The sequence below is a fragment of the Heptranchias perlo genome, chromosome 8, assembly GCF_035084215.1.
Source record: "Heptranchias perlo isolate sHepPer1 chromosome 8, sHepPer1.hap1, whole genome shotgun sequence".
NCBI classification, from domain to species: domain Eukaryota; kingdom Metazoa; phylum Chordata; class Chondrichthyes; order Hexanchiformes; family Hexanchidae; genus Heptranchias; species Heptranchias perlo.
In genome coordinates this window covers 24,827,715-24,971,893 of record NC_090332.1, presented here as the reverse complement: position 1 = coordinate 24,971,893, position 144,179 = coordinate 24,827,715, and the positions used below count along the sequence as shown (strand labels likewise).

Genomic DNA, 144,179 nt, shown 5'->3' with positions numbered 1-144,179 from the left:
CCCCCCCAGTACAGACTCTCTCTCTCCCCCCAGTACAGACCGTCTCTCTCTTCCCCCCCCAGTACAGACTGTGTGTCTCTCTCTCCCCCCAGTACAGACTGTGTGTCTCTCTCCCCCCCCCCCCCAGTACAGACTGTGTGTCTCTCTTCCCCCCCCCCCACCCCAGTACAGACTGTGTGTCTCTCCCCAGTACAGACTGTGTCTCCCTCCCCCCCCCCCAGTACAGACTGTCTCTCTCTCTCTCTCCCCCCCAGTACAGACTGTCTCTCTCTCTCTCCCCCCCAGTACAGACTGTCTCTCTCTCTCCCCCCCAGTACAGACTGTCTCTCTCTCTCTCCCCCTCCCCCAGTACAGACTGTCTCTCTCTCTCTCCTCCCCCCCCCAGTACAGACTGTCTCTCTCTCTCTCCCCCCACCCAGTACAGACTGTCTCTCTCTCTCCCCCCACCCAGTACAGACTGTCTCTCTCCCCCCCCCCCCAGTACAGACTGTCTCTCTCCCCCCCCCCCCCCAGTACAGACTGTCTCTCCCCCCCCCCCCCAGTACAGACTCTCTCTCTCCCCCCAGTACAGACCATCTCTCTCTTCCCCCCCAGTACAGACTGTGTGTCTCTCTCTCCCCCCCCCAGTACAGACTGTGTGTCTCTCTCTCCCCCCCCCAGTACAGACTGTGTGTCTCTCTCACCCCCCCCCCAGTACAGACTGTGTGTCTCTCCCCCCCCCCCAGTACAGACTGTGTGTCTCTCCCCCCCCCCCCAGTACAGACTGTGTGTCTCTCCCCCCCCCCCCCAGTACAGACTGCGTGTCTCTCTCCCCCCCCCCCCAGTACAGACTGTGTGTCTCTCCCCCCCCCCCAGTACAGACTGTGTGTCTCTCCCCCCCCCCCAGTACAGACTGTGTGTCTCTCCCCCCCCCCAGTACAGACTGTGTGTCTCTCTCACCCCCCCCCAGTACAGACTGCGTGTCTCTCTCCCCCCCCCCCCCCAGTACAGACTGTGTGTCTCTCCCCCCCCCCCAGTACAGACTGTGTGTCTCTCCCCCCCCCCCAGTACAGACTGTGTGTCTCTCCCCCCCCCCCAGTACAGACTGTGTGTCTCTCCCCCCCCCCAGTACAGACTGTGTGTCTCTCTCACCCCCCCCCAGTACAGACTGTGTGTCTCTCCCCCCCCCCCCCCCAGTACAGACTGTGTGTCTCTCCCCCCCCCCCAGTACAGACTGCGTGTCTCTCTCCCCCCCCCCCCCAGTACAGACTGTGTGTCTCTCCCCCCCCCCAGTACAGACTGTGTGTCTCTCTCCCCCCCCCCCAGTACAGACTGTGTGTCTCTCCCCCCCCCAGTACAGACTGCGTCTCTCTCCCCCCCCCCCCCGGTACAGACTGTGTCTCTCTCCCCCCTCCCGGTACAGACTGTGTCTCTCTCTTCCCCCCCTCCCCCAGTACAGACAGTCTCTCTCTCTCTCTCTCCCCCCCCCCCGCCCCCAGTAGACAGTCTCTCTCTCTCCCCCCCCCCCCCAGTACAGACTGTGTCTCTCTCTTCCCCCCCCTCCCCCAGTACAGACAGTCTCTCTCTCTCTCCCCCCCCCCCCAGTAGACAGTCTCTCTCTCTCTCTCTCCCCCCCCCAGTACAGACTGTGTCTCTCTCTTCCCCCCCTCCCCCAGTACAGACAGTCTCTCTCTCTCTCTCTCCCCCCCCCCAGTACAGACTGTGTCTCTCTCTTCCCCCCCTCCCCCAGTACAGACAGTGTCTCTCTCTTCCCCCCCTCCCCCAGTACAGACAGTCTCTCTCTCCCCCCCCTCCCCCAGTACAGACAGTGTCTCTCTCTTCCCCCCCTCCCCCAGTACAGACAGTCTCTCTCTCCCCCCCCCCAGTACAGACTGTGTCTCTCTCCCCCCCCCCCAGTACAGACTGTGTCTCTCTCTTCCCCCCGCCCAGTACAGACTGTGTCTCTCTCTTCCCCCCCTCCCCCAGTACAGACAGTCTCTCTCTCTCCCCCCCCCCAGTACAGACTGTCTCTCTCTCTCTCTCTCTCCCCCCCCCCAGTACACAGTCTCTCTCTCCCCCCCCCAGTACAGACTGTCTCTCTCTCTCTCTCCCCCCCCCCAGTACACAGTCTCTCTCTCCCCCCCCCAGTACAGACTGTGTCTCTCTCTTCCCCCCCCTCCCCCAGTACAGACAGTCTCTCTCTCTCTCCCCCCCCCCCCAGTACAGACTGTGTCTCTCTTCCCCCCCCCCTCCCCCAGTACAGACAGTCTCTCTCTCTCCCCCCTCCCCAGTACAGACTGTGTCTCTCTTCCCCCCCCCCCCTCCCCCCCAGTACAGACCGTCTCTCTCCCTCCCCTCCCCTCCCCCCCGGTAGAGATCTCGCTTCCCCCCGTACACTTCTTACTCTTCCCCCAGTAAAGGCCGCACATCCCCCCGCTATCGCTGATTTGTGGCGGGGCTACGGCCCCTGGTTTCCCGCCCTGACTCCGGTCGACCCCTTTTCTTTAAATCGCTGAAATTCGGGGGAAGAGGCCGGGAAATATCTGAGTCCCACCACACACACACACACAGGCCTACAGGCAAGAGTGTAATACCAGGCCCGACGATAGGGGAGAGGACTCGGGGCTGATTCTCAGCACAAGCCGGAGACAGTGAGGCTGAGACTGGGCCCCAGCCCCCGACCCCTCCCGCGGCAGGTTAATGATCGTAAAACATCCAGCACTTCAGGTGGCTGAGCTGCCGTGAAGTTCTCGGAATCAGGCCGGACCAGGGAGTGCTGAAACAAGCCTGGGTCTGGCGTTCGACCCCGGGCCGAGGGTAGATGGGGGGTTTCACGGCGCTTGATGTCAGAGCTCCAGTGGCGCAATCGGTTAGCGCGCGGTACTTATATGACAGTACAGAGTGAGCCATGCCGAGGTTGTGAGTTCGAGCCTCACCTGGAGCACATGTTTTATGGGCAACCGCAAAAGTGCAACTTCCCCGAGTATTAATTACAGGAAAATCAACCGGATCAGTTTTTGGGAAAAATAATTTTGCAAGTATTCTAATAGCTTAGACTGCATCAATCCAAATAAAGAAACCATGCGCGGATATTACAACGGGTTGTCCTTTTCAAAAATACGATGAATAATATTATAGTAACCTTTTACCTGGACTTGCAGAATTATCACAATATTATTAATTAACAGTTAAACTGGAGTGTTTTCACAAAAAATATATCGCAACAGTCTTTTTAAAAAAAAATAGGCTTACAAAAATTATCCGAAATGTATTCTTAGTAATACGGAATATATTTAAACGTTACACTGTCTTTTTGGGAGGGAAAGCTTTGACACCACAGCTAATGTTGCAGACCTTTTATTATTCTTGTACAATTGCATATCTAAAACTGTAATAAACTATGTTTAGGATCTGTAGGGTTCATAATGCGAACAGTATTAAGACATTTATCAGCATTCATTTTTATATTAACTTCCAATGTCTAATTGCTAATTAGATTTTTAAAACATTATTCTGCTCCTGATACCAGTACAATTTAGAATTGCTTAAGGGAGCTTTGGCTAGGCTATCAGAAAAGAATGAACCATTATCCAATCATTATTTAGAATTATTTGCCAGCTCGCTGCTCTTCACCTATTGGACCTAAATTTCAATCCAGCTCAAACTAACAGGCTAGAAGTCTTTTTCTCTGTTTAAATGAATTTGGATTACTTCAACCCAGTTGCCAGTGGGTGTGGGCCAACACCACAACTGGACACTAAATTGGGAATTTTACTCAGAGTCTATAACAATGATTTAGTTTTGGATTAGAGAACCTTACACCAGTGTAATAGTGGGCACAGTTATGAAGTAGGGCTAAAGCATATTGTTGGAGCAGATTAAATAATTTGCTACACTTGAATTTGGAGTGCTTAAACTTAGAAACATACAAAATTTACAGCATAGAAGGAGGCCATTTGGCCCATCGTGTCCGTGCCGGTTGAAAAAGAGCTACCCAGCCTAATCCCACTTTCCAGCACTTGGTCCGTAGCCTTGTAGATTATGGTACTTCAAGTGCATAGCCAAGTACTTTTTAAATGTGATGAGGATTTCTGCCTCTACCACCCTTTCAGGTGGTGTGTTCCAGACCCCTACCACCCTCTGGCTGAAAAAACTCTTCATCAGCTCCTCTCTAATCCTTCTACCAATTACTTTAAATCTATGCCCCCTGGTTATTGACCTTGCTGCTAAGGGAAATAAGTCCTTCCTGTCCACTCTATCTAGGCTCCTCAGAATTTTTTTTATACACCTCAATTAAATCACCCCTCAGCCTCCACTGTTCCAAAGAAAACAACCCCAGCCTATTCAATCTCTCCTCATAGCTAAAATTCTCCGGTCCTGACAACATCCTCGTAAATCTTCTCTGTACCCTCTCTAGTGCAATCACATCTTTCCCGTAATGTGGTGACCAGAACTGTATGCAGTACTCAATCAGAGGTCTAACTAGTGTTTTATACAGTTCTAGCATAACCTCCCTGCTCTTATATTCTATGCCTCGGCTAATAAAGGAAAGTATACCTTATGCCTTCTTAACCACCTTGTCTACCTGTCCTGCTACCGTCAGGGATCTGTGGACATGCACTCCAAGGTCCCTCTCTTCCTCTACATCTCTCGGTATCGTCCCATTTATCGTGTACTCCCTTGCCTTGTTTGACTTCCCAAAATGCATTACCTCACAGTTCTCTGGATTGAATTCCATTTGTCACTTTTCTGCCCACCTGACCAGTCCATTGATATCTTCCAACAGAGTACTGCTTTCCTCCTCACTATCAACTGCACGGCCAATTTTTGTATCATCTGCAAACTTCTTCATCATACCCCCTACATTTAAGTCTAAATCATTAATATATACCACAAAGAGCAAGGGACCTAGTACTGAGCCCTGAGGAACCCCACTGGAAACAGCCTTCCAGTCACAAAAACATCCGTCAACCATTACCCTTTGCTTCCTGCCACTGAGCCAATTTTGGATCCAATTTGCCACTTTCCCTTGGATCCCATGGGCTTTTACTTCTTTGACCAGTGTGCCACGTGGGACCTTGTCAAAAACCTTGCTAAAATCCTTGTAGACTACATCAAACGTGCTACCCTCACGACCCTCCTTGTTACCTCCTCAAAAAATTCAATCAAGTTAGTCAGACACGACCTTCCCTCAACAAATCTGTGCTGACTGTCCTTGATTAATCCGTGCCTTTCTAAATGACGGTTTATACTGTCTCTCAGAATTGATTCCAATAATTTGCCCACCACCAAGGTTAGACTTACTGGCCTGTAATTACTTGGTCTATCCTTCTCTCCCTTTTTAAACAATGGTACAACATTAGCAGTCCTCCAATCCTCCAACACCACGCCTGTAGCCAGGGAGGATTGGAAAATGATGGTCAGAGCCTCCCCTATTTCCTCCCTTGCTTCTTTTAACAGCCTGGGATACATTTAATTGGGGCCTGGTGATTTACCTATTTTCAAAGATGCTAAGCCCCTTAAAACTTCCTCTCTCACTATGTTTATCCCATCCAATATTTCACACTTCTCCTTACCTACAATCTCTGCATCATCCCCTGCTTTTGTGAAGACTGACGCAAAGTATTCATTAAGAAACATACCCACATCTTACGCCTCCACTCATAGATTACCTTTTTGGTCTTTAATAGGCCCTACTAATTAGAGCCAGACCTTTCAGGAGAGAGATTAGAAAACACTTCTACACACAAAGGGTGGTAGAAGTTTGGAACAGTCTTCCGCAAATGACAATTGATGCTAGCTCAATTGCTAATTTTAAATCTGAGATACAGTATAAACTGGTTCCCAGGGTGGGCAACAAAGAAAGGGGGAGGTGTCCAGTGTGTTATCTTGCCTGCCGTGCTGAGGATGTGGAACATGTTGTGGCACTCTGGGCAGTCCTGAGCTGAGGGAGTTGGCAGTCAATGCCAGTGCCATCTCTCTCCAGGTGATATGAGTGATAATTCTGGGTGACTTCTTGACACCGCACCCAGGAAGCTGTTCGTCCTCTCTTCAGTGTCCCCTAGGAGGGCTTGGAGGTCTTCTCTGGGTTGGTGCCATGCCTGGCTGTCCTCTGGGCACAGATGGCACTTGAATATTCATAATTCTGTGTCCAAATGTAAAACTGGCGATATTTTGTCATGCAACAAAGTAATTTGTGAGAGATTTGAAAGAGCCTTTCCTTCTTGTCCCCCAGTGTTCTGCTGTAGCGTGTAGGTTGAACAGTGCATTTAAAAGGCTGCACAGAAGTTTCCTGGAGGTTCAGCTGCTTTACATGGGTTTTAGACTAAGGGGATAAGTTTAACCTAACTCGTCCCGTGGGAAACTGATGCAAACAGATTCAATGAAGAATAAAATCTAGCTTCCCCTTAAAGGCATCTATGCTCGATTAGGTTAAAATCGCCCCGTATAGCTTACATCAAGAGAAATGCTTCCCCAGGAAACTGCTATATATCTCCCTCTAGAGGCCAGTAACAGAATCTAACGCTTTTTTTTACAGCTGCAACAGCAGAGTAAATCACACTGAGGAAATTCAGGGCCATTATTCTTTCTTTAAGCTTTTGGATTAGCAGTCAGTTTTCACATCTCTTATCCCTCTATTATATCTGGCTCTCTCATTTGTGAGCATCTGACAGCAAACACACCTCATAGTCTCCATCTTAGTTTTCCTTTTCTTGTTATATTTGCTCTGTTGCCCCCATTTTGGTTTAACTTTTATTAATCCCAGTGGCTTTGTTTTGATTTTACTTCTATCTGTGCCGCCTTTTTACTTCCCTCGGATTTTGCTTAATTTGACTTATTTCGGCTGGTTCCCTTTGTCACCTGTTTCACACAGGTTTTCTCTTTCAATTTAGTTCCTCTCCGCTGCACCCTTAAACTCCTTAGATGCTCTCCTTTTATATCTACTTCTGCTTTTGCTCCCTTTAATAAAATACCCAGAGTTACTGATCCATCAGTCTTTCCTGCTACCCTGTTACTTCACCTGATTTACAAGGGTGATACCAGAAGTGAGAGGTTATAACTATCAGGAAAGACTGAACTGGCTGGGGCTCTTTTCTCTAGAAAAGAGAGGTGACTTGATGGAGGTCTTTAAAATTCTGTAGGGGTTGGATAGGGTAGATGTAGAGAAGATGTTTCCACTTGGGGGAGTCCAAAACTAGGGGTCATAAATATAAGATAGTCACTAATAAATCCAATAAGGAATTCAGGAGAAACACCTTTACTAGGAGAGTGGTTAGAATGTGGAACTTGCTACCACAAAGAGTAGTTGAGGCGAAAAGCATAGATGCTTTTAAGGGGAACTTACGTAAACACATGAGGGAGAGAGGAATAGAAGGATATGTTGAACGGGTGAGATGAAGTAATGTGGGAGGATGCTCATGTGGAGCATAAACACCGGCATAGACCGGTTGGGCCGAGTGGCCTGTTTCTGTGCTGTAAATTCTATGTAATGATTTTCTCAAACTTCATGCTGTTCAGAGGCTTTGGAAAATTGAACTGTCCCAGCGGCAAAGTTTTGCCCTATTACAGTTTACCTTGTTGCCAATTTAGACAAGTTCTGGAATCTGTAGTCATTTTGATTTAGTTCAGTCAGTACTTGAGATCTTTGCTGTCTCTGTGTCCCGATGTTTGCTGATGCTTTTTTAAACTCTGCGGGAGCCCCTGCAGTAGTTGCCGTGACGATAGACCAGAAGTTCTAACCACGCATGCCTGGCCAGAGAGTGGTGCAGGGCCAGCAGTATAACTCGACACTGCTTGCTCTAAAAATGCCTTTATACTTACCCTGGTTTTTGAATGTTACTTTATTGGGGCACAGTAGCATGGTGGTTATGTTACTGGACTAGTAATTCATGAGTTCAAATACTACCATGGCAGCTGGGGAATTTAAATTCAATTAATTAAATAAAATCTGGACTAAAAAACTAGTATCAATAATGGATGAAACTACTGCATTGTTGTAAAAACCCATCTGGTTCACTAATGTCCTTTAGGGAAGGAAACCTGCCGTCCTTACCCGGTCTGGCCTATGTGACTCCAGACCCACAGCAATGTGGTTGATTCTTAATCGCCATCTGAAATGGCCCACCAAACCACTCAGTTGTACAATCTTCACCACATAGACTGCAGCAGTTCAAAGAAGGTGGCTCACCACCACCTTCTGATGGGCAATAAATGCTGGCCTTGCCAGTGATGCCCACATCCCATGAATGAATAAAAAAACCTTTGGCTTTGGGCAATAGTGTAAAATGGGTGATATTGGATCAGCTACCTGTCATACATCTCTCCTGATTTGCTTTTCCATTGAAGTCAATGAAATAAAAATCAGGAGAGATGTATAATGGGCAGCTGATCCAATATTGCCTGTTTTACACTATCACTTAAAGTCAATTGTAAACAATTTTACAACACCAAGTTATAGTCCAGCAATTTTATTTTAAATTCACAAGCTTTCGGAGGCTACCTCCTTCCTCAGGTGAACATCGTTCACCTGAGGAAGGAGGTAGCCTCCGAAAGCTTGTGAATTTAAAATAAAATTGCTGGACTATAACTTGGTGTTGTAAAATTGTTTACAATTGTCAACCCCAGTCCATCACCGGCATCTCCACTTAAAGTCAAAATTACCCCCATTGTGTTTATACATTCTCTGCTCTTCTGTAGACTCAGTGGAGGCCGATTTGAAAAGTAGATGATTCTGCATGTGCAGAAGTCCAGTTTTCCATTTTGTAACTCACTTCTCAACATGCCTAGAGGAGGGTGAAGGCACTGGACAGTATATTCCTCCTCTGTATTAAAAAATGTCTTCAATTTCAAAACCTTGATGCGCAGGCTGGGAGTAGAAGCTGAGATGACCCAGTGCATCATATGTACTTGCATCATAATGCTATTTTGCTTCTAGACGTAGGCATGCTGTTGGATAGAGCCGCCTCAATACATTTTACAAGGTTGGCAAAGGAGCTCCGAGTAGTGATAGCAGATCAGGATAGCCAGGAAAAATGGAGTCTCTGCGACACTCGACTGAACACGAAGTAGTAGTTTCATATCTAATGATGCCGTCAACATTGTGAAGTCAACATTTTTGGGAATCAACAGCACTGCAAAAGTATCTTAAGCAGATAATGGTCTCGAACTAGTACCTGCACGAAACAGTGCTCTAACCATTTTTTAAATAGAGTGAAAAGAAATTTAAACTACAGCTACTACTTAAGCAGACAGGATATAAAAGCACTCAGCTGTGGCAAGCATACACCCAGTGATGACCTGCGTTCTCTGAAGCATTCAGGAAGTAGGGTTTCAATCTGGGTGTTTGACTCACTTTACATAAAGGTTCTTTGCAGAGTAAAGTGACTGTAAACAAGCAGAGCAGCCCTGCTGACTTTCTTTTCATTGCTGTCAATTGTACTGTCATTGATGTGAAAATAAACTGCCAGCACTTCAAGTTGTCACAATGCAGTGTCAAAAATATCATATCATAAACTCTGGGGACTGGGAGTTAACTGCATTTTACATGGCATGAATACTGGATTCCTTGAATACTTTTCTTCCCCCTTCCTCTCTGGGGGTAATTTTAACTTTTGCCGATAATGCAAAATAGGTGATATTGGATCGGCCGCTTGTTATACACCACTCTCATTTCCATTGACATGCTTGGAGACAGTTCAATGGATGCTAGTACTTGGCACAAGTGGCCAATCTTCATTTATGAGTCCAGGCAGTGAGTGTCCTGGGCTATTCTGTCAAAGGGAGATGACAGCCTCACCCCAACCTCCCTCTGCAATCTCCTCCAGCCCCCTGCTCTTCTATCATCTGAGTCCAGCCTCTCATACTTCCCCTCCTCCTTATACTCCATTTGCATTGACAGCCATCTGGGCCCTACTCTCTGACCCTCCCTGCCTATACCCCTCTCCCTTGCTACTTCTCTCCCCACCTGCGACTTTGTTAATAGAAAACCTGACACATGGCACATCTTATATATGGAATAAGAAACAGTGGCCAGGTGGGAAGCAGCAACTGAATCTCAGGTTTATAGTGGCATTGAAAATCATTAAAATTAATTGACGGAAAGTCCTGTGAGACTTGCTGACCTCCATGGCCAAATTTCCGGAATGCATTCCGGGGAGCACTAATTTATAAAAGCTACCCCTAGATCCTGGAGTTTGTGTACTTTGTCTCAATGCTGCCACCATCCAACATCCACAAACACAGTTGCAGCAGGGGTCACTGGACAGTGGTCAGGAGTAGCGATGCTGGCAGATTTCCCCCCTTCCAAACTCGAGCATGATGAGACAACAATAGCTCCTTCATTCAACCAGTCTGACTAATTCAGCACAGGCCGGCAATTGCAATCAATTCTATTTTGGAAAAAATACCTATAACAATAGGAATTACTTAATATGTTTTGATGGTTTTAAAAATTATTGATTTTTTTACTGAAACTTGCACTCAAAGGTGTAATAGAAAAACACCTAGAAAACAAAAATATAATAAGGAGTAGTCAGCAGGGATTTCGGAAGGGAAAGTCATGCTTGACCAACCTTATTGAATTCTTTGAAGAAATAACAGAAAGAGTAGACAGGGGTAAGTAGATGTAATATATTTGGATTTTCAAAAGGCCTTCGATATGTTACCACACTGTAGACTCATGACTAAGATCAGAGCATGTGGAGTCCAGGGACAGGTAGCAGAATGGACTGCAAGCTGGCTACAGAAAACAGAAATTTGGGGCTAAGGGTAGCTATTCAGACTTACAAAAGGTGGGAAGTGCTGTTCTGCAGGGATCGGTGCTGGGACCACTATTGTTCACAATTTACATCAACGATTTGGACATGGGAATTGGAAGTACAATTTCAAAATTTGCAGACAACATGAAACTGGAGGTTATAGTTAATACAAAGCAAGAATGCGTTAAAGTGCAAGAAGATATTAATAAACTTGTAGAATGGGCGTGTAATTGGCAAATGCATTTCAATATAGATAAGTGTGAGATGGTTCATTTTGGTAGGAAGAATAAGGAGGCCACATATTGCTTGGATAAAAGAGTCTAAATGGGGTAGGGGAACAAAGGGATTTTGGGGTACAGATACACAAATCACTAAAAGTAGTGATGCAGGTTATAAGGCCATAAAAAGGCAAACCAAGTACTGGGGTTCATTTCTAGAGGGATGGAATTGAAAAGCAGAAAAGTTATGTTAAACTTGTATAGAACCTTGGTGAGATCATACTTGGAGCACTGTGCACAGTTCTGGTCTCCATATTATAAAAAGGATATAGAGGCATTGGAGAAGGTGCAAAAAAGATTCACAAGGATGATACCAGAACAGAGAGGATATACTTATCAGGAAAGACTAAACAGGCCGGGGCTCTTTTCTCTAGAAAAGAGAAGGCTGAGGGGTGACCTGATAGAGGTCTTCAAGATAACGAAAGGGTTTGATAGGGTAGACATAGAGAAGATGTTTCAACTTGTGGGGGAGTCAAAAAATAGAGGCCATCAATACAAAATAGTCACTAATAAATCCAATAGGGGATTCAGGAGAAACTTCTTTACCCAAAGAGTGGTAAGAATGTGGAACGCACCACCACAAGGGGTGGTGGTAGTGGTAAATTCACTGTCTCTGATTGGTCACACTGCTTGTCTGACATCCAGTAATGGATGAGCAAAAATTTTCTCGAACTAAATATTGGGAAGACTGAATCCATTGTCTTTGGTTCCTGCCACAAACTCCGTTCCCTAGCCACTGACTCCACCACTCTTCCTGGCCACTGTCTGAGGCTGAACCAGGCCGTTTGCAACCTTGGCGTTCTATTCGACCCTGAGATGAACTTCCGACCATATATCTGGTCCATCGCCAAGACCGCCTACATCCACCTTCGTAATATCGCCGGTCTGGGAATGCCATGATTTTAAAATTCTCATCCTTGTTTTCAAATCCCCCCATGGCCTCGCCCCTCCCTGTCTCTGTAACCTCCTCCGGCCCTACAACCCTCCGAGATCTCTGTGCTCCTCCAATTCTTGCCTCTTGCGCATCCCCAATTTTAATTGCTTCACCATTGGTGGCCGTGCCTTCAGCTGCCTAGGCTCTAAGCTCTGGAATTCCCTTCCTAACCCTCTCCACTGCTTTATCTCTCTCTCCTCCTTTAAGACGCTCCTTAAAACCTACCTCTTCGACCAAGCTTTTGGTCACCTGTCCTAATATATCCTTATGTGGCTCGGTGTCAAATTTTGTTTGATAATGCTGCTGTGACACGCCTTGGGACGTTTTACTACGTTAAAGGCGGTATATAAATATAAGTTGTTGTTGCTGTTGTTGAGGCAAATTGCATAGATGCATTTAAGGGGAAGCTAGATAAGCACACAAAGGAGAAAGGAATAGAAGGGTATGCTGATAGGGGTAGATGAAGTAGAGAGGGAGGAGGCTTGTGTAGAGCAAAAACGCCGGCATACACCAGTTGGGCCGAATGGCCTGTTTCGGTACTGTAATCTCAATGTAACTCAATGGGCTGGAAATTGCTTAAAAAATAACAGCGAGCTCAGCAGCGCTGAATCAGTGGAATCAATGGACCAGTGCCAACTTGCTCTTCTGCCAAGCTGGAAAGAAACTAATATCACCACAAAACAGGTACACTTAAGAATACCAGGTCTAAACTAAGTTTTAACAGCGTGGTAAGTCTTAATGACTGTCAAACAACTAAAAATTAACTTTTAAAAATGTGGACTCTCATTATTCCTTATTTCAACAGGTTTTTTTTAATTAAAAAGTTTAAATTTTTAAAAACTTTATCCTTCTATCTCTTTTATTTAATTCGATTATTTCTTACCCTCTCTTTTTGTCCGCTGTCTAGAACTGTTTTTACAAATGATCTTAGTGTTGTACCTTTCACCTCCTGGATTTTACGTTCCAGCTTGCAGAAACCGTTCGCACCCGTGTCAGAAATGCTGCAATCTGATTGGTCGAGGGGAGAGAGTGATCCTCTCACTTCTCCCAGGGGTCCGAGCTTCGCTGGAACTAACCCTGGGCTCTTCTCCACTTCCTATTAGAGGAGGTGCACACAGTAAAAACCGCGGTATGTTAGTGGGTTAGTATAAATCTATGGAGTGGCGAGCACTGTTGGTTCGTCACTCTGAGCGATTTCTGGGCCAATGTAACTCAATGTATGTAACAATTGACATAAAACAGCTGCACATTTCAATGGCAATTCAGTGCGTCCGCCAGCAGAGGGCGCTGAATGACAAGACTCAGCAGAGCGCTGACAGATCTGAAAGGTAACCCTTGGACTGGACTATTTGCTGTAGGGTGATTTTATTAATGTTTTATCTCCTCTTCTTCTAATGGTTCTCACCAGCCCAAGTGACCATTCTTCACGTGTGAGCCTAGAAAGGAGCTGCTTTTACAATAGATTAAGTGCATTGCTAATACTGCTGGCTCCCGATGTGTGGGTCTTGTGCAGCCAAGGGCAACTCCAAAGTAAACTTGTCAAATTTGCTAGGGCCTGCAGTTAGGAAGATCCATTTTCTACAGGGCCATTTTGGTGGGCTGCCTTAGTCAATCTGCCAAGTTTCTTTTGGGGTTACTGCCGACTGTTGACAAGCCAAGTGTTGGAGGTCGATGGCAATAGCTTGGGTCTCGCAATGTAAAAGCAGCTGAAGAGGGTCAGGAGAGGGCATTGTTGCTGAACACAATCCTATTCTTAGCTAATGTCCACATGTGCATTTGCCAACAGGACTCACTGGATAGTGATCAGGGCCAGGATCCGTGGCTGATTTTCCCCCTCCCTAGTCTGGGACACTCTCTATTGGTCCTATCGCATTTAACTGAGATCAGATAACTCAGCACCGAGCAGGGATTGAACCAGGACCTTTCTGGTCTGCATGGCTCGGTTCCACAAGGACAGAGTACTTAGCAACTGAAACCTCAGAAGAACTGTTCCTAATTTTGTTTTAAACACTTTTAAAACCGCCAGTCTTTCACTATGGTGACAGAAGCTGCTTCGGAAAAAAATAAGTTTTGAAATGAGCAAATGATATTCTCATTGAAGATGTTTGAAATCACAAGCTTTCGGAGCTTTGCTCCTTCGTCAGGTGAAGTGACTTCACCTGACGAAGGAGCAAAGCTCCGAAAGCTTGTGATTTCAAATAAAGCTGTTGGACTATAACCTGGTGTTGTGCGACTCCTTACATTTGTCCACCCCAGTCCATCACCGGCATCTCCACATCATTCCTGAAATTAGTCTACGCCACCAGCGTGAAACGGGCACCACAGTAAATCGGCAGCCCGCTTTATACCGCGCCCGAAATCAGGTACGGTGAAAATCACGCTTCTGAAAAGCTATGAGCACGTTTCGCTGGCACAGACCAATTTAAACCCCCAAAATCTGAATATTCATTCTTTACTATGAATATCTTGGTCGAATGATTGAGAAGTCAAAAGGTAAATGATGCCAAAATTCCATCTTGAAATTAGTTCAGTCAGTGCAAATCATAATCAAAGAAAAAGGTGTCTCTTTTCATAACATGACCGGAATTGCAAGGCGCACATTTTACCAAAAGAATGTAGAACAGTCATCAGTGTACCCCACTTATGGAGGATGCTGATAAGCAGGAACATGACAGAAAAGGAACCGCGTGCACAGGACTCTTTACTACAAGTGCAATTAGAAAATAATGTTACTAATTTGAAAAATTCCTAGCGATACCATCACACTTGAACTTTCTTTGCTTTCTTCCGGTGACGTGGAGGATACACAATATTCTTATAAAAGCATAATGAAACCCGTACATAACATTGAGGTTGAAATTGCTTTTAGCCAGTAGCCCGAAACGGGCTCATAGTGAATCGGCAGCCCGTCTTAGACTGCGCCCGATTTTTTTTCCATTGCCTCCATTGTGTTTTGAGATGTTTTCTCCATGTATAAAATGGGAGTTGTCTCTCCTGAATAGGCTCACAGCTTCACATTGGGCATCCTTTGCCGCACCCACTTTGGCACATGTAACCGGCTGTACGTGCTGGCAACTTAGTCCAGAAGTTGACGATTCTCTGCCAAAAGAAGTACCTCCTAGCGTCTAACCTAGTTCTATGCTTTTGTAGCTTATACTAATATCCCCTGGTCCCCCCTAACCTATCTAGCTCAAATAGCCTTACTAATATGTTTGTTATTTTAAAACCTTCAATCGTATCTCCTTGAAGTCTATCCTTTTCCAAAGTAAAAAGCTGCAGTTCTTTAAGACTTTGCTGATAACTTAGACCAGGTATTAATCTAGTGGCCCTCCTCTGAACATTTTCCACAGCCTCAATGTCCCCCACTATGAGAGGGGAGAAAACTGGACACAGTAACTTCTCCAACCTTGCTGCCCTTTCCCTCTCCATTCCCCTCCAGTCTTGTCAGTGAATCTCCCCCCTAACGCTACCTTCAATTCACCTCAGCGATCTCTGGTTATCCACGTCCTTCATATTGTTCTGCAAAATGCTTACTCTCTTGTGAACAAGATCCACCCCATCCATGGCCAGAGTGGTGACAACATCGGTGTAATTTTAACCTAACTGACCGGGCGGGAAACCCAAGGGATCGAGTTGAATTTCAATGGAGAGTGAAATCAGGTGGGGTGTAAAACCAGCGTTTCACCCGATTCGGTCAGTCTCCCCATGGGCAGGTTAGGTTAAAATTGCTCCCACCCCCGCCCTCGGTCTGACCACAATTACTCACCAATGATGACTTTTTATCCCTTACTGAGGCCATCAAAACTGTCATGGAAGCAGTGTGGCACTCATCTCTAAGTCTCATTCTTATACTTCTGTGGTTCCTTTTCCTTATTTGAACACCTTACTCTGCCTCTGGGGTCCACCTCCTTGCACTTTGAGATGTTCTTCTATGTCAGGAGTGCTGCATAAATGCATTTAGTTCACCATGCACAGTGAGACCTGCAGAGGGTGCTCTTACCTTACGTATCCAGCTCAGTTCTTGGAGTTTAGCCCAGCATTGTCCTTGATGAGAATGTTTGGAGAAACATGGCTGCCCAAAGACTACTCCTGAAATGTATTTTGCTACTGCCGTTTTTATTCAATAAGTGATTAACAAAAACTTTACAGCGTGTAATAAATATTTGTCTTTTGTTTCCCTCCAATTTTCCTCCCCTTTTCTTGAAGGCACAGACTCGTGCTGGGGCCTTGTTCCATGGGTGCCTGCAGCCCTCTGGTAACTTGGCCAAGTGCCCATTCTTCATAGGGCTGATTGCAGCTAAAGGTGGAGCTCGCAGGAAGTGCTGCTTGGGAAAACAAATATTTTCTATTTGTTAACTTAAATGGACAGAAAATCAACGGCTTCAGGCCTACAATTCCCAGACCAATGCTGCCTGCGAGCACCGATTTTTGCCGGGAGCGCTAATCGGGCGGATCAATCCTCACTTGCGGCCAGACAGTGAGGCTGGGCGCGCTATTTGACGATGGAGGGCAACGCAGCCGAGCCTGATTCATTTCCTACTGGCAGCTGGGTATACGCATGCACTTTCCAGCAGAGATTGCTGGATAGAAATTATAAGCCGGAACTCTGCTTGATTCCCCCACCCCGCCTAGCTCTGGGACACTGGGGTCAGTGGTAACTGTTGTTTCAGCTGAGATTAATGGACTCAGCACAGACCAGGAATCAAACCTGCAACCTCTGGCCTGTATATCTTGGTGCTACATTGGGCGGTGTCTTTACCCACTTGGCAATCAGAGAAGCATAACTGTGCCTTTTGATGTGTACTTGTTTGTCTTTTTGTTTCATTTAACGTAATGTATCATGACGTTGTGGGGTATTAACATGGCTCCTATTAACTCTTACAAGACTAAGAAGCATTTAGCTTAGATTAAAGCAGAAAATGCTGGAAATACCCTGCACATTGGGCAGCATTTGTAAAGAGGTGTACCTAATTTGTCTTTTCTCTTTTCAAAGGTGGAAGGACATATCAGGGGTAATTTTCTGAATTCATGCTCTCGACGGAGATCCTTGCCCATCGGGAGATCTCGACGTGTCTTGTGCGTGATTGTCCGACAATTTAAATCAATAGTCAGAAAATCAAAACATTATGGAGTGCAAAATCAGAAAGTGACTCCTGCTGTATGCTTCCGGCATGTTCTATTTACAGATTTCCAAGATTTGCAGCTTTCTTCTTTTTAAGAATAATCAGGAATAATTATAGAAAAGTCAGCCATCAAGTGAAATTAATTCGGAAAATAAATCTGTTCCACTGGCATAAACGTAATATTCAGAATCATTCATTTTTAAAATGTTTTATCTGACGTTTTTCTCTTTTTACACACCTTCAGATCTTCCCACCTTCCGATCTGTACCAGACTGCAGACAAAGGCCCAGAGGTGGCCTGCTGCCAGACTTCTGCCAGTGCTGCTGCCCTCTATCTGGGTTCCAGGAGGTGTGGGAAGTATTGCCTTGAGTGGCTCTTCCTCTGATTTCCTCCCCGTACTTTAGAAGAAGTGCTAGCCTGCATTTGGCACCTTTTCCTGGCCGAGAGCCTGAGACTGGAAAGTCGTCCTGTGAGCAATTACATGTGCGAACCCACATCCTACCCCTCCTGGGGGCACCATATTGGAGGTTGAATGTACTGTGATTCCCTGCCACATAGATATATATATATATATATATGTATAATCTGCCAAAGTCGGAGCTTTGGAAACAGTGAGTTTTTTTTTAAGAAAAGCAGTCACACAGTTTTCAAATCTATTGAACTAATAGAACTGAGGTTTTTTTCTGATTGTCAAATAACTTCTTGAGAAAACAAGGATCTACTGGAAACACGAGACCTGGCAGAACTGCACATGTTTGTTAAGCAATATATTTCGATAAAATATTGTGAATGATATTAATGAGACAGCTTTGCTTGTGTGGATGTGCATTAACCGCACTAAACTGTTCAACACTGAACGTAGTATTTGTATTTTACAGCTGAGTCCCACCAGCAGAACCCAGCTCAAACTGTTTATTATCATTTTCGTTCAAGGCGCTCTGAGTATTAAATTAATATGTGAATAGACACTGCAATATTTCCTTCTTTCCCTACAATTTTCTTACCTTCCTCCCTGATGGTGCTGACTGTTCCTGAGATACAGTTCAACAGTTATTGGTAGCCCTCTCAAGTATTTAGCCAATTCCCTTTTGAAAGTTACTATTGAATCTGCTTCCACCACCCTTTCCAGATCATCACTACTCACTGTGAAATAAATTCTCCTCACCTGCCCTCTGGTTCTTTTGCCAATTACATTAAATCTGTGTCCTTCAGTTACCGACCCTCCAGCCAGTGAAAAACACGCTTGAGTGGAGCATGGGTCAGAGATAAGGCTACATTTTTGAACCCCTTGCAAATATCTGACCCATGTTCCCTTTGACCGTGTCTCTCCCCTGGAATGTGGGACCACTGTATTTACTTTATAATGAATTACTTTGAAATGCAGTGACAGTTGCATTACACGCAGCCAAACATGGCAGCCCTAAGAAGTTCCCAGATTCGAACCCTCAGACTGTGCTAAATAAACTTATTTTAGGAAGGACCAAAGTTGAGGCTATGGGTGGTTGGGGGGGTGATGGGGAGGGGAATCCATGCTTCTTCCTGATCTCTGTCTGGTGATCCCTTCTGATAAATACATGAAGGGGAAAAATCTGCTGGGCTATGGGGAAAGAGCAGGGGAGTGGGACTAATTGAATAGTTCTTGCAAAGAGCCAGCATGGGCATGATGGACCAAATGGCCTCCTTCTGTGCTGTATCATTCTACGATTCTATGATTCTAAATTGACCCCTGGGGTTTTTTTTTTGGCGGGGTTGGTTGAGGAAGGAATATTGGCCAGAACACAGGAAGAATTTTCTGCTCTTCTTCAAGTAGTGCTGTGAGAACGTTAGCATCAACCTGAACTGAAAGTTGGGGCCTTGTCTTATCCAGAGGACAGCACATCTGACATTGCACAGTGCTACGTTGGAATATTAGCCTAGCTTACATGATCAGGTTCTGTAGTCAGGCTTAAGACCACAATCTCCTGACTCAGAGTCAAGAGCGCTAGAAATGGAGTCAAACCTGATGGTAAAGGTGAAAAGCTGGACAGAGAGTAAACAGATCAAATTGTTGCACTTGTACTCTTTCATCTCTGAAATCAGAGCCATATATAATTCTTATCTCAATTGCTGATGATAAGTACACTCATTTTATCTTATATTACACATGTACTGTATTAACAAATTTAGTTTTTACTTTATAATCAATAACCCAGGAATGAAAGGAGACACTGTACTCCTCCAGTTTATCATGCGCTTTGGAAAAAAGTTGTAGATTTATCAGATCTCAGGATAGTTACATGGTAACAGAGACGTTCATTGTTTATCTTGGTTTGCTTTTAATATCCTTTGTGTTGTAGTAAATAATCAACTGACCCATTTAAACCAGACATAACCATTTTGTTCTGTTTGTTTGAACTTTCAGGATTCAGTGTGACATATGAGACGTATTAATAACCATATGGATGTGTTTAATGAATGCTGACATTAAGAAAGTTAATGAACATGAGCTCTAATGGCTACGTGGGGTTAATGCTTAAGCCGTAGAGGATCGGGAAGGCCCCAGGTTTGGTCCCTAGTCTGTACTGAGGTAACTAATCTCATTCAGTGCAGTGATATAGGTGCTATAATTGACCTCTGTGTGTTTGGACTTAGGGAGGGGAAACGTTGATCAGGATTTTAGCCCCTGTGATACAGTAATGATAATTTCACAGTTATTAATCCTTCAGGTGAAAGGTTACAGAAAATGAATTAAATTTTTTTGCAGGGTGGGGGGTGGCAGGGGTGTCTCTGTGTGTAGAGACACTGAACAAATTCAAGAAGATTTCTTCTGGTCAGCATTTTTATCAAAATTATAAATACAGATTAAAAGAAGTTTACAATTTTGCTTAAAATAACAACCAGATAAAATGCTTCTGAACTTGTTGACGATGTTGCGACATGCAGAGACCAGATGAAATCATCCCCACACTGAATTAATATTAATTTGCCAGCGCGATCCTGAGCTTAGCTTTGGCGAATTAGGTCTAATTTCCTGCTATGCTGCTCAGAACTTTTGTTTGTGAGTTGGCACAAATACACAGGCCACAAATTAATGGTATTTTGCGTTGTTCAAAGTGGTCACAAATCCATTTTGATAGCATGATTCAATAATTAGGAAATCGCCTGTGAGAGTTGCACGGTTGTTTGAAGTTCCTCGGAGGTTCACAGCCCATTATCCCTCATATGGGTACATCGCCAAACCCTGCTATGCCATCATAAAGCTGAGGGCTAAGCAGAAATCAGGTGCCCTCCTGCCCCCAACCACACTCATAGGGAGGGATATTATAAAATTAAAGATGCTTTGTCTGAATGCACAAAGCATTCGTAACAAGATAGATGAATGGCATAAATAGAGATAAATGGGTTTGATCTAGTAACCATTACTGAGACGTGGTTGCAGGGTGACCAAGGTTGGGGACTAAATATTCCAGGGTACCTGACTTTTAGAAAAGATAGGCAAAATGGAAAAGGAGGAGGGGGGAGCCCTAATAATAAAGGATGAGATAACGACAGTAGTGAGAAATGATCTTAACTCAGAAAATTAGGATGTAGACTCAGTATGGGTGGAGCAAAGAAATAACGGGGGGCAGAAAACACTGGTGGGAATAATCTATGGGCCCCCTAACTGTAGTTATAGTGTTGGACAGAGTATGAATCAGAAAATTAGAGGAGCATGTAACAAGGGTAATACAATAATTATGGGAGATTTTAATCTTCATATATACTGGGCAAACCAAATTGGCAAAAGTAGTTTAGAGGACGAGTTAATGGAATGTATTCGAGATAGTTTTCTAGAACAACATGTCGAGGAACCAACTAGGGAACAGGCTATTTTAGATCTAGTATTGTGTAACAAGACAGGGTTAATTAGTAATCTTATAGTTAAGGATCCTCTGGGGCAGAGTGATCATAATATGATAGAATTTCATATTGAGTTTCAGAGTGATGTAGTTAAGTCCTAAACTAGGGTCTTAAATTTAAACAAAGCTAATTACATAGATATGAGGGGTGAGTTGGCTAAGGTTGATTGGGAAATTAGATTAAAAGATAATTTGAATGATAAGCAATGGCAAACATTTAAAGAAATAATTCATAATTCTCAATGAATATGCATTCTCTTGAGGAATAAAAACTCCATGGGAAAAGTGATCCTACCGTGGCTAACTGGAGAAGTTAAGGATAGTATTAGATTAACAGAAAAGGCTTACAATGTTGCCAAAAAGAGTATAAGCCTGAGGATTGGGAGCATTTTAGATAACAGCAAAGGATGACTAAGAAGTTGATAAAGAGGGAGAAAATTGAATATGAGAATAAACTAGCAAGAAATATAAAAACAGATTGTAAGAGCTTCTACAAATATGTAAAAAGGAAGAGATTAGTGAAAGTAAACATGGGTCCCTTAGAGGCAGAGACAGGAGGAATTATAGTAGGGAATAAGGAAATGGCAGAGACGTTAAACAAATATTTTGTATCTGTCTTCATAGTAGAAGATACAAAAAAATACCGGAAATAATGGGGAACCAAGGGTCTAATGAGGGTGAGGAACTTAAAGTAATTAAGATTAGTTAAGAAAAAGTACTGGAGAAATTAATTGGACTAAATGGCAACAAATCCCCTGGACTTGATGGCCAACACCCTAGGGTTTTAAAAGAGGTGGCTGCAAAGATAGTGGATGCATTGGTTTTGATCTTCCAGAATTCCCTAGATTCTAGAACGGTCCCTGTGGATTGGAAGATAGCAAATGTAACCTCGCTATTCAAGAAAGCAGGGAGAGAGAAAACAGGGAAGTATAGGCTAGTTAGCCTCACAACAGCAGTAGGGAAAGTGCTTGAACCTATTATTAAGGACATAGTAACAGGGCACTTAGAAAATCATAATACAATTAGGCAGATTCAACACGGCTTTATGAAAGGGAAATCGTGTTTGACAAATCTATTTGAGTTTTTTGAGGGTGTAACTAGCAGGGTAGATAAGAGGGAACCAGTGGATGTAGTATGTTTGAATTTTCCAAAGGCATTTGATAAGGTGCCACACAAGAGGTTGTTATGCCAGATTAGGTCTTATGGGATTGGGGGTAATTTATTAGCATGGATTGAGGATTGGTTAACGGACAGAAAACAGAGAGTAGGAATAAACGGGTCATTTTCGGGTTGGCCTAGTTTGTAACTAGTGGGGTGCTACAATGATCAGTGCTTGGGCCTCAGCTGTTTACAATATATATCAATGACTTAGATGAGGGGACCCAGTTTAATGTATCCAAATTTTGCTGATGATATAAAGCTAGGTGGGAAAGTAAGCTGTGAGGAGGACACAAAGAGTCTGCAAAGGGATATAGACGGGTTAAGTGAGTGGCTGAGAAGGTGGCAAATGGAGTATAATGTGGGGAAATGTGAAATTACCCACTTTGGTAGCAAGAATAGAAAATCAGAATATTTTTTAAAAGATGAGAGACTAAGAAATGTTGGTCCTCAGAGGGATTTGGGTGTCCTTGTACACAAATCACAGAAAGTTAACATGCAGGCACAGCAAGCAATTAGGAAGGCAAATGGTATGTTAGCCTTGATTGCAAGGGTTATAAGAGTATGGAGGTCTTGCTGCAATTATATAGGGTTCTGGTGAGACCGCATCAGGAGTATTGTTTACAGTTTGGTCTCCTTACGTAAGGAAAGATATAGTTGCCTTAGAGGGGGTGCAACGAAGGTTCACTAAATTGATTCCTGGGATGAGAGGGTTGTCCTATCAGGAGAGATTGAGTAGAATGGGTCTATAGTCTCTGGAGTTTAGAAGAATGAGAGGTGACCTCATTGAAACATATAAAATTCTGAGAGGGCTTGACAAGGTAGATGCTGAGACGCTGTTTCCCCTGGTTGAGGAGTCTAGAACGAGGGGTCATAGTCTCAAGATAAGGGGTTGGCCATTTAGGACCGAGATGAGGAAACATTTCTTCACTCAGAGGGTTGTGAATCTTTGGAATTCTCTACCCCAGGGGCTTTGGATGCTCAGCCGTTGAGTATATTTAAGACTGAGATCGATGGATTTTTGGATGCCAAGGGAATCAAGGGATATGGGCATAGGGCAGGAAAGTGGAGTTGAGGTGGAAGGTCAGCCATGAACGCTATTATTGAATGGCGGAGCAGGCTCGAGGGGCAGTATGGCCTACTTCTGCTCCTATTTCTTATGCTCTTATGATATTATGCTTATCCCAGTGGTCAGTCGTACAGCAGCAATGTTAGAGGCTTGGGACCAAATCTTAAACTGGGAAAGGATAAATAGATAGATAGATAGTTGGAGAGAAAGATAGATAGATAGATAGATCGATAGATAGATAGATAGGTAGATAGACAGTGAGATAGATAGATAGATAGATAGACAGTGAGATAGATAGATAGATAGATCGATAGAGAGATAGTGAGATAGATAGATAGATAGATAGACAGTGAGATAGATAGATAGATAGACAGTGAGATAGATAGATAGATAGATAGATAGATCAATCAATAGATAGATAGAAGTAAATAAAGAAAGAAGTAAAGAAAGAGGAAAAGGCTATCCTGTATCTTAGTGTGTATGATATGGGATGGGATGGTATTAAACCACACAGACCAGAAAGTCCTAAGTTCAATACTCGGTTTGTGCTGCATGATCTGAGCCGAGGCAATAATAAGGACATCATCATGGCCTCAGTGCTTCTTGGCTAGGAAGAGGAAAATCAGCCAAAGGTCCTGCTCCAGATTGCTATCCAGCGACTCCTGCTGGGCATGTACGGATGTTGGTCGAGGACAGGTCGGGCTCATGATGCCTTCCATGGTCAAATATCCAGCCAATAGCCCTAGTTGGGGCCACCTGGATGAGATCCGGGAAGGCTGCTATGAGCCGGGGCATTCAAGAGAGTAGAGGGGAGAAAATGGGCAAAAATTTGAGTTTAAACATGATAAGACGCAGGCTGCTGGTTTAAGAAAACACAATTTGTATTGCTGTGAGAAATGTCAATCTCTAGGTTTTTAGTAACAGTACAAACTGCTGAAATAATAATACCAACTATTATTGGAAAATAACCAGGGCCATTATTAACTCCCTAAGTTTTTGAAAGTAAATTTTATTTGAGAGGTAAGCATTAATGGATGACTTGTAGCAGTTACCCAGATTGCTGCTAGTTATTCCGTATATAGTAAAATTGGTGAACTGGGAGACATCCGTCCTTTTTGCAATGGTTTTGTACCTTAGTGTCTTTTATATGAAATTGACAAAAAATAAGGTCCATTTCAAAATGAGACAATGAGGAAAAATATAGATCACCAGGTTTTTCTGTTCATTTCCTGCTGTGCGTTGTTTACAATCTTGACTTTCAACACCCCCCTGATTTCAAAGAGCTCTGAGTTTTTTTTTAGGCCAGGGAGAACACAATGAGGTTTTCTGCTTGACTGGTAAATGAATCAGCCAGGTGAGACAACAGCCTATTGTAGTGCGATATAGCAGCAGTTCAAAGTATGTCACAGTTATTACACACATGTTGTAAATCTGATAGTGCTGTCTGACTCTGTTAGCTTGTTACGCAAGATCTTATAGTGCAAACAATTCAAACCATTCCACTTCATTTGCTTTTTCTTTTCCCAGGAGAGACTTCAAACTAAAATCTCATTTATGTTAACCAGTTTTATTAGTTTCTAATGAACTTGCCAGGAACATGGCCCCAGAGTGACAGCTGTACTTTATTTTCTTAGTTGAGTGCCCAGGATGGGAAGCCATTATTTTTCTTATGCTCGGAGAATTGTGGCACAGATCCTTGGCTATTCTGGGTCATGTGGGCAAAAATTTGCTCCAGATAGAGCTCTGTAGTCTAGAGACACATCAACACATAACCTTCAAACAAGTTACCTGCCACTTTTCATCGTAGCATGAAGGCGGAATGACTTAATTCAGTATTAAAATATGATTTGTTGGGGACTGGGTGGTGCAGTAGATTAATGCACTCTCACTCCTGGGATCTGGGTTTAAATCCAACTGGGTTGAGAGAATAAAAGTCTCCTTTACCTTCTGGCTATAAAGGTCCTACACAAAATGAGTTTGGGCAGTTTCAACGCAGTTTCCAGCATAAAACTGCCTAACTTGGCACATAATTGGGAATAATAACAACAAGACAGAGAACAATTTACATTTCTACAGCAGAGGGAGACACCTAAGAGCGGTTTCCATGGTGATGGGCCATGGGCACCAAGCAGGAAGGAGAAAAAGAACAGAGGGCAGGAGCAAAAGCATAGTCAAAGAGAAGGGTCTCTTTGAGAAGGGAGAAAGGTGACAGAATAACAATGCTGAGGGGGGGAGTTCCAGATAGCAGGGGCAAGGTCACTGAAGGAAGCACTAGCACCCACCCTCACTCAGCATCTCTCAAAGATTTGATGGTGTGGGGAATGGAAAATGCTCCACTGGTTAGGTACAGTGTGCTGTTCTGGGGCTGCAGCATGTTGTTGAGGCAGAGCAAACGATGCTTAACTCTAACTGTATCTAACTGCACTCCATCTGAACTGGGAATGCTTGATGTTGATGGCTGCTTGTAATGGGAACATTTGCCATCTCCCAGCACTTAAGCCCCTTGCTTTAATGAGCACAAAACTAATATGTGGTGCAGGAGCTGGGAATGGCAGAACTCCTAATGAGAGGCTTAAGATGGCACTATTCAGGATAACCTGCCAGTATTCGCTTAGGCTGCTGGCTGATGGCTGGGAAAACTTATTATTTAATCAGATCTTACTGGTAGTCGACCTTCCTGAATCCAGAAAGTTTACATTCGAGTTGCAACTGGCTGCGTGAGGCCCATGCATCGGGAACCAATCTCACGTATTAATATAGCAGCTCTTGTGTTTGCACCACAATGAAACAGGTTTATTGTTTTCACTCACCAGTCCGTTTTCCCTTTATTTTGCCCAGACCAAAAAGCCTGGAAACCTGAATGGTGGGACACAAAAGTTTTCAGCTGATCTGAACATTGACCTCCTTAACCTTTGCAGAACCCGTTTTAAAAGTCACAGAGCTGATAGGGTGCCACTGCGTGCAAACATTACTTGTGGAAATATGTTTGCTTTAGTGGTAAGGGTTTATCTGTGGTGAGCCACTGATCCTGAGGTCAGACGTTTGTCGGTTCATGTACTGTAGTCGGAGCAACTAAAAACATCAGGTTGTGTTTTGCGTGTGCAGATAGCCATGCATCTATTTAATTGGCGCAACACTGCCCACAAAACCAGAAGACTGTTTCTGTGACCCTTTGAACTAATTAATCGACTCTTTAACACTGCCTTATCCATGTGCTGCAATCTGTGACTGAGCTTATTAGAGCTATTGAAAGCCAGTGGTGATTGGAAGTTATCTGACTTTACTCTTTCATGCCTTTAGCTGTGCAGGCATTTTTTGTTCTTTGATTCTGCTTTTTGTTCCTAATTCCCAACAGACTTCGCCCCAAAGTGATAAATACTGCACTTCACAGGCTGTGGCTTGCCTTCTGAGACAACTGGCTCAGATAAGGAATGCACAATGTGGGGAACCACACGCAATTAGAGGATGAAATCAGGCTCAGTGGCGCAGTTCAGGACATGTTTGTGTCACCGGCTCGATCACCTCATGAAATTATTTACTTGACCAGACTATTACACGGCTGTGACTTTATCTGCTATCACAATGTTTACTGAAAAGGTCAAAGAATCCTTACCTTATTTTTAGTTATTCTTTTTTTATTTTTCTTGCCAATTTTCTGCCCTCCTCTCATAAGGTCGCTGCTTTTTCATGGCTACAGTTTCATGGGCACTGCCAACCCCTCCCATACATCGGCCAACTTACCATTCTGTATGCGCGAGTCTTGACAGTAACTGTCAGCAAGCTATTCACCCCAGATGGCATCACAGGCAAATCCCGATCCCAATCCTGTCATCACTGGCTTCCATACACAAGCACTTTCCAGTAGGTGTCACTGGATACTGATCAGGAGTGGGAACCCTGGCTCATTTCCAGTCCTCAGCCCAACAACACAACTTGCATTTATAAAGTGCTTTTTAATGTAGTATGTATCCCAAGGCACATCAGAGAGGAGAAATGGACACTGAGCAAAAGTAGGGTTACCAACCCTCCTGGACTCTCCTGGAGTATCCAGCAATTAAAGATTAAACTCCCCATTCACTGCTGCAAGGAACTGAGGAGAAAAATCATTGGCCATCGAAAAAATAACGGAAACGGGGAAAAAAAGGCTGTTTGACTGACTGTCAAAAATCAGCCATTCGGGTAACGAGGAGTCTGCTATGGCTATGGGAAGGTGGTGGGCTGTGAGGATGGATGCGTCGGCCACCAATGGTGGGAGCATGGGGATGGGGCAGTTGGAGGCGGGAACCAATAAGTTGACAACCTTTAGAGATAGTGGAAGGGTTGGGAAGGTGACCGAAAGCCGATTAAAGGTGAGGAGAGAGATGGTAAGCAGGATAGGTTTAGAGAGAGAGAGTTCCAGAAGAGTGGGGCCAAGATGTTTGAAGGCTCTGCCACCATAGGTAGAGTAGAAGGAGGGGGATACACAACAGGTTAAAGTTGGAAGAATGGAGCACTCAGGCTGCATCATTAGGCTGGAGGGTGTTGCAAAATAGGTTGGGACAGTGCAGTCACAAAGTCTGGGACACTCGAATGGAGTGACAAACATTCAGGGAACATGGGAGCAGATGAGGAAAAGGTTAATAACCTCAGGAAATTTGCCCATTGCACTCCAGCGCCACCAGTGATGGTAACCAAAAATATGGAACCCCGGTGACATGAAAAAATATTTTTTGATTCTAATATTGAAACAAGGCCCAGTTGAAAATCAAAACTCTTCATAAACATCCTTATTTGTGAACTTGCAGTGGAGTTACATACCGTCAGGCCTCAGGCCGATTGACATTCTCCTCCTTACAAGAACTTCTAACTTGCAAGCAAAGAACACCTATTAACCAACAAAATCTCTAAATTATGTAATTTGTAACCATAATGATGGTAAAAATCTGAACGTGAAGGGGATAATTTTGACTCTGGGAAATAGTGTTAAATATGCGATATTGGCTCGGCCACCCGTTAAACACCTCTCCTGATTTTCGTTTCCGTTGAGGTCAGGAGAGGTGTTTAATCGGAGCTGATATCACGCGTTTTACACCATCGCCAAAAGTCAAAATGACCCCCGATGTGCATGTGCCACATATATGGTGGCAGTGTTAGCTTTTACCCAGTGTTATTGTGTAGTCTCCAGTAGTTTTCACATCGTTCACCTGAGGAAGGAGGAAGCCTCCGAAAGCTTGTGAATTTAAAATAAAATTGCTGGACTATAACTTGGTGTTGTAAAATTGTTTACAACAAATCTCCAGTAGGGGGCAGCATTGTTCTCTTAAAAATAATTCTGAGCCTCAAGGCTTAAACTCCCAGTGCTGCTGCCTTTTAAAACTGGGTCAATCCATTGAATTCTGTTTAAAGATCTGAGTCGAGTCCAAGACAGCCTGCTGCTCTTGGTCGGATACATTTTTCCAATCCTCGAATCAGACTTTCAGATGGAAGATCTCACGACAGTGAGGCATGGCTTGCGGGTTGTCTCTCTCCAGCCTCTGCACTGAAGTGGGTCGTGTGAGAGTGAATTGCAAGCTGTCAGGTGAAGAATAGGCAGGAGTCACTGCCTTCAGGACAGGAAAGGAGAACAGTGGTGAAAATTCAGAGACACATATGACCAAATGAGACGAGACATATTTTATTTAAATATGGGATGGTTTAATTGGTAAAGGCGATTTCCAATGCAAAACTGAGCCCCACAGAGCAGAAAAGTTCCAAGGTTCATTCTCTGATCTGCACTGAGTTAGTTGATCTCAGCAACAGGGTTTAAGGAAAAGAAAGTCAAGCAGGGTTTTCATTCCTAACTACTATCCAGTGACTACTGCTGGAAAGTGTACATGTATGAATGGATGTCAGGTGGTCACAGGATAAGGCTTGAGCATGGTTGAATACTCAAATGACACACTGGGTCTGATAATGCAATCGGTCCCATAATGTTAGATGCAAAGTACAAGAGAGTGTGGACCGCAAACACTTTGAGCTTGTTAAGATTGCTCACCGATTGTACACATGGCTCATTAAGGCCTGGGATTTTAATTTAAACGATTGGAACTCCCCATAATGTGGCTGAAACACCTGGCTTTTATTGCTAGGGGGATAGAATATAAAAACAGGGAGGTATTGCTGCAGTTATATAAGGTATTGGTGAGACCGCACCTGGAATACTGCATACAGTTTTGGTGTCCATACTTAAGAAAAGACATACTTGCTCTCGAGGCAGTACAAAGAAGGTTCACTCGGTTAATCCCGGGAATGAGGGGGCAGACATATGAGGAGAGGTTGAGTAGATTGGGACTCTACTCATTGGAGTTCAGAAGAACGAGAGGCGATCTTATTGAAACATATAAGATTGTGAAGGGGCTTGATCGGGTGGATGCGGTAAGGATGTTCCCAAGGATGGGTGAAACTAGAACTAGGGGGCATAATCTTAGAATAAGGGGCTGCTCTTTCAAAACTGAGATGAGGAGAAACTTCTTCACTCAGAGGGTAGTAGGTCTGTGGAATTTGCTGCCCCAGGAAGCTGTGGAAGCTACATCATTAAATAAATTTAAAACAGAAATCGACAGTTTCCTAGAAGTAAAGGGAGTCAGGGGTTACGGAGAGCTGGCAGGAAATTGGAGATGAAGCTGAGTTCGGATTGGTCAAGGCCCTGTGGGTGGCGGACCGGGCCCAGGGGCTGAGTGGCCGGGTCCTGCTCCTATTTCTTGTGTTCTTTAGATTTGAGATTAGGATCAGATCCGCCATGATCTTATTGAATGGCGGAGCAGGCTCGAGGGGCCGATTGGCCTACTCCTGCTCCTATTTCTTATGTTCTTATCCCATTTTGAATCGATGCTTCAAAGAAAGGCAGAAACAAGGAATTTACCTTTTTGTCCTGGGTAGCCCTCTTCTCCAAATGGGACCACCATTCGCTACTAGCCCTCCTAATGCTTCACTTCTGCAGGCCGATCTGTGAATGGGGTTGGTATGCCCCAAGTGATCTTTCTCCTCCAACAGCCCTTTAATAGCTGCTTGGTGTCCGAATAGCTGCCTCAGAGCCCCCAAACCTCACGTTATCAGGCAAGGCCAGCTGTGTGGAGCACAGGCGCACATAGCATCTGAGGAGCAGCAGTCCCAGTGGAGCTATGCTGGGACTGAATTATCAGCCCCACTGTCCTAAGTTCACATGTGAAGAGTAGCCACTTAGGATGAAGACACTGTAATTATCTGTCTCTCTATCCCCTTCTCCCCGACCCAAAAATGAACATATTTACATCTGGTTCATTGTGTATTTTAGAGAACATAAAGCAAACTTATCTTAAAGGGAATGAAATAGAAACTGTGAAAGTTATCCATATAGCTAGTGCTGTAAAAAATTAACTTAGTCCTGTACATTTAGATTGTTGTTATGAATTCAGATCTAAAGGTGTGAAAGGTTTCCACATCATTAGAGTTTCCTTTCTAAAATAAAGAAAAATGAGACAGTTAAGAAAGAATCTTGGATTGATTTAAAAGAAACACCGTCAGGTACTTGACAGAGAAATATCCTCAGTGTGTGTCGGTCCCTTGTTTAGTGCATTACTGCCGGTAGCACCATCGTCTGAAGCAGTATTTGCTTTGGTGTCAGCACTTTATTTTAAAAGGACATTACAACACTATGAGATGCATAGATAATTACACGTTGTTAATCTTGCTTGATTGCCCTAACCCCTGCAATTCCTGCCCCCCCCCCCCACTTTATCCCCTCTTCCCCTGGGCCTGCTGTCTCCTTGCTGGGTTACAGTCCCATGGGAACTGGCACCTTACCTTAATGGCCATCCTTTATGTGTGAATCTAGACATTGAGTGTCAACAGGCTATTTAATATGGGGGTGTGATGGGGATTTTCAGCTGAACCCAAGCCTATGCTCTCCTGATGTTCACGGACACACACGCACTTTCCAGCAGGGGTTATAGAATAAGAATTAGCAGTGAAAACCCTGACTGACTTATCCTTTCCCTAACACACTGGGCCTGAGGCTAGTTGTATATTTCTTCATGTAAAATAAAAACAACTGCAGATGCTGGAAAGCTGTAATAAAAACAGAAAATGCTAGAAACAGGTAGCAGGTCAGTCAGTATCTGTGGAGAGAACCGACCAGTTGATATTTCAGGTGTAGGCCCTAGCCGACATTAGTTAATAGTAATAGATTAGCTAACTGCACAGATTCTGAGGGTTTCTGTTTTGGGGAGCACAGTGTAATGTTGAAAAACACACAAGTAGGTCATACTGTACTGGGAATTAGAGAAAACAAGATTTCAATAATGCCATTTTTTTTTATACATCCACAAGTTGTAATAACAGGATGTTGTTGTGCTGTGGGTTTTTAATCTCTTTTGTATCATGTAATGCTGCACTTGATACACTTTCCTTCCATCTTCATTCATTAAGTATCCCCAGCACAGTTCCCAGCTGTCCTGACACCTTCTTGGACACTCTCCCTATTTGTGCTTTGAATTCCATGCTCTTTGATTGTGTTGTTGATGCTTGTGGACTTTCTTGAGGTCAAAGGATGAAGGAAGATCTAGGGGGAATATATTCTTCATAATACTCCCTCATATTATTGAAAAAAATGTGTCAGCAAAATTTTCTTTGCTGTTTTCGTAAAGCTGTCAATTTTATTGCCTGTAGTGAGATCGTTGAGTTGGGTTTCCATCCCCGCTCTAGTGATGTCACAGGTAGGGAGTGTCCCTTCAGATCTTGATGCAGTCGGGGCCAAAATTTCAGACAGGCTTGAGAACAACGGGACTCCAAGAAATCATTCTAGGTACACCATGTCCCCAGCCTACAGCAGCATGGTTTCTCATCTCTGGCTTTTTCCTGTATGCTGTCCAGGAGTGTGAGAGGCAGCCTCCACAGATCTGGGAGCAGTACTTAGATTTATATAGACAGTCGTATTATTACAGTAGCACGAGCCCCCACTTCATAAGGCAGATTGTGTGGAGTCGAATCCCAGGGTTGGCTGACATTCAAAGAGTATTGCTCCTTGTGCTCTTGGGCAGACTGCAAGGTGCAATTCAAGTGTCAGTAAAACAAAGCTTTCTCCTTCCTCTGCTTCTACATGTTTACCTCCTTTTGGTCAGTTGCAGAGTTGCATTGGAGCCAGCCCATAGCTGGAATTGGTGTACATACCATCTAGGTAAAGAGAAATATTATAAAAAGTGCAGTTTTGAGGGGCAATCTTTGGAGTTTTAATAGGTCTTTTTCAAAAGGTGAACAGTACGAGATGAATGTGACTCTAGTCCAGAAAAAGTGTTGCTCCAAATACTTCACAGGCATTGATGAACCTATTGGCTCCGTGCCTACCCATTTCCTTTATCTATTTGTTCTGCTCATGGGGGCAAAATCACATTCCTGCGTTAATAAATGTGTTTGCACTGAATCTGAATTACAAACAATCACAAAGCCAAAACTATTCATGTTTGGAACTGCTTTACTTTTCTAAACATGCACATGTAATTTTTATCTGTAACTTAATATTGAACAATCCAAAAAGTAAAGCATTTGCGGCTTAGACCAACGCAGAATGACTTCGGAATACCAGAAGCATGGAATCTGCCATAAACGGTACTTCACATGGTGAGACATTCACTTATATTATTGTAATAAATAATCCAGGTTTCCTTTCCCCGCATGTTCAGACCACCTACAACAAAAGCAAACAGTTTATACAGAAAGATGTTCTGGATGATGCCACAATGCAGCAGTGAGTTGGTGGATTTTATTCATGGGCCAATCTATATAGGGCTGAAGAAGAATTTTCAGTTTCAAATTGATTGAGGATTTCTATGAGATTTGCTGTAGTCCATTGGTTCTACTTTTACTTTAGGCTCACAATCACTGCTTTGTTAATATTCACCAACCAAGCTATATAGAAGTCATGTGGTTAAAGAAGATTGTTGCTGTTCTCTGTGGAACTTTGGAGTCAGTAGTTAGGAAGAGACTTTGAAGACTTTGAAGTTCATTAATTTGCAATTGTTACTCTTTAAGTCAGTGTAATTGTTGAAGGAAAGTTCCTTGAAGATGATTTCCCTTGTTTAAAAACCAAAAAGGGTAAGTTCTGAAATGGCTTGATGATTACAATGCATCATGTGGTGTGCGACTAAGCCGTACAGACCAGAACCCTAGATGTGAATTCTACTGCCAGCTGAGTTGATTGATTCAGTTGGGGCAATGTAATTAGACTCAGTGTGCCTGAGCTAGGAAGGTGAAAATCAGGCAAGGGGTCCTCCTCCTGATTGCTGTCCAGTGCTAGAAAGTCTGGGTATGGAGATTGGATAAGGACAGGATTGGGCTTAATCCTGATGCCTCTGATGGTCGAATAGCCTACTGACATTGACTGTCCAGGTTTATACATGAAGAATGACCACTTGGGTGAGATAACATGGGGCAGCCACACCCTTGCGCAGGTAATCACCTATAAGAACAGAAAATTGGTGTTAAAAAAGGTTAAAGAAAAAGTCTATGGGGTCGATTTTATCTCCCGGGTGGGAACATGGCATTCCGAGCGGTTGGCCCATCCAGGAGCGGCAGCAGAGAGGTTCAGCTGATTTGAACGGCTTGGCCTCATTAGCATGCCGCCTGCCAACTTTCCAACCAAAAGGGCTGAGAAGTCGTCAGGCAGTGGCTGCTCGGCTGTTAATATCAGACAGCTCGGAGTCCACCTCCGAGGACCTACAGGAACGGTCCCCGGCACAAGGTCAAAGGCTGCGAGGGCTCAGGGAGTGAAATCACGTTCGGGGGAAGGGGGGAAGCCTGGGGCACTCCTGCTTCTCCTGGCCCACGAGGGACCATACAAAAAACCTTTAAAAAAACTTACCTTGCTGGGCCTTTTCTGGGCCTGGCTCCTGTTCCCAGCAGATTTGGCCTAGCGGAGAAGCTACCATTGCTCACCCACTCAGGCCTCAGGTAAAAATAGCAGTTAGGCCTCAATGATGTCATTGGAGCCCGATTGGCAAATTTTAAAAAGGCCTTGCTGGCTTCGAATGGGTGTCCTTGCCACCTGCAATTTAAAATTATAGTCATCCAGATCAGGGCAGGAACGGAGTGGGTAACCCTCTCAGTGTTAACTGTCCCACTGTCTAGTTTTCACCAGGTGGAGAGGGGAGGAGTGAGGGGGGGGGTTTAGAATTCCCCCTATAGTGGAGCAGATTAAACTGTTGTAGTGCAAGTTCCCTACAACTGCCAGCAGGCCAGTTGACAGTAGAGTTTTCAGTTCCTACAATTAAGCCTACTCGAAAACTCAGCAATGAGGCAATAATGTTACTTTAAGAAAAATAATAATGCCATTTCCAATTTGGCACATGGAAACCTATCGCTAGATCACATGGATTTAAATATAATCTTTTTGAATTCCAAACTGATGACTTGCCTGTTGAGTTGCTATGTCCCAAAACATCTACTTGCTGTATCAAATCGATCAATCCAGGAAATAATGTCCTTATCTTCAGAAACGTCAAAGAAATGTGTTTACAGGAATCCTCCGTGCTGGATGGTCAAATTTGTTTGAACAGGATCTACCAGCAATGGAAAGGAGTTTGCCAAGTCCCTTGTGTGTTTGATTTCGTCCTTACTGTTAAAATAATAAGACTTAGTGATGTGAATCATATAAGGATCGCATGAACAGTGAATGCTGCCATTAAGTTTATCTTTCCTGTATTATCATGCTCAAAATTGCAGATAAATGACATCAGGGGTTGATAAGATGAACGTCTCCTCTCTGCTGTCTCTAAAGGTTCCACATGAATTGAGTTGGGCACTTTCAATCCAGTTCCCAGTGGGCACGACCCACAGCTGACCCCAATTTGGCACTGATTTGCAGTCTCAGACAGAAAGGACACTGCATGGCTAGGGTCAGAGATGGAACAAAGTCAGACTCGTGCAGTAAGAGGTGCTTTTCGGAGACATAAACAGAAAATGCTGGAAACATGCAGCAGCAGGTCAGGCAGCATCTGTGGAGCGAACAGACATGGCACAACTACAGCGGTTTAAGGAGAAGGCCCACCGCCACATTCTCAAGACAACTAAGGATGGGCAATAAATGCCAGCTTGCCAGTGATGCCCATATCTTGTGAATGCATTTTTAAAAAGCTGTGCTGTTTTTAATGGTATTTCAATTTGCACAGTTACTACACAAGTTGCCATTTGAGTAGACCCAAATATTACAGGCCAATTCAATTGTTAAAGGCAGCTAGGAACTGAGCTGTCCAAACCAGGAACATTGCAGGCTTGACTTCCAGGCTGTACTGAAGTTAGCTACAATTTCTCTCAGTGCCTATGGCTATTGAGGGCAAAAACCAGGATTCCTGCTCTAGCTCGCTCTCTTTGATCCCTGTCAGCAGAACTCTTTGGACCCTTCATCCTCCTTATCACTGGATTTCTGAGTTTCTTTATTGTATTGTTTTATTATTGAATATTCAAAAAAATGTCAATATGAAATAAACCATGCAGCGCCCATGGCTTGTCATGGCTTGTCACTTGAAGACTTGAAATGCTCGTGTACACCCAAATAGTAGCTCAGATAACGTTGTGAGAGCATGCTGCATTATTCTGATGATTTAATACTGTGGGTCTGAGAATGAATCAATCTTCAGTATATTGTCCTGTAACGCTGCCAACATTGTTGCTCACACTGATTAACGAATTTCAACTTGCTTTAGACTGACCTTAGAAGATGTCATGAATTCCTTTTCCTCATCTCCATTTGCTTCGTCCCTCCTGTGCTGCAAGTGGTGACTCCTTCTGGCGACAAGTCTGCAACACCAGCCACTCTCTGGGACCTCACTCGAGTGACCATTCAACTGGTGTGGGCCTAGGCAGTGAATATTGGCAGACCATTTCACTGTGGAGAGCATTATAGCCAAGCCAGCTGATGCCAGCCAAGAGGAAAATTCCTGCATTTGATTGCTGCCCAGCAATTTCTGCTGGTAAGTGTGTGATGCAATGCCTTACACAGATGAATAGCCTACTGAAATTCACTCCCTAGGTTAATCAATGAAGATCGGACACTTGTGTGAATTGCCAGAGACCATCCAGCATTTCTGGAATCGTACCTCAGTATAAGTCGACAACATCAAGAAAGGAGGAGAATTGAAAAATATCCCTATTAGAGTTCCTCCATGCAAAGGAGCCAAAGGTGAGATGAGGAGAATTTTTTTTACATAGTGAGTTATCATGATTTGGAATGCATTGCCTGAAAGGGTGATGGAAGCAGATTCAATTGTAATTTTCAAAAGGGAATTGGATAAATACTTGAAGGGGAGAAAATTGCAGGGCTATGGGGAAAGAGTAGGGTAGTGGGACTAATTGGATAGCTGTTTCAAAGGCCAGGCACAGGTACGATGGGCTGAATGGCCTCTTTCTGTGCTGTAAGATTCTATGATTCTATGATATTATGGACCTCAAGTGGTACACTTAAACTGGAACATGCCTGAACCAAATCTACCGATATAAACTGCCTGATTTCTGTGCTCCAAAGTCATCCTATCCCAAGGTACACCCTCTCATGGGATAGGTTTACTGAAGGACAAGCCTGGAGGCAAAGTCAGAGTAAATCACCTGTTAATTTCCTCTGGAGTCAGCCTCTTTGTTACTATAGAAACACCACATGCACAGTTATATATGCATTTGGTATAATGGTATTCCCTTGCACAACAGAACATACTTGATGGCAGCAAGATGCCCTCTGGAGAGCATGCTATGCAAATGGGGCCATTCCATAGGTTTTGGTGTTATATGTCTGAACTGAAGCAGTAGGTGAGAAGGAACTGTGAAGTAATGTGGTGAGAAGCACCAGCCACAGTTCATTTGCTAAGCTGGTTGACAACAGTGATAACCTTTTACAGTGTGACAACATAGCAATCATACAGATGATTAACATCATTTAGAAAATGGACTCCAGTATTACCACAGTCAGATAAAATTATTTTTATTTAGAAGTTTCACAGAAAGTAGGGTTTACATGAAAGATCTAGTGGATAGAAGCAACTCAGTGAGGTTGACAGATTTTCGCAGAGGACTTATTTATAAAGCTGTTTGCTTAATCCTTTACAGCAGTTCTGGTCAAAGGTATGATTGTTCAAGTCCCACATCTAAGTGTTTGCAGCTTTTATGAAATTTAGTAAGTTCAAGATGCTGAAATGAATTTAAAGGCATATTTTCCTCTTTTCCCTGAAGAAGGGGTATGTTGCCTTTGTGTTTCGTAGAAAGCAACAAACTCAAACCAAGATGGCAGGTGCGTTGATATTGCTGACAAAGTTTTTCGTGCAATCCAAATCCATTAGCAGTAATAAAACTGGAAAGTCAGTCACAATACACTGATAATAAAGCTCCTTTCACCCTTTTCAACCAGCTGATTTGCCACTTATATCGTCATTACAATTACTAAATAGTTTGTTCATCCAGCTGGGGAGTGCACAAAGCTTCCAGCATGGCAGAACAATTTCTGATTTCCTGATTTCTCCACATTGCTCAGTCCTCCCAAAAAAGAAGTCCCAGATCTTTAACATTCTTAGTAAGGTCTGTTTTCCACTGGAGCACAGCCCTCGTTTCTCGTGATTAACATATATTGTACCTTGGCTGACAAAATACAGCTGTCAGTATGCTCAGATTTTCAACTATAATTTATTGTTAGCAACAATTACATCCAATTGCATTGATGCTGTTTTATTTACATCACAGTTATTTCAGAATCTTTAAGATGTCTACTCACAGGGCATGAAAATCATTTACAGATGCACTGCAACATATTGTTTTTAATGTGATATGACATTCATAGTTCAACTTTCCACAACTAAACGCCAAATACTGACTGTCAGGTTCAGCTTGGTTAAATTAAGCCAAAGAATAATTCATTTTAATTTAATTATCTTGTCTAAAACTCAAAATAAGCAAAACGTTTCATTGGACACATTTAATATTTAAAATTTTTAAATTATTGTTATTCAGTTAATTCAAATTCATTTAATTTGTTCCTTTCCCAGTTCTTTAATTTGTTGCCCACAGGATCACAGGACGACAAATGAGTAGTTAAAAGAATTTAAGACATTTTCGAAGATAAATGAGCTCCATTATACTTTGCTGCGTAGTTGCTGTTAAGATTTCCTATTGCAGTTTCTCTTGGTAGGGCTATAACAAGGCCTTAATGGTCTTTAACAGGCAACGCTTTGTTTTGGGGCTAAGTCTTGTAAGCATTTATTAGCATGGAAACAAGACCCAGAGTAATAACTGACAAAAACTAAAGCAGTTGGCAGAGTTATAGCCCAAAGAAACTGCCCTTCCTTTCAAAAGAAAGAAGCCATGATTAAATACATTTCGATATTTCTACTTGTACTCTTCACCAAGCTTGATTTTGTCAAATATACAGCGAATATTTGAGTTCATAAACTGACCTATTTTCACTGCTGGGCTTCTTTGTTGTGATTAGATAACAAGAGAGACCTAGCTTTTCATTCCAGCACGCTGTACATCAGCAAGTCAAACAATTTTTTTTTTAAATGGAAAGATTATAAACTAATAATAATAGCAGTGAAGCCCCATAGTTGTCATGAAGTTATTTCCATTCTATCCAGTCCAATACATTGGTGGAAATAAATTGAGCATATGGCTCAAAAAAGTGCTATGGAGTATCGTCAATTAGAAAGTTTTTCTATTTTTTACCATGGGCCAATTTTGAGCTGTCAACCCTCTCTGAGTAAGGCTGACTCATTTTAGTTTAAAAAATATAACCTAATTGCCCAGGCCAACATTCCATCCTGAACCAACACCACCAAAAACAGATTAACCTGTCATTTGCCTCCTTGCTTTTTATGGAATTTTACTGTGCATAAAATGGCTCCCATATATTTACCTAACAGTGATAACTGCACCTCCAAGTTAATTTAATATGAGAAGTGCTTTGAGATTTTTTAAGATGCTACATAAATGCAAGTCTTCTTTACCTTGATGCATGTCACTCTTAGAAATAAACACCACTCCATAGTATGTAAATGGATGACAATCTGTGTCACTTTTGAGCATAAATCTCACTCCTAATATTTCCCTGATGTTGAGTGCTCTGGCCAATCATAGATCCTTAACCCCAGGGCGGTGAGCAGAGGTCAGCCACACGTTCCTGAGATTGACTTCTGCTGTAAAATTTTTACGATCTTCTCAATGGTTTGACTTAACATTGTTTTGAAATGCTTCTGACTGATGAGATAAGACGCTACATAAATGCAAGTCTTTCTTTTTAATATCTGTTGGTATTGATTTAATTTTCTTACATTAAATGACATGTTGTTACCAGAACTAATAGCTGAACATATAATTATCATGTGTTTCTAGCATTTGATCTGTATTTAAGAACAAGAATTTTTAGAAATGGGAAATGGCTGTTGGGTCCAACAAGCTTATCCTTTTTTGACAGATCTCAACCCCATCTACCTGCCTTCTCACCATATCCCTCAACACCATCTACCTGCCTTTTCATCATATCCCTCAACACCATCTACCTGCCTTTTCACCATATCCCTCAACACCATCTACCTGCCTTTTCACCATATCCCTCAACACCATCTACCTGCCTTCTCACCATATTACTGAATCCCATCTATCTGCTTTCTCACCAAATCCCTCAACCCAATCTACACGCCTTCCCACAATATTGCTCAAACCCATCCACCCACCTTCTCACCATATCCCTCCTCTTCTTATTTTTTAAATGGTGAGAAACTATTAAATGTTGGTATTCAGAGGGATTTGGGTGTCCTTGAGCATGAAACACAGAAAGTTAACATGCAGGTAAAGCAAGCATTTAGGAAGGCAAATGATATGTTGGCCTTTATTGCAAGGGGGTTGGAGTATAAGAGTAAAAAAGTCTTGCTGCAACTGTACAGGGTTTTGGTGAGAACACATCTGGAATACTGTGTCCAGTTTTGGTCTCCTTATCTAAGGAAGGATATACTTGCCTTGGAGGTGGTGCAACGAAGGTTCACTAGATTGATTCCGGGGATGAGAGTGTTGTCCTATGAGGAAAGATTGAGTAGAATGGGCCTATACTCTCTGGAGTTTAGAAGAATGAGAGGAGATCTCATTGAAATCTATAAGATTTTAAGAGGGCTCGACAGGGTAGATGCTGAGAGGCTGTTTCCCTGGCTGGAGAGTATAGAACTGGCTGACATAGTCTCAGGATAAGGGGTCGGACATTTAGGACTGAGATGAGGAGGAATTCCTTCACTCAGAGGGTCATGAATATTTGGAATTCTCTACCCCAGAGGGCTGTGGATGCTCAGCCGTTGAGTATATTCAAGACTGAGATTGATAGATTTTTGGACACTAATGGAATCAAGGGATATGGGGATCGGGCGGGAAAGTGGAGTTGAGGTCGAAGATCAGCTGTGATCTTAATGAATGGCAGAGCAGGCTCGAGGGGCCGTATGGATTACTCCTGCTCCTATTTCTTACATTTCTTATGTTCCAGAAATGCATCTAATTGTCTCCTGAATGGCCATCAATGGTAACTTATTACATAAAAAAATTACTGTATGGTACAAAAGACTTACTCCTTACTCCTACTTCCCAATTTTTAATTTGTGTTCTCCTAATATTTGCGCTCTTCACTTAGTGAACAGTTGGCCTGGATCAACTTCATCAGTTCTCTTAATAATCTTGAAAATATCTGTTAGGTCATCTGTAAGAACATAGTCAAAAACGGGTAACCATATTACATAACATATGTCATTTTACTCTGTCATCTGACTACTAATTAAATTTGTTTTTTCTGGTACTGTAATGAGAGATCATAGAAACATAGAATCATAGAATGGTTGCAGCACAGAAGGAGGCCATTTGGCCCATCGAGCCCATGCCAGCTCTTTGTAAGAGCAATCCAGTTAGTCCCATTCTCCTGCTCTTTTCTCCATAGCCCTGCAATTCTTTTCCCTTCAAGTATTTATACAATTCCTTTTTGAAAGCCACGATTGAATTTGCCTCCACCACCCTTTCAGGCAGCACATTCCAGATTATAACTACTCGCTGCGTAAAAAAGTTTTTCCTCATGTTGCCTTTGGTTCTTTTGTCAATCACCTTAAATCTGTGTCTTCTGGTTCTCGACCCTTCCACCAATGGGCACAGTATCTCTTTATTTATTTTATCTAAACCGTTCATGATTTTGAACACTTCTTTTAAATCTCCTCTTAACCTTCTCAGCTCTAAGGAGAATAACCCTAGCTTCTCCAGTCTATCCACGTAACTGAAGTCCCTCATCCCTGGAACCATTCTAGTAAATCTTTTCTGCAGCCTCTCTAAGGTCTTCACATCCTTCCAGAAGTGCAGTGCCCAGAATTGGACACAGTACTCCAGCTGTGGCCGAACCAATGTTTTATAAAGGTTCAACATAACTTCCTCACTTTTGTACTCTATGCCACTATTTATAAAGCCCAGGATCCCGTATGCTTTTTTAACCACTTTCTCAACCTGTCCTGCCACCTTCAAAGATTTGTGCTCATATACCCTCAGGTCTCTCTGTTCCTGCACCCCCTTTAGAATTGTACCCTTTAGTTTATATTGCCTCTCCTCATTCTTCCTGCCAAAATGTATCACTTCACACTTCTCTGCATTAAATTTCATCTGCCATGTGTCCGCCCATTCCACCAGCCTGTCTATGTCCTCTTGAACTCGATTACTAGCCTCCTCACTGTTTACTACACTTCCAAGTTTTGTGTCATCTGCAAATTTTGAAATTTTGCCCTGTACACCCAAGTTCAAGTCATTAATATATATAAAAAAACACAGTAGTCCTAGTACCAACCTCTGGGAAACACCACTGTACACCTTCCTCCAGTCCGATAAACACCTTTCACCACTACTCTCTGTTTCCTGTCACTTAGCCACTTTCGTTTCCATGCTGCCACTGCCCATTTTATTCCATGAGCTTCAGTTTTGCTGACAAGCTTATTATGTGGCACATTACCAAATGCCTTTTGAAAGTCCATATACACAACATCAACCATATTGCCCTCATCAACCCTCTCTGTTATCTCATCAAAAAATTCAATCAAGTTAGTTAAACACGATTTGCCTTTAACAAATTCATACTGGCTTTCCTTTATTAATCCACAGTTGTCCAAGTGACTACTAATTCTGTCCCACAGTATCATTTCTAAAAGCTTCCCCACCACTGAGATTAAACTGACTGGCCTGTAGTTGCCGGGTTTATCCTTACACCCTTTTTTGAACAAGGGAGTAACATTTGCAATTCTCCAGTCCTCTGGTACCACCCCCATGTCTAAGGAGGATTGGAAGATTATGGCCAGCACCTCTGTAATTTCCACCCTTACTTCCCTCAGTAACCTAGGATACATCCCAACTGGACTGGGTGACTTATCTACTTTAAGTAAAGCCAGCCTTTCTAGTACCTCCTCTTTATCAATTTTTAGCCCATCCAGTATCTCAACTACCTCCTCTTTTACTGTGACTTTGCAGCATCTTCTTCCTTGGTAAAGACAGATGCAAAGTATTCATTTAGTACCTCAGCCATGCCCTCTGCCTCCATGCACAGATCTCCTTTTTAGTCTCTAATTGGCCCCACCCCTTCTCTTACTACCTACTTACTATTTATATGCCTATAGAAGACTTTTGGATTCCCTTTTATGTTAGCTGCCAGTCTATTCTCATACTCTCTCTTTGCCCTTTATTATTTCCTTTTTCACTTCTCCTCTGTACTTTCTATATTCAGCCTAGTTCTCACTTGTATTATCAACCTGACATCTGTCATACGCCCGCTTTTTCTGCTTCATCTTACTCTCTATCTTTTTCCTCATTCAGGGAGCTCTGGCTTTGCTTGCCCTCCCTTTCCCCCTCGTGGGAATGTACCTGGACTGTATCCGAACCATCTCCTCTTTAATCAGACATGATAAAGTAGTTGGGGAGAAATGCATTTGTATTCAATGGTCTTAATGTAAGACTCCAGGCAGCGGCAGGCATGCTGCTTTTCAGGAACATGTGTCTGAGCCAAGCTTTATATCACTTGGCTCAGACACTTAACTAAAGGGGTTATCGATTAGAACCTGCCCTAAGTCTCTTGCTGACTGTTCTGGGTCCTGGTCGTGGTCATTTTCTGTCACTAGTTGAGATTGAGGTTTGCTGTCTTGTTCTCTGGCAATGCCCCTTTGCAGAATAAAGTTATGTAAAGTAAAGCAGGCTACAATAATCTTGGATATCACGATGGGTCAAATGACCTCCTTCTGTGCTACATCACTCTATGATTCTATGATTCTACTTTGCCAGGTCTAAACTGCAAGACTCCCCCAACCGTACAAAGCACCGGAGTCTTTGTATAACATCCTGATTGTCTGATCTGCCTAGACTCTGATGTGCTGTGTGCCTCACTGTAACTCTCCTCAGGTCTTGGCTTTGCATGTCTTAAAGTGGTCATGAACCAAAGTTTCAGTAAACAGTCATCCACCCAATCGTCTTGGCCTATGAAATAATCTTACAACGCCAGGTTATAGTCCAACAGTTTTATTTGAAAATCACAAGCTTTCGGAGTTTACCTCCTTAGCTTAACTCCGAAAGCTTGTGATTTTCAAATAAAACTGCTGGACTATAACCTGGTGTTGTAAGATTCCTTACATTTGTCCACCCCAGTCCATCACCGGCATCTCCACATTATGAAATAATCAATTACTACAAAATAATGGAACCATGGTAGCTACAAGGGTAGTGGGTAATAACACACACCATTCTGCCCCTATGGTCACAGACCAGATACACATTTATGGGGTGCAATCTTTGACTGAATTTGGGAGCAGTAATTTCAAGATGTGGCTGTAGGAGAGCACACTGTTTTGTCACAGAGACCCAGGTGAATTATAGTCTTCAAACCCTTGGACACATTCAGGTACGAATGCCTTGGTCTGTACACATGGGTGGCAGCATAAGTACAGCTCCTTCTTGAGTATCTAAGATGTAAATGCCTTCCATACCTCCTCTTATTCTTCGCTTTCTCCTCCAGAACCTGCAGATAGGTGTGCCCACTTGGATACCCAAAGGTGCGACTGAGGCTCTGCCAATTAGAGTCCTCTTGGCAACTACCCCCAGAAGGTAAATGGGGTGCAGCTTTAAGAAGGTTAGAATTGCTTCCGTGGTGAAACTAAAAAAAAAGGAGCAAATAAGTTTCCTGGGCTACTTTTTAGCAACTAGCAACAACAACCAAGCAAACTCCTCTTTTAGAAAAATGGCACAACATGGCTCAATGGGCCTATCACCCAATGCCCAATCATATAGGCATTGAGTGACTGCAACACCTTTCAGTTGCTCTGACTGCATTTGGGACCTTAATGAGCCTGGCACATACCAAGTGCACAGGCCTGCTGCGTTACAGTTGCTATGTGCATTAGGCTCACGGCAGGCCTCAAGCCTTTGTGTCTGTTAATACAGGTCGGCCACACCCAATGTGCAACCGTGCTAGTGGAGCCAACCATTATACCCCCTATGACGTCTTTGTTTGAGTTTCATAAAAACATGGACAATGAACTATAATGAAATAAACTGGGAAATTTAGTGTGTGTTTGAGATATTTCTGCATCAAGGATGATTCCCGTTGTTTATGTATATGTACAGCATTCAGAACAAGATGAGATGATCTGTGGTTCCATTATTCTTTGTTTGCAGAGATCTAGGTGAAGGGTCACGGCCCATTATGGAGGACATCACTAAGTTTAAGAATAGCAGAGAGAATGAAATAAATCAAGAAGTAGCAGTTAGGTGTCAGTAAATTAGGTTTTAAAAGCTTGGAGGTTTTATATCCACACATTTATTTAATTCCAATTTGTAATATTCAACATTAAAAACGTTCAGGTCTTCATTTTGTCTTAGGTGATGAAAATAAAATTAGAATCTGCATACTGTAAAGAACCTTTGGGGCTCAAACAGTTAATGTTCAGTTTTTAAAAAAAATATATGTATTTATTGCTGAACTGATTTACACAAACGCAGAAGCTTTATTGGCAGTTTTAGGAAGTTTGTGATAAAATTCTTCTAAATTAGACCAAGCTAACCCAGATTGTCAATTCACAATCATTTCAGCTGTGAAAAATTCTGTCTACATGCTATGAAAGGTTCTTTGTTGCCAAGAATTTCAGGCTTGCAAATTTGGGAGCGCTAAAGATGAAGGTGGGCCTTTGGGTCCACTCCAATTTTTACAGAATTTTTTGTACGGTTTCAAAGGTGTAATCTTCATAGAGAAGCTTTTATGTGAAATTCACATTTTTAAACTATCAGAAGAGGAGCTGAGCAGCACAATGAGATTAGATAACTGACCTAGATTTTTCTTTCAGCAGGGAGTAATGTGTTTAACCCAGATGATGCTAACACATAAATTTTAACATGTAAACGTCTGCCTAATGGCTTTTCTGTATTGTAGTGGCCATCTTTGTTGGAGTGCAGCAGGTGGCTTGTCAATCTGAGAGTGAATTGGCCTTTGTTTTCCTCCAAAATTGTGCGGTAGCTGAAAATAAACCAGAGAAGAGATGTCAGCTACAGGTTCTCATCAATCTTTCCCCTGCGAATGGTTATGACTGCAAAAAAAAGGGAAAATCAACCTGTGACTCAGTGATTGTTCCTGTCATAATTCTGCTCATAACTGCACTAAAGAGTCTTGGGGCAATAATGCATCCTTGATGAGCTCTAACTTAATGCGAAACACATTAGTTATTTAATACACTTAGTGGTGTCACCATATACCAATTGAAACCTCCGTAGGCCCCTTGCTGGAACACCAAGTCAGTCAGATGTAGCCTCAAGGTATTGCAGTTGGCAGAATTTAAGGCTTTCACTGTTCCACCAATGTCAATTTTTGATTTTTAAAAGTCTAATTGTTTTTCAATATTCGCCCCTTTTACTGCAATACTGAAGGAGTACTACGTTGTCAGATGTACCATCATTGGGATGCTTGTTTAGATGGACGTAATAATGTTGCACAGTAATGTGTACAGCATCTGAAACAAAGTGGGGGAACTGGAGGCAATAATTCATAGCAAGGAGCCAGATGTAATCGGGATAACTGAAACATGGTTACATAAGGAACATGACAGGCAGTTAAATATTGCAGGATATAATGTATTTGGAAAGGATAGAGAAGGAAGAAGGGGAGTGGAGGAGCTGCACTAATTAGAGATACCATAATGGCAATAGAAAAAAGGGACATAAGTAACATTAAGATAGAAACAGAATCCATATGGATTGAAACAAAGGATAAGAAGGGATCGATCACGTTAATAGATATATTCTACAGACCACCTAATTGTGGAAGGGAAGTGGAGGAAGAAATATGTAGACAAATATGAAATGAGTAAAAAACATCAAATAATAATCATGGGAGAGTTCAACTACCCCCAAATAAACTGGCAAAAAGAGGTAGGGAAAGGGGAAAAGGAGTTTTTACAGTAGGTACATGAATCCTTTTTTACCCAGTATGTGAGAAGCCCAACAAGAGAGGAATCACTGCTGGACCTAGTAATGGGAAATGATCCGGAGCAGATAAGAGAAGTAAGCGTAGGGGAACATCTAGGCAATAGTGATCCTAACATAATAAGATTTAAAATAATGTTTGAGAAAGATGTAAGTAAAGACAAAGGCCAAAGTAATAGATTGGAAAAAAGCTAACATTGAGGGGATGAGAATGGAACTAGGGAAGGTAAACTGGATTTTTTTTGATAGACATAGAAATAGAACAGCAGTGGGAAATATTCAAAACGGTAATCATTAGAGTTCGGGAGAAATATATTCCTCTAAAAAGCAAGAACAAACTAGCCAATAATGAAACACCATGGATGAATAAAGAGATAATGATAAAATTGAAACTAAAGAAAAAGGCATACTCTAAGTACATAGACAATAAAATAAAGGATGATAAAAGGGGATGCAAAGTGGTTAGGAAAGAAGTCAAAAAAACAATTCGGAAAGCAAAGAGGAACAATGACAATAAATTATCAAAGAATATAAAAAGAAATAGTAAGATATTCTACAGACACATAAATAACAAAAGAAAAATCAGAATAGGGATAGGACCACTAAGGGATGCGCACGATAAACTCATAGGTAACGACAGCAAAATGGTAGAAATATTGAATAGTTACTTTGCCTCAGTATTTACCAGGGGGATTAACAAGGTGGGCAGGACATTAGAAGAAGAGATCGAAAAAGATATTAAAATATTTAAGATAGAAAGGGGGGAAATAATTGAAAAACTAATCCAACTTAGGGAGGATAAGACCCCTGGACTGGATGGGTGGCATCTGCGAATATTGAAATAAGTTAGGGAGGAGATAGCAGAGGCACTATTACATATATATAAAAATTCACTAGAAAAATGAATAGTGCCAGAGGACTGGCGGACAGCTAATGTTATTCCTATATTTAAAAAGGGAGCTAGAACAAGTCCAGGGAACTATAGACAGTTAGCTTAACATCGGTGAAAAGAAAGATAATGGAATCTTTACTTAAAGATGTGATAGAAAGACATCTAGAGAACAAAAAATATAATAAAGAATAGTCAGCACGATTTTCAGAAGGGAAAGTCATGCTTGACCAATATTATTGAATTCTTTGAAGAAGTAACAGAAAGAGGAGACGAGGATAACGTAGTAGATGTAATATATTTGGATTTTCAAAAGGCCTTCGATAAGGTACCGCTTTGTAGACTCATGGCTAAGGTCAGAGCATGTGGAGTCAGGGGACAGTTAGCAGAATAGATAGCAAGTTGGCTACAAAACAGAAAACAGAGAGTAGGGGTTAAGGGTAGCTACTCAGACTGGCAAAAGGTGGGAAGTATTGTTCCACAGGGATCGGTGCTGGGATCACTGTTGTTCACAATTTACATTAATGATTTGTATTTGGGAATTGGAAGTACAATTTCAAAATTTGTGGACGACACCAAATTGGGAGGTTATAGTTAATACAAAGGAAGAATGCATCAAAATGCAAATGGACAGTAATAAACTTGCAGAATGGGCGTGTAATTGGCAAATGAATTTCAATATAGATAAGTGTGAGGTGGTTCATTTTGGTAGGAAGAATAAAAAGGCCACATATGGCTTGGATAATAAGAGTCTAAAGGGGATAGAGGAGCAAAGGGATCGAGGGGTACAGATACACAAATCACTAAAAGTAGCAACACAGGTTAATAAGGCCATAAAAAAGGCAAATCAGCACTAGGGTTCATTTCTGGAGGGATAGAATTGAAAGGCAATGAAGTTACCTTAAACTTGCATAGAACCTTGGTTAGACCACACTTGGAGTATTAGCATTAGCTCAAAGGTTACCAACCGATGGGCATCACTCAAATGAAGTAAGGAGGATCATAGTTTTGGTGGCACAAGGAAGCCATAATTAAGACTTCATTTTTCTCTTCAAAGAAAAAGATTAATGAAAGGAATCCTATCATCAAACTGGGGTAGAAATTATCATCGGGCCCAGGCTCAATGCTGAGGATGGAAATTGGTCCTCAGAATTTGAATAATTGAGGCGAGCCTCCATAGGCAGTTCGTCCAATGGGAGACGTCAACCTCGGGCCTTGCTGGCAGTGGCCCTCAGTTAGGGGGGTTGGAGCGGGCTATGTGGGAGCTGATTGTGACTTGTGTGGAGTTGAGGGGAGCCCTCCTGATTCTTTTGGTTCCAGAGGAATGTGTTTCTTAAAAACAAATAATGAAAACACTTACCTTTGGTTGGCAAATACGAGAGTCGCTGAGTGGGCCAGGCATCAGGCACCATCGTGTCTGGACCTGAAAATGAGCCCAGATTAATTGCTACCCCAGGTTGTCATGGGAGATCGAATAGTAATATTTTAATTTTACTGATCATTTAGCTACAAGATGGCCCATCAGCAAAATGCTCTGGGAAACAGGCTTTCATCATCCCAAAGCCAACTTACTTTGATTGACTAATGAAAATAACGTCCGAAACAATGCTTATTTGTAGGGCCGCAATGGTATTAACTCTCAAGAAGGAGTTAAAAGAAATGTGGCACATTGTGTGAAACTTGTACAAAACCAGAGTGTTTTCAACCCTCCATCCTGTACCACACTGACTCATGTTTCAGTTCAAATTCTGAAATTTAATTTATGTAACACTGCATCATGTCTATTTGTAGTGTAGATCCATCTAATTAGGCAAGTTAATGTAACATTTGCTGTACCATAATTGCAGGGTAGAGGATTGATTAACGTCATACAGTTGCTCCCTGCTGTGTATAATAGAACAAGCAGAAGAAGCTCTCGCCTCATGTGTTCTCTTTTTTCTTTTATGAATCCGTTAATTTTCTTCCTCAGTTTATCTTTTTCTGAACCATTCACGATTCTTTAGGCCTCTGACAATGTTGCCCTTGAGCTAATATTTAGGAGGTGCTCCAGAATAGTTGGATAGTTGGATCTGCTCTTTTCCCAGCATGCCCTTTGCTTGAGTCCCTTCCTGATGGTTTATTAAGAACTTCCTCTATGGGGATATTATGGGCTTTAAAGTCTATTATGGCCTCGCTGGTCCCCATCCCTTTAACTGCCCTCTCTCCTCCAGCCCTCCAACCCCTAAAACTTTCTGTTCCTCTGACTCTGACCTTTTGTGTATCACTTCCTCCCTTTGCCCACCATTGGCTGCTATGCCTTCAGTTGTCTATAAGCCACGCACTCTGGAAATCCCTCCCTAAATCCCTCCATCTCTCTATCTCCCTCTCCTCCTTTAAGACCCTCCTTAAAACTCACCTCGTTGATCAAACTTTTTGTCACCCATCCTAATATCTCCGTCAAGCGCATTAGGGTTCAATGTTAAAGATACAATATAAATGTAAGTTTTTGTTGTTCAAATGAAAGTTGGGCGGTTTCTATAACAGGAGGCTGATCTGCAACATCGGTTTTATGCCCGGATGGCAAGTTGAAAATCTACCTGCTGTTGTTGGCACAAACATCACTTACTGAAACTTTCTTTTTGCCTTTGGTAATGTTGGCAAAATATGACAGGTATAGATTCTGTTAGATGTTGGATATATGTTGGCGTTAGAACATTTAATATCACAGAGCTATTTGTCTTTGATGCACCAGCAGGATTAAACAAAGAAATGCATATGTTTAAGCTTGCACATATGCAACTTTTTAAAAGTCACGATTGCAGCTTTCATTTCTGGCTGCTGGGCATTTCTAAGTGGTTGGCAAAGTATAGTGCCAATGATAGAAAATTGTATCAATGGTCAGCACAGGAAGGCTGAGTCAGAAATAATAGCAAACCCTGTTTAAAGTGTTGTTTACATTGCTGTTGTGATGCAACCAGTCTGAAGTCACTTGGGAAAACTACATCTTGGGGCAGATCTGCACTCCTCTAGAGGCAATCACCTCATTTACAATACAACTGATGAGGTCGGGGCTGTTGGCAGCAGATATGCTGTAAGTTAAATGCAATGTGTTGCATATTTGAGCCGGCCAAGTCGTGATTCCTGCGGGTTCAGGCGGGAGTCCAATCTTGCATGTGTAAATGAGGCCTGGGAGCTAAAATCCCTCCAGACCCCAGCATGGGAGCTTGTTACTCACCCTAACCCCACACCTCCAATGCAGTGATCCCACCACAAGTTAAAATCAAGGCCTAGGTATCAAACCTGGGACATTTCTGCTCCAATAGCTTGGCAGCACATTATACAGTGCATTTACACACAAAACCAAGTGGGAAACTTTAAAATGATCTTTAAATATTGTTTCTCATTTATTAGTGTGGGATAAACAGGAAGGTTATTGGATATATTTTGTCAGATGGAAAGGTTAACAAAATAATGCATGAATAGCTGTCACTGGCTGTGTTATTCTCTAAGAACTAACCACAATGCCTAGTGATGTCTGACATGAGATATACAACTTATTGTATGGACATATGGTTAACAGAGCATTGAATGAATTCGGGAATAGTACTTGCTGTAGAACATTACTGCAAGAGGTATCTTTTTACTTTTACTTTCGCCATTTTATTTTAATTTTCTTCTCAGTTTTATCTTTCTCTGTTTATCTACTGCTTGTCAAATTGAATTTAAGGTCACAGCCCCTTTCCATCCCGAATGCTAAACCTATGAGCTATTGGTTCAGAAGTGTATTTCTCAAACAAGTTCCATGTCCCGGGTCTAAGACATGTTTGACGATATAGGAGCCACAGAGCTTTTGATGTTCACTGCATATACGAATTGGACCAGTCTGACATGCATCTCGTGGTTAGTTTCGCAGTCTGAATGTGGTGTTTTATGTATGCAATGGGTTTTCTTGCTGAATTTCTGTACCACCCTACTTTGCCAGTGTTTTTGATCTGCTTAACATAACAGGAACTTTCAAAATACCCTTGAGTCAGATAAAGTAAAGAAAGTGTCTGCTTTGTCAGCCTATTTTCCTAATTTGTTTGGTTACAGAATTAAGTGCAGCTAAGACATGCTAAAAGAGGCAATTTTCCTTGACAGGATATTTGAGCTTTGTATAAACATATCATTGCACACAACTAGGATTTGTTCATGGCGGGTAGAATTAGGAAATTAGGAAGGGGCTGGAGGGGAAAGGGGCTTTGATCTATCGTATTGATCTAAAATGATGTCTGGGACCTAGTACCACTCGTGAGTTGTGCTGCTTAATTTATGGAGCACTGAGTGTGTTTTAAAACATTTTAGGTAACATCTGCTGTCGATCTTTACTGCACGAGTCATATTTTTATCTTCCATATTTTATTTTTTTCCATGTGTTTTCTCTTCTATGTTTCCCTGTTCCGTGGACCTTGCCTGCCAACTGCTATAGACCTGTTCCTGGGCCACAGCTAATGTTGCTTTTTAGTCAGCTATTGTGAGGTGTTCAAGTACAAACTTATTCAGCTCCCTAGGCTTTATTTTTGGCAGGTTGCGTTATGATCAATCACGGTTCCAAATACCTCTCTAATATGGTAATTTCATCAGCAGTGTTCTCTCTTAAACATGTATTAAAATGTGACAATGCTTATTATAGCATTGTTTCTTATGAAGGATGTGTGAACTCAGAAGTGACTCTAATATCACAAAAAGTTTAGTCATGGATTCCTTAAAGGGGAAAAGTTGGGCAGTTGGCTGGAAGTTATGTGATTTCTAGAACTGGTGCATGTATGACCTCCGTAAATGCCTGGACAATGATTGAATTCAGCCTGGTTTATTCTGGATTTTGCAGATCCTTGATTATTTAAAAAATGTAATCATTTAATATGTTACAATTATTCTGCTTACATAGTTTTTCAATTTGATAATTTTACTTCCTTGACAGCGAAATGAAGCTAGGAGATAATAGCGTACAAGGGCTTACAGTGTGTGTTCGAAATTCATCTCTTTACTATTTTATAGAGACATTGGCCTATTTAAAATAAGAGCCTGGCGAGGCTAGTGCCTCACTCTTAATGTTAAAAAGGATGAAAAGAAAGTTTATAAAGTTCCAGGAAGCTCATTGGATTTGCATTTTAAAGTGGGATTTGCGTCAGTTCAAGTTTTGTTGATCATAGCCTGAACTCCAAGCAACATGAAATTACCTGAACCTGAACAATTGCGAAATGCCAGTATAACTACTCACTCAGTTGCAATGCAGCACTCTGCATGGACTTGATGAACAGCTTTGGTACTACAATCGGGCAGAAATTGCTTGGAAAAGAATGGTGAGCTCAACAGCGCTCACCATTGTTAGTGGCGAAATCAAGGAGCAAGTTCCGGCATTCGCACATGTGCAGTGAAACGCGGAAATCCGGAATTTGCTCCTACTGGTTCGCTGGTGATATGACAGCCTTGAATTAAAGGGATATCACCGGCTGGAATCAGTGAAATCATTGAAAAGGCGCCAACTTGCTCATCTGCCCAACTGGAAAGTAACTAATATCACCACAAAACAGGTATGCTTAAAAATACCTTGTGAAACTAAGTTTTAATAGCGCAGTGAGTCTTAATGACTGCCAAACAACTAAAAGTTAACTTTTAAAAATGTGGAGTCTCGTTACTCCTTATTTTAATAGTTTTTGGTCATTAAAAATATTACTTTTTTAAAATAAAAAAAATTAAGCATTTTCTTTTACTTTTCCCTTCTGTCTCTTTTATTTAATTAGACTATTTCTTACCCTCTCTTTTTTCACTGTCTATAACTGTTTTTACAATAATTTTAATGTTGTACCTTTCACCTCTTGGTTTCTACGTTCCAAGCTTGCAGAATCAGTTTTGTAGCTTGTCAAAAATGGTCGAGGGGATGGAGTGACCCCCTCACTTCTCTCAGGGGTCCTAGCTTCGCTTGAACTAATGCTGGGCTCTTCTCCGCTTCCTATTTGAGGAATTACACCCAGTAAAGTAAGTTAGTGGGTTAGTATAAATCTATGGAGCAGCGAGCACTGTTGGTTCACGGCTCCAAGCAATTTCTGGGCCAATATTGGGTTTGATGTTTTTCAGGTGTCCTTTGGATGTGGGATGTTGGTCTCTAAAATTGACTCTCATTTGTGAAACATGCACAACAAGGTCCAATTTCTACCCCTTCATGCCCAATAAATTAGTTTTTGAAGTGCTGTCACTGTTGTTATGCAGGCAAACACAGGAGACAATTTGCACACAGCAAGGTCTCACAAACAGTAAATGAGACAATTCTCCAGTTAAACTTTTCCTGGGTGGTGTTGGTTGAGAGAGAAACATTGACCAGGGCACCACAAGAACTCCTTGCTCTTCCTCGAATAGTGCCATAGGATCTTTTACATTCCACATAAAAAGCCAGATGGAGCCTCAGTTTAACATCTCACCTGAAAGAAGTACCTCGGACAGTGCAAGACTCCCTCAGTACTGCTCTGAAGTAATAGCCTAGATTACGTGTTCAAGTTCTGGAGCGTGGCTTGAGCTGACAACGTTCTGACTCAGAACTGAGAGCACTAACACCTGAGCCAAGTTGATAATTAAAATCGTTGAAGGATGACCTAGTGGTGCAGCATGGTGGAGCTCCAGTGCACTGTATCAAAGAAAGGCATGATGTGTGCTTCATGTCTGCAATTCAACCATGATACAAACCAAAAGCTCTTAATTGGCTGTAAAGCATTTTGGAAAGTCCTGAGGTCATGAAAAGCGCTATAGAAATGCAAGTTCTTTCTTTCTATGTGATGGGGAGAGACAAAATAGAGGTGAGGTACAAGGAGGGAAGGAAAATCAGAGAGGAGGTACTGCAGGATAATGTTGTGCATTTCTTAATGGTGATGGAATGGCATTGACAGAGGCCTAGAAGCCAGTTACCTACTTATCCTCTTGGCTAAGATTCTATGTGGTACCGGGAGACCACAGAGGGGAAGTGGAGCAAATAATAAAAGTACTTTTTAATAATGAGCATTTTCAGCCCATGTTACTCAGTAATCCTTTACAAACTAAAAATATTATTGAAAAGGATCATGTTTTGTATGTTTTAATTCAGTTTTAGTTGCAGCAGGAGTAATTTAGTGGGCAGAGTACAAATATTACAAATTGGTCTTTCTATAATAAGCAGGTTACAGAATTTCGGATTTCTTGGCAGACTATTGTGTGCCTTGAACGCTGCTGGCCATGTCAGACTGCAAAGCCTGAACCAAAGTAGCCAACTGTAAACTTAGTTTTCTTTTCACAAATGTCATTTTTTGCACGCACTTTGGCGAGGAATGTCAGTGCTGGGGAGAAAGGATCATTTTACACATCTCAACTCCTGACATGGGGATTTGCCTGCTGGGAGTGCATATTAAAAATTTGGGCGTGTGCACCTAAGATTTTCCGTCTAATAAAATTAAAGGGAAGAAAAATGTGAGGCACTGGTCTGAATTCCCAAAATGCACTGTTGGTAAGCAAAGTTCCACGTCAGGAGGGAATAAATTCAATTTATTAAATTACCTCTTAATTCCCTATGTTTTCCACTCAATGGGGGTAATTTTGACTTTGTGCGATAGTGTAAAATGGGTGAGAGTGAATCGGCAGCCCGTTTTACATCTCTCCCGATTTTTATTTCCATTGAAGTCAGGCTCGCCCAGCACGATCTTCCTTTCTGAAATCCATGTTGGCTGCTTCTAATTATTTTCTTTTCATCTAGATATTTAGTAATTTAATCTTTAATTAAACATTATAAAATTTTCCCTTCCACAGATGTTAAATGCGAGGGAGAGGGAGGAGGAGAGAGAGAGAGAGAGAGAGAGAGATTGAATAACTATCATCCCATGAGTCGGAACTGGTTTCAAAGCCAAGTCCCAAAGGAAAAAGAACAGAAAGCTAACTCAGTGCACCATCAAGACCTCCGGCTTCATTTTAAATTTTCTTTCTCTAACAGGGTAAAAGGCAGAGATGGTTGGTTTTGAAACTATTTGTCCTCTTTATCCAGTGAGAAGCTCAGTCATACACATCAGCACAGTTCCAGGGTCAAATCGTATTCTGTGCTCTATGAGCTGATTTCAGGTGGGGCACAGAAAGAGTTCCACAGTTAGCCTCAGTACCTCTGGGAGGGGCAAATCAGCCAGACTTTCTGCTCCTGATTGGTCTCCAGCAGCCCCTGCTGTAAGTGCGAGTGCACTAACATTGGTTGAACAGGATCAGGCTCAGCAGTGCTGCTGTGTGCAGTTGAATAGCATATTGACACTTAAGGGGCAATTTTACGTGGCCCCCTCGCCAGAGCAAAGCCTAATTGGTACGCAAGCAAGTTGGAGAGAGGGCTACAACACTATTGACCCAGTTTTCCAACCCATGCTCACAGCCCACGAATGCTCCACGCTGGCAGCAAATGCTCATGAAATGACCCCTTTATTGTCGAGGCTCAAACATGAGTAATAGTTATTTGGGTGAAATACTGCAGGGCGACTGTCACATGTGGAACCATCCCGCAGCAAGAATTAGGAGAAGAGGGGAGAAAACTTGGCAAAAAAAGGAAGAGAAATGAAAGGATGACTGGACGTAGGAGTCTTGGTACACACTGTCCTTTGATACACATGAAAACTATATCTACCCAGCGTGATGCAGCAGATAGCATGTGGGAGCACAGCTGCGTTCTGTGCATCTGTTGCAATCTTATAGCAGTTATTTTTAAGGAGGATTCCTCTATGAATGAGCGCACAGACACTAGAATTGTTACTGTACCGACTTGGAAGCAAATATCCAGCAGAATTTAGCAATGCTACTATTACTGTAGCAATTGTTACATTTGTAACCAAATTTATAAAGTCCCTTACTTTGCTTTGGCATGTCTGCCACTTTGAGTACAGCACTGTTAGCGAGCTGAATGGTCCTTACTCGTTCTGCGCGTTCTTGCATCATCATTGCATGTTACTAAATAAATGACATCCATTTTGTAAAAATGAACAATACAAGTTACATAACAATTTATCTATACCACAGCCTTCTCTACAATCAATACCCTGTGCAGTCATTGCACTGTTTTGTTTTATCTGAGTTTGTTTGAATGTTGGCTAGGGGAGGGTATTTGGCTAAGGTTCTCACTCGTAGCACTGTGAAGCTACCTGTGCATGAAGTATACATGGACAGCAGGTGAGGACACGGCCACGCTCAGCTATGATGGCCTCCACAGTCGAATAGACTGCCGGCACTTGCTGTCGTGGCTTACATCAAAAGGCCACATGGGTGATGTACCAGACGATGACCACCACCCATGGATTTGTACCCCTAAAGAGGGACTGAGTGTCGTCAGGAGGGAAGGGGAGTAATTTGGACAGTAAAAACACTGTTTTTGAAAAACATAGGGTCGTGAGTTTCTTTCCTTGAATATTATTCCTGTACTTTGAGGTAATCCATTTGGCTCAAGCACCATACTAGAAGAAATTGAGCTGTGTAAAAGGTGGAGTTAAAATGGGCTGGGAAAGTTCTGGCAAAATAAAACAAATTACTCATATTTTAGTTTTAAATAAAAGCCAGTGCTCTTATGCAAGAAATTATTTCGGGAACATTTAACTGGCGGTTGCAATCAGAAGTATTAATACATAATAAAAATGGAATGTGTGATTAGAAAGAGGTTAAAGGTACATGGGTGTGGTTCACAGAGGCCCTCCTGACTAATCCCTCCTCTTCTTCCCTCCTTCCCAGGGAGGGAAGCAAGCACATGCCAGGAAGAAATGCCCCATCTGAAGCTTGATAAGGGCAGCAACCCAACCCAGCAATGTAGGCAAAACTCAATGACCTAGCAATTCAGGCCTGTCCACCATGGGTGGTGCAGGGAACAATCCCTGCGCCTGAATGGTGAGGCCCGAGGCGCGCCTGCTATTGGGATTGGGAAGGGGGGCGATCGGGTTGTGAGGTAGCAATGGCCTGGTGGGAGGGAGTGGTGCCGGCAGAGTCTTTGAATGTGGGGTGCCGACCCTCCTACCTTGGTTGCGGCCATTGTGCCTTTGCAACCCAACTGAACCCTTGGGACCAAGGCCAAGTGAGTTTTCTGGACACTTGAACACACATTCCCACAGCATCCTTACAACCATGCCAGGAAACCCAATGTACCAATGTATTTTCCCACAAGCAATATGAGATTCAAATTTACAATGACTCCACAAGTTATGTATGTCAAATTATGAAAAATGGCATTTAATAAAAAAAAGAAATTAGGTACATATGTTTTGAAAAAATTATCATTTCCTGTTGCTAGTTTCATGTTTCTGTTCATTTCACTGAAACAAACTTCAAACAATCCCATAAAACTGAAAGAGGGTTTGGAATAAACAAGTTCACAAATCAAAATTATTGTGCGTTTGAACCCATTGACAAATCTTTTTGTATTTTGAAAATATTGGCAAAATTGAGTGCTTTAAACTGAAATCATATGATCCCATTTAAAGTAGGTGGTGATATGCCAATCTCCAAACATTATGACTTCTAACAAAGTAGCATTCTAGAACAAACTGAACCATGGTTTATACCTCAGAATACTTCCATTAGCAAAGATGTGGTAGAGATGCCTCCAGATTTCAAAGCAGCAGGGCTAAACAGCCATTAAAAAAACAAGTTTCTTAATCATACTTACTGCTTCAGGCAATGTGCAGCACGTCATGTGGTTGAGCTTGGTATTAAATCCTGGCAGTACTCTACTTGTACAATTTTACAATTTTTTGCAAAAACATGCAGTGCAAATAAACAACACTTATGTGTGCTTTTGAAAGAAAAGTATCTTTTTAACTTCACTTAAAACCACTCCTGAATTTCAATGTCAATGATTTTCAAACGTGGATAAAAATGCAATATATCCACTGGCTGTTTTTTTTCCTCTTTCTCTTTCTGTCATCTAAAACATTTATCTGTAGTTAAGGTTGATTAATTATAATTCATTATGACACCCTAAAGGCTTTCCTTACATAAAAGGCAAGGCGTGCCCTGAGTAAATGATTTGTTTTTCAAGGGCTTGTCTGTGAATACATGATCTTTATCAAATGTGAACCATTTGCCTGAGAACCCCAGTAAAAGAGGCTATAAAATATAGATGCATCTAATAAATGTTTTATTTGCAGTGGCTGCAGTTGCTTTTTGCACTTTCCCAGTAGTGCCTTATCAAAGAATAGGTGGAGCTTGTGTGCGCTGTCTACCATTTTTAACTTTGGAGGTAAGCAGCTGTGACTGTGCCCCTAAGAAGTCTGAAATGTCTTTCTTTAAACATTGGCTTTTGAAATAACTAATTTTCCTTTGAAGATTCATATGCAGCTCCCCTCTCCAGATTGCTGCTTTAATATTACACGTTTCTCCTTTTATAATTCATAGAACGTGGCTTGATTGAGGTGGAATTCTTAGCATTGCAGAGTAAAGTGTTCCTGTACCTGAAGGAGGAGCACAAACTGTGGTGGTGGGGCTCAATCTCTGATAATTTTTATTGAGTTGGGTGGTGTCACCTTCAAAGGTTTCATTGTGGTCTGACATGTACAAACCGTTGATAGGTTCTGATTTATTTAAAAATCAGTGTGGCATTTTAAACTTTGCCTTTTACATTTTTTTTCTCCTCCTTTTTTTCCCTCTTCTCCTGAAGCCATTGACTCCTGGACACAGTTATACTGACATAAGCTATTCTCCACAACTTTGTCCAAGTAGAAGTTTTTACTTCATGTATTATCCCAGGTGAGTTTTGGCAGGCTATACAAATGTGGGGCATCAGAGTTGAACTCAATCCTGTTCTCTCCTAATATATATGCATTTGCATAACCAGCATGGGTCACTGGATAGAATCAGGAGTGGGAATTCTGACTGATTTCTTTTTCCTTGGGGATTCAGAGGCTAAAAGGACATCACCTGTCTCCATCCCTGCCTCAGCTCATCTGCTGCTGAAACCCTCTCCCAAGCCTTAGTTACCTCTAATCTTGACTCTCCTGGCCGGCCTCCCATCTTCCATCCTCCATAAACTTGAGCTCATCCAAAACTCTGCTGCCCGTATCCTAACTCACACCAAGTCCCGTTCACCCCTGTGCTCATTGACCTACATTGGCTCGTTTGGGAACACCTCAATTTTAAAATTCTCATCCTTGTTTTCAAATCTCTCCATGGTCTCTCCCTATCTCTGTAACCTCCTCCAGCCTTACAACCCTCTGCACTCCTCCAATTCTTGCCTCTTGCACACCCCCCGATTTTGATCGCTCCACCATTGGCGGCCGTGCCTTCAGCTGCCTAGGTCCTAAGCTCTGGACTTCCCTCCCTAAATCTGCCTGCTTCTCTATCTCTCTCTCCTCCTTTAAGATGCTCCTTAAAACCTACCACTTTGACCAAGCTTCGTAATATCTCCTTATGTGGTTCGATGTCAAATTTTGTTTGATAACGCTGCTGTGAAGCGCCTTTGATCATTTTACTATGTTAAAGGCGCAATATAAATGCAAGTTCTTGTTGTTTGCTTCATTAGTGACCCTGCCACTGAATTCAATATCCTCCTTCTCCACCACTGACATACTGTAACTGCAGGATGTATTATCTACAGGATACACTGCAGCAACTCACCAAGGTTACTTAGAAAGCATCTCCTCTCATTTTGCAACCTTCACCACCAAGAAGGAGAAAAGCAGAAATGTTGTGGGAATATCACCACCTCCAAGTTCCTCTCCAAGTCACACACCATCCTAACTTAGATATCTACGGCCGTTCCTTCATCACCACTGACTCAGGATCTTGGAATTTTCCACCTAACACCATTATGGGAGTACCGTCATCACAAGAACTGCAGCAGTTCAAGGAGATTGAGCCCCAGAAACTTCTCAGGGCAAATAGGGATTGGCAATAATTGCAGCCTTCCCTGTGCCAGCCACATCCTGAGAATAATCCTACTATTGATCTGGCTAAGACCACATCTTTATTTTTCTTTGAATTGATCTAGCACGGCTGTAATCTAACAAGTCCCAACTCTGAACAGATTACCTAATGCAGTATCCAGACACCTGTATGAATGCCCATATTTTACAGTGAAATTCACCTGTATATGGACATGGGAAGAAAGGTAGGGAAATCTATATTGCTATGAAAGAGAAAGTTGTTGTGCTCCTTTAATAGCCCATTGACAAATTTCAGTCATTTTAAAGTTGGGATATTATAAGGTGCATGAAATAGAACAGATAGATTATGTACAGTTGCCATGTTAAGGTAGCCAGGCATATCAAAAGTGGTAATTGTTAGCAAAAGTGGTGCTCTTCTCTTTCTTGATTACAACACTGTACAGGGTGGCCAGTTTCCATTTCAGAGACAAGGAGGAAACCAAATCACTGCCGGCAGATGTAGCCAGAATTGGACATTTGAAGGATAAATGGTGTGTTGTCTTCTGTACGTGAGGGGACTCGATAGGGTAGATGCTGAGAGGATGTTACCTCTCGTGGCGGAATCTAAAACTAGGGGGCATAGTCTCAGAATAAGGGGTTGCCCGTTTAAGACGGAAATGAGGAGGAATTTCTTCTCCTAGAGGGTTGTGAATCTTTGGAATTCTTTACCCCAAAAAGCTGTGGAAACTGAGTCATTGAATACATTCAAGGCTGAGTTAGACAAATTTTTTGATCAGCAAGGGAGTCAAAGGATATGGGGAAAAGGTGGGAAAGTGGAGTTGAGGTAAAAATCAGATCAGCCATGATATCATTGAATGGCGAAGCAGGCTCCAGGGGCCGAATGACCTACTCCTGCTCCTATCTCTTATAGTCTTATGGTCTTATGTACTGAGAAGATCAAGTCTGTCCAGAAAAATGAAGCATGATGTTTCTCCCTCACCAATACTCTGTAAGGATTGCAAATTCTTCTCAGTTAGAAGCACTCTGCTTTTTGGCTTGGCAATCAGATCCATTCTAAGCTGGGGTAAACAGCTGGTGAAGATGGCCAGAGAAGCTGGTAACCAAATGGAAATACTGATGAAAGTTTTGGCCTACTTGTTACCATGAACAAGATCAGTGTTCCATAGAGTCTGGATTACCCCCGCCCCTCCCCCCCACCCAACCACCCACCACCCCAATAGATGTTGTAGCAATGTTTAACAACCTTGTCTACAAACCCCAGTTCTTGGCTCAGGACTCCATATAGAATGAGGCTGTGCAAACCTTGGTGAGGATGAGAATGCCATGTTAGATTCCACCCTCAGCAATACCAGATGATGTGGCTGGTCTGTCAGTCCACGACAAGGTTACGTCTAGGGTAATATAGGGTAACCACTAGTGGCTAAGTCTTGAATTGGATAGTTTCAGGAACATAGGAACAGGAGTAGGCCATTCAGACCCTTGAGCCTGTTACGCCATTCAATTACATCATAGCTGATCTGTATCTTAGCTCCATTTACCCGCCTTGGTTCCATATCCCTTAATACCTTTACCTAACAAAAATCTACGAATCTCAGTTTTCAAATTTTCAAATGAAATTTTAAAATTAAATTAAAATTTTTTATATTTTGATGATTGAATGTCAGTTGTAATATTTCAAATTGGACAGAAAATGCTGCTTTAAGAAAACAATGTGTGCATAAGCAAAACCATTTGCTTTCACCTGCATGAAATGGGAACCAACCACGCATGCACAGAACAGTTCACTCATGCACAAGAGAAATTGTAGCTTAACATTCTGTACCAATCCAAAATGCCTACAGAGAATCCCAGGGACAAAGTTTTACATGTTAATTCTCCTGCCTGTGGAACTCTTTCCTATGCAAACAACACCATTAAAACAGATTGTTTGGTGATGATCACATTGCTGTTTGTGGGACTTTGCTGTGCACAAATTGGCTGCCGCATTGCCTGCATTATAACAGCGACTACATTTCAAAAGTACTTCATTGGCTGAGCAATGCTTTAGGAAGTCCTGAGGTTGTGAAAGGCGCTATATAAATGCAAGTCTTTCTTTTCTTTTTAGACAGTATTACTGCTTGGAACACTGCCCATTGTATGCAGAATTTTTGAAGTAGGATTACTGGAACACACATTAAGTTGTGGGAAATTTATGGTTTGCTTGATGAAAATCCCAGCACAATTTACCTTTCTTGTGTTCCCAGTAAACCAGGGTGAATTTTGTGGGACATCTGTCCTTGTTATGTTTTCTGGCAAAACCCTGATATTCTACCACCTAATTTTCAAAAATAGAGCTGTGCAAAGGGACCATTGTGGAGCAGCATTTGTGGATTAATGAGGAAGAAGAGTCTCAAGCAGGTGTAGCTATTGTATTGCTGCAAAACAGTACAGAATATTCACTGCCAGCTCATTTTCCCCATTCGTTTCCAGGTGTGTTTTGACTCTTGTGGATAGACAGGAATCCACTGAGGAAATATAGAGGAAAAAAATGTGGTCTATGGAAATAGTTAATCGTGATCTGGGATCGTTGTAAAGTGACAGAAACAATATTGAACTTGTCATCTCAGTTACTGTATCAGGAGGCTCCATGTGATATGGGATAGCACATGTGCTATCCTGCATAAAATCAATTGAAATATGTAGAGGGTAGAAATGACTGTTGGTGATGTTACTATATAAATGCTTAATATACTCATACTAAGTTCTTCTCTCTGCTAGTTTAAAAGATGTAATAATCCAATGGGTTATCATTTATTATTCATTGGCACTTCTACCATCAGCAATGTCAGTTAAAGAAAAAAATAATTTTAAGAAACAAGGAACATTATGAATTATTTCTAATATATATATAGGACTGATATTCCCATCCAACATGTCTGGGGAATGTACAGGGAATGATGACCCATGTCATTCGGTCTAAAGCCCAGGGATTCTGGGGTTTCCCCTGTGGTGGTGGGGGGGAGTGTGCAGCAGAGTGCTTGCACCTGTAGCAAGCATAACCAAACAGGCCCATTAATGAGGCAGGAGATAGCATCACTGGCCCTATAACCTCATATACCTCCCCCCACATTGGAAGGGTACCCAGCAGGCAGCAGTTAGAAGGCCCTGAAGCCAGCGGCCATTGCCACTGCTGCACTGTTGCAATTCTGCACCTGTTGCCAGGCACAAGACAATGCCAAGAGGCTGGCCTGTGCCTGTAGTGTGTTGGGCCTGGGTTAAAAACCACTTCAGTTCCATTCAGCTTAAATAGAACCCAGGGGCTGGAGGGGAGGAATATCGGCCCTTATATTTCAGTCATAGGACTTAAAATTGCATTGTGCAAAAAGAACTCATTAATAGATGCTCTGCTTATACTTTTGTAATGCAGAACAGTTGTACACCTCAGATAGACTCTTGTTATCCTTCTAGCCGCAGCATAATTTAACTCTGAATGTGATAAAATGTGGGACGGTGGGGATTTATGTGAAACAAAGTTCTCATGTGGGACCCAGCTCAACAATATTCGAAGAAGAAGAAAACAAACAAACAACAAAACATCTACATATATTTTATATATACAGCATGTATAGTGCCTTTAATGTAGAGAAATCATCCCAAGGTGCTTCACAGAGACAGAAGGAAAAAATGAACAGTGAACCAAAGAAGGAGAGATTGGGAGGGCTGACCAAAGCTTGGTCAAAGAGTTTGACCTAGAAATGTAATGATGGAATCGGTCTTACATTTCTCTCTGTAAATGGATATGATTTGAACAATTATTCAACACTTTTCACAAATCCCTCAGTTATGTGTTTTTTCTCCTTGTAATGCTAGTTGTGTTAAAAAGCATCATATTTTGGGGAGTTACTCCAGATGACTGGGACTCAATTAACTTTACACCCTAGTACCCTTTGCATAGTCTTAACAGTGCATCTTTTTATGCGTTATTTTAAAAAGTATTTATTTTGTCTCCTTCCCCTGTGGTCTCCTTACATCATAGGCAATCCCCAGCTGAGAGAGGGCAGGTGAGCTGCTCTGCGTCTTTGCCAATGTTGCTTTTGCTGGTCAGTACACGGTGTGCTCTGTGGTGGCTTTTTTTTTTCAGATCCCCACCCCCAGGAAAGTACTTGGCCTTTATTTGGCACGTCCCTATAAAGGCACGGTTGAGATCAGGAACTATGAAGGAAATTACTGGAATAAACCACTTCCTACTTCTGTGTAACACAATGTATTGCAGTCACTCTAACCGTGAGTCTTAAAGCATTCCTGCCAAACTGCTAGAAATACACCAAAGTTAAATGAAATGTCGTGTGATACTCCCAATTCACCAGGCTTTGTGGAGAACTCCAAAACTATTTCAAAAAAGCGTTTCAAATATTTTTGTAAAATGGGCTTATTTTCTTCTTTATGCTTTGATGCAAACCTATATTGTTTGAGTGCAACACCATATTTGAATTCTATTCTTTTTGATGTTCCTTAGATGTTACCAGTAACAACTGTTGCAGAAGTTACCTACAATCCAACAGTAGGAAACCAAAGAATGTTTCATTTAGAGGCATGTTGTTAATCATGCTGCATGCAATATTGTTGCCTCAAACTTTCAGTGCTGGGCATGCCATTAAAGCAGTAATTGAGGTTCATAATTTATGTATATATAGATATATAAATCCTCTATTAGGAACAATTCTCGAGATTGTAGTTTGCCTCTAAATCACAGAGAAAGGATAAAGTATTAAATATCCTGTTGTTTGTGCTCAGGGTATGAGGGGTGCTAAACCTCCTTCTGTTTGTGGCATTGGGAGGTGGGTGAAGTAGTAAATGTCAGCTTTGACTGACTGATAACATTCTCACCTCTGTGAGATTTAACCACATAATCTAGGCTATAAAGAGCCTGGGGATGTGTAAGGCACTATATAAATGCAAGTTGTTTTGTTATATTAGCATTAATAATTTATAATCTTGTGTATTTGGTGAATCTTTTTCCATGCCTTACACTACAAGAATTTACCACATAGTTGGTGGATCAGAAAACTCATAGTATAGCATCTCAGGAGTACTTCAAGTGTGATTATACAGTGGCATGTTTAAGGAGAAAGGAATAGAAGGATATGTTGATATGTTGATAGGGTGAGATGAAGTAAATAGAGTGGGAGGAGGCTCAGGTGGAGCATAAACACCAGTTAGGCCGAATCGCTTGTTTCTGTCTGTAAATTCTATAGAATTCAATATAAGTTGCTGCGTCTATGCTGCTGAACTCATAATGGAACATCGAGCAATATACCACAATGGTCTGATCCCTGGCTTGTGCCGAATTAGCTGATCTCAACTGAGGCGGCAGTAGCAGTGCTAGAATTGGCTCCCGTGTCCCTGCATTGGGGAGGGAAATATTGGCCATTGTTCCTACTCCTGATCACTATCCATCAACACTTGCTGCATGTGAACGTATATGGATGTCAGCTGAGGGCAGAATTGAGCTTGGATGTCATACCCCCATGCTTGAATAGTCTGAATTAGAGACATTGAGAATGACCGTTTGGTCCAGCATCTGTGGAAGTGTAGCTATTAAGAAATCAGTTGAGGGTGCAATTGGTCTTCACCAGTAATGCGAAACGGGCACATAGTGAATTGGCAGGCCATTCTATACTGCACCCGATTAACTTCAATGGAAAACAAAATCCAGCGGGGTATAAAAGATGCTGCTTATACACTATTGCCTGTATTGCGCTACTGGTGGAGACCAATTTCACCCACAACTGCTTTTGAGAACAATCTCATGCATCCATTCCTTTATATGTAAACAACATGCTTTAAAGACATTCTGTATAGAAGTAATGAAGGGGAAAAAATATGCCCAGTTATCAAAACCGTCACTTTATTTCCCTTACCAAATCTAATTTATCTGATTATCTTATTGGTAAAGACTGAATGCATTGTTAAGGAGTTGATTAGCATATTGCATCAGAGCGTTTATTTATTTTTTTAACACCGGTTGCAAGTCTTGAATTGGCAGAAATATTTTCAAATTGCATAACTGTAAAAACACAGGAATGTTTTTCCCCCCAAAGTATCCACCACAGGTCTGGGAATTGCAAAGACTATAGTTTCGAGTGAAATTTTTGTTTATTCTTCTCGGGGGAGGGGGAATTACTGTAAAACTGAGGAACATAATATAATTAAAGATTTAAACACTGTATGCCAGAGGTTGGGCGTGTCGAGGTTGTAGAAATTTACAATAACAGGAAACAAGAACCTGCTGAATAAAGGACACCATGTTATACAGAAAGAGCTCTGATACAATCTGCAGCACATACAACATTGTAGGGCACAGGAAGTTACAGCTGCTGGCAACCGAGTTTTCAAAACACAATCCATTCAGCCCCAGGTGTTTATTTACTAGAATATTTACTCCTTTGAAGTCACCAGTACATTCTTCAAATACTATTTTAAAAAAGTGACATTTTAAGACTTACGTTTTTCTGGAGTGATTTTTCACAACTGAAATTAATTCAATTAGAAGAAAAAAAAAGTTCTACACTTTGAGACAGGAATTTCAATCATGGCTCGATAATGGTTTTTGTTAACCGAGGTGAAAGGCCAAGGTCACCAAGGCACCTTTAAGGTCGAAAAGGGTAGGAGAGAGAATGAGATATATCAAGAGATGGTGGTCAGGTGGTGTCAAGCTTGGGCTTTAAGTTCAAGAGAGTGACTTAACAAGTATGAGGCAAGGGAATAGAAAAAGGGAAAGGAGAGAGTTAAACAGAAATTTCCACTATTCAGTGTTAACACATGGCAAGTATATGTGTGTCCTTGTTATATTATAAGGTAATATAATGTCTACTGATGTCCCAATAGCCCTATATGACCAAACCTGATAAAGTTAATCATCTGGAATTTCTACCGAGTTCTCCCGATCTCTCACCGTAACTTTGGCAGAAGATCGGTGGGACCTCCAGAGAAATGGCAAAACATCAAAAAATGGCTGTTTATGCTGTTTCTTCAGGGGTTCTGCTCATCTTCCACCGAGGTTATGGCAGGAGATCGGGAGAACTCTGTGGAAATTCTCCCCCAATCTCTTTGTTGACTAGTTGGGTGTCAGCTGTGGCTCAGTGAAAGCACTCTTGCCTCTGAGTCAGAAGATTATGGGTTCACATCCCACTCCAGAGACTTGAGCCCATAATCTAGGCTGACACTCCAGTGCAGTGGTGAGGGAGTGCTGCACTGTCGGAGGTGCTGTCTTTCCGATGAGACGTCTGCCCTCTCGGGTGGGCGTAAAAGACCCATGGCACTATTTGAAGAAGATCAGGGGGGTTCTCCAGGGTCCTGGCTAACATTTATCCCTCGCCTAAAAGAGATGATATTGCTGTGGATGTTTGCTGTGTCCAAATTGGCTACATTACAACAGTGCCCTTACTTTAAAAGTACTTTATTGGTTGTAAAGCGCTTTGGGATGTCCTGAGGTTGTGAAAGGTGCTATATAAATGTGGGTCTTTCTTTCTTTCTAGTTGAATTTGGATTGACAGAAGAGGAAAAAGTGCTATCCATTCTATTCACAAGTAGCTGATCCTTTCTCGGCCAGTTTTGTGTCAACAATAATTGTGTGGATAAATTATTAGAATATGGTGGCCTCATAGCTTTCTCAACATCTGGTGCAAATCTGGCAGTTAGCGCCTGCCACGAATAAAACCTGGCAACCAGTTGTACATCTGATGTCCATAATTAGCCAACACCTAGTAAACATGAGAAGCCACTTCCCTCGCCCCTATTTTCTTGTTTTTTCTCCCAAGGAAACGGCGTAAATGGCTTTTTTTTCAGCCGGTGACTCATGCTGCAGTATTACTCCACCAGTCCTCTGATAACTGACTCAAGTGGCCATTCTTCATGCACGCATCTTAACAGTGAGTGTCCACCAGACTGTGGCAGACATCACAGCCGAGCCTGATCCTGCCCTCATCCAACGTACCGACACATGCACACTTTCCGTTCTAGTTACTAGATTGCATTCGAGATCAAGAGGCCTAGATAATTTATTTGCTTTTCTTAGCCAAAGGCCACTTGAAGTGCACTTCATACCTCTCAGCTGTCCTAATTTAATAAGGTATCTTAATTTAGCAGGTGCTTTTACATTACAGGAATGCAGCTCATGATGGATGCGCAGCTCTGCCCTATTGTCTGTGCTGCATAGTGCAAAAGACCTGGCATTCATGGAATTAATGGCATCATAGACCCTTAACAATGTAAGTCTATAAACCTGCAATTGGCTCCAAGCTGCCTGTTGCTCTAAAGGAAATTCAGGGAGGCAGCCTTCCACATTTGCACTCAAAGGCAGGTCATCAGATTACATAGATACAGCCACACGACTGAAATGATATGGAAAGAGCCACGGAGAACACTTTGCCTGCACAATGCTTTAAGCCGGTGTGGAAGCGTCTTAATGCTGCTTGTGGAATTACAGAAATGGAAGGATAAAGTAAGTCTAAAATACATCATTTGTTTTTTCACATCACTCAATTCAAAATAAATTATTCATTCTCATTATGTGGGCCTCGTTGGCAAGGCTGGCATTTACTGCCCATCTGCAGTTGCCCCGACAACTGACTGGCTTATTAGGTCACTTCAGAGGGCAGTCAAGAGTCAATCACGTTGGTGCCAGACCGGGTAAGGGCAATAGGTTTCTTTCCCTAAAGGAGATTAGTGAACCAGTTGGGTTTTTACAAAAATCCACAGCTTCATGGTCACCTTTACTGATGCCAGCTTTTAAAAAAATTTCCAGATATTTTTAAACTGAATTCAAATTCTCAAACTGCCATGGAGGGATTTGAACTCATGTCTTCTGAATTGTTAGTTCAGGACTCTGGATCACTAATCCATAACTACTACACTACCATACACTGTATTAGGACAATTTTGATGGTATATAATTTACAACTTAACGAATGTCCCAATAAAATACAATAAGATGTTAATTCTCCTAACATTGAGAAAAACAAATTAAGCTCATACCAGACTGAAATTCCCTTAATTTGTATTTAGGTTTGTGGAAATTATAGCAATGTATTAATATCATCAGCAACACATAAATAATAGAATAAAAACTAAAAATATTAGGTTATATGAATAGTCACGGTGTTGCACATAATAAAATGCCCCTGACTTCAAACATTTGTCTCTGATTTCTCTGATTGTCTTTGATTTTCAAGCTTGCAGTTTAGAGGTATTGTACTCCTATTGTGATTTGGAGGGAAACTTGGAGGTGATGGTGTTCCCATGTACTTGTTGCCATTGCCCTTCTATGTGGTGAAGGTCGCGTGTTTGAAAGGTGCTGTTGAAGAAGCCTTGGCAAGTTGCTGCAGTGCATGTAGATAGTACAGCCGGTGGTGGAAGGATTGGATGTTTAGGCTAACTGTCAACTAACTTCCTGATTTTTATGACTACAAAATGATCATTGTTCTTCAAAAGTACTTCATTTTGTAAAATTGCTTTGAGGCACTTTGACATGATAAGAAGCTACATAAATGCGAGCATTATGATTATTATACACAGTAAATGTTTTGTGCTATAATGTATAAGCTTGCTTGCTTTTGAATGGGTTAGTGGGCAATTGCAGCTTGTATTAACTATTTATTTCAACATGTGAGAGTTTGAAATTGTAAGAGGTTAACCCAGCCCGATCCAATATGGCGGACGGCACACTTCCATCTCGAAATGCGCGCGCGCTTCCTGCCCGCCATATTGGAGGCTCATGCGCCCAAAAAATGAGCACGGTGTGATTGAATTTTTAGGCCAAGGTGTCTCATGAATTTATCACATATGCAGTGATCACTAAAGCATTTATTATGAAGAAGTTCAAGGCATAAAACTCTTACAATGCACATGGACCATTAAATGTTCAGGATGCACACAGACCAGATGGGATACATCTGAGAATCCTGAAGGAAACCACTGAAGAAAAAGGAAAGGTTCCAGTTAATATTTGTAAGAGTTTCATAAATACAAAGGCTGAGGACTAGAAGGTGGCTCGTGTAGCCCTGGTATTCAAAAATGGTGTGAGATAGCAATCGGGGAATTATAGTCAAAGGCCAGGGATGGGAAAGTGGTCAAGACCATTTTATGAAAAGTATCAATATTCATCTAAGGAGTACAAAGGACCTAATGGGTGCAGTCAGATTGGGTTTAGAAGGAATGAGTCATGCCTCATGAAACTAGTGGAATTCTTTCAGGAGATAACTAAATTAATGGATGAGGGCTATCTACTGGATACAATTCACTTGGATTCTTAAAGGCATGTGATAAGGTTCTACATGTCATATGAGGTTTTCAAAGAAGACAAAGGCAAATAGAGTTAATGGGAAATTAACTAGCTGATTGAAAATTGGCTTGGCAATGGGAAGCAAAAAGTAGCTGGACAGAAATATCTGGTTTTAAAAAAAGGATCAAAGGCCATAAGGATAAATATCGCCATAGACAATTGAATACTGTGTGGAACACTATGCTTCCAGTTGTACTGGTACCATGGTAACGCTATCTGTGGAATGCAGCCAGCTAGGGTTGAATAACATAGATCCTTAAATTAGATTGATATTCCAAAGATCTTGCTTTACTCTCTTGAGGGGTTAGGGGAAATGAGCCAGTTCTGTCTTTTTGGAATCGTATCTGTGTTCACCTCCCCCCAAAAATGTAAATAAATAAATTAGGGAGAGTCCACAACAGTGCAAATTGTGTGTGGTCAGTGGATAGATCTGACTTGATGGGCCCTTTCTTGTAGCGTATTTTCTGTGTTCTTAATATGAAAAGGACCTCTCAGCTAAAATATGCTTGATGTACTCTTTCTCCATCTCTTAAAAGGTCTTGTGCTTTTAATCCCGGTAACTCATTTGGTTAAGGCGGTGTGTAACTGAGCCATACAGACCACAAGGCCATTCTTGATTCCTAGTCTGTGCTGAGATAGCTAATTTTAACTAAGTAGCAGTAGGAGTACTACTATTGACTTTAGGGTCCTGGACTAAGGAGGTGGGAATCACTATGGAGTGACAACGACTGCTGGAAAATGTACATGTGTGGATGCCAGGTAAGAAAAGGAATGGGGTCAATTGTGATCCTCGCCACAGTTGGATAAACTGCCAATACTCACTCTCTAGGTTCACACATGAAGAATGGCCATATAGGCAAAGCACTGGAGGGTGAGCTGGTACTCATGGGACCATACAGCAGCAAGACTCAACGTCCCCAAGTGGGGAGGAGAGAAAATTGCAACACACAGTTTTGCACTTTTAGTTGCTCACTAACACACCTCGCACTTATCAATTTCAGATCAGTATTTGTTAAAATGCTTTAGGATTGAAATTTCAAAATTGACAGTGTGTAGGTTAAGAGAAGCGCATGACTGGCTTGTAAAGAAATGCTCAGGATTTCTGAAAACTACATTCTAAATTAACCACTTTGCAAACCTTTTGGTGTAGCCAATTTAAACCTTCATTCAGAAAAATAATCTAAGCAAAAACAATGAAAACATAAAAATCTACATATCTACGAGCTGTTCCAGCACAACTACAACACTGACATCTACCCGACAAAGTGGAAAATTGCCCAGGTATGTCCTGTCCACAAAAAGGAGGACAAATCCAATCCGGACAATTACCGCCCCATCAGTCTACTCTCAATCATCAGCAAAGTGATGGAAAGTGTCGTCGACAGTGCAGTTAAACGACACTTACCAATAACCTGCTTGCCGATGCTCAGTTTGGGTTCCGCCAGGACCACTCGGCTCCAGACCTCATTACAGCCTTGGTCCAAACATGGACAAAAGAGCTGAATTCCAGAGGTGAGGTGGGAGTGACTGCACTTGACAGCAAGGCAGCATTTGACAGAGTGTGGCATCAAAGAGCATTAGTAAAATTGAAGTCAATGGGAGTCAGGGGGAAAGCTCTCCAGTGGCTGGAGTCATACCTAGCACAAAGGAAGATGTTAGTGGTTGTTGGAGGCCAATCATCTCAGCCCCAGGACATTGCTGAAGGAGCTCCTCAGGGCAGAGTCCAAGGCCCAACCATCTTCAGCTGCTTCATCAATGACCTTTCTTCCATCATAAGGTCAGAAATGAGGATGTTCGCTGATGTTGCACAGTGTTTAGTTCCATTCAAAACCCCTCAGATAATGAAACAGTCCGAGCCCGCATGCAGCAAGACCTGGACATTATCCAGGCTTGGGCTGATAAGTGGCAAGTAACATTCACACCAGACAAGTGCTAGGCAATGACCATCTCCAACAAGAGAGAGTCTAACCACCTCCCCTTGACATTCAATGACATTACCATCGCTGAATTCCCCACAATCAACATCCTTGGGTCACCACTGACCAGAAACTTAACTGGACCAGCCACATAAATACTGTGGCCACAAGAACAGGTCAGAGGCTGGGTATTCTGCAGCGAGTGACTCACTTCCTGACACCCCAAAGCCTTACCACCATCTACAAGGCACAAGTCAGGAGTGTGATGGAATACTCTCCACTTGCCTGGATGAGTGCAGCTCCAACAACACTCAAGAAGCTCGACACCATCCAGGACAAAGCAACCCGCTTGATTGACACCCCATCCACCCACCTTAAACATTCACTCCTTCCACCACCGGTGCACCGTCGTTGCAGTGTGTACCATCCACAAGATGCACTGCAGCAACTGGCCAAGGCTTCTTTGACAGCACCTCCCAAACCCATGACCTCTACCACCTAGAAGGATGAGGGCAGCAGGCGCATGGGAACACGACCACCTGCACGTTCCCCTCCAAGTCACACACCATCCTGACTTGAAAATATATCCTTCATCGTCGCTGGGTCAAAATCCTGGAACTCCCTACCTAACAGCACTGTGGGAGAACCTTCACCACATGGACTGCAGCGGTTCAAGAAGGTGGCTCACCACCACCTTCTCAAAGGCGATTAGGAATGGGCAATAAATGCTGGCCTTGCCAGCGACGCTCACATCCCATGAATGAATAAAAAAAACATTGATTATTAGATTTCTTAATATATGATGCTATATCAAGAAAGAAAGAACTTGCATTTATATAGTACCTTTCACGACCTCAGGATGCCCCAAAGCCTTTACAACCAATGAAGTACTTTTGATGTACAGTCACTATTGTAATGTAGGAAACATGGCAGCTAATTTGTTTCACAGCAAGCTCCCACTAACAATGAAATAAATGACCAGATCATGTGTTTTGGGTGTTGGTTAAGGGATAAATGTTGGCCAGGACATCTCCCCTGCCCCCCTCCCTTTCCACGTTAAATTTTGTTAACAATAACTGTGGAACAGAATTGGAATCCAGTCTGTTCCCGTTCTCTCTTGATGTCTCTAAAAGATGAGACCTGTCCAACACTTATAGTGGGCTAATTGCACTAATACCAACGCACACACCATAAGTGATGGGGACTGTAATATGCTTTGTTGCAATGTTTGTTTGCCTGAATGGCAATGAGAGGCATGGAGCGTATTGCTGCCAAATATCAATAATAAAACCTATTTATATTTCTTTATTGTAATATGTATGGGTGAGGGGATTGGAACTTACATTGGTTTTAGTCAAAAGCTTCATATTTTGTTTTGAAAACTTTGAGCAAGTTCCTTTTCATGCTCAATCGAACTATCTTTTTCTGGTTTTCCAATCTGAGTCCATTGTATTTAAGTAAATAGATAGAATATTTTCATTTATGCTTCTCCTCATTTTAACAGAACTCAACTGGATATCAAATTCAAGAGATTTAGAGGATATCCTAGTTGACAAACAGTTGAATGAAAAGCAATCAAGTTTAAGTAGTAGAGATAGGCAATTTCAAGTCTAATACCTGTACTCAGGTTTCAACAAGCAGACTCTTGTGCGTCTTTTAAGGACTTTTCTACTGCAGTTCTCACTATGGACTTGAAAGTTTCTAGCCAAAAAGTAGCCAAACTTTAGTTATGCACCATTTTAGACTGTATAAACATTTATTATAAACAAACTATCACTGCTGCATATGTACATAATGATTCATTTTGTTAATTTAGCCAATTTGGCAAAGATTACACTGTGCTTTGTTAGCCGGATTGGGAGAAAAGCCAAAGGGCAAGATGGCTGATAGCCAGGGCAAAAGTAGGATTTATTGCTTTCAAGATAAAACATAAAACCGCATGGATTAAAAGATGGCAAACACACCTAATTGGATTTCACAATAAATCCATACAGCCTTTATTGAGAAACGTTCAGTCCCCAGTATAGACAGCTTTGAGCCTGTAATAACATTATTTAAAAGCAAAAGTAAAATTTTAATGAATTCCATAGAGAATCCTTCTTCTTGTCAGCATGATTGTATTTTCATTATGTGTGCCTGAAATGTATGAGAACATTAAAGATGGCAAGATAAAGCTGCACATAAACTGGGAACAGGAATGGAATTTTCCATTGCCGAGTCCAGACACAGAAAAAAAAAACTCCACTAATCAGGGCTAAACTGTAGTTCAGCTGTTTACTCTTAAAACATATTTTTACAGTTGTTTGTAATTTACTGATTAAACTGTCCTCGTTGCTTTCCCTTTTGACTTTGAAAATCCAGTCTGATTTCTGTTGTGACTGTTTACGATACAGGTCAAAGTCCTTTTTATCTTTTGACTTCTAGCTCAGAAGGAATGGCACGTGTTGCATTGTTTGTGTTGCTGGTTTACAGGATGATTGGAATGGCGTGATTATTATTTTCTTGCCTTGTGATCGAATATGCATTGTTTTCTGTGACTGTTAATAATGATCCTCCTGATTTTATTTTCCCCTAAAAGATTGTGAACTCATCTCTGGGCAGTGAGGACAGCACAGGCATAAGGATCTCTACTGACTAATACTTCAGTTAGGTACATCATTCACTCAACAACATGTCTGCTGCTTCATTGCCTCATTTTAGTTTATGTTTTTCCCAACGTGCATTCCTCTTTTCCACTGTGTAACCTGTTATTAAGATGTGCACCAGGGGGCTGAGAATTATCTGCCCTCCAATTTTCCCTTCCTTTTTCCCTGTGGGGAATTGTTTGACCTCATTGTAACTCTTTCTTCTTTGCCTCTTTCCACAAAGTGGTGTGGAACAGTGTGGCGTGTTCCAGTGAGTGCTAAATCAAAATAATAAATCATGCTTATGGTAGGGTTCTTTAACAGATATCATTAAAAATGGATTGCTGGTCATATTTTGTTCAATAGTTTAAAAATTATTTTTATTGTTATTAACAGCATGCTTCATTATGAAGTTACATCGTTCCAAATTATGTGTAAGTTAGATGAAGGCTCGAACTTTCCCTTTATTTGTAATGTGTGAGGTAAAATTTCACTAATAGTGCTTCCATGATCAATTTTTCAATTACAATTATTCATTTCACTTTTTTATTTTCTATCCAAGTTTCTCTGATGATTTTACTCCCTTCTCCTCTTGAAGCTGTGACTCATCGCTGGGGTATGGCTCCATGTTGCCATGAGCACCAATTGCCCTTTAGTACCCACCGACAGTAACCCTCACATTGCAACACTCCCTCAGTACTGCACTGAAGCATCAGCCGAAATTATGCATGGAAATCCTGGAGTGGAGCTTAGAACTCACAGCCTTCTGACTCAGAAGAGTGCTATGGATTATGCCAAGCTGATACAGGGATATGCTGTGAAGAATTTAGGCTTACCTGTTTAATGTATCCAATTATTTCTGTCTATGCTTTCTGTCCCCTGGCTTGCCTATACTCTTCACTCACTCCTCTGCCTATGCTTTCCACTTCCCAATCTGCCTGTGCTGCCTGGTCCACCTCCTGAGTCCTCTCATGTTCACTCCCAGGCCCAGGATGCTCTTTGATGTTTTCAGGCCCCAGCTCCACCCACCCACCCACCCCCAAATTTCTCTAAGGGTTCCAGACTCTCCTGAGTGTGACCAGGCTCACCCCAAGTGCTTCCAAACCCCAGCTCTCTTGCTCCAAAGCGCTCCCAGGCCCATGCCCCGCTGATTGACCTCAATCACGCACTCCTGAGTGTTCTTAGGCGCTCTAGAGAGCTTCCAGCCCACACTCCACCCTGCCTGCTCCTTCCCAAGCCCTGGCCACCCACTTCCTCCTAGTTCCAGGTCCACCTCCACATTCCCTTATGGATCGAGACCTTCCACCCCTGCTTTCTTGAATCCCCAACTCCCTTCCGCCAGAGTCCTTCCTGGGTCAACAACTCTCTGAGTTATGTGTGTTACAATAGCTGAGGGACACCAACTGCACTTCCTGTTAAACTGTCTAGCACTGTGAATTTCCTTGAAACAGTTCAGTGAGGGAGGAATTGGAACTGCAATCAGGATTAAAATGGAAGCCGACTTTCCCCCCAGCCTCTTGAAAACACACAATAGTAATGGGAGTGATCTCCTGCTCTATAATTTGACTAAAGTTCTTCTGTAGTGGTTGGACTGTTCCAAGGAAAGTTCCAGAATTATCGGAGTAGGGAATTGTGATTTCTTATCCAGAATGAGACAAAGGGACAATTTTCTGGTCTCAGTGCTAAATCACGGACCCTTGCAGCAATGAGTATAATATTCGCTGAAATCGTGCTGGCCTAATCTCACGGGGTTTCTTGAGATTGCCGTCATTGCATATTTATGGTGAACTCCTAGCCCCAAATGGGACCTTGCTGTAGGGCGGGGAGGCAGGAAGTAGCTGTGTCTACAGCTGGTAATGTCTGCAGCTGTCACTTAAAAGGCCATGTTAGTTGTTGCCAGGCAGTGAAGGAGAAATTACTACAAAAAGTGGATGATTAGCTCCATTTTTGGATGCATTTTGAGAGACATGCAGAAAGAAGGAGAAAGAACGACACATACATAGAGACTAGGAGAGAACTATGAGAGATGTACAATGTGCTGTACAAAAAGAGAATGAGATAGAGATGGGGAGACATGCAGAAGGAAACCGAGAGACATGCAGAGAGAAAGGGAGGAAAACTGTGTGATAGTCATAAAGAGAGTGGGAGATATACAGAAGAGAGAAAACCGAGGGCAGGGGATATTTACAAGAGGAAGGAGAGAAAGAGAAAGAGAGGGCAGTAAAAGAAAGTGTTCAAGAGGCATACAAGAGAGCAAGAGCAATAAAACAACAGGAATAGCAGAAGACAAACAGGAATAGAGAGAGGGTTCATTTTTAATTTGTTTCGTCTGGCGTTAAGGGGGGGGGGGTAACGGCCTGAAAATGGGATTGGTAGCCTTAGTGGCCTGTTCACCCCAATGATGTAGCCGGCGCCATTTTGAAAGGGACATTTTAGGTTGGAAAAGGTCAGAGCGTGCACCGTGCATGCTGTAATAATTTCCAAACCCATTGACTTCAGTGGAAATAAAAATTGCAAGAGATGAAAATCGGGCTGCCATTCGATATCACCTGTTTTACACTGTCGCAAAATTAACCCTGATAAGCAGTTAATTACTAAAGATAAATTATATAGAGGATGCTGAAACTTGTATCCAAATTAACCCCAGGACCAATTTTTCTCGGCCTAATGCGCTATGTACACCATCTTATGGTGCATTAGCCAAAGGAAATTGGTGCAGAGGCCTATACTATCAGGCCTCTGCCCACTTTGTGCTTGTTGCACATTTGTAGGGGCTTCCCCTTGCATTTAAAGTATGTAAATAATATGAGAGTGTTATCATAGTTCCTCCCACATTATTTCCCAGGGATTGCACACAATGTCCACCAGAAGAGAAATGCAAGGAAATTGAGGTTAGAGGTTGCAGACCTGTCCTTTAAGATCAGAGGGGCTGCCAGCAATGACTTGGCATTTATGCTAAGTTTTTATCTTTCCCAGTCTGGGAAACTGGAGACAATTTGGCTGATGTTTCTGCCAGGAATTTGCATCCTTCAGGCTTTTAAGACTTGCAGCCTTGCTCAACTACTCTCCTTTGATTTGGGGCAAGCACTAATTCTCAGGCGGTATTCCCGACTGATGCTCACCCAGCCCATTCAAATTAGTTGACCCTGGCAGAGCAGCTGGGTTCAGTTTAGTTTAAGTTGGAATTGTGTTGAAAACACAACACCTGTTATAGAATGGGGAAGAGGGAGGGAGGGAGGGAGGATGCTGATGCCCTATAACATGCTGACAACACAATTTCAAAGTGATCAGCACTGACAATCAATGTTCTTCCATTTTATAAATGAGCAAACTCTATCTATAGTAAGTAAAAGATATGATGGGTAATTTAATGAACTTGTGCTCTGAGCGCAGAGTTTCCCCTGCTGGGAGCATATATCAGGAAATTTGAATCAGGAGGTCAGGGGGTCCCACAGAGTTTTCTGTCAATTCATTTCTGATATACACTCCTGGCAGATGCAGCTCTGCCCCAGGAGTGTGAATTCATAAATTTACACTATGGTATGTGTATAATACAATCACATAACATAGAACCATAGAAATTTAATGCATGGAAGGAGGGAATTTGGCTCATTGTGTCTTTGCTGGCTCTTAGCTACAGCAATCCAACTCTAATCCCACTGCATTTGCTTTCTCCCCATAGCCCTGTATTTTCCCCACTTCAAATATTTATTCACTCTTCCCCTAAAGTGTTCAATGATCTCTGCCTTAACTATTTGCTGTGGCAAAGCATTCCATATTCCAACAACTCTCTGCATAAAGAAAGTCCACCTTACCTCATTCCTCGTTCTCTTAGTGTCAATTTTAAAATGATGATCCTTCATCACTGATTCCCCCAAACAGAGGAAATAGTCTTTTCCTACTCACCCTATCAAAATCTTTCATCATTTTAAAAACCTCTTTTAAATCACCTCTTGCCCTTTTTTGCTCCAGTGGAAACAATCCCAGTATCTCAAGTCTCTCCTCATAACTAGAGTTACCCATCCCTGGCATCATCCTAGTGAATCTGCAATGTACATTCTCTCTGGTTTTAAAGTCCTTTCTATCATGGGGTACCCAAAACTGCATACAATACTCTAACTGTGACCTAACCGTTACTTGTACAATTTTATCATCATCCCTGTGCCTTATTTCTAAAATCCAAAATGTACTTGGCCTTTTTATGGCTTTATCTGCCCGCACTCGCACCTAACTACATCGGAGAGCCAGTGAAATGTGACGACAACTTCACCAGTCACTCCGCTGACAGTCACCTTGTCCCTGCCAAGCAGACTGCTGGAAATGATGGGCTTATAGAATACACTTGTCCAAATATTCAAATTGGGATCACTGATTGATGTCAGACTAACTGGTGTACAATTCCTTGATTCATGGTTCAATCTGTGTTTGAATATTAGAATAATATTCACTATTCTCCCTATCTCAAGTACAGCTCTCTGTATTTGTATGGGGTTCTAAAAATACTAACAAGAGCTTTCACCTATTTCCTCACTGATTGCCTTGAGGAATTTGGTTGCAACACATCTGGTTGAATTTCTTCATAACACATGCTTCATTGATCTGTAGATATGTTATAAATTGTTGAGCCAGCTTGATGAGAACCGTAATTTGTCCACAATCTTTGTTCATTCGAACTGATGCGAAAAATTAATTTAATACATCTGCAATTTCTACCCAACACACATCCTTTAAAATATCCCTCAATAATTTCTTGAAGGGGTAAACTACTTTCCGCTCCCTTTCCACCCACACTTATGGGTGAACAAAGCTAACCAGGGAGGAGTGTGAAAGACGGTAATTATATATCCTACTTATCCCTAAGATTTACAGGATGGAGCAACCCCCACTTAAGCAATGGGGTGAAATTAGTACAAAATGAGCGACAGCGAGTCAGCAGTCTGTTTCACATTGAAGTCAATGGAAAAGAAAACCAGGCAGAGTGTAAAATGGGCTTCCAATTCATTATCAATTGCTTAGCGCTGCTGCCGAAAACCAATTTTATCCCCAACCTCTTTTACCACCACCCTGTCCCCAACACAGCTTATTGCCTGTTCACCTGTCTATCCACAACCCTCTTCCAACAGTCCTGGTCCCATGCACAGTGTCTTTCAATATCCATACCATCTTGCTAACTCAGGTATCTACCTTTGCAAACGAAATGCCTTGGTTAATGTCAATCTCAATACAATTAAATAAAAAGCCCTCAAAAAAGATTATTATATAAAAAAAAATTAAAATTCAGAGGTTTGTGTGATTTAGGACATTATTAAATTAAATACAATGGCCTCGAATTTCCTTGGGGCCTGGGGCACACTTGCGGTGTTAATTGGCCAGAAGTGTAGCAGAGAGCATGGAAAATTGGGTGGGACCCAGAAATACTGGGGTATATTGTCAACTTGCCGCCTGGATGTAAAACTGGTGTTGCAGATTGGCAGCACATTGTAGAGGTTGCAGTTTCTGTAATGGACCTGCTGATCCACAATGCCAGCTTTACACCCTGACAGCAAATTGGAAATCTACCCTATTGGGTCTCTGCCTAGAAGATCATTTGCCCCAAACAGGGCCCCTCGCCTCATGAGGTGGAAGGTTCCGGTGAGACAGCATCACCTGCTTGACATCCCATGGCTTCCGCCTGCTTTCCGCCCAATAATCTGGGAGCTGGGAAGAAACCTATGGCCAGGTCATTGTAGGGGCATAAGTGGGGCCCACCGAGGTCTCCAGGTTATGGCCTGGAAAACCTCATAACTGAGTTTAACAATTTCTAAATTTGGCTTTCTTACAAAGGAGGCTGATGAGCTCCTGGTGAGGCATGTCAGCAGCACCCCATCTTCCTCCTCTGCCTCCCAGCAGCTGCCAAATGTGCCCATAATGGCACGGGTGCCCTCAGGGATTAGTTAAATTAGATGACTCTACCCTGGCCTGACCCTATTTTGCCACCTTTACATTGGTGCATCGGATCTGAAGATTTCCTGGGCCCATTATCCCTGCAAAAAGAAAAAAATTAGGAATGATCTCTAGACGTTTTAATGAAAATTTCATCCCTATGTTAAATTTTCTTCAATCTGCCCATATTTGCACACATCCAGATGGCAAATTAACTGCTGGAGCACAAAAACTGCTTTTCTTCTGACAGTAACGTGCTGTCTAAAATGAATCTTTGCCACTTAATTTAATCTACTTCTGGCCAGTTTTGCTGCACTCAAGGCCATATGGAGTGGTTGTGTATAGCTGGTGGTATATTCTCATTTTTTACAAAAATAAAGTTGTTCGTTTTCCTTCCCCCTGCCCCAATCACATGCCCTCAAAAAAGATCTAGACTGCCATCTCCTCAAGGACAGGAAGCCATATTTTGCCATGTTGCATTTGCTTTCCATAAAACATTACAAATTTGATATCAAAACTATCATCTCTATGTTTTCTTCGGTCATCTGGATGTCTGACATACCCAGAAACCTATCTCACGTTCAATTCAAGCTATTAATGAATTTATCTTTAGCATTTCTGTTTGCCCAAAATGAAGTTACAATCTCCCCATATGGATACATCCCACATACTGTACCTCCTATTAGGGGTTGTAAGTCAGGCCAATTTCGGGTCGGACTTTTTAAGGCATCTATGTACCCGAAATTGGTCCTTTTTTGCCCATTTTACTCTTGCAAAACAAGTGCAACGAGGACTAATTTCTACCCCAGTGGCGCCTAGCACTGTTGTCCAAAAGGGTCGCCTTTTCCCTCACACCTGCCTACCGAGAGAGGCTTTTAGGAATTTAGCATCATACTATTCCCACCTGCCACACTACCAATGCAGTGTGGAGTTCAGTACTTCCTATCAAACTGATTCATTAAGGTCTTTGCTGAGTCCTTGCTGCAGCCTATTAGGTTAGAGGCCAACTTGGTATAATGACGTCTTTAGACGAACATGATATTTGTCCTGGTCTGAGAATGAAATGTACTGGCAGGAGCAAAGGAATGCTAACCTGCCGCAATGTGTAATAGAGTCCTAGCCACTGCAGGAATGAAATGGGAAATTGCGAGAAAATTTTGCTTTGGCCTCAGCTAACCACTATTTCAGTGGGATCGTTCCCATCTGAATATGGATGTATAGGGGTCAGGAAATTGGGTGTTTTTTAAATATTGCCAGCTCTGCACTGAAGAAGTGATTTATGCAAATTTCCTAACTGGTCGATCGCCAGCAATAATTACTGTCACACAGAATGTGCATGAGTTTCATTTAAATGGGTAATTTATTAGCATGTTTACTGAATCCCTGTGTGAAATCCATTTTTTATGTAGAGATCAGGCAATGGGTGTTAAAGGCCATTTATATTCTAACCTTTCAGGAAATGATTCCTTAAACAGGAACTGAAATGGAGTGTTTGACAACTTCATAAACATCTGCAATGGAGCCGCTGATGTCAGAGGACCTAAGCAGAGTGGGAGCACCTCTCGTGAATGCTCAGACATCTGTTATAGAGGCCTTGGGCTTCAATATCCATCAGACTCTTTTGACTGTATTCAGCATGCTGGGGGATCACAGGGAGACAGCCATGAACAACATTCAAGAAGCTCAATGAGATCAAGGACAGAGCAGTCCACTGGATCAATGACCCTTCCACTAGACTCAATATCCACCCTCTCCATCACTGGTGCACTGTGGCTGCAGTATGTATGATCAACAGGATGCACCTCAGCAACTCAACAATGTTACTTCAGCAGCATCTTCCTCTCCTGCGACCTCTGCCATCGCGAAGGACAGGAGCAACAATGTTGTAAGAGCACCATCGCCATCACCTCCAATTTCACTTCCAAGTCACACTCCATAACCTCTTCAAAAGGACTCACATGGGCTTATAGTTATGGGGTTCTCCTGTTATGTTTGTCTGCTCCTTCTTATTATGTGCTACTTTGTCCTGTAAGCAGAGAAATAGTCTTGAGATGTTGGTACACATAAAGTGACACCTAAGTTCCCAATCTGCTGGCCATTGTGCATGAATAAATGGACATGCATTATGTGGATCAGTTTTGTAAGAAAGATTTGTTTTGTTTTGTTTTTTTTCAGATATCAGCGTGTTAACAGTTCCAGTTGTAAGTTGTTGCTTGAATTTGTGCCCTGCAGCAGCATAAACATACATGGTAAGTATTCAAAGAACTGTAAAGGATTCTGAGTTAATTTATACCAGGATGTGAGGAAACACTTAATGGCATGCATACTTTGCCCATCTACTCGATAGAAAGTACTGCTGGGTAGCCTTACCGTGGCAAATGTTTTCAACTCAGGAAACTTCCATCTCATCTGCTCCCTTGTCCTCTGAGCAGCATTTACCCTATGCGTCACCGTTCCTTAGAAACTCTGCACCCCCTCTCCTGAGGTCATGGTGCTCTCGAGTGTCAGACAGGGTAAACCTCCTTTACCACACTTCCTGGAGCATCAGATCCAGAGACACATTTGTGAATTTTGTGTTCTACTGTGACCCTGCTCTGTCAGATCACAACATAAATTCTTTTTTCTGTTGGGAAATGTTACAAGCCAAAATCACCCTTCCCTTTAAAAAGTTGCTGTAGCCCTTTAAAATCCCCTTCCCCCAAGCTCCCAGCAAATGATAATTGAATCCTGGGAGGTTACGTGGGAGAGATAAGCTGCTAATGTGCTCCAATCCGGAAGTTTGCGCAGGAACAGTCATGTAGATCACGGGTGGACCCAAAGCCTGCTGTTCATCATTACTGCTGCTACACCAAGCATAATAGAAAATCCTCTCCTACTCTTTTCAACTTTGGTGATAACCTACTTATAGGTTATATTAAGTTTCTTAATATAAAATAAACAATCTTGCAATTTATTGGTGAAACTGAGCCCATTGTCACCTTTAAGTTCTAAAATATACTTCATTTTCTTCTGGAAACTGATATTGAAGCCAAAAGTTGTCACATTTTACGATAATTTACTATTAGTTAAAAGTTCTTTTCAATGGATGGTAAATTGCCAGGGAAAAGTGGTCCTTTAGGATATTTTAGAAAAACTCTATTGTATGTTCGTTCTCCTTGAATAAACATGACTTGATTACTCAAAGTTACATTTTCCAAAGCGTGGCAAATTGTGTCACTTAGACCGTAGGAATGTAAACATTAAATCAAAATACAGTTTGTGTGTGGATTTTTCAGGTATTGGTTTTTCAATGGAAGCTGATGAGCATGTGATTTGTTTAAATAAATCTTGGTTGTTTGTGGTATGTTAGAAATATTGGGGCGATTTTCCTTTGGTTCCCGCTGCCACTTCCAGGATTTCATGGCAGAAGGGACGCCGGAAGTTCAGATGCAGGTGGGCTTATTGTAATGATATGCAAATGATGGGAATATATCATGCAACATATTTTCCCTCATTTTCATCATAGCAACACTGGATACTAGGTGGGGGGGAGGGGGGCAGAATTTGCATTTTAAATGTTCCGAAGGGAATTGAGTTAATTGGAAGGTGATTGATTCTATCCTTGGCCTCACGAAATTTTAAATATTTTTCAAAATTCCTGACCCCTCTTCAGCTTCCTTGGAGCCAGTTGATCATATTCTGCCTGAATATGCCTGAAAGGGTGGTAGAGGCAGAAACCCTCATTGCATTTAAAAGGTGCTTGGATGTGTACTTGAAGTGCCGTAGCCTACAAGGCTACGGACCAAGAGCTGGAAAGTGGGATTAGACTGGATAGCTCTTTTTCAGCTGGCACAGACACGATTGACCGAATGGCCTCCTTCTGTGCCGTAAATTTCTATGATTCTATGATAGTGTGCTGTGAGTTTCAAGCTTTTCATGATTACCTCAGTCTCAGGGTGACGTTTACAAATCTCAGGGAAATTCTAAATTCACCATCTCTACAAAACAAAAAGAATGAAAACGTACCAAAAACACTCGGTTCCTGGTAAATATAGTAGAAGGGCAGGTCACATGCCTCATGATGAACTGAATGTGCTAACTTGGCCTGGATTCTCCTTTTGAAGTACCACCCATTTTGGCACAGATTAGGGGCAGTAAATGGAGAGAAAGGCTATCATCTCAAACCCACCACAAAAAAACTGCACCTACAATCTCCTTCCAAATGAAAGACCAGCTCCCTTAAAGGCCTGTCAGAAGCCTGTGTGCCACATCTAAATGGGACAAGGGGCGTAGCTAACCATTCCGCTCCATTCCTTTCCATTTCCTCCTCAAATAATTACTGTCACTATATCAGTGGTGGTAAGAGCTGCTGCAAGGTATCTCTGAGGTGACTACAGGTGCTGAGAGAGAAAGAGTATGATAAGTAAGGAGATGAGTGAAGCTGTCTGAGTGGTAGAGGATTTTGACTTACCTTGGCCAACTAGTGAGATCATTGAACCTCTTCCTGTACCACTCTCTTATGGGGTCTTCTGCCCTCAGCGCCCTTCAGATGGTCCCTCCTGGCCCTCAGTTGACCAGTAGGACCTCCACAGAAGCAGCAGAAAATTTGGGGACCCTTTCAGCTGCTGACATTCCTAAGGCTGCTATTCCTTCTGCCATCTTACTTAAAAGTGCTGTTGACCGTAACTGACTGCAGCCTTTTAAATGCTGCCACTAGAAATTGTATTTCTCTCTGTCGCTGTGACGGTGAGCCGATGTGGGTCAGCATTCTGTCCTGCAAACCACCTGGCGTGGTTAATGAGGGAAGTGAGAGGAAATTGCAGAGGGTTAGCAGTGATTTTACATTGGTGGGTGTTAGGACCACGCAGCCGCAAACCCGCCAATAGGAGGAGAAACCAGCCTCTCGCTTCTGTTACAGAACGGTGTCCATTGCAAGCGGCCTTGTAACATAACCTAGTTCTCCCGCTGCAGAACCTGCCCCATTGATATTGCAACAATAATGGATCAGCTGTGCAATAAGATGATTTGTATGGGCAAGCATAAATGCCTAGTTAGTGATAATTGTAAACAATTTTACAACACCAAGTTATAGTCCAGCAATTTTATTTTAAATTCACAAGCTTTCGGAGATTTTCTCCTTCCTCAGGCAAATGTTTCAAGATCTCCTTGAAGCCTACGCATTTATACATCTATGTATAAATGCGTAGGCTTCAAGGAGATCTTGAAACATTTGCCTGAGGAAGGAGAAAATCTCCGAAAGCTTGTGAATTTAAAATAAAATTGCTGGACTATAACTTGGTGTTGTAAAATTGTTTACAATTGTCAACCCCAGTCCATCACCGGCATCTCCACATCATAGTTAGTGATACTGGATCCTGCTGGCCAACGCTTTGCTTCTGGGGCCTCTGGATGTGAGGCACCGTCAACAGTCGTATTTGGAACCTGTGGTGGGTCTCTGTGCGTGTGAAGGCAGGGCTATAATAAATATTGGACCTAATAATCTTCAGTTTCAGCTATAAAATGACACTTTAAGTGATGCATTTGGGGGCATACAGTGTTGTATGAACAGATACATAGAAGTGATCACGCAACATGACTTTGAATATAGACTGCAGCTGATTGAAGTGACACCTGCAGTGTGGACTGTGTTCAGAAGGAATTTCGATATTTATGGTGTTTACATTTCATTACTGAATCACTGCGAAACCCAGCTTGTGTTGCAAAGTGTGTCTTGCTCGAAAAGATTGAGAGTTATGGAAGTGACAACAGTTTTAAAAATTGCACAAAACAATATCTTGCAGTGCAGCTAAATGAGAACATTCTTGGAGTGATGACTTTATTAGTAAGACAGACGAAACATGACAGGACTCAGTGGTTTACTGAAAAATAAACCAGCCAGTGACATTGGGGGCTCCATAACTCAAGAAGACAAAAGGGAAACAAGTGAAGCTGGCCTGACTCATTCGGCGTTTATTTTTCTGTGAGCCCGAGTCCTGTAATGTATCTTGTTTATATTTCACGTTGGCCGATTTTATGAGTTTATTTGAGTTACTTTTTCAAGTTTGAGACAGCATAGAGATTTATTCTGTCCAGATTTATCATTTCTGAAGACTGTTGAATGCTCCAAGAGACAGTGCTGCAGTACAGTGACGTGGTCAGGTGGCAGCTTGTGAGTTCAATGTGGAAGCAGCCTGCCAGCTATAAACACTAGAGAGGCAAAAAAATAGGAAAAGTTTTCAAAGTTCTTGTACTGTAGTATTACTGTTTTTTAAGAAAGGGATGTTATATCAAAAATTAAATAGTTATAACTGAGAGAAATCGTTGCTTTTAATCATTTGCGTGAAAGCTCTTCAAGGGCTCTATGTAGCTGAAATGAGTTGGCCAGTTGTTTCTCTACTGGCTGTCGTCAAAAGGGATTAAATTGTTATTTCACATGCATTTGATGCTTTGTTGACTAGCTTCTGATATCAGGGATTTTATCAACATATCTAGGGATGATAGCTGGTTCTGGAATTTCCCAGTATCTGAGAGATAATTTTTTGACTTCGCTGACAGTGCATGTCAGAAATGTGGGCAGGCACTGAGCAGGATTTTCCGATCATTTAAATGAATGGCGAGCACGCTGTGTGTGCCTGAATTTCCAACATGCAGCTGGCAAATGCAGCCCCAAACCAGAAATGACTTCTCTGGTGTTCACATAAAATCATAAAACTAGTTCCTGCCACAAACAAAATCTGACAATCATCTTAAGGATTAGTTTCTATACTTCCACAGAAATGCATGAAAATGTTGTCAGCTGGCAAATTAACTGATTTTTTTTAGCATCTGCCATCAACTTCCCCAATCTTGATGATTAAATTGTGACTCAATCCTCTGATGTGTTGTTGCATAATTCAGCAAACTGGTTGTTAGAACACCTAAAATGACGGCCTCCCTGACATTTCCGCAAGTTTAACCCTTGAGGAGCTGAGCCATACAAAACTGGTTGGACACCAGTCTGTGCTGCATCATATCATCTCAGCTGGGCCAGCAGTGGGTTAGGGAAGGGAACATTGGTCAGTAGTGTATTCGACCAGAAGCTAGATGGGGACCTCGGAGGTTTCTTTTGCACCAAAGATCATGCGGGATCATTTGTAGCGACCAAGGACTTTTCCTGTCAATAAGTAATTTATGTCTACAAAGACAAACATGAGAATCACTAATAAAAACAGAAAATGCTGGAAATACTCATCAAGTCAGGCAGCATCCGTGGAGAAAGAAACAGAGTTAATGTTTCAGGTCGATGGCCTTTCGTCAGAACTCATGAGAATCACTGTCCAGTGATCCCTGCTGGAAGTGTTTGAGTCTGGATGTTGAGTGAGGATAGGATAATGTTTGCCTATGACAGCTGTCCACTGTTGAATGACCTGCCGATCCTCAGTATCTAGGTTGCGCAGATTTGCCACTTGGCAAGATACTGGAGTCTTACTGGTGCTCCAGAAGTTACCACAATATCGATTGTCACCACTGCATTTGCAATAAGGATCAGCAAAGATACAGACACTTTGTGACCATTAGTTAATGATGTGGCTGAAGAAGCACAGGACACCACTGATGAAAGGGTTAAAGTTGTGGAGGTGGATGAGGGAACAACAGGGGTGGGGGTCCACCTGACTATCCCTCCAGTGTTGACTGAGGATGCATAACTAATGGACACTTGTAAAACAGGCGCAATGAGATCTAATTTCTACTCCTATATCTCCAAAAGCAATGAGCCCCACATTGACTTCTAGGCATTAATTCAGATACATCTGGATTAGTTGCAGATACAGTTCGTGGGCCTTTTATATTCCATGCAGTTTGCAAGTTGGCTGAGCAGCTATCCAACACTGCTACTCCCTTAACTAAGGAAGCACTTAGTATTGGGGCACATGTACAGGCCTATTCAGAGTTTTATGATTCACAATGGGTAAGGACATCAGAAACATGTACACCACATGCACTTGAGCACTGAATAAAAGTATTTCACTTACAACTTGTTTCACAATGTTAGTCTTTTATTGTGCAGAAAAGAAAAGGTCAGTTGTCCAAAAATGTAGCTAACAGAACAGATAGGGGGTTAAGTTGGATAAAGCCAATTATTGGGCGCGGGAAGCATGATCGTGAATGTGAACTTCGTGCTGCTGCTAATTAGCATGATAGCTCCATGCACCCAGCGCTACCCGTGCTGCTGAGAGGCTGCATGGAAAATCAGGAAGCCTGAAATGGGGCATGGCCAGTGCACATCATCGGCAGCCTGCACCTCTTAAAGGTGTAGGTGCACATTTTAAATGGCACATGCACAGTCCACTGGGAGGAGGGAGAGATGGCTGGAAGGATGGCAGGACCGGTGCGAGAGCGGGCCCCACGCTTCTCCGATGATGCACTGGAGGCCCTGGTGGAGGGGGTGGATGAAAGGAGGGCCAAAAAATACCCACAGGGTGGCAGGAGACCCTCCAGACTCCAGCTCCACAGGCATTGGCAGGCTGTGGCCCAGGAAGTGAAACGCCATGAGCACTGCACTACGCACATGGGTGCAGTGCCGAAAGAAGTTCAACGATTTGACACGAGTGTTCAAGGTGAGTGAATGCAAGTGTCAAGTGACACATCCTACCAACTGTACCACTGCTCCGTGCACGACACCCCCGTCACCCACCCACCAACAAACACTGCCCATCCGTACATAACGCTGCACTCGGCTAGCTGTATCTTACCCACACATAGTACTGCACTTGCAGGCCACAACCACCACTCACAGGTCACACACACTGGCAGATATTCAACCATGACAGGCACATCACCCAGACACCTTGCAGGATACTCACTGACACACTGCCCTCTGTCTTGCAGGAGAAGGTGGCGCATAACAGCCGGCAGCAGGAGAGACCTGAGGGAGGACAGGCATGCCTACACGTCCTCACCCCCTTGGAGGAGACTGTACTTCGGATCATTGGGCGGGCCGTCGCTGCAGCCGTGACCGCATGCCGAGCTGGAGGTCCCGATGAAGGGGGTCTCTGCATATCTAATGCATCTTCTCGTTTCCCTCATCTCCCTCCTCCGATAATCTTTTCTGACTCACGTGCTGTAGATGCTGTCAGCACGCATGTCTTACTTGCTCCTCTCCCCGCTCCACAACTCAACCTGTTTCCCTTTGTCATTGCAGATACCCAAGAACACGTGGTGGCACCGTCCGAGGAGGAGGAGGAGGGGGACACTGAAGGCACACCGTCACTCGATCTGACACTCGCATCCACCAGTTCAGAGATTGACACTGCATGTCCTTTAGAGGTTAGGTTAGAGGAGGGATCTGCAAATGGTGAGACACCAAGCAAACGTGTGCAGGAGCCAGGACAGAGGACAAACCGATGTGATCAAAGGTCTGCAAACCATGGTTGAAGCTCAGACTGCTGCTATCATGGCTCTGGAGACCACTGTGGAACGGGGCTCCCAGGGCTTCACAGCACTCCAACAATCCGTCCTCCAGTTGATCACAGGATTGCTGAGGTGTTGCCCAGGGAGAGTGGCAGTGGCGCCATGGCAGTCGGACTTGCTGTCCTCTCTCAGGATGACACCATTCCTGCTCCCACCCCTGCCACTCCGCCAATGCCCTTGTTGTCAGGCCAGATTGCTGCAGCCCACGCTGAGATGGTGCAGTCTGAAGCCGGGCCCTCCCGGCCCAGAGCTGCTCGAGGTTGTCCTCCAAGGCCATCTGCACGCTCCTCCATTGAAGGCCATTAGCCTTCCACCACCCATGCTCCAGCCACTGGGGAAGCACCTCGTAGGAGCACTAGGAAAGATAACGGCACACGGACAACAAGCACGAAGGGAATGCACAAGGGTGAATAGTCCTGTTCTGTTTGGATAATTTAATTTGTTAATTGATAAATGTGACTTTGAATTTGCATTTGGTGGTGGTTTTTATTTGTGCGATGAGCTGAGGGGGAAAGCAATGTGTAATCAGATGGAGGGCGATTTGATGGTCATGTGGGAGCGGACAGGTGGGGAGTGTAGGACTGTTGGTGAGTTGAGGGATTTAGGCGAACATGCAGAGCCCTTGCAGACAAGGCGTGTGTTCCAGGTTGCACCCTTACGTCTTCCTCCACTTCCTCCTCCGGCTCCTCCCACTCTTCATCCTCAGCCTCTTCCTCTTCCTCAGCCTCATCCTCCTCAAACTCTTCGTCCTCCTCCTCCACCTCTGGCTCAGGGTCTTCTCCGATCATCGGTTGCAAGGGCTGGTCCCTCATGATGGCGAGGTAGTGCAGCATGCAGCATACCACCACAAATCTTTCCACCTGCTCAGTGGAGTACTGCAGGGCTCCTCCAGGTCGGTCCAGGCAGCGGAAGCGTTGTTTCAGGAGGCCTATGGTGTGCTCCACGACGTTGCGTGTGGTAACATAGCTCTCATTGTAGGCCTGCGCTGCACGTGTGCGTGGGTTCCTGACCAGAGTCATGACCCACCACGTGAGGGGCTAACCCTTGTCGCCCAGTAGCCCGGGTGAAAGATAGCTGGCACATTGGACTGCCGCATAACAAAGGCGTTGTGACTGCTCCCAGGGTAGCAGGCAGCGACCTCCATGATTCGATGTGTGTGGTCGCACACCAGCTGCACGTTCAGGGAGCAGAAGCCCTTTCATAAGAGCATAAGAACATGAGAAATAGGAGCAGGAGTAGGCCACACGGCCCCTTGATCCTGCTCCGCCATTCAATCAGATCATGGCTGATCTTCAACCTCAACTCCACTTTCCCGCCCGATCCCCATATCCCTTGACTCCCCTAGAGTACAAAAATCTATCCATCTCAGCCTTGAATACATTCAGCATCCACAGCCCATTGGAGTAGAGAATTCCAAAGGTTCACAACCCTCTGTGTGAAGAAATTCCTCCTCATCTCAGTCTTGAATGGCCGACCCCTTATCCTGCAACTATGCCATCTAGTTCTCTAGCCAGGGGAAACAATCTCTTAGCATCTACCCTGTCAAGCCCCCTCATAATCTTCTATGTTTCAATGAGAACTTTCGGTTCATGAAGACGGCCGAGTTGATTTGCGGGCATGCAGGGCAATGTGCGTGCAATCAATGGCACCTGCACCATGGGGAAGCCAGCAATGCGAGCGAACCCCCGTGCTCGCTCGTTCTGCTTGTCTCTATCAAGGGGGAATGTGATGAACCTGTTCCTCATCTTGTACAGTGCGTCTGTGACCTCTCTTATGCAGCATGTGCATTGCATACTGCGAGATGTTGCTCATGTTGCCAGCAGAGGTCTGAAATGATCCTGAACCTTAGAAGTTCAGCTCCAGGGTTACCTTCACAGCTACGGGCAATGCTGTCCTGCCCTGCTCTGAGGCTGCAGTTGTGGCCGCACCAGATGACAGATCTCCATCACGGCCTCCTTGGTGAACCTCAGCCATTGGATGCAATGCTCTTCGCTCATGTTGAGGTAAGAAAATTGGTCCTGGAAGGCCCTCATTAGATATGACCTTCTGCTCTGTGCCCTGCGCCTCCTCATCCTCCCTCTCCTCGCAGCTTGACCTGCTGTGTGGTCATATTCAATGACTCAGCCCTTCCATGCATGCTCCCAATCATGTTCAATGCCCAGTGGGAACCCAAGCAGACCATCTATGGTTGCCAGGAATCTTGTTCAACCACGGTTGTAACTTTCTGAATCTTAAGGCAGTACCTGCCAAACCACTCTCAAATGTACTGCAGCAACTCTCAGTAAGTATAGGGAGCTTCAAAAAATACTTCCTATTCCACCAGCAGCCAGAAGCAATAATCCAGCAACTAACCTGCAACACCTGCTTGGTCCCTTTTAATAGCGCTGGTTGGGGGTCCTCCAGGCCATCGAAGACATGTTCAGGTGTGCGTGGTTAAGACTGTGCGTTGAGTTGAGCGTTAAGTTCCAAAATGGTGTCTATCACTTTAAATCAGCATTGCACGCTGATTGTATGCATTTTCTCCCTACTTTACATGCTGCTGGCGTTCGCTCTCTCCGCATGCGCTAATACCTATACCAAGATGGCGTCCGGCGCATGTCACGCTGGAAACGTGTGTGTGCAGTCAAGACGCCATCTTGGCACTTCGAGAGGCCGTGAAGCGCCGAAACAGTGGGCGTTACATGGTCCATCTTCTAGCCCTTACAGTCTTTTGTAAAGTAAAGTAACTATGATTGTAAATATATCCTGTAAAAAGTAACAGAGGCCAATTGTAGAGCTCATTGGAAGAACCAGGCAATGAGATTCCAATGTACTACCTGAGAGTCTTCTCCAGGTAGCTATGTTCTGGTAGATCCACTTCATGATGTTGCTTGTTCCATGAGTCATGCACTTCCTATGCCCTCTGTACACTCATATAGCCCTCTCTTGTTGCATGAAGAGATACCCAACAATGATTTCACTGTGCTCCAGAAAACTCCTTTCAGCTGACTAACAGCAGATGTAACTTACTAGTGTTTAATATTCACTTTGCTTTCTATACACCCGGTTTCTCATAACTGGCCTTTAACAAGGCTGAAGAAGTAAAAAGCTGTTCGTTTTTGGTATTTTTTCTGAATCCATTTCAGAGCAGCAATGAACATGGATAAATAATCTGTTTCTACCAGTATTGTACCACTGTTTGCCTATGTCTACATTTTTGCAAAAGTTGGCAAATAGGACAAAATATGGCCCCAAATGCTTCAATATCTACAAGAATTTCTTTATTTTGCAAGGAAAAAATGACCTGTATTCAGATACAGGAAGAAAATAAAGCAAACTGGTAATCTGCAGTGAAATAAGAGAAATACCAAAACCCCATCAAAGAAGTATAGACTGAAGTGTAATGTCAACAGGAAAAGCTTGATCACAATCTGGAAACACTGAAGTGATGAAATCTAATACTAGATCAATTTATTTTGTACTAAGATCAGTAAGAACAAACCAAAAAGAGTACAACGTTTTAATGTTGCTCTTTCCACATGCTTTCTTCAGTCTATTTTCACCAGTGTAGAGGAAAAAACAGTGAACTATGTGTTGTATACAGGAAATAACTGATGACAGTGCGACAGCACAATTCGCCAGTCTACACCGTCAAATGGAAGACCAAATATCCTTTTATCTTTGCTTTATTTCAACAAGATAAATTCACCAGTGCCACGCTCCCAGTGGGGAGACACATTCAAAGGGAGTGTAGATCAGAGAATCAGCATTGTATTTTCTTTCCAGCACGGCTCCCCCACCTGCAGGGTGAGATCAATGGCATAAATGACTTTTTCCCTCTGTACACCGGTGAAAATAGACTGAAGAAAGCATGCAGAAAGAGCAACATTAATAAGTTGTACTCTTTTTGGTTTGTTCTTACTGATCTTAGTACAAAATAAATTGATCTAATATTAGATTTCATCACTTCAGTGTTTCCAGATTGTGATCAAGCTTTTCCTGTTGACATTAGACTTTAGTCTATACTTCTTTGATGGGGTTCCGGTATTTCTCTTATTTCACTGCAGATTACCAGTTTGCTTTAATATCTTCCTGTAACTGAATACAGGTCATTTCTTCCCTTGCAAAATAAAGAAATTCTCGTAGATATTGATGCATTATTGGCCATATTTTAAACATTAAATTAAATATTTTCGAAGGAAGATGCAGTGAGTCACAACATTACACTAGTTTTCCTGATAGGGCCTCTGAAATACTGAACATCCGTGTCAGATGCAGACAGTTGGCATGTATGGGTTAGGCTGCCGCGGGCAACACAGGAGGTGATTCATGTCATCACCACTTAGCAGAGGCGGTGGATGAAGCCAGCTTGCCATAAATGACATGGACTACAGCCAATCAGGAGGTATTGGCGAAACAAATAGGCAAAATGCCAGTCCAATAATTGAATGAATTCAGACAAATGCTCCAAAATTTGACTCTAAGCTCCAGCCACAGGAGTAGGCCTCTCCAAGAAAATGTTCCAGGAATTTACACCACCATATATAAATTCTGTCAGTAATAATAACATTTTTGTTCAGAACCATTTGATTTTTTATGTCATATGAATGTCACTTGCAGTCTAGGTTCAAATATGGTCTCTTGAGTGGGTACCACTGTGCACATGGCATCTGTAGAAATGTTTCCCAACAGCAGAGAAAATTGTCAAAAACAAATTTGTATTGACGGATTGTTATGCATCTAATGCCATGAAAATATCCTTCCTGTCCCTCCTGATATAGGACCTTGCATTGACTCCTGTACGATGGTCATTAGTATTTTGCTTCTCTATTGTCACACTGTCTACCACGATCAACAGCAGCTTGAGTACTCTCTGCAATTTTACTTCTCTCCCTGCAAGGAAGCACCTGGCCCCTGATCAGCACCTCCATCTTCCGCCCTGGCTGAGGCTGGAATTTAGGATTGCAAACTGCAAGGCACAAGTCAGGAGTGTGATGGAATACTCTCCACTTGCCTGGATGAGTGCAGCTCCAACAACACTCAAGAAGCTCGACACCATCCGCGTCAAAGTAGCCCACTTGATTGGCACCCCATCCACCACCTTAAACATTCAATCCCTCCACCATCGGCGCACTGTGGCTGCAGTGTGTACTATCTACAAGATGCACTGCAGCAACTCGCCAAGGCTTCTTCGACAGCACCTTCTAAACCCGCGACCTCTACCACCTAGAAGGACAAGGGCAGCAGGCACATGGGGACAACACCACCTGCACGTTCCCCTCCAAGTCACACACCATCCCGACTTGGAAATATATCGCCGTTCCTTCATCATCACTGGGTCAAATTCCTGGAACTCCCTGCCTAACAGAACTGCGGGAGAACCTTCACCACACGGACTGCAGCAGCTCAAGGAGGCGGCTCACCATCACCTCCTCAAAGGCAATTAAGGATGGGCAGTAAATGTTGGTCTTGTCAGCGATGCCCACATCCCATAAATGAATAAAAAAAACTCTGGTTGGACAGATTCGTGGAGTTTTCATCACATGACTTCCCGCCTCCAAACTGTTGCCGTTGGTCACCTGACATATCCATCCTCATGGTGCACAGCCTTCCTACACCAATCGGAAAGTGAATTATCTGATTGGATGATTTCTGACTGTCTCTCAAGCAGCATTTTTTTCCCGTGATCTGTATTTTTATAACAAGTAAACAAGAGTGTTCAAAGAAATTTTTTTAAAAACACAGTTTTTTATTGCCCCTGTGATTTTTCTCCTGGGTTGCTCGCAGCAGTGTCCTGGCAATTAGTCTTTAATTCCTGGAGATTCCAGGGCAATCCTGGAGGGTTGGCAACCCGACTGGAGCACCATAATTGTGAAAGTACAGAGGCAATCCTGTGATTTACTAATCCATGGTTTCTTGCAGCATCAGATTTCCAATGTGTTACTATAATTGGTATCTTCATTGTATTCACTCCATGACTGTGCCTATTGTATTCAAGTGATTTTCTCCAACTTGGATTGCTAGACAGGCTGCTCCATCTCCACAGACTTTGGGGTCTAAATTGGGCCACGTAGCACCTACGAAATGCGCTACACAGACTCTTGAGGACCCAAAGTGGCATCCGGAATGCGCATGCACACTTCTAGCATGACGTGCACCGGACGCCGTATTGGTAAAGGCGTTTGCGCACGCACAGATGACGAACGCCAGCACCATGAAAAGTAGGGAGAATATGCGGTAGATCAGTGTGCAACACTGCTTTAAAGGGACAGGTGCGATTTTGGAACTCAATGTTCCAGCAAATGCACTGTTTTAACCTCGCACAGCTAAAGAGGTCTTAAACAGCATGGAGGATCCCCCACCAGTGCTATTTAAAGGGATCATGCAGGAGTTACAGGTTAGTTGCTAGATTATTGCTTCTGGCTGGTGATGCATTTGTACCTGTTTTTGGAGGTCTCCTATACTTGAATATTAGGGTGTGGATTTCCGCATCGTTCTCTGATTTCCGCATCGTTCACCTGAGGAAGGAGGTAGCCTCCGAAAGCTTGTGAATTTAAAATAAAATTGCTGGACTATAACTTGGTGTTGTAAAATTGTTTACAATTGAATATTAGGGGGCGTAGCCTAAAAATTAGAGCCAAGACTTGCAGGAATGAAGTTAGGGAATGCTTCTACACGCAAAGGGTGGTAGAAGTTTGGAACGCTATTCCGCAAATGGCAGTTGATGCTAGCTCAATTGTTAATTTTAAATCTGAGATTGATAGATTTTTGTTAACCAAAAGTATTAAGGGATATGGGTCTAAGGCAGATATATGGAGTTAGGTCACAGATCAGTCATGGTCTTAATTGAATGGCAGAACAGGCTCGAGGGGCTAAATGACCTACTCCTGTTCCTATGTTTCTATCTTCCTATGTTCCTATAATAAAGATTCAATACTCTACAGGGAATGGGCTGGCTAGCTGACAGGCAAAAACAAGGGCAGGGGTGGGACAGGAATGCTGTCATCCTGAGAGAGGACAGCAGGTTCATGTTCCATGGAGTCACTGCCACTTGCTGCCTCCTGTTGTGCGTCACCTTCTCCTGCAAGAAAGCGGGACGTGTGTCGGTGAGTGTCCTGCAAGATGTTTGGGTGACATGCCTGTCATGGTTGAATAGCTGCCTGTGCTTGTGACCTGTGAGCTGTGGGTGTGCGGCTTGCAACAGTGGTAATGTGTGAGGGTGAGAGGAAACATCTGATTGGAAGAGTTGAGTACTGATGGAAAGAGTTTGTTGGTAGGTGGGTGATGGGGGGTGTAGTGAGTGGTGCAGTGGATGCGGCTAGTGGTGCAGTTGGTAGGAGATGCCACTTGACAGTTGACCTCACTCACCTTAACCACTCGTGTCAAAGCATTGAACTTCTTGCTGCACTGCATCCATGTTCGTGGTGATATGTGCCTGGCATTGACTTTGTCCCCTAGTGCCTCCCACTGACTCAGGAGCATATGCCTGGAGGGCCTCTTGCACCCCCCCCCCCCCACCCCGCTCCTGTGCATATAGGATGCCTCTCCTTCTGTCCACCTCTTGCACCAAGGCCTTTACTGCATCATCAAAGAACCTTGGTGTATGCACTCTCGCAGGCCTGGTACAAACTCAGATTGGCAGATTGGTGAGGTCTGGCATGCAGATTGGAGGATGTGGGATTTAGTAGTGTGCAACCTTTATTCAATGTTTTAAAATAACTCATCTGCACCTACTTCTGTGCTTTACGTGTGCGATGTTTGATCTCCGTTCAGACTCTGTACTGACCTGCAAATATAAGAGTCCCGCAAACTATGAGCAGCCCAGTTGTTGCTCATTAAAAATTCCAGAGGTCCCATCATCACCTTGCTGCAGCATATTGCAGCACAGATTCACTTCCCAATTGACTTCCACCACTTCCTGCAGCCACAATGCACCTTCCCTTTAAGAGGTGCAGGCTGCCTTTAAGTGGTACCAGCCACTCACAATATCCGGGCCCCTCTGCTGGTGAGCAGCCACTCAACAGCGGAGGTAGGCCTGGCCGCTCGCAGCAATCATAGAAATCACCAGGAAGCACGAATGTTACGTGCTGCCTGCATCTCAACGACTGGGCGTGGGTTAGTCGCATAATGCATGAACAGACTCTGTGCACTGTTCTGTATAATTTCTAGGGAATCATGTTTAGATGGGTTTACCTAGACTTGAAGTGCAAGTGGTGGGATCTATGGGAATGACTTAGCTAACATGTTATTTTTGGCAATGAGAAATACTGAAGTAACATTTTGTTTGCCTTCAGGGAATTAAATTCAAATTCCAGAATTCCCTTCCCCTTTCCGTGCGTTACAGATGAGGGTAACTGCTACAGCGCCTTCAGTTCTGTCGCCTATAGTGCCATTTCTCATGGCCATCTGCTTCAGTAGGAATCAGGCATTGATTTTGACCCACCCCACCCGGCAGGAATAGGGCAGAGGGCCTTTAAAATGGAGAGTTGTTACTTACCACCCCCTTCCTGCTGGAATTATGCTGTCCACCATTTTAACTGCTCACTGTAGTTCGGTAGTTGAGGCACCGGCTGGAAGCAGGCGGGAGCCTCATGAATTTATGTGAATTGGGGTCCTATTACATCAATGGGACCCTGATTGCATTTTAACTGAGTCTGAACAGGAAGCTACCACGGCTTTGCCGCAAGGTAAAGGCAGTTCGGCAGCTGTGGGGAAGAACAAAGAGGCCCTCCAAGGCAAGTGAAAATCTTTCTTCTCTGTGACTGGGAGGAGCAGAAGTGCTTCTTTTGGTGCCAGCTAGCAGCCTCTTGTTGCCCGAGCTTCCTCTCCTATCTGTCGGCCCTCATTTCGGGCGGCCAGCTGACTGGTGGCCTGCAGATGAGGCCCTGGGAGTTAAAAAACCCCGGGCCTCAAACTTAGGCCTGAGAATGCGTTTTGTGCTTGTTTTGTGCCCACCTGACCCCTAGGTTTCTGTTTGTCGTCTCCGCAAATTTCCCTCCGTTAGCTCAACACACATTCTGTCAACCTGCCTTTTGAAAGAGATACATCCTCCTTTATAAATCAGCAGCTTGTTAACTTAGTAGGTACGTATAGATCCTAGTTTCGAAAGACCTTAATGTGTGATTCTGCAAACAAATATTTGAAGTTGTCCATTGCTGACACTGTGCAAGGATTATTGAGAAATGATTCTCTGACAAAGATTCAAAGCACTTGTTTGTTTGAGAACAGAGTCCGTTTAAAAAAAATTAATAATGCTTCTCCCATTTTGAAATAACTTTCCTCCCTCCTTTCACTTCTTAAGAATCAGTTTGGCTCAGTGTTAACAGTCCTGTATCACAAACTTAGCTGATTCAGAATTTTAATTGGTTTATCGAAAAATTTAGGTGTAAAACGGGTGCTGAAGATTCCAATATGGACGGTCATCCTGCACTGCCCACCATATTGGATCAGCTCCTCCGTTGGTGTCCAGAATGTGCGCCGGAAGTATTGAAAATGCTCATTATAATATTTAAATAAGGGTCTTACGCTTGTTGTAGGACGCTTTTGTGAAATTGGTCTGTTCCAGCGCCTGCCTTGCCATGTGAGAAACACGCTCAGCAAATCATGATGCTAACAGACAGCAAGGACCCTACAGCAGCTTAATTTAAAGGGCTCAACCAGTCCTTACAGCTTTGTTGCTGCTTTGTCCTTTTAGGTTGCTGGTTAACGTCTGTGTGTTTTATTGCAGTCCTGGGTGGTCTGGTTGGGCTGCCTTGGGGGCTGGAGAACGAGGGGGAGCAGTGAAGAAGACAGGAGAGAGCAGGAGCAGCTGGGAGAAGAGGGAGGAGAGCACGGTGCAGGAGGCCCGACCCACAGCGTGTCTTCAGGTAGCACTTCTCATACCTCAACTTCACTGAGGAGCAATGTGTCAGGCGCCCTCGCTTCACAAAGGAGTCTGTCACTGAGCTACGTCACCTGCTGCAGCCACAACTGCAACCTCAAACCAGGGCATGGACAGCACTGCCTGTGGCCCTTAACTTTTCTTCAACGGGCTTCTTCCAGGCTGCAGTGGGTGACATCAGCGACATCTCCAAGTTTGCTGTGCACCACTGTATCAGGGAGGTCACCGAGACTCTCCACATCAGGACGAACACCTACTTCATTTCCCCAATAAATAAGAATCACTCTTGTGCAAGCCCCTCCGTGCTCATTTCCCTAGCTTAGTGCTTCTACAATGTGCATCTCCAGTGGCTACAGCTTGGGAGGTGGAAGGCAGATGAGCTTCCATTGAGGACACTTCAGATGATCTTGATGGGCAACCTTGAGCAGCTCTGGGCAGTGAGGGCCTGGCTGTGGTGTAGGGCAGGACAGTCCGGTCCAGTTGGCTGTGTGGTACTAATAAGGGCACTGGCGGAGTGGGTGGCAGTTGAGCAGGCATGCTGCCATCCTGAGAAAGGACAGCAGGTGCCACTCTCTTGGAGCCAAAGCCGCTCTCCTGGGATTGCGCCTCAACACTCCTACGGCTCTGTGCGAGAACAGAGTGCAGGAGTGATGTGACGCTCTGGAAGCCCCTGTCAACACTAGCCCCCAGAGCCATCCGAGCTTCCATGGCAGCAGTGTAAGCTGTCAGAAGAAGCTCCATCATAGTGGGCACCACTGTCATGTCCATGGAGCTGACCAATTGCTCCATGTTGGACAGAATGGTCTCCATGCTCTGCCTGAAGCCCCGACACCCTTCACGAGGTCTCCTGCAGCGTTGCCACTTGCCATGACCATGACTCTCCCTCTGCCTGTAATGGCCGGCACGTTTTCTTCCAGAGGGGAAAGCCTCCTCCAGTCGCTGCCTCCAGTCGCATGTTGTGCACGGCCAAGATGCAGAGCGGGAATTGCTGACTGCGTGCCTGACTCATGATAATAAGTTGGAAGACCAGATGAACAGGCACGTGCAGCGGCCACCCGATCCCCTACAGCGCTCGGCCAGTCCCCTGAGGCCCCTTGTCTTAGACTCCCCCACCAGAGGAAAAAAATGATCTCTATCTACCCTATCAATTCCTTTCAATATCCTAAAACCCTCAATCAAATTACCTCTTAACCTTCTATATACCAGGGAATACAAGCCTAGTTTATGTAATCTCTCCTCATAATCTAACCCTTGGAGCCCTGATTACATTCTGGTGAATCTGCTCTGCACTCCTTCCAAGGTCAATATATCCTTTCTAAGGTGCGATGCCCAGAAGTACTCCAGATGTGATCTAACCAAGGCTCTGTATAGCTGTAGCATAACTTCCTCCCCTTTATATTCTAGCCCCCTAGTTATAAAGTCTAACACTCCATTAGCCTTTTTGATTATTTTTTGTACCTGACTATTACATTTTAGTGATCTCTTTGGACCTTCGCTGTTCCTCACCCTTTAATTTTTTCACCCTTTAAAAAATACTCAGACCTTTCCTTTTTTTGTCCAAAATGAATGACCTCACACTTATCTGCGTTGAAATCCATTTGCCACAGTTTTGCCCACTCACTAAGTCTATCAGTGTCTCTTTGTAATTTTATGCTCCCGCCTACAATACTTACTATGCAACCAATCTTTGTGTCATTGGATATATGGCTCTCTATTGTGTTATCTAAGTCGTTAATAAATATGGTGAATAGTTGAAGCCCCAGCACTGACCCTTGTTGGGATACCACTAGTCACTTCCTTCCGATTCAAGTACATATCCATTATCCCTACTCTCCATCTTCTACTGCCTAACCAATTTCCTAACCAGATCAATAATTTGCCTTCAATTCCATGAGCTTTAATTTTAACCAACAGTCTCTTATGTGGAACCTTATCAAATACCTTCTGGAAGTCCACATTAACTACATCCATAGACATTCCCGTCTACTACTTTAGTTATTTCCTCAAAAAAATCAATTAGGTTCGTTAGACATGACCTACCCTTTACAAATCCATATTGGCTCTTTCTATTCAGCTCCAATTTCTCTAAGTGCTCAGTCACTCTTTCCTTAATTCTATATTCCAATAACTTCCCCACAACAGATGTTAGACTAACAGGACTATAATTTCCTGGTTTCTCTCTCTCACCTTTCTTAAATAATGGAGTTACAGTTGAAGTTTTCCAATCTAAAGAGACAATTCCTGAATCGAGAGAGCTTTGGAAGATTATGGCTGAAGCAGCTGGAATTTTCTCAACTACTTCCTTTTAAACCTTAGGGTTGAAACCATGAAGTCCTGGGGATTTGTCAGTCTTCAGTGCCATTACTTTTTCTAATACTGTTTCATTGCTTATGTTAATTTTAGTGAGTTCCAGTCCTTGGTTCATCATTAGTTTCCCTGGAATGTCAGGTATATTATCCTCTTCTTCTACTGTGAAGACCGTCACAAGGTAATTCTTCAACAAGTCTGCCATTTCCTTATTTTCATTTGCAATATTACCCACATCTGTTTTTAAAGGGCCCAGATTACCATTGACTACCCTTTTTCTTCTAATATAATTGTAAAACTTTTTGGGTTAAACTTGATATCCCTCACACGTTTCTTTTCATATTCCCTTTTTGTAGCTCCTGCTATCTTTTTTGTCTTCCTATGCTGTTCTTTATATCTCTCCCAGTCCCCTGGATCTACACGATTCTTTTCCCCTTTGTATGCTCTTTCTTTTAGTTTTATGTTATCTCTCACCTCTTTTGTTGACCATGGCTGTTTTATTTGGGAAGTGGTGCTCTTGTCCCTTAGGGGTATATACTGGTCCTGTATTGAGCTAAATTATTTTTTGAACACCTCCCACTGTTAATCTGTAGTTTTACTCGCTAACAGTTTTGACTAGTTTGCTGTCATCAGTCTCTGTCTCATCCCGTTATAGTTAGCTTTACCAAAATCTAGAATCTTAGTAACTGTGTTATGTTTCTCCCTTTCAAATCGAACATTGAATTCGCTTATATTATGATCACTGTTAGATAAATGTTCCCTTACTGTTAGATTATTAACTAAGTCTGGCTCATTTCTCATTTCTAAATCTAGTATGGCCTACCCTCTTGTTGGTTCTAGAACACATTGCTCCAGAAAACTAAATCAAAAGCAAAATACTGCGGATGCTGGAAATCTGAAATAAAACCAGAAAATGCTGGAGAAGCTCAGCAAGTCAGGCAGCATCTGTGGAGAAAGAAACAGAGTTGATGTTTCAGGTCAAAGACCTTTTGTCAGAACTAGAAGATGTTAAAAGAGTTAAAGATTTTGAGCAACTACAGAGCCAGGGAAAGGGGGGGTGGAGGAGGAAAGAACAAAAGGGAAGGTCTGTGATAGGGTAGAGGGCACGAGTGATTAAATGACAAAAGGGATGATGGTGCAAGGCAAGGAAGGTGGAAATGGGACAGGTTAAGAAACAAAAGATTGATCAGGTGTAGCTGTAAATGGCAGCAGCAGAACCATTTTCTGTTTTTACTCCAGAAAACTACCTTGAATGCACTCAAGAAATTCACTACCTTTCTGACTAGAGCTACTCTGCTCTTCCCAATCTATATGAAAATTAAAGTCTCCCATTAAAACAACTCTGCTTTTGATACAAGCCTCTCTAATCTCTGAATGAATACATTCTGCCACTTCATTGCTGCTATCGGGAAGCCTGTAGACAACCCCCATTACAGTTTTAAGTCCCCTCTTATTCCTCAATTCTAACCATAGAGCCTGCGCTGATTGCTTGCCCTTACCTATATCCTCTCTTACTAATGTTGTAATAGTATCTTTAATCAATAAGGCTACCACTCCTCCTCTTCCAGTTTCCCTACCCTTTCTAAAGATCATATAACCTAGAACATTTAACTCCCAATCATGACCAGCTTGCAGCCATGTCTCAGTAATGGCCACCATGTCACACCCTTTAAGCTGTATTTGAGATTTTAATTCACTCAATTTATTTCTTATACTCCGTGCGTTAGTATATAAAACTCTTGTTTGGGCAAGAGACCTTCTGCCCTGATGCTGTCTTTCTCACAACGTTTAACTTAACACGTTTCTTATTTGTCGCTCCTGCTGTAACTACTTTAGTTATTTTAGTATTCCCTTCACTTGGAGTATCTATTTCACTCTTTGTGACCTGAACTCTGTTCTCATCCCTTTTTTTTATCTTTAAACTATCATTTTTACTATTGTTTCCGACTGAGCCCTCCCCTCCATTTAAACTAATACTACCCTATTTATCCTTTCCGCTAGGACCCTGGTCCCAGCCCAGTTCAGGTGCAGCCCGTCCCAACGGTACAGCTCCTTTCTGTCCCTGTACTGGTGCCAGTGTCCCATGAGATGGAACCCCTCCTTCCAACACCACTCCTTTAGCCATGTGTTCAACTTCCTGATCTGTTTGTCCCTCTGCCAATTAGCACGTGGCTCGTGTAATAATCCTGAGATTATCACCCTTGAGGTCTTGCTTTTTAATTTAGCTCCTAACTCCTGATACTCCCCCAGCAGGACTTCCTCCCATTTCTTCCCTATGTCATTGGTCCCAACAAGGATCCCGACAACTCGATCTTCCCCCTCCTTTTCTAAATTCCTTTCCAGCCGCATTGAGATATCCCTTACCCTGGCACCAGGTAGGCAGCACACCCATTGGGACTTTCGATTGTGGCTGCAGAGCATGCCATCTATCCCCCTAATTATTGAATCCCTTATAACTACGACATTTCTATTCTGCTTTGGACAGCCCTCTGCTCCACAGTGCCCAAGTCAGCACTATGGCTGTCCTCCCAGCAATCTTTCTCCTTTTCCTCACAGGTATCAGGTACATTGTACCTGTTGGATAGGTCCAGTGTCTGCGGGACCTCTTCCTCTATCACCTCTAAGTTCCCCCTACCCTGCTGACTGACAGTCCTCTCCCCTTCCTGTACCTGTACTTTCCTCTGAGGTGTGACTGTACTCTGGAGAAAACTATCCAGAAATTCCTCCCCCTCCCTTATGTGTCGGAGTGTTTCTAACTCACACTCCAGCTCAAGGACTCTGAGCTGGAATGTCTCAAGGCAAAAGTATTTCCTGTGACAATCCGGGACAGATTGACTGATATAGGAAAGGAGAAAGAACTTGCATTCATATAGTACTTTTCACAACCTAAAGTTCTTCACAACCAATGAATTACTTTTGAAATATTGTCAATATTATGTAGGCAAATGCAGTACTCAATTTTTGCACAGCAAGGTCCCACAAACAGCAACACAAATGACCAAACAATCTGTTTTGGTGGTGTCAGTGGAGGAATGCATATTTACCAGAACACCAGCAGATCTCCCCTGCTCTTCTTTGATCAGTGCCATGGGATCTTTTACATCCACGTGAACAGGCAGAAGGGGCCTTGGTTTAATGTCTCATGCAAATGATGACACCTATTACACTATACTGTAGCACTCAGTACTGCACTGAAGTATCAGCCTAGATTATGATCTCAAGTCCTGGAATGGGGCTTGAACACACAATCTTCTAAGGCACGAATGCTGCCAACTGAGACAAGCGGACACTGATATAATTGTACGCAGTTATCTTATAGCCTATTTCTACTGTTAATTCTGCAGAGATTGCCTGACCTGAAGTAAATAAAGCCTCCCCTCTTTTCATCTTCCCTAAGTCAGTTCCTGCGCTGACATTGTCACCTTGATTGGAAGTTGTCAAACGTACTCACCTCAGCCTGTTTAGACCAGCTTGATAGGAATCTCTAGTTTCATAGCTCAAATCTGCACCAAGGTCAGGAGGTGGGAGTTTTTATTCCAGTGTGTAATCAGAGATCAGTCGGACAGTGTAAGGGAGCTGAGTTAACATCAGTAAATATACTTATTAACTCGGGCGGTTCAGCAACCTTGTCACTGTAATTATGTATATGTTGATTTAGATACCCTGTATTCTGTGACACAGTAACTCCTCCAAGCCAACCCTCCAGTGGTCATTAGCATTCATTGTTTAAATAAACTTGCTAAAAAAACAGAACTGAACATAAGTCAAGGAAAGAGAATGCACAAATTGATTATTGCAATGGTTTAAGTGAGCTATATTCCATAAATGTGGCCTAAGGAATCACTGGAATACATATCCTTGTCATTTTGAAAAATTAGTAAGCATTTTGTCAGCAATTTTGTAAATCATAGTAATTATGTTTGTTATGATACCCATTACTTTTAAATGACTAGTTTTTGTGGAGTTCAGTGTGGCTCTACAGCAATTGGATGATGGGAGATGTTTGGGTCCTTATTCCAAAATGGCCGTTTAGTGATTTTAATTTTGTATTCACATCTTTTGAATGATTTTTTTAATGCCGCTAATAATGAAACTTGTTATTTAAATGAAAAGCTTGTACAGTTTGCACAATATTTTTATTCCGATGCAGCATAGAAGCTAGTACCATTTAAATCTACTCACTCTGTACGGCATTGATGGATGTATAGCATCATGGATTGCCCTTCATGCGGTATTTGAAGTGGGCAGTGTTTGGTTATCATATCCTGAAATGATCTTGTATGTGATAATATTATTACACATTTACCACAGAGTATTAGCACTGCTAGTAATGCAACACTGTTACTACTGTTCTACATTTTCCACATAAATATTCAGTTGTAATAGAATGTCACACATTGACTACAACACCAATAAACTCAATTATTAGGAGGTGGAATGTGACTAAAATAAATCACAATGGTATTTTCCCAATTCTAAAATATCCGATTTGTACAGTATCGAGTCACATTTGTAAATTGTTTAAATACACCTACCCAATGCTCGATGTACATCCTTTGTTTGAAAGTTCACAAATGTCTTGTGAGCATAGGTGATGAAATTAGTCTTTGGCAATAGTGCAAAACAAGTGATAGTGAATCGGCAGCCTGCTTTAAACCCTGTCCGATTTTCTTTTCCATTGACTTCAATTAGTGTAATCTAATTCATCATAGCTGATCTGTACCTCAACTCCATTTACCTGTCTTTGCTCCATATTCCTTGATATCTGTACCTAACAAAAATCTATTAATCTCAGTTTTAAAATTTTTTATTGACCGAGCATCCACAGCCTTTTGGAGAGAGAGTTCCAGATTTACACTACCCATTGTGTGAAAAAGTGCTTCCTGATTTCACTCTTAAGTAGCCTTGCTTTCATTTTAGGATTGTGCCCCCTTGTTCCAGATGCCAGCAACGCCCCCCGCCCTACCCCCACCAGAGGAAATAGTTTCTCTGTATCTGCCCTATAAAATCCCTTTATCATTTTAAAGACCTCAATTAGATCATAGAGTCATAGAGTTATACAGCACGGATAGAGGCCCTTCGGCCCATCATGTCCGCGTCGGCCATCAAGCCCTGTCTACTCTAATCACTCTTCAACTTTCCAAACTCAATGACATGCACTGAACAACTGATAATTTGTACATTATAACTAGTAAACAATTAATAATACTTCAAAAACCAAGCAAGAGTGCAGATAAGGGTTTAAAGACCTCACAAGAGTGGCAAATATTGACGGTGATCCATAATAAAGGATAAGAATGGAGGTGCACCTCCTGAGTACATACTGTTGTACAAAGAAAAGTGGCCATATTTTTTCCATTTTATGAACATGGAGGAAATCACATCTACTGGATCATTATATTCTGGCAAGTTACTTTTAAGCATTATGAATGTAAGGAATCTTACAACACCAGGTTATAGTTCAACAGTTTTATTTGAAAATCACAAGCTTTCGGAGATTATCTCCTTCGTCAGGTGAGTGAGTGAATGAGAGGTTCTCAAATCGCATATCTTATATTAGGCTGGGAATCAAAGGTGTCGTTGGTGTTCAGATAGGTTAGCCACGGAAAACAGTATGCTCCAGTATACTGAATACACAAGGGTCAAATTACACAGACAAGGAGAGAAAGAGACCCGAAAGGCAAAGAGAGAGAGAGAATGTCCAGTTGTATTAAAAACAGATAACTTGTTTTTCCCGCTGGTGGGGTTACGTGTAGCGTGACATGAACCCAAGATCCCGGTTGAGGCCGTCCTCATGGGTGCGGAACTTGGCTATCAATTTCTGCTCGACGATTTTGCGTTGTCGTGTGTCTTGAAGGCCGCCTTGGAGAATGCTTACCCGAAGATCGGTGGCTGAATGTCCTTGACTGCTAAAGTGTTCCCCGACTGGGAGGGAACCCTCCTGTCTGGCGATTGTTGCGCAGTGTCCGTTCATCCGTTGTCGCAGTGTCTGCATGGTCTCGCCAATGTACCATGCTCCGGGGCATCCTTTCCTGCAACGTATATGCAACTTAAGCATTATGAGGCAGGGTTTTCAACTTTCCACCCAGGCGTGCAACTGACGGAGAAGGTTTCGCTGTGAGTTGTAGACTCCCATTGATTTCTCCTTTTAGATAGAATGATGTTTATAGGAAAACCCAATGAAAAGGTTGATGCTGCAGCAGATGAGCTGGTCCACAAGATTTCCCTGGCAACAAATTCCTCAGAATTTTCCAGACACTAGTCTGCCACAAAATTACCCAAAAGGACAATTTGGCCGCATCAAATAAAGCCTCCAGGACCAATTGTGCAGTGAAGTAAGAAGCTTAAAAATGTAAATGTTGGTGTGCTGATGCATTCTGGCTTTTTAACCCCACAGGGAGTCTGAATAGTGCCAGCATTTTGTAAAGATTGCACTTATAAATTTGACTGAGAAACAAGGTTAAGCAGAGAGTTATTTAAGTATCATTTACCTAACATCACAGTACTGATCCGTGAAAGTTACAAACAAAAGTGTCTGCATGTTTTAGATGACATGTACTCTATGGGTTGTGGGCAGTTTTAAAGCATATTTTCACTGTTGGCTATCCTGCACTAAAACTGCAGTGGCACATTACTCAATAGTCATGGCATGTTTGGAAAATGAGCCTAGCATATTGTTGACCAAAGTAGTGGGAGCACACTGCTGTTCTCAGCTCTTTTAGAATGCTTTGTTTCAGTGCCTATGTTATCTGAAGTCTTGATGTCTGACACAGAATTCCTCAGACAATATGAGAAGTGCAGGGTGCTAACAGATTTGACATTAGCATCTTGTGCTCTACATTGCTCAGGGCTTTTTCTTAACCTGGTGAAAGCAGAAACTCAATGGCCCCGATATTTATGGGGATGCGGGGAGGGAGCGGGGGTCACTGTCTCAGTGGCCAGGAAACCCTTAAATACGGGAAAGGCGGAGGTCCTGCTGAATTTCAGACTATCATAGAATCATAAAATGATTTCAGCACAGAAGGAGGCCATTCGGCCCATCGAGCCTGGTGCGGCTCTTTGTAACAGCAATCCAGTTAGTACCATTCCCCCGCTCTTTCCCCGTAGCCCTGCAAATTTTTTTCCCTTCAAGTAATTATCCAATTCCATTTTGAAAGCCATGCTTGAATCTGCTTTCACCACCCTTTCAGGCAGTGCATTCCAGATCATAACGATTTGCTGCGTAAAAAAGTTTTTCCTCATGTTGCCTTTGGTTCTTTTGCCAATCATCTTAAATCTATGTCCTCTGGTTCTCGACCTTTCCACAATGGGAACAGTTTCTCTTTATTTACTTTATCTAAACCCTTCATGATTTTGAACACTTCTATCAAATCTCCTCTTAACCTTCTCTGATCTATGGTAGTCATGATGTGGAGATGCCGGTGATGGACTGGGGTTGACAATTGTAAACAGTTTTACAACACCAAGTTATAGTCCAGCAATTTTATTTTAAATTTAAAATAAAATTGCTGGACTATAACTTGGTGTTGTAAAATTGTTTACAATTCTCTGATCTAAGGAGAGCAACTCCAGCTTCTCCAGTCTATCTACGAAATTGAAGTCCTTCATCCCTGGAACCATTCTAGTAAATCTTTTCTGTACCCTCTCTAAGGCCTTCACATCCTTCCTGATGTGCGGTATCCAGAATTGGACACAATACTCCAGCTGTGGCCGAACCAGTGTTTTATAAAGGTTCAACATAACTTCCTTGCTTTTGTACTCTATACCTCTATTTATAAAGCCTAGGATCCCATATGCTTTTTCAATCGCTTTCTCAACCTTTCCTGCCACCTTGAAAGATTTGTGCACATATACCTCCAGGTCTCTTTGTTCATGCACCCCCTTTAGAATTGTACCATTTAGTTTATATTGTCTCTTCTCATTCTTCCTGCCAAAATGTATCACATCGCACTTCTGTGCGTTAAATTTCATCTGCCATGTGTCCACCCATTCCACCAGCCTGTCTATGTCCTGTTGAAGTCTATTACTATCCTCCTCACTGTTTGTTACACTTCCAAGTTTTGTATCATCTGCAAATTTTGAAATTGTGCCCTGTACACCCAAGTCCAAGTCATTCATAGGGGGGGGAGAGATCGCAGAGGGTCTGGAGATCGTTGTGGGGGGAGGTCTGGAGATCGCGAGATGGGTCGGTTAGCTTGGGGGGCCGGGGAGAAGTACTCCTGCTCCTTCTGGTCCACAAGCAGTGCTGGAAAAGCACTTACCTGATGGATCCAATAGTTCTCGCCTCCCTTTAGCTCCCAAGCCCCGGGACATCCGGCCTGCAGCTGTTAAATCCAAATGGCTGTTAAAATACGAGGCACACAGCCTCATTAATATATTATAATTATTGACCTGCCTCTCAAGAGGCAGGTTGGGGATGGATTTCCCATTTTTAAGAACTTAACCCCCCCCCCCACCCCTCTCACGCTCGTCCTGGAGGGTTAAAATTCCCCTCAATGGGTTTGGAACTGTGATACCCTTAAATTGCATGGTGCTGTTTTGCCTTTATAGTGCAGGTACCAGCTTCAGACTGCTACCTATTTCAGAACAGTGAGAACTAGCACTACAAATTATATTGGCCACTCCACACAACTTTCGACTTGGCGAAAGTAAAGCTTCGCACATGTGTCCCTCAAACTTGCTGTCAACTTTCATTTACTAACTTTAAAAATGTAGGCCCTGAATTTCCTTGAGAGAGTCTGGTGGAACCCACCGGCAAAAGGCAGGGACCCAGTTATGCTTGGTCTGCGCCAATTCCAGGAGTTGGCCTTATAAGGAGTGGAACCACCGCTCGCCGCTTACAAGCTCAAGGAGTTCCTATTTATTCAGCTAGGAAGCGACCTAGCGTAGGACTGGAGGCTAGCAAGTCAAAACAGAGGAGTTGTATCTGCCTCCAGATGGTGCAAGTGGGCCCCCTCGGAAGGGAGGAGGTCCAGGGTGGGGGAGAGGCTTCAACCCCTGAAGAAAGGGAACTTTTGTTCTACAAAAATCTGGATTGGCTCCCCCAGTGGTGGGTAGGCAGGGGATTTCCTGGAATCATAGGGCAGGCGGGTGCCAGAGATGCATCTATTGTGGCGTGGGTGCCTGCCAGTCCCATGTAAATAAAGTGCGCTCCCACTGACCTCGCAAACTTAGGCAGGGTTAGCACTGGCAGGCGCAATCCTGACAAAACTACTAAGATCACAACCCACTGTTTTTTGGGACTTCAAAGGCAAAGGAATTACTTTAGTTTTAAAATTTAAGAAGAGTGGTTTAGTACTGGATCCAGGTCATACCGCTATTGATGAGAAGCACAAAGATCTCAGAATAACCCTGGATGCCACTTTATTACAATTTCCCATCCTCCTATTGAAGCTTGCTATTTGCAAGAGGCTGGCAATGTCAACAGTAGAATCAGAGCATCTTATACCATAGAAGGAGGTCATTTGGCTCACTGTGCTTGTGCCAGCTCTTTGAAAGAGCTATCCACTTAGTCCCACTCGCCCGCTCTTTCCCCATAGCCCTGCAAATATGCAAGTATATATCCAATTCTCTTTTGAAAGCTACTAGTGAACCAGCTTCCACCACCCTTTCACACAGTGCATTCCAGATCATAACAAGTTGCTGCACAAAGGATTTCTCCTCAACGCCCCTCTGGTTCTTTTGCCAATTATCTTAAATCTGTGTCCTTCGGTTCCAAACCCACCCGTTAGTGGAAACAGGTTCTCCTTATTTACTTTATCAAACCCCTCATAATTTTGAACACCTCTATTAATTCTCCCTTTAACGATCTCGGCTGTAAGGAGAACCATCCCAGCTTCTCTGGTCTCGCCACATAACTGAAGTTCCCCCGTCCCTTGTATGATTTTGGTAAATCTCCTCGGCACCCTCTCCAAAACCTTGATATCCTTCCTAAAGTGTGGTGCCCAGAATTGGACACAATACTCCAGCTGAGATCTAACCAGTGATTTATAAAGGTTCAGCATAACTAGAAAATTCTGCCCAGCTGCCAGAGAGATCTATGCTACTTTTTATACTTAAAGAATGAGGAGAAAATACATATTTCAAATATAAAAGCAGAAATCTTTGTTATTCGTTGAGAAATTTAGGATATCAACACACTCAGAAAGTCTGACAGGACAATAACAATATTTGAGTATAACTGTAAGGCAAGATGTGTGTGCACATTAACAAGTCCGTCATATGCCCTTGTTCAGACTGTTTAAACAAGTGTGCTAGTGGTATGAATTTCACTGAGATATTGATCAGGAATTCAAAGACAGTCAGTTACTTAAAATTTTAAAACAAAAAGTTTGTACCTTACAGCTGGATAAACACTGCAGTAATGTTGACATACTCCACATAATCTTTAAATTGCAGTGTCCATTCAAAGAACTAAGCTCCGTCTTTTTTCTGATGGCATCAGTGCAGATAGTGCTTGTGTGTGAGGGCTGGAATGCAGCTGCACCTAAAGCTTTGGACACTGTGAACAAAATAAAGGTACGTGTGTCTGATAAAGCATTAGTTCTCTTACTGATGGTGTCTCCAGTGAATGCCATCGCACACAAACTTGTCTCCCATCACCTGATGTCTGCAAAAGGACTTTTTTTCCAGTAATTAAGGCTGAGCGTTAAAAAGGGAATAATATTGATAGAGAGGAGGCCATTTTATTTATTGAGGAACCTGTGGAATCTTCTAAGTCGAATGCAGCTTTTAGAATGCGAGCCTGGAAATTATTCTGTTCCATATTATAGTATGAAGACTTAATGCATTTGTATCCAGTCCCTCTGTCCACCATTTAAACACAGGCATTAACCTATTTAAATTAAACACTTCTATTGTACAGCAAAACTTCACAGCCATTGAGTTATTTTTGAAGGTCCGTTGTAATGTAAGGAAATGTGGCAGCCAATTTGCACACAGCAAGATCCCACAAACAGCAATGAGATAAATGACCAGATCATCTGTTTGAGAATAATTTTCACGTTCATTGCAGGTGGAAAACTGGCGGGAGTGGATTGACTGCCTGATATACACCCCGCCCAATTTTCTTTTCCATTGGCTCCAAAATTTTGGTCTGGCAGTAAAATATTGGAACAGAGTCAATCATCTGTGGAAGACTCAGTAATCTGATATTTAGTCAGTCAGGGCCTGTAGTGTTCCAGCTTGCTAATTAATGGGATATGGAGAGGGAGTGGGGTTGGGATTCATCCCACTTGACTTCAGATGCATTTAAGGGGAAGTTTGATAAACACATGAGGGAGAAAGGAATGGAAGGTTATGCTGATAGGGTTAGTTGAAGGGGTGGGAGGAGGCTCGTGTGGAGCCAAATGACCTGTTTCTGTGCTGAACATTCTATGTAGTTATATGTGGATAACACTGGAAGGCGGTAACCTAACAAATAGGGTGTTCCTGACTGGACAAACAGCAGGAGACTTACCAGTACTCTGTGCAATTATGCTGTACAGTTTTAATTGTTAACTACAGCAGTGCCCCTGTGCATACATATGGGTTCCTGAGCCTTGTCTCCTGCCAACAGTGCCTAAGCTCACTAGACTTAGGTAAGTGGAGTGTTTTCCTAAAAGCAAAATACTGCAGATGTTGGAAATCTGAAATAAAAACAGAAAACGCTGGAAACACTCAGCAGGTCAGGCAGCATCTGTAGAGCGAGGAAGGTAAGGTTAACGTTTCAGGTCTATGACCCTTTGTCAGAACCTTGCTGGAATGATGTTACTATAAACCTATATAGATAGAGTCAACAATGAAGTTCTCTTCGTAGGTTCAGTTGAATCAAGAGTACAAATTGATATTCCAACAACAACAACGACCACTTGCATTCATATAGTGCCTTTAATGTAGTAAAATGCCCCAAGGTGCTTCACAGGAGCGTTATCAAACAAAATTTGACACCGAGCCACATAAGGAGGTATTAGGACAAGTGACCAATAGCTTGGTCAAAGAGGTTTTAAGGAGTGTCTTAAAGGAGGAGAGAGCTGTCGAGAGACGGAGAGGTTTAGGGAGGGAATTCCAAAGCTTAGAGCCTAGGCAGCTGAAGGCATGGCCGCCAATGGTGGAATGATTAAAATCGGGGATGCGCAAGACGCCAGAATTGGAGGAGTTCAGAGATCTTGGAGGATTGTAGGGCTGGAGGAGGTTACAGAGATAGGGAGGGCAAGGCCATGGAGGGACTTGAAAAACAGAATGAGAATTTTAAAATTGAGGCGTTCCTGGACCGGGAGCCAATATAAGTCAGCGAACACAGGGGTGGTGGGTGAACGGGACTTGGTCCGAGTTAGGATACGGGCAGCAGAGATTTGAATGAGCTCAAGTTTATGGAGGGTGGAAGATGGGAGGCTGGCCACGAGAGCATTGGAATAGTCAAGTCGAGAGGTAACAAAGGCATGGATGATGGTTTCAGCAACAGATGAGCAGAGGCAGGGGCGGAGGTGGGCGATGTAACAGAGGTAGAAGTAGGCAGTTTTGGAGATAGAGCAGATATTTGGTCAGAAGCTCATCTCAGGGTCAAATAGGACGCTAAGGTTACGAACGGTTCATCCTCAAACAGTAGTCAGGGAGAGTGATGGAGTTGGTGGCTAGGGAACAGAGTTTGTGGCAGGGACCGAAGACAATGGCTTCGATTTCCCAATATTTGGTTGGAGGAAATATTTCCTCATCCAGTACTGGATGTCGGACAAGCAGCGTGACAAATCAGGAACAGTGGAGGGGCCGAGAGAGGTGGTGGTGAGGTAGAACTGGGCACCGTCAGCGTACATGTGGAACCTGATGTTGTGTTTTCAGATGATGTCGCCGAGGGGCAATATGTAGATGAGAAATAGGAGGGGACCAAGGATAGCTCCTTGGGGGACTCCAGAGGTAACGGTGCGGGAGTGGGAAGAGAAGCCATTGCAGGTGATTCACTGGCTACAACTGGATAGATAAGAATGGAACCAGGGGAGCGCAGACCCACACAGCTGAACCCAGTTGCAATCCATCTATATACTGCTGATGTCCAGTAGCTTAGTTATCGTTCATGTTTATCAACAAATCTGGAATAATGACCGGTTCTAGAATCTCTTAATATCAATGCATAAAACCACACGACCAAGTTATTGACACTATGGAAGTAATAGTCATTTTCTGTTGGCAAATCTGAATGCTAAGGAAGTGAAAACATTAGCCCAATCATGCCCCTAGTTGTTATCCAGTAATCTCAACTATCCATTCCCCAGTAGAAAGCTCGTATATGGATATCAGGTGAAGAAAGTTGTTGTACTGCTCCCCATGATGGAATAGCCAGCTTACATTTGCTGTCTAGGCTCACAAATGATCAATGGTCACTCGGACAAGGTCCAGGAGGGCAGTTGGCATGTATAGAATGTTATCCAGCACCTTCAGGAGAGGAAGGAGAACAGGAGGGAACTAGGCATAAAAAAATTGTACAACTTAACAATTTTTAAAACATAGTTTAAACTAAAAAAGGGATAACTATATTGGTTTTCTTGTTAGTATACTGCCAATTTTCTTTTCAGTTTTTCATTCACTATTTAACAAGAAAAAAAAGTAGAGTACCTCAGTTTTGATCTTGCTGGTGATTGTTATTTGTTTATTGTGGAAGCCTGTGTGGAAGACTCGTTACAGAGGAAGTGGCTATTTTGAGAAAAGGTTGTCCACTTGTGAAAGTGTTGTGTTGTTGGAGCAGTCATGCAAGTTACAAAAGCACAAGAGCCAGCATAAAGTGGCCAGATGTAAGGAGAGTAATAAAGAATGTCATTTAACCTTAGCGAGCAGGAAATAGCTGATGTAGGGAGGATGGGTGTTAAATCTCAAGGAAACAGCCCAGGCACCATGTCATTGTTGATTAATGAAGCTATTGTTATAGACAGGGTCTTCAGGTCAAAGAGTGATCACGCTTTCTGCTAAAAGGAGGCAATTTATTGTAGTGCATCTTTTAAGTAAAATGTAGACAGTCAGTAATGGAAACAAAGTGACATGGGTACATCACGCTAAATTCCAGCAGTCAGGGCCCTGTTAACACTGCACCTGGTCACATTACATTGCAATTCTTCCATTCATTGCAAAAAGAAGCAATACTCCTTGTCCTACATTACATCTCCTCAGCCTTGCTGTCCGGACTGAGTGAGCATATCCAAAAAAAGTTAAAAAAACAAATCTTTTGGTTTTCACATCACATCCCAGGCAGTATTAAACAGATCTCAAATATTCTTGCAGCCATGAGAGGAAACATTGTAAAACATTAAAAAAAAACTTAGTCATTAATTACTTTTAATAATATACAGAATATAAAGTTGCATGGTAGAATACTTAGTTTACTCTTTTGTGAGGAAAACTCATGGAGATAACTGAATTATTCCACTCTAGCCTTTGTACACTCAGAGTAACCTTAAGCTACGTCTCACTGAACTCGAAAGAAGTAACATGGGGGAGAACTTTACAGCAGGTGTGCCATGAAGGGTTATTCACAGTAGAAATAAGTCACATTCTTTGCTGCTGCAATTTTCTATTCTGGAAAGAGACTTGTTAGCATACTTTTCTGATGGTCAGTCCCAGTTTTGATCACAGCCTGCATGTCTTGGAATAACTCTGTCTCACACTCTTGGAAAAAGATACAAGAAAGAGCATGTTGTCTGATAGATGATCCTTCTCTCTGGCAAACTTTGTTGTCCTTCTTGATTTTATCAATACCACTATGGTCATTGTTCTTTGAACTTTCCTCTCCTGCTTCTCCAAAACTGCTTCCATTTTTTCCCTCAAACTGCATTCCATTCGGGAGTGTCTCTATGGCCAGCAGTGATGTTTAGTTTCGCTCTTATATGCACTGGATATAAATAGTAAATTTGCTAAATTTGTTAAAAACAGCTGGCCCATGACCGTTTTCAGATTGATTTGTATGATAGTGGATGAGCCCTGCTAATGGTTCTGGATATTTTCCTGCATGTTTTGGGCTGGCAGAAGTGTAAGGTGAAAAGGGAACAAAACTGAACATCACTGTTGGTCAGATAGATGTACTTTGCCCTAATGTCAACCTGGCTCAGTATCCCTTTTGCCTTTGAGCTTGGACGGTTGTGAGTTCAAACCCCACCCAAAGGCTTATGCACAAAATCTAGCCTGACACTTCAATACCCGAGTGTATTACTGTATTATCATAGGTACTAATTTTTATATAACATGTTACACTGAGGCCTTATCTGCCAGCTCAGGTGGATTTAAAAGATCCCACCACACTATTTGAAGAAAAGCAGGGAAGTTCTCCCAGTGTCCTGCTCAACATTTATCTCGCAAGTAACACCATCAAAAACAGATTAACCAATCATAACCAGGGCATAGATAAGGTAGATAGTCAAAATCTTTTCCCAAAGGTAGGGGAGTCTATAACGAGGGGGCATAGATTTAAGGTGAGAGGGGAGAGATACAAAATGGTCCAGAGGGACAATTTTTTCACTCAAAGGGTGGTGAGTGTCTGGAACGAGCTGCCAGAGGCAGTAGTAGAGGCGGGTACAATTTTGTCTTTTAGAAAGCATTTGGACAGTTACATGGGTAAGATGGGTATAGAGGGATATGGGCCAAGTGCAGGCAATTGGGACTAGCTTAGTGGTGTAAACTGGGCGACATGGACATGTTGGGCCGAAGGGCCTGTTTCCATGTTGTAAACTTCTATGATTCTATGGTTCTATTTATGTCACTGCTGTTTGTGGGATCTTGCTATGCACAAATTGGATGCCACGTTTTCCCAAAAAATAACAAGTGATTACATTTCAAAAGTAATTAATTGCCTGTAAAATGTTTTGGGATATCTTGTGGGTGTAAAAGCTGTTATAAAATGCAAGTTATTTCTTCCTGATGGCATGTAGTTTGGAAACACGTGAAAGCAAAGGGGTTGTAAGTAGTTTGTACTGAATGTAGCTGGCCTCATAATTATACATAGAACAATGTTCTGTTTGTGGAGCTGTGTCATCACGGTGGATTGCTGATGAGGTTGTGCATACTTTTGAGTTTATGGAGACAGTTTGAAAACCACGAGATTCATGAAAAAAGTGACAGTGCTTTTGACAGATCTTCAATCGTGAATATATTTAAGAGCAATCGGTGGTGAAACTGCTCCCGTTGTGCAATACTTGAGCAGCAAATAATTGTTAGGTCCCAGTTCAGAGCAACAGAAAGAACAAAGAAAATTAAATTCCTCACGCTTCAGGTCAATGTCAGTCAATAATTAATACAGGACATTTAAAGCTGGAAGCTCCTTATATGAGTACGGCCAATGCCAGTTATAAACAAGCATTGATTATGCCAATAAATATCAGGTCCAGCCCTCAGGAATTATTTTTAAATTTAAAATGAACGACTTTCAGTATTTTCAGTGTAAGTCTTGCACAGTACTCTCCCTGTAAGTTAGGGCTAGTGCAATGTCAAAGAGGCACCATTGGATCTCTAGATAAATGCACCATCTGGTGTGGTACTGAGCTATACTGATCTAGAATCAGCTAGCCTCAATCTTTGGTCTGTGCTAGATTCGCTGATCTTAGCTGGGGCAGTGGTAGATCCACAGCTATGGCCTTCAGTGCCCTGGGCTAGAAAGCAAAAAAAAAAGCAGTCAAGGTTTTCACTCCTCATCGCTATCCAATGAGCCCTGCTTGAAAGTCCGTTAGTATGAACATTGGATGAAGACATGAACTCGTCCTGATGGACCCTCCTCAGCAGTCAAATAACTGGCTAACTGTCTAGGTTTACATGTATAGAATGGACACTCAGGTCAGGGCAGCTGGCTGGATTTGTATTCAGCAAGTCAGTACCTTCAGAGACATGGGGAACATTTAGAGTGAGGGGAAACACCATCAAAGGGTATGGATAATGTCATAAACGTCAAGAGTAATACTCCAGCAGATCACATGATCCTCCCAGACCTGAAAGTGTGTTATCTGGTTGGTACACTCCTAGAACTGAAAGCGCATTCTGTCATTTAGCTCACTCCCAGACTTTTAGGCCTCGCTATTAACACCTCTATGAAAGGTTAGAGACGGTTGGGGTGGGGTTGGGGGGTTGGGAGGGGTTGAAGAGTTAAATATGAGGAATATGACCCCAACCTGCCGTGCACCTGTCCGCCGCCTTTTCATGTCAGTGGATATCGGGGTGTCTGAGTTTCCCTCTGTGGGGAGGGGGGACACTTCATTAACATATTTAAATCGGGCTCCCACAGTGCAATTGGGAGCCCAATTTAAACTTGACTGTTGCCACACAGGTTTCCCAGGGGACGTGAAAGGGAGGCGGGAGCTGCCCGCTCCACAAGGTAAGTGCCTTTTTCATCACTCCTTGTGGGCCAGGAGAAGCAGGAGTGCTCCCCCCGGCCCTGCAAGGGAGCCTTCAGCCTCTCCCAGCCTCTCACCATCCCACCCCCACCCAGCCCTCCCAATTGCTGACCTCTCTCCCTCCTCCAGATCACGGCATCTCACCCCCCACCTTCCAATCACAACCTCTCTCCGCCGCCCCCCCCCCCGCAATCGCGGCTTCTCTCCCCCCTCCCGATCGCGGTCTCTCTCCGCCCTCCCGATCGCGGTCTCTCTCCCCCCTCCCGATCGCGGCCTCTCTCCCCACTCCCGATCACGGTCTCTCTCCCCCCTCCTGATCATGGCCTCTCTCCCCCCTCCCGATCACGGTCTCTCTCCGCCCTCCTGATCGCGGTCTCTCTCCCCCCTCCTGATCATGGCCTCTCTCCCCCCTCCCGATCACGGTGTCTCCCCCCCATCCCGATCACGGTGTCTCCCGCCCCTCCCGATCGCGACCTCTCTCCCCCTTCCCGATCATGGCCTATCTCCCCCCTCCTGATCGCGGTCTCTCTCCCCCCTCCCGATCGCGGTCTCTCTCCCCCCTCCCGATCATGGTCTCTCTCCCCCCTCCCGATCATGGTCTCTCTCCCCCCTCCCGATCGCGGTCTCTCTCCCCCCTCCCGATCGCGGTCTCTCTCCCCCCTCCCGATCATGGTCTCTCTCCCCCCTCCCGATCGCGGCCTCTCTCCCCCATCCTGATTGCTGGGGACCGTCCACAATGGTCCCCAGCTGCGGCCTCCTGCCACCGGTGTTCCCTCCTGCCCGTTGGCCAGGCTACCGGGCGGGAAACAGAACTAAAAAATATTAATGAGGTCCTGCTGTTAAGTTCGGCGGGACCTCCAGGTTCTTCGGCCATTTTCGGCCTCACCCGCACCCACCCTGCCTCCCTGTAAACATCGGGGTGTTAAAGGACCTTTGTGTATGGTGCCTCTTTTTTGATACTATGCCAGGATTAGTTTATGGTTTCTTTTCAGCCTAACAAGTTTTAAAGTGCTAATGACTGTACTTCTAAATGCAACTTCCAGAGCAGTACAGTAGACAAGCGCTAAGCAAATCCTAAAGTACTGCTCTTACTGGTAAGCCTTACATAATATTAACGTCAAGCCAGGGGGAGTCCCACCATGGTTCACGCCTCCTAGCTTGACGTTAATATTGGGCCAGAATCTACTGTGAACGGTAAATGAACGGCGCCTGCCATTTGTTAGACTTGCACCTGCCCATAGACTTTCCATGAAGTTACTGTCAGCGGGAGGTCCAAACAGCGTGGTGTCCTCTACAGGACATCTGGGACCTGTGTGAACAGGGCAAGCAACTGTCTGTCTCCTTAACCAATCAGATTGAGGAATCGTTAATGAATAACACAGAGTCTGACCCAGGAAGTGTAAGTTAGAATTGTGAATCCAATGTCAAATCAGGTGCAGAAAGTGAAATAAAGAGAGGGAAAGAAAGATTGGATTAAGAGAGAGAGATAAAAGAGACAGAAAAAAAAGTTAAAAAACATTAATTTTTAAAAAATCTCCAACAATCATTTAAAGCTGAAGGAATGAGACCCCACTCTTGTAAAAGTTAATTTTCAGTGCCAGAGAAGTTGTTTGGCAGTAATTAAGACTTATCATGTTGTTAAAAGGGTACTCAGACTGGAATGGACAAACCCTAACGTTTTGCGGTGAGTTTAGTCCGTATCTACGATGTCAGTACAGGAACTTCACACCGTTCAATGTATTTGAATGGTGAGTCAGACGGCGAGATGCCATTTTCACGAAGCTGAAGGAGGGGCAGTGCATCTCGGACAGCAACTTGGGGATTTTCACTTTAACTGCGCATGTGCGCTCGCCAGAAGTTGCCGTCCGTTAGCCTCACAGTTATTTTCACAGTAAAATCTGGGCCATTATGTTGTGGCGCCAATGTACTTTGTATCTTAAGTAGCCCCCTGTCGGATTTTAGCGGGAGCCTCGTCGGCAGCCTGAATCACCATGGGTCTGGGAACGCGGCGGGTTAGAGGCAGGATTTCGATTTTAACCCCTTGCCCAACCCTTTCCTGTCCGTTGAGGGGGGGTGGTTTTTAAAATCATTGTTTTTTGTGATATATACAGTTTGGTTTTATTTCTCTTATTGCAGCTTTTCTCTTGTGCCCTCAGTTTATTTTCCAGAGCAGTACAGCAGACAAGCACTGAGGAAATCCTAAAGTACTGCTATTACTGTAAGCCTTACTGTTTTTAAAATTCATTCCCCAACTTGTATAAGTAGCCTTTTTACAAATAACTGTTGAAGTCATGTGTTGGTTAACAGTAAAGAGGTGACTAAATATCATATATGGTTTGTATTTCTTCCCTCCCACTAAAACCTCTCCCTTACCTCACACCATTACCACTACTTTGGATGATCTGTGCATATTGGTTTGACAAGCAAATTCAGCCTTTCTCAAACTGACATAACAATGTGGTTACATTACTGTTCTCATCACTATTTTTATATGGATGAGGAATGAACTGACTGTACATTTGAAGCAGAAAGGGACATTGAGTCCGTCGTTGGAGCATCATCTCATTATAACCTGATGAATTGTTTCCATGGCACTTTTCAAACCGAGCAGAATGTTTCCATTTTTTCCCTCTATTCTCTGGCTTATTAGCCTAGTATTATTTTAGTCACTGTGTAAACAATCTATGCTGCTGGAGGACAAGAGTTCAGTCACTGTCCTAATACCTGGCACTGTGTGTGGAAGATACTTAGAAAAAAAATTGGATTATAAATGCCAATAAATCTCAAGAATAAACCAAAGTGAGTGTAAACGGAAGAAAAATAAAGTCTGTTTAAAAAAGTTTGATCTTCTGGTTTGATAATCAAGATCTTTCTATCACGCTAATAATGAAAGAATTATTAGCTAACAGCCTTTTCAGCGCTGTTTATGGCATGGTTTAATTTCTTAGAATAGTGGCATAAGGAATATTTTTCACAGTTTAGATTCATTCACAAAAACTTTAAATGCTTTTTCACAATGGCACTGCTCACTATGTTAAACTTATATAGAACCGTTTAGACCACACTTAGAGTACAGTGCACAGTTCTGGTCTCCATATTATAAAAAGGATATAGAGGCACTGGAGAAGGTGCAAAATAGATTTACAAAGTTGATACCAGATCTGAGAGGTTATACCTATCAGGAAAGACTGAACAGGCTGAGGTTCTCTCTAGAAAAGAGATGCCTGACACTGAGGTGTGACCTGATAGACGTCTTTAAGATTATGAAAGGGTTTGATAGGGTAAATGTAGAGAAAATGTTTCCACTTGGTGGGGGAATCCAAAACTAGGGGCCATAAATATAAGATAGTTACCAATAAATCCAATGGGGAATTCGGGATAAACGTCTTTACTCAGAGTGGTGAGAATGTGAAACTTGCTACCACAAGGAGTAGTAGAGGTGACTAGCATAGATGCCCCTCCAAGTCACACACCATACCGACTTGCAAATATATCGCTGTTCCTTCATCGTCACTGGGTCAAAATCCTGGAACTCCCTACCTAACAGCACTGTGGGAGTACCTTCACCACATGGACTGCAGTGGTTCAAGAAGGCGGCTCACCACCACCTTCTCAAGGGCAATTAGGGATGGGCAACAAATGCTGGCCTTGCCAGCGACGCCCACATCCCATGAATGAATAAAAAAAACATGAGGGAGAAAGGCATCAAAGGTTATGCTAATAGACTTAGATGAAAAGGGGTTGGAGGAGGCTCGTGTGGAGCATAAACGCCAGCATGAACAAGTTGGGCCGAATGGCCTGTTTCTGTGCTGTAAATTCTATGTAAATCTATGTAATACAGGTGGAATGCTGCTTTGCACTGGTTTGCACCCAAGATTCTCCATATGATGAATTTCTTATCTCAGCTGTGTCGTTATGGCGGAGACATATTGGGCAGGAAGAGAGCCAATTCTGTATAAGGAAAGTGGGTAAAATCCAAGGGAGAGCCCCCTGTGGCCCTCTCAGGATTTCTATGTGTACTTCCTGTCAGACATATTAAAGCAAAGGTCTAGTAGTAAATTTCTTTTAAAGGGTGTTACTTGTTTGGGTTCAGGCCCGATGCTCTACTTTTTTGGGTAGTCTGGATACCAAAAGTCTGATTTTTAAAATATAATTCTATTTTACCACTTATGGGGCTCGAATTTAGCAGGCCTGCGGGTTCCCAGCGGGTGGTCCTCCGGGAGCGTGGTCAACACGCTCGGCGAAATTAGTGGGTTGCCCACGCGATCGTAGCAGGCAACCCACTAATAGGAATCAATTACCTGCTCCTCCGGGGTCAACGGCGCTGGCCTGCGCGTCGGCCGGGCTGCGCATGCGCAGTACGATCTGTCAGCTGGAGGCTCTCTAGTTAAAGGGGCAGTCCTCCACTGACAGATGCTGCAACCAATGGGACAAATTGCAGCATGGAGCAGCCCAGGGGGAAGGCTGCTCCCAGTTTAATGATGCCTCACCCCAGCTATCATCAGATGGGGTGAGGAGGAGGGGGAGGACACAGATCTTCCCCCCGGCGGGCGGGAGGAAGCGGTCTGCCTCTGCCACCAAGAAGGCCTGGCTCGAGGTGGCAGAGGGGGTCACCTGCGCCACCAACATATGGCCCACCTGCATACAGTGCAGGAGGCGCTGCAATGACCGCAGTAGGTCAGCCGCAGTGAGAACACGAAGTCTTTCCCCTACACTCCGTCTGCCACAACACTGCCCCCACCCCACATCTCCTTCGGCACCGCCAACACTATTCTGTCACATCACCCTTCATACCCACTCACACCCCATCCTCATCTTACCTCCACCTACTCACCTCGCCAGTACTCACCCTGCCACTAACACGCAACCCAATCCTCATACAATCTCATTGCTCCATCCCATACTCACCCTCTCGTGCATCTCCCTCACGGCCAGCCTCACTCAACCTGCCACCACCTGTGCTGCAGCCACAGGGCATGCATCACATATGTGCAGTAGGCAGCGTAAGGCAAACGTCTCGTCAGCATGAAGGGGGTGCACAAGGGTGTCTGAGGGTTTGTCATGGGTGTTACCCATATTGAATTTCAGAGCAACAAACAGCACACATTATATTGACACCACCACTGCCATGTCTCCGCGAATCCTGTCCATTGTGTCCAATAATGCCCGCTCCTGGGTATCACTATGAGGACCCACCACTGATGCCACCCATCGTGTTACTGCAGAGTAGGTGCAGGTGTATTTGCAGGGCTCGTCCGTGCAGACGACTGAGAGACATCGGCGGTGTAGCCGACTGCACCCTGGAAGGATGCGGAGGAGAAGTTGTGGAGGGCAGTGGTGACTTTGCCAGCGACAGGTAAGCATTTGGTGCTGGGGCCAGCCAGGAGCAGCTCGGCATGAAAGAGGCTGCAGATCTCCACGACTACATGTTGAGCGAATCTGCGCCTCCCTCTGCACTGCTGCTCGGAGAGGTCCGGGGAGCTGCGCCTCGGTCTGTGGACCCTGTGGCGAGGGTAGTGCCCTCTGCGACGCGTCTCTCTCTGCGGTAGCCCTCCCTCCTGCTGTGCAGGTGGGCGTGCAACAATACCGTGTTGGGGGGATCCACGTCTCTGCGGCGGACGGCGTGGACTGCGAGGCTGCTGGTGCTGGTCATGCTCTTCGTCCTCCGAGGGTCTCCACACACCACCCAACTGGCAGGTGTTGGTCTGAGGGGTTGTGCAGGGTAGGTGTATGGTTCCTCGGACTGGGGCTGCGGTTTCGTGTCGGTCTGTCCTCTGGCTTGGCGGGGGGTGGTGGAGGGCAGGGGTTGCCCTATGTGACGCGGTGGCCTCCTGCGTGGGTGAGGGCTCTCCCCCGTGGAGCGCACCTTGGCACCTGCCACAGGCTGCTGGCTGCAACACGCCTGGTTGGAGGGAGACTGTTTCCCCCAGTGTGGGAAACTTACTGCCTTGAACCTAAAATCCCACACTTCCTCTTTTGACAGCTGCTTCAGCTCATTAACTGACCACAACGAGCAAGGTAAGTACTCTCAAGTGGAACCCCGCTGGCTTTAATTGCCTGCGGGATTCCCACCAGCGGGGCTTGCGCGCGCAGCCCCGCACGTCAGCGCGGTACCCGGAAGTGGCCGGGATTTCGTCGCGATCCGGTCACGTGACCGGATATCGGGATTTTCGGGGCCACCCCGCTGGGAACCCGCCGGAAACACGATCCTAAAATCGAGCCCATGATATGGAGGCTTGGTTAAGATTTTCAATGAATTTTGATCATCCATAAAACAAATCTCAGGATTCAAACCATAATCCTACCACTTGTTCCATTCCTATTCTGCCCCTTTACCTAATTTTGGACTTGATAAAAAGTGGTAATGGTTATTTTTTTATATTGGCATGGCTTGGCATCAACAGGACCTTTATCAATATCAGTTGTCATAACAACTATTAGGGCAATGGAAAGAGTCACTCAGGTGCTGGCAGTACAATACTGTATGCCTGCAACATTTTTTTGTGGGGTCACTTTGATCACTTGCACAGAGCTTCAGTTTTGTCCCTTACAGCCAACATACAGAGAAGATTTTCATCTCATTAATCTGGCTGATTCAAATTCGTATCCCCGCAGTGAAAGGTCAATTTGTTAGCTCATTCCACCCAGCCCTGCATAGTTTTTGTATTCCCTGGTTGGTGAGAAGTAATTGGTACTGAGTAGCCATTTAGTCTACTCACACATCCAATATTTGGTATCTTGTCAAAAATGTTTGTAGCGTGAGTTATGCTATCGTAAGCAAACCTATTCAGCCCTGTTCTCCCTGACTAAACTATTAGAACTTATAACAATTTTCCTATGTTAACGTTGTGACCTATGTTAGCATTTTACTTAGTAGAGATCAGAATGGATTCTTTTTCACAATCAGGCCCTCCAGATGTTGAAAATAAACAGGCAATGCATTTTGAATGTTTGAAGTCAGTATCTGAACAAATCTTTTGGTAGCCTTGATTCTCATAAGAATGTACAGGAACGGGAAAAGGCCACTAGGCCCAACAAATCTATCCTTTTTGATGGGAAATTTCTCATGGCATCTTCAATACCTCTCTTGCCAGAAGCATAATCTAGTTGCCTTTTGAATCCATTCACATAATTTACTTCAGTGGCATGTCCTGGTATATTGTTATATTGTTTCACAACTCTCCTCTCTCTGTTCCTTCTTCAAATCAATGACCTCTACTCATCATTCGGGGGTAGTGCCAGAGGACTTGAGAATTGCAAATGTTACACTCCCGTTCAAAAAAGGACATAAGGATAAACCCAGCATCTATAGGCCATTCAGTTTAACCTCAGTGGTGGGGAAACTTTTAGAAATGATAATCCGAGACAGAATTAAAAGTCACTTGGATAAGTGTGGATTGATTAGGGAAAGCCAGCATGGATTTGTTAAAGGCAAATCGTGTTAAACTAACCTGATAGAGTTTTTTGATGAGATAACAGAGAGGGTAGATGATGGCAATGCAGTTGATGTGGTGTATATGGACTTTCAAAAGGTGTTTGATAAAGTGCCACTTGGTAGGCTTATCATCACGATTGTGGCCCATGGAATAAAGGAGACAGTAGCAACATGGATACAGAATTGGCTAAGTGACAGGATACAGAGAGTAGTGGTGAATGGTTGTTTATTGGACTGGAGGGAGGTGTACAGTGGTGTTCCCCAGGGGTCAGTGCTAGGACCACTGCTTTTCTTGATATATGTTAATGACTTGAACTTGGGTGTACAGGGCACAATTTTCAAATTTGTAAATGACACAAAACTTGGAAGGATAGTAAACAGTGAGGAGGAGAGTGAGAGACTTCAAGAGGATATAGACAGGCGGGTGGCATGGGCGGACACATGGCAGATGAAATTTAATGCAGAAAAATGCGAAGTGATACATTTTGGTAGGAAGATCGAGGAGAGGCAATATAAACTACAGGCACAACTCTAAAAGGGGTATAGGATCTGGACGTATATGTGCACAAATTGTTGAAGGTGGCAGGGCAGGTTGAGAAAGCGATTAAAAAAGCATATGGGATCCTGGGCTTTATAAATAGAGGCATAGAGTACAAAAGTATGAAAGTCATGATGAACCTTTATAAAACACTGGTTCAGCCACAACTGGAGTATTGTGTCCAGTTCTGGGCACTGCACTTTAGGAAAGACGTGAGGGCCTGAGAGAAGGAGCAGAAGAGATTTATTAGAATGATTCCTGGGATGAGGGATTTTAGTTACATGGATAGACTGGAGAAGCTGGGGTTGTTCTTCTTGGAACAGAGAAGGTTGAGAGGAGATTTGATACAGGTATTCAAAATCATGAAGAGTCTAGACAGAGTAGATAGAGAGAAACTGTTCTCATTGGTGGAAGGGTCAAGAACCAGAGGACATAGATTTAAGGTGATTGGCAAAAGAACCAAAGGTGACATGAGGAAAACGTTTTTACACAGTGAATAGTTAGGATCTGGAATGCACTGCCCGAGGGGGTGGTGGAGGCAGATTCAATCATAGCCTTCCAAAGGGAACTGGATAAGTATTTGAAAGGAAAGAATTTGCAGAGCTACGTGGATAGGGCGGAGGAGTGGGACCAGCTGGATTGCTCTTGCATAGTGCCGGCACAGACTCAATGGGCCAAATGGCCTCCTTCCGTGCTGTAACCTTTCCATGATTCTATGATTCTATTATCCAGCATTATTTACTCTTTCTCTGATGATTTTACTCCCCATTCCATTTAGTGCACATGCCATCAAAAGCACAATGTTTCCATTCCTCTTGCACTGCAGCGACTGAAACAGTAAATTTTGATCTTATTGTCCTGTCATGGGGCACTGAAAATTGTGTTTCTTTCAATTCTACAAAGAGACAGGGGTAGATTTTTGTTTTCACTGCTTGGGCAATAATCTAGTGGAGCGGGCCACCCACCCTTTATAGAACCCACCCGATTTCCATTCAACGGAATAAAAATCTACAAAGGGTGGGCGATCTGGTCCGCCAGATTACAGCCCAGGCAGTGAAGACAAAAATCTACCATATGCTTTTTTCATGTTGTTTGCAATTCTAACCAACAGCTACAACTTTTTACCTTTGCTCACATTGCTTTTCTTCACTTATCAACATTTTTGATCTCACCATGTCCTCTGACCTCAGGTGGTATTCCCATATTTCTTCCATTGTTAAAGCTGCTTTCAAGAAGCTCAGTTTCCTCTTTTCCGTGAAACATTTCTTTCAACAACTTTTCATTCTGTATGAAGTCCAAGTCTGTCTGTATCTGTTCCCATATCTGGAGAGGCTTTTCCAACACCTCTGTCACACTCCAGTACAAGAAAAGCCTGTTGTTAGCTATGCAATCACTATTATCTCTAGCCTCCAATTGTTCTCTTTCCATCACAACCTTTTTTGCCTCTCTCTATTTTTGTTAATATTACTGTGATCAATGTGCTTCTGAACTTTTCTCTCTTGTTCTTCCTCCCTATATCTTCACTGTGTTAAAATTGAAACTCTTAACACAGTCCCCTACTCGAACTCATTCATTCTCAGGATCTTGAAACTGGAGAACACCTTACCTCCCACAGTCCTTTCATATAATTATCATGGTCCTGAATTTCCTTTCGCCGCTGCACTGCTGCAACTTCATTTATATGTGTTACACTTCCGACTAAGTTACAGTGGCACTGTGACGGAAAGTCCGAGCAAATTCAGGGCCCAGGTTTTTAAAGTCCATGTGAGGTGTCACCAAATCACTGCTTCCTAATTTACTTGATCGGCCAAAACAAAGCAACTTTTTGCAAGTTACTGTACATTCTTGTGGAGCCACAAGGAACAGAATAGCTCCACCTGACTCCACAAAAGTACAACGGGCTGCTGCCGGCCCGGGATCGCCCTCCTCCCCCCCCCACTTCGGCATCGCCTCCTCTCCGCCCTCCCCCCCCAACCCCCCCAGGTGCTGCCTATAAACATTATTGAACAGGAGTAGGCCATTCAGCCCCTTGACTGTACTCTGCCTTTCAATTAGATCATGGCTGATCTGTACCTCAACTACCTGCAGGCCAGATCTGCGTCGGAGCAGGATGGAATTTGTACGGCCCGACCGGCGTGCTGCATTGGGGATGCCCGTTTGGTACTCACACCTCGCCGCTTCCATTCAAATGATGCCCCGATGTCGAATTTGGCTCGGCCCTCAGGCCTGCATGGAGCAATCGCTCTGCTGACTTACCGCCCGTTTTGGGCACAAATCGAATTTCTCCCCCCTTGACTGTACTTAGCTTGATGGAAACACATGTTTTGCTTGAATATAGTTCAACTGCCTTGATAAATTCCTTTTAATACAAATGATTGGTGAATTGGCTGTTTGTTTTGGTTAACTATCTGTTTGTGGTATGAGGGAAATATCAGAAAACCCCTTGGAGATTTAATTTTTGGAACAAAGAAATCTTTCCTATTTTGTGGTGTGTTCTCCAAAGTCAGTATTGTGTTATCTCAGGGGATCCCTGGTGTGGAATATTTTGATGAAATTTTGCTTCTGTTTATTTTTAGCACCGTTCTAAAGTGGCTTTGTCGCTATACCAGGGGTATCAAGTGGACTTATTGCAACACTCAGGTATAACTTGCTCTGAAAACACAGCTTAACCCTTGACCTTGCCAGTCTAAACTTGATGTGGAGATGCCGGTGATGGACTGGGGTTGACAATTGTAAACAATTTTACAACACCAAGTTATAGTCCAGCAATTTTATTTTAAATTCACAAGCTTTCGGAGATTTTCTCCTTCCTCAGCCAAAACATTTGCCTGAGGAAGGAGAAAATCTCCGAAAGCTTGTGAATTTAAAATAAAATTGCTGGACTATAACTTGGTGTTGTAAAATTGTTTACAATAGTCTAAACTTGCACAGTGACAGGCAGTAGATATCTGCTGCAGCATGACATGTTGAATTTCATTTTTTTTCCTCCCCATTTTCTCCCCCCCCCCCCGACTGAAGGCATTGACTTGTGCTGGGTTATGAATTTACAGGTGTTACCACTTGCCCTGCATCTCACCCAAGTGGCCAATCTCCATATACAAACCTAGGCAGTGAGTGGTGACAGGCTGTTCAATTGCTGATACAGCTGAGCCTGATCTAGGCCTCACCCAATGTCTCTCCTTTCACACGTACGCACAAATACATACTTTCCAGCAGGAAAATATTAGCTGGATGGCGATCAGAAGTAGGAATTCACAAAATCACAAGATAACAGATGATGGAGGCCTTTCAGCCCATCTTAATTCATTCATCCAGAAAGTCCCTGCACACCCCCTATTGCTGCATCTAATTGTTTCTTGCGTGATTCCAGGGTTTTCGTCTCTGCAATTTATCTGGGAGCGAATTTCGTATATTGATCACTGTTTGGAGTAGATCTTAACTTTGTGCGATGGTGTAAAATGGGTGATAGTGAGACAGCAGTCCATTTTACACCTCTCCCGATTTTTATTTCCACTGAGTTCACAGAATGGCCTCCTTCTGTACTGTATGATTCTATGATTCTATAATGAGATAATATGCATGATGCATACATATTTTAGAAGATACAACTGAGAAAATTTGAATTTTTAGTTTTAGGTTTGTTTTTGAAACTATTGTCTAACCTAACATTGCATTCTCCAATTCTAAAAAAAGCTAAAGGCTGAATTGTAAAAGTCAAATATTTATAAGGTGAAAGTTATTGTCCATCAGTGCCCCTTTTAAAAATCAAACACTTGCAAAGAATTGTTTAGTTTCTGGAAATGTCCACTGATATTTCTGATTAAATAATGATTGTTAGGATCGGGTGGCGCAGTGGCTTAGTAAGTTGTCCTTTCACCTCAGGAACTTGAATTTGAATCTAGCCCAGGCCCAGAATCATTATTCTTAAGCCACTGTTATATTGTGCTGTTGCCATAGACTCTCAACACAAAGGTCTCACACAGTCGATGGATATAACAAGATAAATTTGCTCCGTTCGCCAGTAAGTCATTGGGAGGATCTTACAATTCCGGCAGGCAGAAAAGCTGGTGGCATCGAATCGGCTGTCTGTTATATACCCCACCCGAGCTATCCAATTACTCCTACTCCCCTGCTTTCTCCCCATAGCCCTGCAGTTTTTCCTTTTCAAGTATTTATCCAGCTTTGTTTTGAAAGTTCCTATTGAATCTGCTTCCACCACCCATTCAGGCAGTACATTCTAGATCATAACAACTCACTGTGTAAAATATTTTCTCTTCGTCTCTCCCCTGGTTCTTTGTCAATTATCTTAAATCTGTGTCCTCTGGTCACCGACCCTCCTACCAGAAAGCAGATTCTCCCTATCTACTCTATCAAAATCCTTCATAATTTTGACACCTCTGTTTAATCTCCCCTTAACCTTCTCTGATCTAAGGAGAACAATCCCAGCTTCTCTACTCTCTCAACATAACTGAAGTCCCTCATCCCTGGCATCATTCTAGTAAATCCTCTCTGCACCCTCTCCAAGGCCTTGACATCCTTCCTGAAGTGTGGTGCCTAGAACTGGACACAATGAGGTCTAACCAATGATATATAAAGGTTCAGCATAACTTCCTTGCTTTTGTACTTTATGCCTCTATTTATAAAGCCAAAGATCTCACATGCTTTTTAACAGCCTTATCACATACACCATCAAAGATCTGTGTATGTGATCCCGTTGTATCTATGTTCCTGCACCCCATTTAAAATTGTCCCATTTATTGCAAGTAATTAGTACATTCGTTCGATTACAGTATTTTTAGCAAAACAGCGACCATAAAACAAAGGTACAAATATATTAGATTTTATAGCAGGTGGCCTAAGGTGCTTTGTGTAATTCGTACAAAGGCTTTTAAGGTGTCACATAAAAGGTTGTTACGCAAGATAAGGGCTCATGGGGTTGGGGGTAACATATTAGCATGGATAGAGGATTGGTTAACAGACAGAAAACAGAGAGTAGGGATAAACTAGCCGCAAGGATCGGTGCTTGGGCCTCAGCTATTTACAATCTATATTAATGACTTAGATGAAGGGACCGAGTGTAATGTATCCAAGTTTGCTGATGATACAAAGCTAGGTTGAAATGTGAGCTGTGAGGAGGACAAGAAGAGTCTGCAAAGGGATATAGATAGGTTAAGCGAATGGGCAAGAAGGTGGCAGATGGAGTATAATGTGGGGAAATGTGAGGTAGGAAGAATAGAAAAAACAGAATATATTTTAAATGGTGAGAACTATTAAATGTTGGTGTTCAGAGAGATTTGGGTGTCCTCGTACAAGAAACACAAAAAGTTAGCATGCAGGTACAGCAAGCAATTAGGAAGGCAAATCGCATGTTGGCCTTTATTGCAAGGGGGTTGGAGTACAAGAGTAAGGAACTCTTACTACAATTGTACAGGACTTTGGTGAGACCTCATCTGGAGTACTGTGTACAGTTTTGGTCTCCTTATCTAAGGAAGGATATACTTGCCTTAGAGGCGGTGCAATGAAGGTTCACTAGATTAATTCCTGGGATGAGAGGGTTGTCCTATGAGGAAAGATTGAATAGAATGGGCCTTTACTCTCTGGAGTTTAGAAGAAAGAGAGGTGATCTAATTGAAACATATAAGATTCTGAGGGGGCTTGACAGGGTAAATGCTGAGAGGTTGTTTCCCCTGACTGGAGAGTCTAGAACTAGAGGGCATAGTCTCACGATAAGGGGTCGGCCATTTAAGACCGAGATGAGGAGGAATTTCTTCACACAGAGAATTGTGAATATTTGGAATTCTCTATTCCAGAGGGCTGTTGATGCTTGGTCATTGAATATGTTCAAGGCTGAGATAGATAGGTTTTTGGACTCTGGGGAAACAAGGGATATGGGGATCTGGCGGGAAAGTGGAGTTGAGGTCGAAGATCAGCCATGATCTTACTGAACGGTGGAGCAGGCTTGATGGGCCGTATGAACTACTCCTGCTCCTATTATGTTCTTATTATATTATTTGAGTTCTGGCTGTTTTGTCAGCTAATGATTATTGATGAATGAAAGAAAGAAAGAAAGAAGGAAAGAAAGAAAGAAAGCAAGCTACTAGAAAATGATTCCATTTCCCCAGAATCTTTTACTGGTTTTGCAAATTGCTAGGTGATTTCAGTCTCCCCTCCCCCCCCCCTCCCCACAGCAGTCAGCTACATCAGTCACTGGAATCCATCATGAAAGGTCAGTAATGACCAAATGTTAAAGATATGTTACACACCCTGACCTGGCTGCATAATTCAAACAGAACCTGAGGATTTACATTCTTTGCTGTAAACACAGCTCAGGCGATGAAGTTGACCTAATATGGGAAGAAGTTTAGCCTGAGAATGGACGACTGGCTGCCTGCTGGCAAAATATGCTGGGGCTGTACCATGTTCATATGTTCCCACTGAGGTGATAAACGACAGCATCAAAAGGTTTATAATGTCAAGCCACAATAGCTGGCTAAAATTAACACAACACTGAACCATGAACGCTCCAGCTTTGCTGACATTACTTTGTAACAAAGTCTTGTCATGAAATATTGGGTTTTCCTGTGTTGCAACAAACATGAACAACAGGCCAATAATAAAAAAAAAGTGCATAAAAGGGATTTATGTCCCTTTAAACTCCAAAGAGCTCAGCTTTATAAATATTTGCAACAAAGACAAATCTACTGACGCACAGATTTAAGGGCTGCTTATATTGATTTCAGTCCTGGCCTCCTCTGATGTACTTTTCCGAAGGATAGTTTTGGTCAGACGGGCTGACCCAAATTATCTCTTTCAGACAACTGCATCCAGATTGTCTGGGACGCCTGCTGGATTGTGCTACTCACAGGACTTTAACCTCACATATATTCCTTCAGATATAGTGTAGTCTCAGATTTCTTGTACATTGCTAATTATTCACGTTGGAACTATGGCATGATGTGGTTTCCTTAACTTGATTAAAATGACGCATACCCTCGATGGCCTAATTACAACTCGTTGATGAGAATATATGAAACCATATGGCAAATTGCTTTTTTCCTGCAGTTCTGTTTTGTGGCTGAGTATAAAGTGAACATATCTCTTTAGTTGGCATTGATAGGCTGGGCTATTGACAAATCAAACCACCAAATTGGACTCTGTCATGATATGAAGGCACGATGTGAATTTGTTTTGATGACATTAGATGTTTATGAGTCAGAAAGTCTATTGCAATTTGTATTACCACCAGCACCAGACAGATGTTTTAAAGATGTGTTAATTTGGCTGGTTGCATTGGTTCAACCAGGCCTCAGTAAGTTATCAGACACGACAAATTTTAAGTAAAACAATAAAATTCCAAATGCTATGGCCGTGATTTTGCATACTGTGGTATGGTGACTGGCAATTTTTTGAGATATTTTTACCATCTTGAGGGAAGATTTCTTCTGTGCGCTATGTGTAACAGAATTGTAAACTCATTCTTTATAAACTGGTTTACAGCTTCATTACACAGATCATAGAGGTAAATCTTCACCCCAGGTCATTTGCTTTCTGGCATTAATACAAGCTGCAAAGGCTTAGCACCAAAGGGGTGTGATAATGTAATGAATTCGGCATGGTGGAATTACTGACCTGTCTCATGATTTTCAATCTGTTTAAAAGCTGCTGAAGATAAAGCGGTTGACTGTGACTCTTTACCACTGAATGCTCGCTTTTAAAATGTTCATTCAACGCTCGAATTACGAATAACATACGAACATACGAATTAAGAGCAGGAGTAGGCCATTTGGCCCCTCGAGCCTGCTCTGCCATTTGATAAGATCATGGCTGATCTGATTGCGATCTCAACCCTGCTTTCCCGTCTACCTACTATAACCTTTGACTCTCTTGTTAATACGGAGTCTATCTAACTCAGCTTTAAAAATATTCAATGACCCTGCCTCCACCGCTCTCTGGGGAAGGGAGTTCCACAGTCTCAAGACCCTCTGAGAGAAAAAATTTCTCCTCATCTCCATCTTAAATTGGAGACCCCTTATTTATAAATGGTGGCCCCGAGTTCTAGTCTCTCCCATAAGGGGAAACATCCTCTCAGCATCTACCCCTTCTAGTCCCCTCAGGATCTTTTATATTACAATAAGATTACCTCTCATTCTTCTAAACTTCAGTGAATACAGACCCAACTTGTCCAACCTTTCCTCAAAAGATAACCTCCTCATCCCAGGATTCAGTTGAGTGAACCTTCTCTGAACCACCTCCAGAACAATTATGTCCTTTCTTAAATAAGGTGACCAAAACTACACACAGTATTCTAGATGTGGTCTCACCAATGCCCTGTACAACTGTAGCAAAACATCTCTACTTTTATATTCCATTCCCCTTGCAATAAGTGACAACATTCTATTTGCCTTCCTAATCACTTGTTGTACCTGCATACTCATTTTTTGTGATTCATGTACTAGGACACCCAGATCCCTCTGTATCTCAGAGTTCTGCAATCTCTCTCCATTTAAATAATATACTGCTTTGCTATTCCTCCTGCCGAAGTGGACAAGTTCACATTTTCCCACATTAAACTCCATCTGGCATATTTTTTGCCCACTCACTTAACCTATCATATCCCTTTGCAGACTCCTTATGTCCTCTTCACAATTTACTTTCCTACCTACCTTTGTGTCATCAGCAAATTTAGCAACCATACATTCGGTCCCTTCATCCAAGACATTGGTATAGATTGTAAATAGTTGAGGCCCAAGACCCTGTGGCACTCCACTCGTTACATCTTGCCAACCTGAAAATGACCCATTTATGCCTACTCTCTGTTTCCTGTTAGCTAAAAAATCCTTTATCCACGCTAATATGTTACTCCCAACAACATGAGCTCTTATTTTGTGCGTAGCCTTTGATGTGGCAACTTGTCAAAAGCTTTCTGGAAATCCAAGTACACCACATCCACAGGATCCCCTTTATCCACGTTGCTTGTTACTTCCTCAAAGAACTCTAATAAATTAGTCAAACACGATTTCCCTTTCACAAAGCTGTGTTGACTCTGCCTGATTGCATGGAGATTTTCTAAGTGCCCTGCTGTAACCTCCTTAATAATAGATTCTAGCATTTTCCCTATGACAGATGTTAAGCTAACTGGCCTGTAGTTTCCTGCTTTCTGTCTCCCTCCTTTCTTGAATAGAGGAGTTACAGTCACTGTTTTTCAATCTGATGAGACCCTTCCAGAATCTAGGGAATTTTGGAAAATTAATACCAATGCATCTACTATCTCTGCAGCCACTCCTTTTAAGACCTTAGGATGAAGTCCGTCAGGACCTGGGGACTTGTCGGCTTTTAGTTCGAATAATTTTTTCAAAACCCTTTCCCTGGTGATTGTAAATGTTTTAAGTTCCTCCCTCCCTTTCACCTCTTGATTCACAATTATTTCTGGCACGTTATTTGTATCCTCTACAGTAAAGACGGAAGCAAAATATCTGTTCAATTTATCCGCCATTTCCTTCAATTCTTGCCTCTTACCCATTGCCGATTTTAATCGCTTCACCATTGGCGGCCGTGCCATCAGCTGCCTAGGCCCTAAGCTCTGGAATTCCCTCCCTAAACCTCTCCTCCTCTCTCTCTTCCTTTAAGATGCTTCTTAAGACCTACCTCTTTGACCAAGCTTTTGGTCACCTGTCCTAATATCTCCTTAAGTGGCTCAGTGTCAAATTTTATCTGCTTACGCTCCTGTGAAGCACCTTGGGACGTTTTACTATGTTAAAGGTGCTATATAAATGTGAGTTGTTGTTGTTGTTGTCACATGCTGGAATCATGTCCTTGATGGGTTAGCTTCCTGACGCGGCTACATATGTTCAGTACAGCCAAAAATAGGGCACATTTAGCATGGTCTGTGGAGAGAATAGGCTTAACAGAAAAAATATTCTTGCTTTTCAGTGCTAACAACTCTTGGCTTGATAAATGCAAAAATTTAACAAAAATTAATTCGTATGGCTAAACCTTGAAAGAATTCACAGCTTTCCTTAATAACGTAAGAATGTAAGCAATGACAAAAGCCACTTGGCCCATCAAGGCCACACTTTTCACTGACTGTGTACAATGTGCATTGTTATGGACCCACCCTAACGCTGTTAATATCCTGAGTGTGATTGTGATTTTCAAATAAAACTGTTGGACTATAACCTGGTGTTGTAAGATTCCTTACAAATATCCTGAGGCATCTGAAGAATTGCAGGCAAAAGTTCCAAGATGAAACTCTATGAAATTTCTCTCTACCTCTGAAGTTAATTGAGCAGAACCTCAAGTATGTCAAGCTAGCATCACAGTCCATATAGCTAATCAGAGTTAGCAAAACATGTACATCCACAGAGAGTTTTTAATTTACAGTATTCATGGAAAACTATATTCCTGCAATTTTCTTCCATGCTGTCCTGAAGGTGCTAGGATACAATTTCATGAGTGTGTTCTTATGCCTTACCCAAATGTTTCTTCTTCATTTGTGAGCATAGGCAGTGAATGTCACTAGGTTGTTCAACCATGGGTGCATCACAGGCAAACCTGATCCTGTTCGCACTTGATGTCCATACACTTGTACTTTCCAGCATGGATAGTGATCAGGGTGGGCTCCCTGATTGATTTTCCATCTCCCTACGCAGGGGTACTGAGGCCAATTTTAGTGCTCTTGCTGCTGTGCTGGCTATCAGCTAACTGTTGGAGATTCAACTTGAGGCATTTCTTAACAACATTGCTCAATTCAACACCAGCAGTGCATTGAGCAACTGAGCCTTCAGAGTGGCTAGAAGTAGAAATTAAGACCACGCAGTCAACCAAGGAGCGAGTTGTCACCTCTAGAAGCAATGCAAGGGCTCTCACAGCAATGGAGTCTCTGGTGACAGCTCTGACAGCTTTGACGGGAGTGCAAACTTGGCTCTGGAGGTCCAGCATCTCCTCTGGCTTTCAAAGACTGAAGGAGAGCGTGGATAGGGAATTTGAGAGCCTCCCAACATACCTGCACTCTGTTCTCATGCAGAGCACTGGTAGTGCTGAGGCTCAACCCCCTGAGAGTGGCATTGGCTCCATGGGAGAGGCATAAGAAGGAAGCCCTTCCTGTTGAGAAACAGTGCAGAATCATGATGGGGAGCACACAGGGCTACGTGTGTGCAGTCTATGGTGCCCTGCACCTGCGGGAATCCAGCAATGCAGGCAAATCCCAATGCTCTTTCTTCCTGCTTGTCATCCCCCATGGGGAAGGTAATGAACTATTGTTGCTTTGCAAGCAGTGCATGAGTGACCTGTCAGCTGGCCGTGTGCACAGCAAATTGCCTGATGTTGCTGATGTCAGTTTGGAAGGAGGCAGAGGCGTAAAAGTTTACAGCCATAGTGACTTTCGCTGCCACTGTTGAGTGCCTGAAGCAATATGGCATCGGGTGCACTCCCAGCAGCATTCTGGTGTGTGATGTCGCACTGAAAAATTCCACTTTGTGGCACTCATTTTGGACCCAGAAAACAGGCGAAAGGGCTACCAATTTCTACCCCATAATATTTTAAAGGGGACTGTCCCAATTTTGGGAGTAGAGGGTTTTAAAGAGCGCATATGAGTTGCACCTCATTTTTGTCACAGTAACACTACAAATAAATCACTAAATTATCTTTTTGCAATCTAATGATGTTTTCATTATACATTTGGTGATATGAATTATGCCATTATGTCACTTCTTCAGAAACAGCTTGCCACAGCCTGAGCTCTGTTCATACCAAAATGCATCTATTGATGACGTGAATGCACATTTTCATGTTAGTCACACGCCTGATCGTTTTTCCAGCACAGTCCTGAATGCAACACATGTTACACACAGTGCCTAAGATTTGATCTATTTCTGAAAAAAATTGGCACTGAATTTCCTCAGACGCTGCTGTTGAGCCTTTGGAATTTTGTCGGAGGTGTGGCAGAAACCCCACTTCATCAGAAGTGCAGCACAAACTCAGGAGAAATTTGTCCACCCAGAGAGTGTTGAGAATGTGGAACTCACTACTACATGGAGTGGTTGAGACGAATAGCATAGATGCATTAAAGGGGAAGCTTGATAAGTACATGAGGGAGAAAAGAATAGTGTGGAGCATAAACATTGCCATAGGTCATTTGAGCTGAATGGCCTGTTTCCATGCTGTAATTTCTATGTAATTCTATATAAAACTCTGAGAATTGTATAGAGATGATTTCATTAGCAAAGGATAATATAAAATTCCCATTCACGATAAACCAATTTCTGTTGATTGAAACAATGGAAGGGTTTTCCAATGACTCAGCAGGGTAGATTTTGGTCTGGGCCAGCGTGTGCCCTTACTAAAAGGCCCGAGGATCGATGAAAATCAGTCCTCGGTCCTCATCGGCATACTCGGCACAAGCTACTGGCTCTGGTCGCACCTCTACAGGCAACTCACCCAAGCAAAGAGATTAATATCAGACCGCCTACCTCGCTGGCAGCCGCCCCCAGGTAAGTCTCGGGAGTGGCGATTGGAGCAGGCTGCGGGATGGGCTGCTGAAGAATCCTGAGTCCTAAATTCCATCGGTGATTAGTTTCATCAAGAGGTCCTTCAGCAGGCATTAGGCCCCTAATTTATAAATTTAAGAGGCCTAATGTCTTTTCGGGCCCCAGAAATTTAGCAGTGGGGCCAATGCCTGCACAGATTGGGTGCAGACCATCCCACAACTAAATTGGCATGCTCTGTGCCCATTTTACGCCCGAAAAACGGGTGCAAAGCATACCAATTTCTACCTGATGTATAGCTGAGCCATACTGTTCAGAAAAGTTCCAGATTCAATGTCTGCTCTGTGTTGAGTTAGCTATTCCCAGCTGGGGCATTGTTTGGGGTGCCACAGTTGACCTCAACACCATTGATTTAGAATGGGGAAGATCAGCCAGGATTCCTGCACTTGGTTGCTAACCAGTTATCCCTTTTTATCCCTGCATGCGTGCAGGTCAAGTGAGGGTAGGATTTGATTCAGCTATGATGCCCTCCACAGTCTCATAGGCTGTCAACATCTATTTTCTGGGCTGACATGTGAAAAATTGGTTTCATAGGTTGGGTCTGAGAGGTGAACCAGTGCCTGTGGAACAATATCCCAACAAGGAGTTTAACACATTCAGAAAAGCAGCAGATGGGAAAAATTTGACAGAGAAAATTAAATTAAAAGGAAACAGTGGACAGTGGATTCTGCTATTGCTTTTGTTAGGCCTTAGGTTGATAATTAGGCTGCCCAAAAGGCAATATCCTTATCTATTTAACATTGATTTTAAATAGTTTTTCAATTTTTGTGACATGAGCAAGTTTAATGTAGGATTGATAGATTAAAGCAAAATGTCTCTGTGCTGGCCAACTTCCATATTTAATACAAATGTGTAGAAATATACTTGTGGCACAAAAGGGCCTTTTGAAAATTGTTCCACAAATATAGAAATAATTCATATATACATGTTTGTCACTGTAGAAGAGTTCAAAATGGGGCTGTTTAACTCTGTAAAGTTGGACGGTGGTTAGTAGTTATCACAGTCAGTACCCGCCCATCTTCTGTGCCTGGAGGTTGAGAGAGGTAAGAGTAAGGGTCAAAAATGGTATCAGCCAACAGCATTGTCTAGGTCAAGGAATGAGGTCAACCTGCAGCTGAGGGGCAAAAACCTCAGGGCCGATCACACGTCAGTGAACTTTACCCAAAGTGAGAGGCGTGGCAAAGGTTACACAATTCTGAACAATTTAGAAAAAAATGTTAAAGAATATAAGGCAAGATAAGTGATGTTTTTGATTTTCAGATTCAATTTTCACATGAATGGTAGAGTTCCTGCCAAATCTGCCTTTATCCCCATCAATTACTGAAACTTGAATTGCACGAGAGAAGTGATTTGGCTTCAAAGTGAATTGATTTGTTAAGTGTAGTTGTTGCTGCCAAAAATAGCCTGTTGAAATAATGGCTACTTTTGCAATGCCTTTTACATTCTAAAGAAGTGTTCTGATTTTGGCATTACTTCAAATCTCATTGTATTTTCTGCTTCTGCTGAACACCGAGACAATTCAAAACCTGGGGTTCCAACAGATTCATTTTTAATTATGGTGCTTTGCACAGGTCATGCAGGGGTAAGAATGCGCTTGGCTCAAAAAGAATGGTTGATTCTAGTCAATTCAGAGTGCAGTGTCTTCCAGCCATCCCTTCGTTCTCCCATGAACTGTTGGCTCAAGCCCAATCCCAATCCTAATAACTCACGGCTCACTGCTCCTCTAGTGCAGAGTGCTCTTGGTGACGGCCTCCTGCCTTGCTTGATTGAATTGTCCCACCTAAGATCAACAACCGATTTCAAAAACATTAAAGGAGCAGCTAATGATTTGTGGCACATATACAAATGAACATTGAACCATTCCCATTGTTGTGTACACCTTCATTAATGTCACTGACCTTTTAGTTTCCCTTCATTAAAGTTCTATTCTCGTTTACATCTGAAATATTGTGCATGACCAGGGAGAATACTAACATTTCCCTTTTCTGACAATTCACTTTTCCTTTCCTAATTTTCTCCCCTTCTTTCCTGAAGATGGTGACTCTTGCTGAGCTATGGTTCCACAGATAACACCTTTGGTATCTTGGTCAAGTGACCATTCTGCCTGTGTTAGCCTAGACAGTGTAGGTTGGCAGACTATTCAACTAATAATAGAAACAAATCTCCAGGACCTGATTGTTTCCACCCCAGGGTATTAAAAGAAATTGATGAGGAAATTGCAGATGCATTCGTCATCATTTTCCAAAGCTCTCTAGATTCAGGAATTGTGTCTTTGGTTTGGAAAATTGCAAATGTCTCCATTATTTAAGAAGGGAGGGAGGGAGAAATCAGGCAACAACAGTCCTGTCAGTTTAGTATCAATTGTGGGAAGGTTACTGGAATCTATCATCAGAGACAGGGTGACTGAGCACTTGGATAAGTATCTGTTGATCAAAAAGACTCGGCATGGATTTGTGAAGGGTAGGTCATGTATATCCAAGTTTGAAGATGACATAGAAGGCATGGTAAGTTGTGTAGATGGGAGCAGAAAGTTGTAAAGGGACATAGACAGACTAAATGGGCAATACTATGGCAGATGGAGTTCAATATGGGGAAGTGTGAGGTCATCCACTTTGGATCTGAGAGAGACAAATCGGAATATTTTCCTAATGGTGAGAGACTAGGAGCTGTGGAAGAGTGAAGGGATTTAGGTGTCCACGTACACAAATCACTAAAAGCTAGTGCACAAGTACAAAAAAAGTAGATCAAAAATTCTAATGAAATGTTGGCCTTTACTCACTTTTGAATTCCATCCCATTCTCAAGGGGGATGGAATTCAAAAGTGAGGAAGGGATGCTTCAGTTGTACAGAGACTTGGTCAGACCCCATCTGGAGTTCAGTTTTGGGAACCAATCTTTCAGCAAGATATATTGGCCTTGGAAGGGATACAGTGCAGATGCACCAGAATGATACCAAGGTTTAAAGGGTTAAATTATGAAGACAGCTTGTATAAACGTGGCTGCATGCCCTTGAGTTTAAAGGTTGAGGGGGTGATCTAATCAAGGTGTTTAAAATGATAAAGGGATTCGATAGGATAGATGCAGAAAAACTATTTCCTTTGGTGAGGGAATCCAGAACAAGAGGGCATAATCTTAAAATTAGAGCTAGGCCATTTAGGAGTGAAATCAGGAAGCACTTTTTTCTCACAAAGGGTAGTGGAAATCAAGGAATATGGAGCATAGGAGTGTAAATGGAGTTGAATTTAGGGTTAGCCCATGATCTAATTGAATTGCAGAGTATGCTTCAGGGGCTGAATGGCCCACTCCTCTTCCTATGTTCCTACAGCAGCCCTCAATTTCTACCTCTTCAGAGATGATTCTGTGATCCAGCACTCCCAATGGGAAAGACGTACTCGCAGGGTGCCCATGATTTTCTGTCCTCTGATTTTCTGTCCAATTCTGGCCTCTTGCACATCTCTGATCCTCATCGCTCCACCATAGGCAGCCGTGCCTTCAGCTGCCTAGGTACTAAGTTGTGGAATTCCCTCCCT

The 144,179-nt window shown here is 43.0% G+C and overlaps 1 long non-coding RNA gene and 1 other non-coding gene across 5 annotated transcripts; one reads left to right on the top strand and one right to left on the bottom strand.

The window, feature by feature from the left end:
- Positions 1–2,830: 2,830 nt before the first annotated feature.
- Positions 2,831–2,923, top strand: trnai-uau (transfer RNA isoleucine (anticodon UAU)). The gene is given in 2 exon segments: positions 2,831–2,868; positions 2,888–2,923. It is a non-coding gene; the product is annotated as a tRNA-Ile (tRNA).
- Positions 2,924–34,591: 31,668 nt separating this feature from the next.
- Positions 34,592–142,432, bottom strand: LOC137324166 (uncharacterized). 4 transcript variants are annotated; one of them, XR_010963525.1, is made up of 5 exons: positions 58,204–58,357; positions 48,907–48,969; positions 45,509–45,695; positions 44,173–44,339; positions 34,592–34,781 (listed from the first exon to the last, which is right to left on the bottom strand). It is a non-coding gene; the product is annotated as an uncharacterized lncRNA (long non-coding RNA). The 4 variants fall into 4 exon arrangements; XR_010963527.1 differs by lacking the exons at positions 34,592–34,781; positions 58,204–58,357 and adding an exon at positions 142,360–142,432 and having other exon boundaries at positions 43,969–44,339; XR_010963526.1 differs by lacking the exons at positions 34,592–34,781; positions 58,204–58,357 and adding an exon at positions 106,248–106,345 and having other exon boundaries at positions 43,969–44,339.
- Between the last annotated feature and the right edge of the window lie 1,747 nt (positions 142,433–144,179).